General features: G+C 56.8%; 7 protein-coding genes across 23 annotated transcripts; 4 read left to right on the forward strand and 3 right to left on the reverse strand.

The window, feature by feature from the left end:
• The first annotated feature begins 338 nt into the window (after positions 1-338).
• Map1s (microtubule associated protein 1S) lies at positions 339-10,300 on the forward strand. Its single transcript, XM_021638146.2, is given in 8 exon segments — positions 339-498; positions 2,885-2,989; positions 3,805-3,887; positions 4,485-4,625; positions 4,874-6,733; positions 6,735-6,987; positions 8,472-8,695; positions 9,048-10,300. Coding segments are annotated over 8 exon segments (2,943 nt in total). The 5' UTR covers positions 339-377; the 3' UTR covers positions 9,204-10,300.
• A 4,903-nt stretch (positions 10,301-15,203) lies between these two features.
• Positions 15,204-31,637, forward strand: Fcho1 (FCH and mu domain containing endocytic adaptor 1). Of its 9 annotated transcripts, XM_021638105.2 has the most exons (28): positions 15,205-15,343; positions 18,957-18,997; positions 19,589-19,663; positions 22,452-22,543; positions 23,339-23,413; positions 23,551-23,692; positions 23,857-24,009; positions 24,150-24,254; positions 24,984-25,082; positions 25,170-25,266; positions 25,752-25,796; positions 25,908-25,980; positions 26,412-26,436; positions 26,640-26,697; positions 27,070-27,248; positions 27,329-27,353; positions 27,669-27,720; positions 27,937-28,031; positions 28,170-28,412; positions 28,916-29,022; positions 29,116-29,203; positions 29,295-29,403; positions 29,894-30,049; positions 30,242-30,374; positions 30,574-30,773; positions 30,919-30,974; positions 31,222-31,386; positions 31,469-31,637. In XM_021638105.2, the coding sequence occupies exons 3-28, from the start codon at positions 19,637-19,639 to the stop codon at positions 31,492-31,494; spliced, it is 2,625 nt and encodes an 874-aa protein (XP_021493780.1). In that variant the 5' UTR covers positions 15,205-15,343; positions 18,957-18,997; positions 19,589-19,636; the 3' UTR covers positions 31,495-31,637. The 9 variants fall into 9 exon arrangements, with proteins under 9 accessions (XP_021493776.1, XP_021493780.1, XP_060237981.1 ...); XM_021638101.2 differs by having other exon boundaries at positions 15,204-15,343; positions 27,937-28,040; positions 28,916-29,203; XM_060381998.1 differs by having other exon boundaries at positions 15,264-15,343; positions 18,939-18,997; positions 27,937-28,040; positions 28,916-29,203.
• A 4,726-nt stretch (positions 31,638-36,363) lies between these two features.
• On the forward strand, positions 36,364-43,586 carry B3gnt3 (UDP-GlcNAc:betaGal beta-1,3-N-acetylglucosaminyltransferase 3). Its single transcript, XM_021638148.2, has 4 exons — positions 36,364-36,463; positions 39,178-39,233; positions 40,003-40,578; positions 40,672-43,586. The coding sequence occupies exons 3-4, from the start codon at positions 40,015-40,017 to the stop codon at positions 41,275-41,277; spliced, it is 1,170 nt and encodes a 389-aa protein (XP_021493823.1). The 5' UTR covers positions 36,364-36,463; positions 39,178-39,233; positions 40,003-40,014; the 3' UTR covers positions 41,278-43,586.
• On the reverse strand, positions 42,954-43,983 carry Insl3 (insulin like 3). Its single transcript, XM_021638142.2, has 2 exons — positions 43,780-43,983; positions 42,954-43,141 (listed from the first exon to the last, which is right to left on the reverse strand). Exons 1-2 carry the CDS (start codon positions 43,964-43,966, stop codon positions 42,954-42,956), a joined length of 375 nt encoding a protein of 124 aa, XP_021493817.1. The 5' UTR covers positions 43,967-43,983.
• A 659-nt stretch (positions 43,984-44,642) lies between these two features.
• On the reverse strand, positions 44,643-56,461 carry Jak3 (Janus kinase 3). Of its 2 annotated transcripts, none has more exons than XM_021638144.2 (25): positions 56,133-56,461; positions 54,232-54,424; positions 53,963-54,086; positions 53,692-53,803; positions 53,431-53,576; positions 52,955-53,243; positions 52,462-52,584; positions 52,212-52,369; positions 52,015-52,126; positions 51,327-51,513; positions 50,856-50,980; positions 50,629-50,760; positions 50,085-50,169; positions 49,667-49,794; positions 49,050-49,182; positions 48,773-48,924; positions 48,541-48,691; positions 47,939-48,078; positions 47,670-47,859; positions 47,393-47,517; positions 47,141-47,313; positions 46,375-46,492; positions 45,836-45,946; positions 45,021-45,136; positions 44,643-44,904 (listed from the first exon to the last, which is right to left on the reverse strand). In XM_021638144.2, the coding sequence occupies exons 2-24, from the start codon at positions 54,413-54,415 to the stop codon at positions 45,029-45,031; spliced, it is 3,306 nt and encodes a 1,101-aa protein (XP_021493819.1). In that variant the 5' UTR covers positions 54,416-54,424; positions 56,133-56,461; the 3' UTR covers positions 44,643-44,904; positions 45,021-45,028. The 2 variants fall into 2 exon arrangements, with proteins under 2 accessions (XP_021493819.1, XP_021493818.1); XM_021638143.2 differs by having other exon boundaries at positions 44,643-44,909.
• A 4,062-nt stretch (positions 56,462-60,523) lies between these two features.
• Unc13a (unc-13 homolog A) lies at positions 60,524-103,568 on the forward strand. 8 transcript variants are annotated; one of them, XM_060382001.1, is made up of 43 exons: positions 60,525-60,659; positions 65,971-66,000; positions 66,481-66,580; positions 68,012-68,129; positions 68,818-68,941; positions 69,129-69,202; positions 69,532-69,586; positions 70,077-70,109; positions 71,703-71,910; positions 73,669-74,187; positions 74,312-74,420; positions 75,766-75,812; positions 76,044-76,122; positions 76,568-76,639; positions 76,739-76,958; positions 78,086-78,313; positions 78,975-79,116; positions 79,222-79,391; positions 79,490-79,605; positions 80,298-80,461; positions 80,877-81,027; positions 81,615-81,683; positions 81,892-81,981; positions 82,441-82,575; positions 83,402-83,535; positions 84,912-84,997; positions 85,076-85,202; positions 85,609-85,705; positions 85,853-85,996; positions 88,882-88,965; positions 89,847-89,924; positions 90,114-90,202; positions 90,565-90,717; positions 91,736-91,859; positions 93,655-93,693; positions 94,743-94,772; positions 95,956-96,012; positions 96,216-96,296; positions 96,543-96,690; positions 97,599-97,655; positions 99,391-99,483; positions 99,716-99,875; positions 100,803-103,568. In XM_060382001.1, the coding sequence occupies exons 1-43, from the start codon at positions 60,638-60,640 to the stop codon at positions 101,101-101,103; spliced, it is 5,157 nt and encodes a 1,718-aa protein (XP_060237984.1). In that variant the 5' UTR covers positions 60,525-60,637; the 3' UTR covers positions 101,104-103,568. The 8 variants fall into 8 exon arrangements, with proteins under 8 accessions (XP_060237990.1, XP_060237984.1, XP_060237985.1 ...); XM_060382002.1 differs by having other exon boundaries at positions 88,882-88,962; XM_060382003.1 differs by lacking the exon at positions 97,599-97,655.
• A 1,113-nt stretch (positions 103,569-104,681) lies between these two features.
• On the reverse strand, positions 104,682-117,091 carry Colgalt1 (collagen beta(1-O)galactosyltransferase 1). The gene is made up of 12 exons (XM_021638091.2): positions 116,799-117,091; positions 115,960-116,070; positions 115,224-115,341; positions 110,926-111,060; positions 110,326-110,530; positions 109,145-109,264; positions 108,400-108,476; positions 108,225-108,331; positions 107,567-107,699; positions 106,677-106,804; positions 106,218-106,424; positions 104,682-106,022 (listed from the first exon to the last, which is right to left on the reverse strand). The coding sequence occupies exons 1-12, from the start codon at positions 117,041-117,043 to the stop codon at positions 105,755-105,757; spliced, it is 1,854 nt and encodes a 617-aa protein (XP_021493766.1). The 5' UTR covers positions 117,044-117,091; the 3' UTR covers positions 104,682-105,754.
• Positions 117,092-121,825: the final 4,734 nt, after the last annotated feature.

Below are 121,825 nucleotides of genomic sequence, written 5' to 3' on the forward strand. Positions count from 1 at the left end.
CTGTCTCCCTTGATCTGGACCACCATGCACAACAAGAAAACTGCCACAAATCCCTCAAAGTCCTCCCTCTGTCGGAATTTAGGAAGCTTGTAGGTTCTGTGTTGAACCACTGTGATGGCATGAGTTTTATGGGGCCAGAAATTATCGCCTGAGTGGATGAATGAGTGAATGAATAAATGAACGAAAATTTGGGAGTGATAACATAGCCTCACTATGGGGCCAGTCTTAGCCCTCCATACTCTCCCAAAGCCCATAGGGCGTGGACAGGGTTCAGAGGAGGGGGCGCTTCCGGCCGGGGTCTCCGGTGCTTCCGGTACGCTTCTTGAAGGGGCGGGGCCAGAGGGGGCGGGACGCTCAAGCGTCTGGGCGGCGCGAAGATGGCGGCGGTGATGGCGGCGCCCGAGGCTGTGGAAGCACCGAGTTCGCTGCTGCTGCTGGTAGTGGGCGAGTGCGGCTGCCCAGGGCTGCTGGCCTACGTCCTGAAGGAGTTGGAACGAGGTTGGTCCCGCGAAGGTCGAAGGGCGAGAGAGGCGGGGCGGGGCATCCGGAGCTGAGGATTCCGGCGCGCGGTGGGCCGGGGTCCGGGTGGGGTACGGGGTCCCCGGACACAAAGTTCCGGGCGCGGCCTGTGGCCCCGGCAAGCCTAGGGGTCCGCACGTGCCTCCTGTACGCCTGGACAAAACGCAGAGGCGTGGGTCACTGGGTCCGGGTGGAGTGCGGTGGGCTGGGCTCCGCGTGGGGCATGGCAGATGGGTTGTCGGATTCTGGGGGTACTGGGTTTGGGGAGCGGCCTGAGGCTCGGGGCGCGCTGAAGCCCCAGCTTCGGAATTCCGGCGGGGTGCGGCCTTCCTCCGGCCCCGCCCCTCACCGGGCTCCAGGGTTCCTGCGGCGCCCCGGGGCCTGCTTTCCCCTGCTGCTAATTGGCGCGTGGGTGGAGCGAACGCCCCGGGGATGTTTGGCACGAGGGGAGCTGACTCAGCCGCACCTGCCACTTTGGGGTATCGGGCGGGGCTCCATCGCCTGCAACTGCAGTGCATTCGTGGGCATCCCTGCAGTCGGGAGCTGAGGCCGCAGGAGCACTGTAAGTTCCAGGCCAGACTGGGCTACAAGATAGACTTCTCAAAAATAACTTCAGGGGTTCAGTCGGTAGAGTGTTGCCTGGCATGTCAACTTTGGGCCTCATCCCTAGCCTTCATTTGTTCTCTCAGCAGCTCAAAGATGGAGGCACGGTAAGTGGCACATGAGCCCAGCCTGAACTACAAATTGAGTAAATAAATACACAAAACCTTCAGAAGAACATAGGATGCCCATGTACTGAAGAGGGTCACTGAGCCTAAGTGTGACAGGCTCAGCACACCGGCTGAGCTGAATGACAAGCAAGGCCCTCTTGCCTTCTGAGTAATGGTGGTGTGCTGGGGAGGAGAATCCAAAGTAAACTAGACTTCCCTGGTGTCAGGGGGCTCCAGGATACCAAAGGTCCAGAGAAGTGCTTCTCAACCTGTTAGTCACAATGCTTCCACAGGGTTCCCATATCAGATATTTACAGTTTGCAACAGCAAAATCACAGTTACAATTTCGTAATATTATTTTATAAAATAATTTTATGGTTTGGGGGTCACCAACATGTGGAACTGTGTTAAAGGCTTGCAGCATTAGGAAGATTGAAAACCAGTGCTTCAAAGAAAAGCTTGTCTTAGAGGCTGAAGGGGCTGGGGACCCTGCTCATTGGGGAAAGGTACAAAGGGGTGCTTCTCAGGTGGGAATAGCCCAAGAGAGTCAGGTGTGTGCACACCTGTCATCTCCCCTTTGGAGATGGAGGCAGGAGGATTCCTGTCTCCTCTGGTGGCTGAGGAGGGAAGGTGCTGAGAGCCTTTGACTCCCATCAAAGCTGGGGTTGGCAGTATGTGCCTGCAGCTCTAGCTCTGGAGGCCAAGCAGGGGTCTCCTGGGTGCTCACTGGCAGCCAGCCTCACCCAGCTGATGACCTGAAGACAGTCCTGAGGGACTCTGTCCTTGAACATAAGGTGCAGAGCAGTTAAGGAAGACATGGAGTGTGACCTTTGGTCTCCACTTGTACACACATAGGGACACACGTGTGCATGCATGTGTGCAATGAGAATTCTAAATTTGGTTTCTTTAAAAAACAGAAATATTAGCTGAGTGGTGGTGGTGCAGGCCTTTGATCCCAGCACTCAGGGAGGCAGAGGCAGACAGATCTCTGTGAGTTCAAGAACAGTGTGGTCTACAAAGTGAGTCCAGGACAGCCAAGACTACACAGAGAAACCGTCTCGGAAAAACAAAAACAAAACACAACAAAAGAACACTTTTAGACATGGTTTCCTTTTAATTCCAGGTGTAGGATGTGGGGCTGCTTCGAAGCAGCTGACTATGATTTGCCTACTGCTCAAGCAGAAGTGTGGTTTTGCCAGCTGCAGATAGTTTCTCATGTGTGTGATGTTTGGAACTCTGGGAGTTTTCCAAAGGGTATATAAATACTAGGACCTTGCTGGGGGTGACAGGGTTGGTTGTAGTTTGTTAGTAGTTTGTGCTAAAAAAAAAACAAAACAAAACAAGAAATTAGGTTCATAGATCCCTTATCTCTCTTCCCTCAATCCTTTCTCTTCTATCTAGTGATGGGGGGTTAATCTGGGGGATAAAGGGTGGGAAAAGAACCACAGCAAAGCTAAGGTTAGCTACGCATGTGCACATAGAAATTCCCCCAGACTTTCAGGATCCTAACGGGAGAGTGGGGATGTGGACCAGGGCCTGGTCATCTTGTTGGTCAGGCCTCAGGCCAGTGAAGTGTCGAGGCCTGCCCGAGTCCCTGTGCCCCTCAAGGCGGAAGGGGGTTGCTGAAGCTGAGCTCTGTCTCCTGCTTCCTGCAGGTGTTCGCTCGTGGGATGATGTGGACCCTGCCGTGTGCAGCCTGGATGAGCAGCTCAAGGCCTTTGTGTCCCGGCACTCGGCCACCTTCTCCAGCATTGTGAAAGGTGACCTGTCCCACTCTGCCTCCCTTGGTACTCCTGCCACTCACTGGAGACTGAGCTGCTGGGTGACAGCTATGTACTGGGCGTGGGGTGGGGCGCTGTGGAAGCCTGCACAATGCCACCCCTGACCAGATGCTTCCTTGGCTTTAGGACAGTAGAGGCAGGGCTCACCGTCCCTGTTTGCAGAAGCGTGCAGGGAAGGGCCCCCCCTGGGGGCCAGAACCTACAGGTTGCTCTCAGACAATAGGGTAGCAGAGATGGGTGCAGGGCAAGCTCCCCAGGGGATCCCAGGGTAGCCAGAATAGCCACTGGCCACTTTATGGGTATTGCTTGTAGCTCGGTTTCTGATTAGGGGATTGAGTCATCACTAAAGCTGCAGGAGGGGAAGGAAGTGTGTAGTTGTCCCTTTGGTTCACAGTAGCTTCCTGATCCTGGTGGGGTGGAGAGAAGCTGGAAATGCCACATACTGTGACCTTCTGTGCACACAGCCCCTCCCGAGAGCCCCTTGGGCAGTCATGTTCTCTGGCTGGGTTTGCTCAGCCCTGGGGAGCAGCTTTGAGAGGAGGGACTGAAGCTGCTGCCTGCTGTGCGGAGCCTCCCAGGCCCAGCTTTTGCCAGCCTAGCACCTCTAGCTGTTTGTTTCTCTTGTCCCTGCTTGAGGTCCTGGGGTACCAGTGCATTTCCCTTTGCGCTCATCTTTGCTCACAGCTAGACCAGGTGCTTGTACCCCTGTGTGGGTCCCTCAGGGTCCTCTGGTGGCAGGATTTGGCATTAGGCAGCCTGATCCTGAATCAGGGCCTGGACATGTCATCCCACAGGCCAGCGGAGCCTGCACCACCGAGGAGAGACCCTGGAGACGCTGGTCCTGCTCAACCCCTCTGACAGGTCCCTGTGCGATGAGGTAGGAACAGGTGCCTGGGGGCCTGTCCCAGCTGTGTGCTTAACACTTCCACCTCTGCTTCCTGCCTCTTATAGGGGTGGGGCCGGAAGGCTGCAGCTTAGAGAAAGGGAGTGTGTTCTGTGTCTAGCTGGAGGCAGTGGGAACCTGACTGAGGCTGTGTCCTAGCTCCGCCCTTCAGCCTGACAGGGAGCTGTCCTAGGTGGCCAGTAGTCTTGGCTTTGGCCAGTCTGCACCTTTCTCCCAGTCATAAGCCAGTGGAGGGCCAGGCAGCTCTGGACCTGCCCCCTGCATGCCCTAAGTTGATCTGGGAATGTTGTCATAGGCTTGTTGTCTCAGCAGGAGGAGGCAGAAGCAGGGTTAGAAGGTGAAGGCGTCTCTGTGCTTTCATAGAGGAACCCTGCCTATAAAAAGAAAGAAAAAGAACAGGCTAAGTGGGTCCCTGCTGAAAGGAGTCTCATGCTAAAGAGGAGAGCTACGCAGGCAGGTGTCCCCTGGTGTGGGGAAGCAAGGGCTGTGGTGTGCTTCTCAGTTGCCTCTACAGCACCAGAGCTGGGGCCTGGCCCTGCGCTGCTTACAAGATGCTCACCTCATCCTCAGCTCCGGAACCTCCTGATGGACCCCGCCCCTCACAAACTGCTGGTGCTGGCAGGGCCCTGCCTGGAGGAGACCGGGGAGCTGCTGCTGCAGACTGGGGGGTTCTCGGCCCATCACTTCCTACAGGTGCTGGGGGACAAAGAGGTGAGCACGGTCCTTTTCTGTGCACTGGGGTGAGAGGAGGGCCCCCATGCTGCTCATCACTGCCCAGTGCAGTGAGCGTGCGTTCGTGCGTGCGTGTGTGTTTGCTTGCATGTGCACACAGAATGGGCCGCGGTCAGGATGACTCCCCAGGAGACCTGGGTGGGCCTGGGGTATCCAGCTGTGGGTTGGGTGTTTGGGGGAATGGCGCCCAGTCCTCTGGTCCACGTGGTCCTGTGCTGGCCCTACAGGTTCAGGACGCGCTGGCCTTGGCGTCCGCCGCCCCAGGGGTCCTCACCATGTCCTGCCCGACCTTCGGGGACTGGGCACTGCTGGGCCCCGCGCCCGGGCTGCGGCTGCGGCTGAACCCGCCCGCACGGCTGCCAACCTCCGAGGGCCTGCACGCCTTCCTGGAGTACGTGGCGGAGTCCCTGGAGCCACCATCACCCTTTGAGCTGCTGGAGCCGCCGGCCTCAGGCGGCTTCCTGCGCCTGGCGCGGCCCTGCTGCTACGTGTTCCCGGGCGGCCTGGGTGACGCCGCCTTCTTCGCCGTCAACGGCTTTACGGTGCTGGTGAACGGCGGCTCCAACCCCAAGTCGAGCTTCTGGAAGTTGGTGCGCCACCTGGACCGCGTGGACGCCGTGCTGGTGACCCACGCGGGCGCCGACAGCCTGCCTGGCCTCAACAGCCTGCTGCGCCGCAAGCTGGCGGAGCGCGAGGCGGCATCGGGGCCGCAGGGGCCGCAGGGGCAGCATGAGGAGCGGCTGCGTCGCCTGCTGTCGCCAGCGTTGGGCGTGGTGTTCCTGAACGCGCGTGAGGCGGGGTCTCGCCTACGCGGGGGCGAGGACGAGGCTGTGTGTGCGCGGGGCCTGCTGCGGAGCCTGGGCATCACGCCGCTGCCCCTGCAGCGCGGCCCACAGCCCGCACGCCCCACCGTCCTCTTTGAGAAGCTGGGCGTGGGCCGCCTGGAGCTCTTTGTGCTGCACCCGCCGCCCGGAGATCCCGCGGCGCCCGCCTGTGCCCTGCTCGTGTGGCAGCCGGCGTCCCCTGGAGACAAAGTGGTGCGCGTGCTGTTCCCCGGCCGCACGCCGCCAGCGCGCCTGCTGGACGGGCTGCAGCGGCTGCAGCACCTGCCGTGCCTGCGCCGCCCGGTGGTCACTGCGCGGGATCTGGATGCCCCCGCGCGGGCCGACAGCCAGGACAGCTTGGCCTCGCGGGAAAGCACTCGCAAGGAGCCAGCCCGCAGCGCTGTAGGCTGCGCCACTAGCCGGAGTGCAGTGCGAAGGGAGCCCGCCTTGGCCACGCGAGACGCCAAGAAGGAGACCAGACCCGGGCCCGCGCGGCCTGCCGTCCGCGACACGCGCCGCTCAGGGCCTGCTGTCACCAACACGAAGCCCCGCACCTCACAGAACGGGCCTCGCGCCCCGGTTTCCGCAGGGCTACCCACAGCCCTTGTGCCCGAGTGCCCTGGAGAAGTGAGAAACAGCATGGAGCCTGAACGGCCACCTGCCCCGTCCCCGACCCTGGCTGAAGCCCCGTCCCCGCTGCCTACCGCCCCTGGCAGTAGCCCTGAGCGCCTGTCTCTCAGCCCGCTGCACCCGGAGCCGGCGCCTGATGCCTCGCCCTCAGCTACCACGCCCACTGCCACAACGCCTACGCTGACCACGCCCTCTCTGCCCGCCGAGCTGGGCTCACCTCACTCTACCGAGGTGGATGAGTCGCTCTCTGTGTCCTTTGAGCAGGTGCTGCCTGCAGGCGACGCGGGGCTCAGCCTTCCCTTGCGCCTAGCACGCCGCTCCGCCTCCCCACACGATGTGGACCTGTGCCTCGTGTCTCCCTGCGAGTTCGAGCACCGCAAGCCGCCCCCTCCTGCGTCCCCGGGCAGCTCGGACAGCAGTGCGCGCTCGCAGGAGCGGCCACCCGAGACGCCGCCCACGTCGGTGAGCGAGTCCCTGCCTACACTCTCTGACTCTGATCCTGTGCCAGTCGCAGACTCCGACGACGACGCAGGCAGTGAGAGCGCAGCCAGGGACCCGCTGCCCACACCTCGTGTGCCACCACCGCTGCCTGACGCGCCTGGCATCTGCATGGTGGACCCCGAGGCGCTGCCACCCCCGTGCCCGGCAGCCTCCCAACACCTCCAATTCCAGCCGTGGCCGCAAGGCCCCAGCAAGGCCGAGCTCTGCCTCTGCCGCCCCCAGAGCTGCAGTCGTGGCTGCCAAGACCAAGGGCCCTGCAGGGGACCGGGCCCGCCCGCAGAGCGCCCGCAGTGAGCCCGCGGACAAGCCAGGACGTGTGCCCCTCACCAGGAAGCCCTCAGTCCCCAAGACCATTCCCAAGACGACCTCTACCACGAGGATCTCCGGTGAGTCTCCACTTTCCTGCTGTGTGGCTGTAGCCACTCTGCTTCCTCTGGGCCTCGTTCTAGTTTAGGGATTGGCTGGTGGCTCTTGTGCGACCTGAGCCGGGACAGACTGTAACCCTGCCCCAGCCTTAATGCCTTCAGAGAGGCCTTTTGGTCTGGGTCTGGATGTGCTGCTTTCTAGAGATTTGCCAGGCCCTGGGTGGGCGTGGATTTCCCTGCTTGTCCTCATCCAGTGGAGATGCTGGCATTAGAGACACCTCCCATCTTGACAGCCCCCCCCCAGTAGCTGACCCGGTGTGCAGTTTGCCCTCAGCAGCCGGCTCACAGCCGTCTCCTGCCTGAGCCGCAGCTTGTCTTGTGTTTTGAGGTGGCCACATGCCAGATCCTTCCAGTGGGGCTGTCTGTTAAGCTTAGCACTTTTCGGGGTTTTTAAAGGGTTTTGCTGGTTGTGGGGGTGCAACCCTTTATTCTCAGCGTTCTGGAGGCGGAGGCAGGTAGATCTTAAGAGTTTGAGCCTAGCCTTGGCTGTGTAGCGAGAGACCCTGTTTCTGAGACAGTCTAGAGGGTTTCACTGGCTTAGAACTGGAAGTGATCCTTGCCTCCAGTCTCAAATGCTGAACTGATCGGGGAGCACCTGGGCTTTACATGTGGGTTCCGAGGGTGCCTCTGGATCACCAGGCTAGGTGGCACTGAGGCCCGTCTCTGGGCCTGTTCCCAGCAGGGCCCTGGCCTTAGGCACTACTGTAGGTTATAGATTGGGGTGGGGGCTGGTAAATGACTGGGAGAGACTTGATTGCTCTATTCTACCCAGAGTGGCACCTAGTGACCCTGCTGGAGTCAGGCCCACACCTGAGGATGGGATATAGCTAACCATGGCACCTGTGGTGATTATGTCAGATCTGGACAGGCATGGCCTTTGTAGGTTCTCAGGCCGTACACCTATCCGGTGAGGCCCAGGTTCAGAAGGGCCTTTCAGTGGTGGTGACATTTTTCTGCCCTCTCCCTTTCCCTCTACCTCTGTAGACTTTAGTTCCATGATGGATTGATTCCCAGTGCCCTCAGCAGGGCCAATGTGTCCTAAGCCAGAGTTTTCATTGGCTGTACTGAGGCCGAGCAGGGCTGGATTGGCCATTTTCCTGCAGTCATTTTGTACCCATGGCACCGAGGCTGCTGTGGGTGGCAGTTATCCTGCTTCCCTTGGGCCTGTTTCCTCTGCCACCCTGGCTGCTGGTGACCCAAGAGTGGGGACAGGGCTTTGGGTCTTCGGCACCTACCCCACAGGCAGTTTCGTGAGCACCCTCAGTTGTGTGTGCTCGGGCGCGCACAGCTTGCTCTCCAAGTGCCGACCTTATGGCCCAGGGCTTCGGCCACATAGGCAGAGCCCCAGGGCGTGTAAGGCACAGGGATCTGGGCTGTCTGTCCCTAGTGGGAGGTGAGAGCCACCTGTCACAGGGTGCCACCACCAACCCGTGTCTTCCCCACAGGGCCCGGTTCCCGCCCTGCACCACTTGTTGCTGGCTCTCCTGTCTACCTGGACCTGGCCTACCTGCCTGGTGGTGGTGCAGGCCACCTGGACCAGGACTTCTTCCTGCGGGTGCGTGCACTCTGCTACGTCATCAGTGGGCAAGGCCAGCGCCAGGAGGAGGGCCTGCGCACCTTGCTGGATGCACTGTTGGCTGGCAAACAGCAGTGGGACCTCGACCTGCAGGTGGGTGGCGTGCAGGACTCTGAGGCCTTGCTTCATTCTAGGACTGCAGGGCATGGGGCCTAGGTGCCCTGTCCCCTGCAGGGCAGCCCTGGGGAACAGCTGGGGTTCATGCAGCTAAGAAGTGTCACCGAAGGGGTGGGTGCTCCTCAAAGCTGTGTGGGGTCAGGGTGTGGAGGCCGAGGGACTGTGGTTGAGGTACATCATGTGCCAGGATGCTCTGGCAGCCCGGTGACATACAGCCCTGCCACAGTGACATGAGGGAGACTCAAAGGTGGGAGGGAGTGGCAGACCAGCCCGGGCCATGGGCCAGTTAATCAGGGAGGGGCCACCTGTTTGCCTGCTGTCCCCCCAGGTCACACTGATCCCCACCTTCGACTCTGCGGTGATGCACAGATGGTATGAAGAGACGCATGAGCAGCACCAGGCGCTGGGCATCAGGGTGCTGGGCAGTGGCAGCATGGTGTCCATGCAGGACGAGGCCTTTCCCGCCTGCAAGGTGGAGTTCTAGCCCCGTGCCGCAGCAGGTCCTCACTGTCCTGGTTAGGGCTCTGCTCCTTGTGGAAGCCAGACGCTATGCTTGAACAAACCACTGTGTGACACCCCAGCTCCCATCCCCAGCACTGTGGACAAGAAGAGTGCACTTGCTAATGCCCAATCACATGGCAGACACAGCTATCACGTTCTTCATCCAAGCACTCAGACTGCAAAAGCAGAAGGATGCTTGCGGGTTCCAGGCTAGCCCAGGCTTACACAGTGAATCCTTGTTTCAAAAATGACAAAAATCAAAGCAGGTGGGTGGGGTTCTATCTTAGGGTTTCTATTGTGTGAAGGCCATGGCCATGAACAGCTTGAGAAAGGGTTAGTTTAGGGCAGGAGTGCAGGTGGGAGCTGGCGCAGAGGCCCTGTGCAGGGCTGTTTCCTGCCCTGCTCAATCATTTTTTTACACTCCCAGGCCACTCTGCTGGAGCCATTTTCTTAATTCGTGTTTCCTCTTCCCAAATGACTTTAGCCACCACACTTGGGGAGAATTTAGTAAGGAATGAAGGCTGGGGTGCACTGGACAGTTTCATGTCCAGTTGAGACAAGTTAATGTCATCTGAGAGGAGGGAACCTTAGTGGGAAAATGCCTCCATACGATCAGGGATCAGGCTGTAGACAGGCCTGTGAGGCAATTTTTCTTTTTTTTTCTTTCCTTTTTTTGTTTTTGTTTTTTATTTGGGACAGGGTTTCTCTGTGTAGCCCTAGCTGTCCTGGACTTACTTTGTAGACCAGGCTATGCTCGAACTCACAGAAATCTGCCTGCCTCAGCCCTCAGCCTCCCAGAGTGCTGGGATTACAGGTGTGCACCACCACGCCCAGCTTCTGCAATTTCTTAATTAGTGATTGACTGGGTAGAGCCCAGCCCCTGGTGGGTCCTGGGCTGATGGTCCTGGTTCTGCAAGAAAGCAGGCTGAGCAAGCCAGTAAGTGGTACCCTCCATGGCCTCTGCAGCAGCTCCTGCCTCCAGGTTCCTGCCCTGCTTGAGTTCCTGTCTGACTTCCTTCACTGATGAACAGTGATGTGGAAGTGTAAGAGCGTAAGCCCAATAAACCCTTTCCTCCCCAACTTGCTTTTGGTCATGGGGTTTCATCACAGCAATGGTGCCCTAACCAAGACACTGGGCTGTGGCCATCCTTGAGCTTGCTGGAGCACCCGATGGCATGGCTTTGTGGCCAGTGCTACCCGGGTCACAGGCAGTGAGACAGGCACGGACTCTGTAGAGTCTTCATTCTGGCCTCACATCTCCAGACCAAGCCTTTTTGAAGCAGCCATAAGCATGACTGGGTGCCACCAGCAGGTGGATGTAGTGAGGGCTCTGCAAATGAGTGCTAGGTAGGGGACAAGGTGGTGGCATCATGAGGCCCCCACGGGTGCGTTCATAGGGGAGGTCACACATAGGCCACAGCAGTGAGCTAAGCCACCGTTTCCTGATGCACTGTCTGATGCAGCCTTACCCCCTTCCAGGGCAACACAGCCTGGCTACCTCCCGCAGTCTTCAGCCACAGGATGGTGCTATGGTCTGGGTCACTTTTTCTTTTTCCCATGTGTTGTACTCGGAGAACAATTTGGAAGGATGGCTTCCCTCCCTCTACCATGTGGGTCCAAGGATCACACTCAGATTTGCTGCTTGCGAGCACCTCTACCAGCTGAGCCATGTCACTGGCCCTTTTGAGGCGGTGGGTATTTGCCTAGGCTGGCTGTGAACTTGCAGCAGTCCTGCATTAATGCCTTGAGCGCTGGAGTGACCGCATGGTCTCCGGTGCAAATCTTTTAGACTTTGTGTGTTGATGTTTGCCTGAACGCATGTCTGTGTACCACGTACCTGCAGTGCCCACGGAGCCAGCAGAGGGCATCATCCTCTGGAGTTGCACTCTCACATGGGATGGCGGTGAGCCGCCATGTGGTACGCTCCAGGAATAGCCAGTGCTGATCACCCCCGTAAACTGTCTCTTCAGCCCTTAGCTTCTCTGCATCTCATTCCATGTGGCTGTCAGGTATTATCTGATTGAGTCTCTGGGGCTGCCTGTTGCAGCCAAGATGGCCCGAGAACTTTTGCAGGTCCCCTAGCCCAGGGACCACTGACTTCCACGGCAGCAGGAGCCCCAGATCAAGAGTACTGGCCATTGCTGAGCCCACATAAGAGCCGTCAATTGCAACCACAGTGTCCAGCACCGTGAGCTCGCCAATCCAGCCTTCGGCTTGAGCAGGCCATTGGACAAGGTCAGCGCACAGACCTTGACCTCATGATCCTTTGCTTCTGCCTCCCAGTGGCCAGCTCCACATGGGTTCTGCATGTGAGGCAGTCTTGAGATTGAGCCATGAGCACCCCCTACCTAGTCTCACCTGTAGCCCAGTGCCAAATGCAGTAGAGTAGATTGATAGGAGGGGCAGGGTTTTTCAGGCTCTGGGCATGGCAGAGCAACTGAGTTCATGGCTGGCCAGAAATGTGACTGACAGGGAGGGCAGAGATGCCTGTCCCCAAGGCTCCGTCCCCACCACCTCCAGCAGGGCTTCTATAGAACCTTACAAAGTAATGTCACCAGCTCAGGACAAGCAAGTAAAGCAGCCGCTGCCACTGAGGTATGAGCGGGTTGTGACCACAGTAGAGACAAGGAGCGTGTGAGCCCATTATCCAGACACCGCCCCCTGGGCGGCACCTGGCCGCACCTCAGAAGACAAGACCTGGAGAAGGTTGTGAGCACAGCTTGCTTTTTTTTTTTTTACTTTTAGCCGGTAGCCCTGGTTGTCCCAGGACTCACTCTGTAGACCCTGCACTTACGAGGCAGAGGCAGGTGGATCTCTGTGCACTGGAGGGCCACAGGCCTTCACAGAACACCTGTCTCAAAATTAAAAGAAAAAAAAAAGCTCCCAAACCCAGAGCTTCGTCACTTTAGTGTGCTGGTGATGTGCTCGTGGCTGAGCACTGACCCACTCTCCCGGACTTCTCTGCTGACATGGACTCACTAGATGGATTATCTACTGTTGACCTCAAACCAGCCATCCTCCTGCCTCAGCCTCCCAGGAACCTGGCTATTTTCTCATTGTCTGGTCACTCCCAGCACCAGGCAATGGATACAGCTCCAGCAACTGGCCAGGCCTTCTGGAGAGATGCCATTTGGGCTGGCCAGGGCCCAAGCCCATCCTGGGAGCCAAGGAGGCAGAGAGGCGGGATCAGCCTGTCAATCCTAGGCCAGGGCGAGCCTTCTTCCCTCACTGCAGTCCGCCCTCCCCATACCCTTCACCCTCCCTCGGCCCATTCCTTTCTCTTCCTCTCGCACCTCCCTTCCTTCCGCAGCTGTCTGCGGTCCGCCCCATTCTGGCTGATTCCTCACTAGAAACGCTACGCGAGCCCTTAGCCACACCCCGGCGCCCCAGCTGCCACTCAGGACCCGGGGTGGACGCCAAGGGGAGCAAGGCCAAGCTGACAGCCCAGGGAGTCGGGGCGAGGAGGGGGCGGGCACTGGGGGTTGCTGGGAGGGGAGAAGGGGGCCATGGAGGGGTGCTGGGAGGGGCAGGCATAGAGGGGGAGTGCTGGAAGAGGAGGGACGGGGAGGGGCTAGTGGCCGGGTTGGAGCCAAGTCTTAGCTAGGAGTAGGACCAAGTGCCTTCACAGTGCCCAGGAGGCTGAGGCGGGAGCATGTGGACAGGTGAGGTCAGCCTGGGCCACCTGATGAGACTGTCTTAAAAAACAACAAAAAAAGCGGCATTTGTGGGCCGGCGAATGGCTCAGTGAGTGAAGCGATTGCCTTGCAAGCCTGAGAACCCGAGTTCGAGTCCCAGACCCCTGTTAAAAAGCTGCTCTTGCATTCCGAATACCGAGGGAAGTGGGCGGAGACAGGAGGACGCCTGGCTTGCCGGTCCCCAGATTCAGCTGCAGAGGTTGTGTGCGTGCACGCGCCTAGCGGCATCCGAGCCTGGTGGGGACTGCGTCTCCCTCCCCCTCCCCCCGCGGTTCCCGAGGCCGCCGCGTTGCCTCTCCGTGTCTTAGCCGCGGCCTGTGTCCTCGGATTCCTCTCTCTAGCTCGCCTCGGCCCAGGGTTGCAAGGAGGGTGGACTGTGGGAATGCTCGTCACACCTCGCCTGTGTGAGGTGCCGCAGTCCCGCTGGGTTCCCTGCCTGGCGGGAAGACAACCCACCCCGGCTGTCCATCCGGGTACCTCGCCGGAGTCCCCAGGAGGCTTTGGAGGCGACGGAAGAGCTAAAGGTGAAATGAGCTAAAGCTAAAATGACTAGTCAGAAGGGAAGCTGGCGGGTGGGCGCGGCTCGGTGAGCACAGCGGCTGAGTGCGCGCAGAAACACCGAAAAGCATTCCCAAAAAACAAAACAAAAGAAAGCCGTGCAGTGCTGGAAGAGTCCTGCAGGACCAGCCACTCCGAGGCGCTGTTCCACGGGATTGGGCAGGGCCCGGCTTTCGTCCTGCCTCGGGCCAGGGTCACTGGGGTCATAGTTTGCCAGCCCCTGCAAAGCTGCTCACTTCCCAGAAGGGTTGCTGGGGTGACGCTTATCTCCAGTTGAAGCCCTGCCTCCTAGTGTGCCCATCATGTCGCAGCCGCCTAGCTGGGAGTTACTGGTGGACTCATCCGGTGATGACCAAATCCTAGAGCAGACGCCTCCAGAAGCCGCCTCTGAACACCCAGTTCTCCACACGGAGCCCAGGCTAGCCTCTGAAGGCAGGAAGTACTAGGTAGTCAGTGGTTCCCGCTCTACTGCTGAATACAGTGCAGCATCACACATCTAAACCCGCTCTCGTTCGGGCTCCGTGGCAGAATAGTTTATTGTGATGACCATCATGAAAGGAAGTCAGACCGGCGGCTCAGGCAGGAGCCAGGAGGCAGGTGCAGAGGCCACGGAGGGTGCTGCCTACTGGCGTGGTCTCACATGGCTCGCTCAGCCTGTTTGCTTATAGAACCCAGGACCACCAGCCAGGGATGGCCCCACCCACAGTGGGCTGGGCCTCCCACATCAATCATAATTAAGAAAATGCCTTACAGCTGGGTGTGGCGTCAGGCCTGAGCCTGTAATCCCAGGACTCGGGAAGCACAGGCAGGCAGATCCCCGGGAGTTCAAGACCAGCCTGGTCTACAAATAGAGTCCAGGACAGCCAGGACTACACAGAGAAAGCCTGTTTCGAAAAACCATAAATAAATAAATAAATAAGAAGGAAAAAAAAAAAAAAAAAGAAAATGCTTTACAGCTTTATTCCATAAAGGCGTCTCCTCAGCTGAGGCTCCTTCCTCTCTGATGACCTGAGCTTGTGTCTAGTTGACACACAACCAGCCAGTAAAGTCACCCACTGAGATGTGTGTATAAATCACACACACGCTCACATGATCACACGATCACAATGTTCCTTCTTATAGTTCACCCTGGTGAACTATCTCCATGACTTCATAGCCAGAGATATGACTGAGTCATGTAGAGAACGCGGCAGGTTGTGGGGACAAATGGCCCGGAAGGACCTGGGAGGCCGGAGCACCGGGTCCTGCACTCCAGGCCAGCAGTACGCATGGCCACGTGTCCCTGAATGGAAGGTTGAAACGGAGCCCAGGCCAGGGAGTTGTAAATTTCTCAGAGTTGTCATCTGGGGTGACTGAACACAGCGTGGCTCCATCACCAGCACACACAGCCTGAGTAAATAAACGAATGATGTGCAGTATGAATGGATGGACCAGAGTTGCTGTGTGACTTCCAAAGCAACTTTCAGCCCTCTCTGTTCTTCAGGGCTCTTGTGAAATGAGGCTCCAAGTATTATTATTACTATGTATTACATAATATATTATTAGATAACCTCACTCACAGCTTCGGAGGGCTTGGTTCTTCCGTGAACCATGCACGCAGTAGATAATAAATGCTGCTCCCTCTACCCTCCCTTGTTTCCGCTGGACTGACAGGTGCAGAAAGTAGAAGCTTCTCCTGTCGCTTTAAAATATGCAAAATAGCCTGCGGGTGAGTGGCGCGGTTCAGCCAACCAGCGCAGGGTTCGTGAAGCGCCGCGGGGCGGAGCTCCTCCTGGCCACACCCCGTAAGCCGGGCCAGCCGCGGGCTCTGCAGGGCGCTGGGAAGGCGGGACGCGAGTCCGGAGCGCGCAGGTGGCCGCGGCGCGAGGCGGTGAGTGTCCCCGGGCTCGGGGCCGGGGCGGGGGGCACAGCGGCCACCCTGACCAGACCCGAGCGCAGGTGCAGCCTGCAGAAAGCGGAGCGCTGCTCCCCTGCATCCCTCAACCCTGGGCTGGGAGGCGGGGACCCCTTCGGGACCCCCAGATCTCCTCTGGGGTCTCTAGACCGCAGCTCGCTGGCCCTAAGGTGCAGGTACCTTCTTCGCTGCTCGTGAGCGCTCCCATCCTCGCCTGCGAGCCGAGGTTTTCTCCTTCATTGCACCTCCCTGGGGTTGACGGGCAGGTGGGGGCTCTGCAGGGCGGGGGCGGGGGGTGTGGAGCGTGGGGTCCCCTCCCTTGCAAGCCGGGCCTGGAGAGGCCTGGAGCCTGCACCGGGCACTCCCGCGCTCTGTGAGGGGGGTGGCTGGCATATGCTCCCAGGGACAGAATTAGGATGGGGTGCGGAGGAGGTGGCAGCGTGGCCGCCCCTCCGCTTGCCGGCTGCGTCGCGAGACCTGCTTCATGGTGACCTTGGGCAGGTGACAGCACCTCTCTGACCCTCTGTCTCCTCTTCGGAATGTAGAGGGTGAAGAGGCCAGACTGTCTCAGATTCCCAACCCTAGTGCCCCATTTTTGCTAGATGGGGACCCCAGTCTTGGGCCAAAGGTTGAGAGAGGCTCAGTTTCCCGCACTTTAAAATGGGTTGAGTCTGGTCATTTCAGTCCTCTGGAGGCTGCGGCCATGAGGTCTACAGCTTGAGGCCAGCCTGGGCTACATAGCCAGACTCTGCCTCATAGAAAAGCATAAACAAAAACAAACCATGATATTGATTGATGGGTACAGTCTGGCCTTGGGAGAGGAGACATAAGGCCAGGCCAGGCTAGTTCCCACCTGACCATAAGACTGACTGCCCACAGTCAAGACCCGCCCTCAATCAAGACTGGACTCTAGTCACCCTGGTCCCACTGGTGTGGCTGCCTGGGTCACACCCTGACCCACATACCATCACCTACCTACGCCAGGACCAGCCGGTTCCTGGGTGGGGTTCCAGGTGGGAGATGAGGTACTTAATTCCTGCCCCTGCAGGACAGTGGGGTGATCCTAGACAGGAAGCCTGACACCCCCAAATTTGTATACTCAGATTGGACTGGCTGAGACTTCTGTGAAATGGGCCGAAACCCTGTGGGAAGATCAGAGGTGACTGTGGGAGTGAGGGCGTGCTGTAAATATTACTTATGATATTAATTATGATATTGTCCTCATTAAATGGGGTCACAGCCAATGAGAAAGTGAGATGTCTTTGAAGGGTTTGGCCAGAGTCATCAACATCTCATGGACTGGGGGTACACAGTGGTGCTCAATGTGTGTATGTGTGTTGAAGGCTGTCACAAGGGTCTCAGTCTCTCCATGGAGTACTGGCTGATGTGGGGGGGTGTCACACAGCAAGTGGCCAAGTGCTGTGGGCACAGCCAGCCTACACCTGTCACCCAGAGCACCAGCTTGACACCCAGGCGCTGTTCACACACCTAGGCCCAAGGTTTTGGAGAATTAGTATCAGGGAGTGGTGGGGTGCTGTGTGTGTGTGTGACCCTGAGCAAGTGTCTGTCGGTCTCTGGGTCTCATTCTAGTGGTGCAGAGGTCAAGAAGCCCTGGGTTCTCTTAGGCCAAAATATTTTTAGGGGCCTCTGGTGGTATTTTAATTTTTTTCCAAATTACAGGGATAAAAAAGCAAAATGAACACACCCCAAGAACATGGGGCTGAGGGATACCTTGTAGCATTTAATATTTACAAATCAAAACTGTGCATGGTGGCTCATGCCTGTCACCCCAGCGCCCAGCAGTGGAGGCAGGAGGGTCAGAAATTGGAGGTCATCCCCTGCTACATAATAAATTTGAGGCTACATGAGAGCTTGTCTAAAAACAAACTTTAACCTGCTGGTCCTAAAGTAGTTGTAAAGAATATTTGAGTTCCCCTTTCTAAGGAGCGAGGCTTCGCCCATCTGAAAGCCTTGGTTTCCCCTCATGGGCATGTTGGCCTATTGGCCAAGGCAGAGGCTCTGTGGGTGGCCATGCTTATCCTAGTTAGTGTCTCATGCGGCCCCGGCCTGCTTGCTCAGCTCCGAGACCTGTGTGGCTAAGCCCTGTGGCTGTGGGGACGTCCCAGGGGTGCTGGGCGGGAAGGTGACGGTTGGGTTGGGTGGCAGGCAGGGCGGGCCAGGCTTCCTGCCCTCCCCCAGTCAGTGCTGGCGGAAGTGTCAGGGGCTGCTGTGGCCTCCAAGTGCTGACTCCATCCCAAAGGGCCCCGGCCCTCCATGACCATAGGTGAGTTGTTTGACCCCAGAACCCAGTTTTGTCAGTCCAGAACAGGAAGGCGTCCCCCAGTTGTGGCCTTCTGTGTGGAGCCAGTGCTAGCTGTCACTTCCTGGGCCAGGTGGCAGCATCGGGGCCTATCCTTGGTGCCACCTCCAAGTCGGCCCTGGCCCGGTGTGGGTTGTGGCCCGTCAAGGGCTGCTGGCTGGAGTTCTGGGCAGCCAGGTGGGCATGGCCCTGAGAGCTGGTATCTGGCCTGGGTGGGGCAGGGGACAGCATGGAGTATGACCCTTTAGCACAGCCTGTATGTGGTGGCTGTGGCTGTATAACATGAGCTCTGGTGACATTGATGGCTTCCGGGACACCAACACCCATTGCCCAAAAGCCTCTTGATCCTGGTAGAAGTTTATCTGGCCTGATGCAGATGGCTTTTGTGGTCATGGCCCCCAAGGATGCGTGCGTGAGGGCCTGACCCACAGGGGAGATGGATGAAGTTGCCACAGGGGTGTGGTCAGGTCTCTGTCCTTCAGCACACTTTAGGGCTCAGATAAGCTACCTGGCCCCAGCCATGCACCAGCATACAGGGTTGGGGGAGGGAGGTGGGTAGTGCTCCTGCCTGTCACCCCAGTCCTTGGGAGACTGAGGCAGGGGGATGGCCCTGAGTTAGAAGTCAACCTGGGATAGAGTAATACCCTGCCTTAAAAATCAAACAAACAAAAAACCTCACAACATGGGCATTTGGGGCTTTCCTCCCTGGAGGTCAGCCGTCTCACCACGAGGGAAGCACTGCCCAGCTCCAGGCTGGAGGGTGCACATTTGAGACCCCTCAGCTGCCAGACCCTTCCGCGGGACCTGGCATGCCCAGCGTCCTCCTTTTATCTGCGACATGCTGCCTTTCCATGTCTGGCCGGGGGAACCTGTGCCCAGCCCCTCCCCCCATCGGCTCCCACTAGGCGCTGTGACTTGCAGCTCAAGTCCCTGAGGGCCTGAGGCAGGAGGATGCAGAGTCCAGGCCAGGTTTGGCTGCAGAGCAAAAACAAGGAGCAGCTAGTTTGGTGGGTAAACTGAGGGCTGAGGGCTAAGTGGGTCTCCCAGTGAGGCCCGGATGGTCCGGCCCTGTGGTCAGCTGTCCCATCCCGTCTCACTGGGCCTCCTGGGCTCCAACTGTCACTGTGCAGCCCAGCAGCTCATGAAGTATGGATGAGGACACAGGCTCCTGTGACAGCCCTGGTGCCACCCCTCTGTGCCACCAGCCCCGCCCCTATGCAAAGGTTTAGTCTCTGGCTAAACCTCTTCTAGGTTTTCTGTCTCTTACAGATGGAGAAACTGAGGCACAGAGCTGAATGACTTAGAGCAAGGTGAACAGTAGCTTCCGAGGGGTGGTTGGTATTCATGGGGCCCCTGGTGGTGGTGGGGGACTGGCCATGGCATCTCAGGGGACCTGCCTGGGATTCTGACCTCTCAGGCTCATCATTCCCAGACTTTCCCCACAGAAACTACTCTGCAGTTCAAGACACAAAATTCACTGTCCCTTCCTGCCATTTGACCTTGGCAGGTAGCTTCCCCTCTTGCAAAGTGACTCCGTTCCCCTATATCTGAAATGGCCTAGAAGCATTCTGTCTAGAACTCAGTTCATCCAATTACCACTCTGACCTTTCCTCACAAACTCATATCCATGCTTAAACACCCCAGTTGCCATGGCCCTCTGCATCTCAGCTCCTGACCCCTAGCCCATGCCAAGGCCTATAAGACTGGGGCATATGTGCCCTGTTGCCTAGGGCTACGGGATTAAGGCTGAGGCATCTCAGGGGACCTGACTTGTTCCTGGCCTTGGGCCTTCATTTCCTTAGTCCTTCCTGCATCTCGACCCAAGGGAAGGTGGTTGGAATTTCCCTGTTCAAGCCCTTGTTGGTTCTGACTCAGGTCCTCAAACCTATCTCTCTCTTTAGACTGACAGAGGACAGAGGCCACCAGGGGTCTCCACAGAAGCCAACAGGATGTCATATTTTGGGGAACATTTTTGGGTAAGACCTGTATTTTCTGTTTCCTTTTCATTTTGTTCTTCATGGCTCTTATTTTGGTGAAGGCTCATAAAGAGCTATAGAGATTTTTATGGTCAAGGGGGGACTGGGCAGAAAGGAGGTATAATTTCAATCGTGGAGACATGGGTTGTTTTGATGGGGCAAGCACTGAGGATCTACCCTGGAGCTGCATGTGTGTTCTGAGGGCCACACAGTAGAGAGCTGGGTGTGGGGTACAGACCTGGAATCCCAGACCCAGGGAGGCTGAGGCAGGAGAATGGCAGTCCCAAGCAAGCTTGGCCTATAACATGTCTCCACAAATAACATGTCAGAATAACATGGCCTCGCACTGGGCCAGCCTGAACAGATCTGGGTCAGGCCAGCCAGGGAAATTCTCTGGTGGTGGTGGTGGTTCTTGTTTTCTTTTGTTTTGTTTTTCCATCTTAGGGAGTTTGTTTTAGTTTGGTTTGGGGGTGACCTACTCCTGACCTCTGCACCATTGGACATTTAGGTCTGCTGCAAACCAGGTCTGGGGATAAGAGACTCTCATAAGCCACAGCTGAGCCCTGAGAGAGAAGCTTCCATTCTTGGGGACACAGAGCCAAGCAGACCCTGAGGCTCAGCCCCCCTCAGGGCTCCTCAAGCCCAGTTTGCTGAGGCCCTGAAGGCTGCTTTTCCAGGCTGTGCAAAAGCGATCACAGTGGCAGCAAGCATCCTGAGTCCATCTCAGAGCTGGGACGCTGGGTGGCAGTCAAGGACCAAGGTCTCCTCCTCCCTCGGTTGGTTGGGCTAGGGAACTGGAACCACTGAGGACGCAGGAGCAGCCTAGTGCTCCTCCTGGGGGATGGACGCCTAGAATCAGGAAGACACCAGGCTGAAAGGCCCCTTCCTCTCTAGTTGGCCCACAGCTTGCAAAGTGGTAGCTGGTTGCTAAGCAACTGGTTGCTCCTAGCAACAAGCCCCACTCCTTTCCCAGCTGGGCTCCTCTTATTTGCCTCTGCTTTCTTAAAGGGCCCCACCATCCCTTGCCACCTGCAGGCCTCAGTCTTCTCCCTAAGGTCACTGAATGTCTATGGAACCCCCGGAGGTGTCCTCTGGGCTTTTGAACCCCTGTCCTGCAACAGCAGCCCAAATGACTCCACATTTCAGAGCGGTGGTGGCAGCTCCTATGTAGATTGTCAGTGTTTTATATTCCATAGAGGTGTGAAAATGGGGGAAGGAGAAGTCAATGAGTGAAGAGAAAATAGAAGCCACCCAACTTTCCTCCCATGCACACCCCAAGATAGCATGGCTGAGAGGTGTTCAGACCCTTTTGTTCAGGATCCCACTGGCTCAGAGGTTCTCCCCAGAAAGGGGCTGGCCAACCAGCCTCAGTTTCCCAAGGTAGAATAGGAAATGAAAGAAAGTTGTATATTCTGGATCGTGGGTCTGTGGCTGATATATTGGGCTCCTTTTCTGTTTTTGCCCTTCTGAAAACAGAGCCCAGGGCCTCTCAGGTAATAGGCAAGGGCTCCACCCAAGTCACGCCCCAGCCCCTCACTGGGGAATTGTAGGCAGGGGCTCCAACCCCTCACCAGGAGCCCAATGCTGACCAGTATTAGGGTGCTCCTGTTCCTTTGAGATAAGTCAAGGTCAGAAGCCTGGGGAGCTGTGGCAGATGTGTGTGCAGTAGAGGGTGTCAAACTGTGTTAGCATGTCCTTTGGCTGTCACCCAGGGGCTCTGATCAGTGACATAGGCCCTGGACGTCCCTCCCCAGACCCTCGCTGCTGCCCACTTAGACTGAGGCAGACAGTGCTGAGGGCTTGCCAGGTCTGGGAAATGGGCCAGTGTTGGCCTGAGATCATGGCCTAGGCGGCAGTGCCTGGCACAGCCTCACCCGAGGGTTCCCCAGCAGCAGCAGGCGGCTCAGTGGGGGCTGTGTGGGGAGCACTCATTGTTACCCAGAAGGCCCTTGTTACCAGACATACCTCATCCAGAAAGCCATTGTGTGGCATACCATTGCTGCCATTTTTTCACATAAGAGAACCAGGGCTCAGAGAAGGGCAGCCAGTGCCCCAAGTGGCCCAGAGCACAGAGTTGGAAGAGAGGAAATACCGGGTGGAGGGACAGACCGTGACCTCCATGGGAGGTTGGTGCTCTGAGTCGCTGTGGAACTGTGGAATGGTCTGGAGGGTAGCTGGCCGGGCCAGGAGGAAGCTAAGCCATGAGGTGAGGAGCAGGGATACACTAAGGACTTTGAGGGTATCAGCAGCTGTCTGGCAGCAGAGAACCACTGATAACGATGGGTGAGGCATGGCACACTGAGCCTGGGACACTTGGGTATAAGGCTGACCTGGGTGTGTCCCACTCTTGGCTTTGGTAGTAAAGTTCTTGTCATTGCAAGCATCAGGATTTGAGTCCAAGACCCTAGCAGCCATGTAAAATGCTGGCGTGGAGGACATATCCATAACACCCCAGCACCAAGGAGGAGAAGGTCTCTGGGCGTTAGTCATGAGTCTCGGGTTCAGTAAAAGACTCTGACTCAGAAAACGAGGAGGATAGAGGAGAAAGACGGAAGTCAACCTCTGGCCACATAGAGAGACCCAGGAGGCGATGGCCTCAGGACTGCAGCGAGACTCCCAGGCTTCTCTCTGCGGAAGCCAGTCTCTCTGGCTAGTGGGAAAATGCAGCTGATCTGGTTAGGCCTCACCCATCTCTGCAGCCATTTGGCTTCTTGGTCACCAAGGCCTGTCTCTGTTGCTAGGTAACCTGGATGCCCTTCTCTGCCTTCTACTCTCTCATCCCTTACAGGGGGACAAAAACCATGGATTTGAGGTCCTCTACCATTGTGTGAAGCAGGGCCCTGTGGCCACCAAGGAGCTGGCTGACTTCATTAGGGAAAGGTGAGGGCCAGGGCACGCCCACCCAGAGACTCACCCGGGACCGCCCCTCACCCTGGGACACACACACTGGTGGACATGCCCCCACATGGACACTCCCAACCAGGGATGTGTCCACCAGAGCTCCCCCTCAAAGCATCTTCCCTGGGACTCCTGGAAGGATCGAGGGGTGGAGCTCCTGGGGTTGCAGGAATCAGATGCAAGTCCTCCAATCCCACGGGTCCGTTTTGTTTGTTTTTATTTTATTTTCTGCTTTGAACTTATCTGTGTGGAGGGGCAGTGCTCATGCCATGATGTACACATGAAGGGCAGCACAGGAGTTGGTCCCCTTCCACCATGTGGACTCTGGGTATTGAACTAGGGTCTCGGGCTGCAAGTGTCTTTTCCCACCGGGCTGTCTCACTGGCCTACACGCATCTCTTAAACCATGACCCAGGGTCTGATGCTTCTACTGAAAATAAGACGGCACACTCGCACACGGGAGCGACGATCCCGGGCGCTGGCGTCAGACTGAAAACGTGTGCTGTAGGCATGATGGTGCACTCCCATAACTCCAGCACTGGGGAGACTTGAGACCGGAGAATTACCATGGGTTTGAGATCCACTAAGGTCACATAGCCAGACCCTGTGTCAAACAACTAAATAAATAAAAATATTACTTAGATTAACCACAGGAAAACAATTATCCAATCAGTTTCCAAAACTTTTTTTGAGAGGTGTAGAGATGGGAAAACGGGGGGGGGGGGGCTTTTCCCAGGGTATCATAATCTGCCTATCTTTACCCCTTCTCGGACCCAGGGCCAGCATTGAAGAGACATACTCGAAGGCCATGGCCAAACTGTCCAAGCTGGCCAGCAACGGGACGCCCATGGGGTGAGTGCAGGTGCACGCGGTGTGTGTGTTGGGGGGTGACCAGGTGGACACGACTGCCGAGTTCCCTATCAGCAATGACAGCTGTGCTGCATGACGGCCTTGGTGTGCCAGCCGTGCTGGGCTCTGCCTGTCCTCAGGACCTTCGCCCCGCTCTGGGAGGTCTTCCGTGTGTCCTCGGACAAGCTGGCCCTGTGCCACCTGGAGCTGACTCGGAAGCTGCACGACCTCCTCAAGGATGTGCTCCGCTATGGCGAGGAGCAGCTCAAGGCCCACAAGAAGGTAGTGGGCTGCTTCAGCAGGCATGCAGGGGCACGGGGGCTCCCGGGACATGCCTGCAGCTCAGAGTGTGGACATGAGCCCGGAAGAGCATGAGAGGCCCACGGGGTGGGGGTGGGGGATCTCCTGAGCCACTCCCCTTCCCTGCTTCCCCCGCCCCCTCGCAGTGCAAGGAGGAGGTTCTGGGCACTGTGGATGCAGTGCAGGTGTTGGCAGGCGTGGGTCAGCTCCTGCCAAAGTCTCGCGAGAATTACTTGAGCCGCTGCATGGACCTGGAGCGGCTGCGCAGGGAGAACACCAGCCAAAAGGAGATGGACAAGGTTTGTTGGCATCGTGACCAGAAAGAACCAGCATGCCACACAGCGCTGGGCACGAAGCTGTGTGGGCACCCCCACCCCGGCTTTCAGATGGCTTGTTAGGCGGTAAAGCCTCCTGACTATCCCCTGTCCATGGTTCCCAGGCGGAAACGAAAAGCAAGAAGGCTGCTGACAGCCTTAGGCGCTCCGTGGATAAGTACAACTCAGCCCGCGCAGACTTCGAGATCAAGATGCTTGACTCTGCGCTGGTGAGAACCCGGCCCTGTGGATCTCACGGCCCAGTGGCTCTGGCATGCCGTGTGTGTGTGTGTGTGTGTGTGTGTGTGTGTGTGTGATTTAAGGTCAGCCTGGGCATTCTGAGAAAAAAGCAGAAATTGTCATTTGAACCGGTTTGTATGTGGGTTTGCTGAGTGGAGCCACCACTGGCCAGTGGGCGTGGCCGTGTCAGCCTGGACCCAGGCATTCCAGTGGTGTGCTTAGGAGTCGTCTCTGCTGCTGCTCGCGGGTTTCTAGGAACTCCTAGCTGACAGGAGATCTGTGATTGCAAAGGGTATATCTCTAATCCAGCAAGGCCACTTTTCTCTTCTTAAAGATTTAGTTATTTATTACATATAGTGCTCTGCCTACATGTACACCTGCAGGCCAGAAGAGGGCACCATTATAGATGGCTGCTGGGAATTGAACTCAGGACCTCTGGAAGAGCAGCCAGTGCTCTTAACCTCTGAGCCATCTCTCCAGTCCCAAGGCCCCTCTTCTTGAGATGGTCTCACAATGTAGACCAGGCTAGTCTCTCAGAGATGCCTCTGTCTGGGGTCAAAGGCCAGCACACAGCGGGTGGGGGAGTAGCGGTATCCTTTTAACTCGCACCAAAAATCCTAAATCAGAATCTCATTGGTGCCTCCCTAAGCCAGGCAGAGTGGACAGGAGCTGGGCTGAGCTGATTGGTCAGCCTGGGTCTCATGCCCTTCCCCCCTCAGCGCTTTCAGGCCATGGAGGAGGCACACCTGCAGCACATGAAGGCCTTGCTGGGCTCCTATGCACACTCTGTGGAGGACACCCACGTGCAGATTGGGCAGGTGAGAACGCGCCACTCCCCTTGCCCCGCCCACGAAGGCCCCGCCCACCAAGGCCCTGCCCTATTTCTCATGCCTCCACTCACCCAGGTGCACGAGGAATTTAAGCAGAACGTGGAAAATGTGACTGTGGACATGCTGCTCAGGAAGTTTGCAGAGAGCAAGGGCACCGGGCGGGAGAAACCGGGTGAGTGGCAGCCGGGTCTCCCAGACCCTCTCTTTCTTCTTTCAAAAAAATGGCGGCAGTTCCGCATCCCCCAGAAGGCATCTGATGACTGATCTCACCTATTCTCCCTCCAAAGAGGTTATGAAAGGTCAGCTCAGAGGCTGGCTGTTTCTCCAAAGCCGAAGGGAGCCATTGTGGTTGCTGAGCACAAGCTGTCTGTTGAGTGCCGGAGTTTCATAGTCAGGCTTGGCTTCCGTCCTTTTTTCATGCCTTGCTGTGTGACCTTAGTCATATTTCTTAACTTCTCTGAGCCTGCCTCTTCAATCCCCTAAATATCACTAGCCCCCACATTCTGACACACTGTATCCCCAGGTCCAGGTGACCAGGAGAGCCCTGCTTCCCTTGCCGTCTTCATGTTGTCTGCCACACCTAGGTCCCCCTCTCACACCCTCCATCCTGGCAGGCCTGGTTCTGCCCTCAGACTCCCCCATCGTCTTTTGCCCCAGGGCCTCTGGACTTCGAAGCATACAGCTCAGCGGCCCTGCAGGAAGGCAAGTACGTCTGGGCCTGGATGCCCAGGCTAGACCTGGTAGTGTGGGAGGGGGATCTAAATAGAGATGGAGAGAACCTTCCAGAGCTCAGCTGCCCACCTCTGTCAATAGCAATGAAACGTCTCCGAGGAGCCAAGGCCTTCCGCCTTCCAGGACTGAGCCGGAGGGAGCCCCGTGCATCTGTGTGAGGAAGTACTCTGTCCTGGCCCAGGCTAGCCCAGAATCATGCCCCTGCTAGCATAGAAGTCCCCTACATGACACTCTCCCAATCTCAGGCTATCCCAGGATTGCCTTCGGCTGGGCTAGCCCAGAAAAACCACCTAAGCTAGTCCAATAGTGCTACTCCCCAAGTTTGGAACTCCTCCTTTTACCCAGGCAGGGCCAGAAGCTGCTTGGCGCATCGTAGCCTAGGCTGGCCATGATCCCTTCCTTTACCAAGGCTAGTTCTTCAAGTGCTCTACTCTTTGAGGGTATCTCTGACTCAGCTCCCTCATGATACACCCCCAACAGTCTCAGTGAAGCCCCAGAGCCCCAACCTATGGCCCACCTTGGGGCAATATGGTGGGCTCCCCCTTTGGGGGCTCTGACTACTCATCCCTGTTCCTTTGTCCCCAGTGACTTCCTGGAGTCTGATTTGGGGGTGAGTACCATGGGGGATGGTCAGCAGCTGGGGTGGGGGTTGATCTTCAAGTCCTGAAAAGAGGGGCTCAGGGTGGGGCTCCGAATCATGTCTCACCTCTGTGGTCCCCATGTGAGGGACTAAGAGCTCTGCTGTGCCTCAGTTTCCCCCTTGGACTTGTCTACATCCTGTACTGTATTCTTGGTCCTGACCCCTCCCCCCAGGTTCCTCCCGAGGTGGATGACGAAGGCTTCAGTGTGCGCCCCGATGTGTCTCAGAACAATATCCTTTAGGTGACTGTGTCCCCGAGAGGGCAGGGGTGGCTCCTGTGCTACATGATGGGAAAGATGAGCAGGGCTGAGAGGTTGTGTGCCCGCGGGAGCAGAGGCAGGCGGGTCTGTGTGTGAGCCCAGCCTGGGAGTCCCAGGCCAGCCAGGGCTGTGAAGAGAGATCCTCTCTCAAAACACAGACAGACAGACGCAACAAGTGGACTTTTATGGTGGCTATCCTGGGGGCTGCCTGGAAGAAGGGTGCCAGTGTTGGGGTCTAGTGGCTGAATGGGAGTTCCTGGGATAGCGTCCTGAGCAGGAGACAGAACTACTGCACAGGAGGAGTGTGGTCACATTCACGGTTGGCTCCTTGACAGTGGCGCATGTGCGGCCGCGCCCCCGAGGTTCTCCTCTAGTGACTCAGATTTCGACGATGAGGAGCCCAGAAAGTTCTACGTGCATATCAAGCCCGCCCCCATGCGTGCTGTGGCCTGCAGCTCCGAGGCTGCAGCCGCCCAGCTCAGGGCCACAGCTGGCAGCCTCATCCTCCCTCCAGGCCCAGGGGTGAGCCGGGGACCACAGGGGTTCCGGGGCCAGCTGCTGCTGCTGAGCCTGACCTTGCTTGATGTTTTGCTTTTTCGCAGGGCACCATGAAACGTCACTCCTCACGTGAGTAGCTGGCTGCGGGTGTAGGAGGCCTGGGAGGGGACTTGCGAATGATGGCTTGGACAGCTGAGAATGAGAGCCGGCTGCAGACAGGCTGCTGAGCTGCTCTGACCCTCAGAGCTCGAAGGGCAGCAGAGCCAGGCCTAGAGCCAGAGCGGGACTTCTGCACTAGCAGGAGCAGGATTTTGGGCTAGCCTGGGCCAGGGTGGGTCACTTCCTCACACAGATGCTCGGGCTCCCGCCGGCTCAATCCCTTTGCCCACTGTGTTGGTCACCTTGGGCCTCTGGGACAGAAACTCAAGGCTCTGTCTGCTCTAGGGGATGCTTCTGGGAAGCCGCAGAGACCTCGGTCGGCCCCACGCACGGGCAGGTGGGTCTCGCGGGGACATGTCCCTACCTTCAGCTTCCACACACCCTGCCTAAGGTCCCACTCTTGGACCTGTGCTGTGTCTGGGAGGGAGGCCTGTAGACGAGGCTCAAAATTTCAGAAAGCATGGTCTTCCAAGGGAAAGGGACGCAGGGGCGGGGGCCAGAGAGGCCACAGAGTTGTGCCGGTGGCTCCGACCTCCCCTGTCGCTGTCCCCAGCTCTGTGGAGAAGCCATCGGCCTCCGAGGAGCCGCTGTCCAAGAGCCTCTTTGGGCCGCCACTGGAGTCTGCCTTCGACCACGAGGACTTCACGGGTAGAGGGGGTGTGCACTGCCGAAGGCCGGGGCGGTGTGTGGGGAGCAGCAGGGCTCCAACCCAGGCTGGAGCCCCAGAAGAGGGTCCGCTGGTGCGGACCGCAGCGACCATGCCCCTGACCGCCCCCTCCCTCCTAGGCTCCAGCAGCCTGGGCTTCACATCCAGCCCTTCTCCTTTCTCATCCTCTTCCCCTGAGAACGTGGAGGACTCAGGCCTGGACTCTCCGTCGCACGCTGCCCCTGGCCCGTCCCCTGAGTCCTGGGTCCCCCGGCCGGGCACCCCACAGAGTCCACCCACCTGCAGGGCACAGCATTCCGAAGCCAGGGGACCAATGCCCCGTGCACCTTCGCCAGGTCCGTGGGGGCCAGAGGCAGGCGCAGGTGAGCGGGACCCCAGCGGGTGTCCCCGGGCAGGGCGGGTGTCCCCAGGGAAGGCTAGGTGCAGGCGAGGCTTTCCTAGGTGGGACCACCCGATGGGCAGGAGGGCAGGTGTCGAGTTTGTGGCAGTGTGGTGCTGGAGTCGCCCTGGCCGTGAGGCTGGGGTTGAGCTGCAGGAGTGCTACAAGGATGATAGGCCAGAGACAGCTGTGCTGAAGGAGGCTAGCTGAACCCTGCGGCCACCACTGAATGGAGATATCCTTGGAGCAGAATCCAGCCTAGGCAGCTGGCTGGCATGCATGGGAAAGAGCCGAGGCGGCGGGGCACCAGAGTGACAGGGGCTCAGGTGTTCTCACTCTGCCGTCACCAAATCTGCGGCTTACCCTCCTCAGCCTGTCAGTCCTCAGCCAGCAGCCTGTGTGGGGCAGTCCCAGAACCCTGTCTCTCCCTGAGGGCGTTAGCCCTCAACCCTGTCGAGGCTCAGCCCAGTATTGTCCTGACTCTAGACTCCACGTCAACTGCTGACTCCACCAGGGAAGGCCTGGCTGCGCCACCAAGGAGGCCTCGGTCCAGGAAGGTGTCCTGTCCACTCACCAGGAGCAATGGCGACCTGGTGGGTGACATGCTGGTGAGGCAGTGTGAGGAAGCGGCGGCCTCTGCCAGCAGCTCTGGCAGCTCTCAGTCCCAATTCTCTTGTGCCCTGCAGTGCCGGTCACTCAGCCCCTCCCCGCTGGGATCTTCCGCCCCTGGCATCACCCCGGACCGGCCCAGCTTCTCCACCCAGATGGGACATGGTCTGTGGAGAGCCTTGGGGGTGGGTCCCCTTCTGTCTGGGCTGGCTAAGTGCGTGAGGCCTACCCTGCTTCTGACCCCGTGTCCCCACAGGCATCTCCCGAGGCCCCAGCCCTGTGGTTCTAGGCTCGCAGGACACCCTGCCAGTGGCCACGGCCTTCACTGAGTATGTCCATGCCTATTTCCGAGGCCACAGCCCCAGGTAGGCAGTCACAGGGGACAGCAATGCCAAATGCAGGGTCAACCAGAGGGCAGTTGAGTGAGAGACTGGGGAGTCCTGAGGCTGGTCTGTGGCCGTGGGCATTGAGTCAAAGGGACGTGGGGTGGAGACAGGCCAGGGGTGAACAATCCCTGGGGGTGACATCCACAAGATGAGATCTGAATGTTAAGCCCCAAAGAAGAGGAGACTGTTAGACCCTAACCCATGCCAGGGATGTTCAAAACAGCAGCTCATTCTGTTTTGAGATTCTGGTTGCCCAGGAGAAAAGGGATCCGGGGAAGACACTTTCCTTAGTTCTTAAGCCTAGGCTCCGGGGTGGGCGAGGGGGCTGGGAGATTCGTCCGGTAGGAGAGGAAGAAAAAGAAGCTGGGGAGAGGGAACAATGAGAAGGTCTTGAGAGCTTCGGGGCTGCAGGTGGGACATTGCTAGGTGGAGCACAGATACCACACTCAGTCTGTCCCTGGCTAAACAGTTGCCTGGCTCGAGTCACCGGGGAGTTGACCATGACCTTTCCTGCGGGAATCGTTCGTGTGTTCAGTGGGACCCCGCCCCCGCCCGTCCTCAGCTTCCGGCTGGTGCACACGGCCCCTGTGGAACACTTCCAGCCCAACGCTGACCTGATCTTCAGGTGCCTTGCATGGGTGGCCGAGAAGGTCCCAGATGGCCGTAGAGCCAGGGGCCCAGGGTCTTAAGCGCCCGCAGCGCCTCCTGCTAGTTGCTGTGCGGCACGGGGCAGGTGGCACTCCCTCTCTGGAACTACCTCTCCCACCGACTGGCTGAAGTGGGAGGGCGCTGAGGTGAGGATGTCCTGCCTCTGCAGTGACCCCTCCCAGAGTGACCCAGAGACCAAAGACTTCTGGCTGAACATGGCGGCGCTGACGGAGGCCCTGCAGCACCAGGCGGAGCAGAACCCCACCGCCTCCTACTACAACCTAATGCTGCTGCGGTACCAGGTGGGGCGAGGGCAGAGCCGGGCTATCCTGAAATGGGGGCAGACCAGCGCCCTGGCTGGTCTGCGCTCTCCTGCCCTCTGCTGGCCACGTGGGGTACTCCGTCTGGTCCGAGGCCCGGCTGGGAGCGCGCGTGGGAGGTGGAGTGCGGTTGCATAATGCAGGACGCGGCGGTGTTGCCACCGGTCCTTTCATTCCCAAGTTCTCCCGCCCTGGACCCGAGTCAGTGCCCCTGCAAATGAGCGCCCACTGGCAGTGCGGGCCCACGCTCACAAGGGTCTCGGTGGAGTACAGCTACCGTGCAGGCGCCACCGCCGTGTCCACACCGCTCACTAACGTCCAGATCCTGCTGCCCGTGGGGGAGCCAGTGACCAGTGTGCGCCTGCAGCCTGCTGCTACTTGGTAAGCCAGCCCGCCCTGCTGCTGCTCAGGGGCCACGCCCCACGCCTATGCGGGTGGTGAAACCAAGGTTCGGCTGGGCGGTGGGTTTGCATGGGCCATACTGGTAACTCTGTGGAAAGCCTGACCCAGCTTCCCCTGCTACCAGGAACACAGAGGAAAAGAGGTTCACATGGAAGCTTCCAGATGTGTGTGAGGCAGGGGGTGAGTCATGTCTGATGGGAGCTGCTGCATGGGAGAAATCCCTGGTGGGAAGCACTTGTTAAACTGGGGTGCTCTTGTGCTCATGGGACCTGAAGAATCCCAGGGCAAAAATGTCAGGGGACTGGCCTGTGCAAAGGACCTGTGGCGGGAGGGCTTCCCTGAGCCTTGGAGCCTGGATTGAGGGGTTCGCGTGGGCTTGCAAGGTCCGATTTAGCTGAGGCTGACAGCACCTCCCCGGCCCCCGTAGGCTCGGGCCACCTGTCTGCCAGCTGGCAGCCTCAGTCGGGACCCAGTACCCCAAGCCCGGTGGCCGCGCAGTTCACCAGCGAGGGCGCCACGCTGTCTGGCCTGGACCTGGAGCTGCTGGGTGGCGGCTACCGTATGTCCCTGGTGAAGCGGAGATTTGCCACAGGTAGTTGCCAGGTGAGGGGTGTGCTGGGGGTGGGGGGAGATCCCTGACGGGGAGCCCACACGAGGCCACTGCTCTGTCCCAGCAGGGATGTACCTCGCCAGCTGCTGAGGTGCTCACCCTCTTGCCGAGGCTCCCCTGGGCAGGACTCTGGACAGGTGTCTCCATCCTAGCCTGGCTGAGCCAACTGCTCCGTCCTCAAGCAGGCCCTGGCCTTTTAGTATTCTTTAAATAAAGTTTTCTAGCAAAATAAAGAGCAATCCTCTCTCGGTTCTGTTTTCCAAAGCCAGACCAGGAAGGAAGGGAGGGGAGAAAGGGAGTGCTGGTACCCACAATGCACTGTATCTTAGGTCTGTGTGCCCTGCCTGGTCCCTGTCTCTCACAGCTGGGCTACAGGGAGGAGTAGTGAACCTCGCCCTCCTAATGCTGGAACCCGTTAGCACAGGTCCCAGAGTGGTGGTGACCCCAAACTATAACATTATTTTGTTGCTATTTTATAACTAAGTTTGCTACTGTTACAAATCTTAAAATCATACAAATCATATAAACATCTGCAAGATACCTGATATGTGACCCCGAAAGGGGTCTGCACCCACAAGTTGATAACTGCCGCCTGAGAGGGTCGGAGACAGAACCCTAACCTAGTCAGCCATGGCTTGGTGAGGAAGCTGTCAAACAACACTGACACAGGCTGGGAAGCAGTGTAAACTTCCTGGTAGCTGGGGCTGGACAGCAGGCTCAGTGGCGAAAAGCCAGGACTGTTCCCAGCATGCTCAGTGCCAAGAGATCCTGCGTCCTCAGCTGGGCTCCAAGGCACTCATATGGATATAAACACGGATACACGAGTAAAAGAATTAGTCGTAACAAACAAAACAGTTCTTGGAAGCCACGGGAGCCAGAATGATTGTCTGACTCCAGCCTCAGGTTTATCTGTGCCTGCCTGGTCAGGGTCTGTGAGGAGGCAGTTCACATATGCACAAGAAAAGGGATCCTACTCAGGGGTGACCTGATCTTCCTGGGGTAGGGAAGAGGTGGATCATGAGTCTCAAAGGACCCGTGATTCAACCTTGTGGCTCTGAAGATCTCTGACCAAGCCTGGACTGCAGATCCAGAACCTAGAAGCTGGGGGCTCTAGGTGGCTCAGGTGGTGCCCTTCCTAGAAGCCCCCATTGAGGGGCTGGGGGTGTGGCTGTGGGTGGAGACCCTGCCTAGTGAAATAGACAAGAAAAAGAAAGGCTGTGGCTTGAACCCTCAGGCTCCCCGGCCTTCCCACTTTGCTCTGCTGAGAAGCTGTCTGCATTGCCCTGCTATATCGTACAGACAGTTACTCAGACCTCAAAGTCCCGTTTGTATCACCCCCCTCAGGCTATAGAAGTTGGGGCCCAGCAGACGCCCCCAGGCTTAGTCCGCCTTTCTTACCGGTGCTTGCAGATCAGCGGCTGGTCTGCGGCGCTACGTGGCAGGTCACCATCAGCACCTGTGCCTGGGGACACGGCCGCACCCCACAGCACAGGTTTATCTCCCCCGTGCTTCCCTCCCATCCGATAATCACTGAGAACACGGCGCCTCCTGGCAGCTTTAATTTGCTCTTCTTGGGGTGCAGGAAGGCAGGTCACTTTTAAAAAACACAGGAGACCTTTTTTCTCTGGCCTGGCTTTCCTCACCTACCTCCCAGAGCCGGAGGGAGACAGGTCCAAGCAGCCAGGGCAGGCCCTGGGCGGGGTGCCAGTGCCTGCTTATGGTGCTGTGGCTGGTTCCACCGCAGTGACCCCAAAACCGTGCCTTGAGGTGAACATTTGACAGTAGCTGTGGGCTGAGTCACTGCATTCTGATGAGGTTTTCAGCAGGAGGAACTGGTGACACCCTTTCCCAAGGAGTGGCAGTGAGTGGCATTTAGCGCTCTCCCACCCGTGGCAGCCCGGATCACACACACACACACAAACACACACAAACACGCGCGCGCGGGATGGCTGTGATGGCTGCTGCACCCAGCAGCATGGCCTCTGTGGATGCTTCATGCCCTTTTCATGGCTTACTAATATTCCAGCATCCATGAGTAGGGCTGCTGTGACCTCTGGGTGCAAGGGCCTGACCAGGGTTTTGAATTTTCTGAGCACTGCCATCAGGAATTACTATGTCATGTGACAATCAGTTCTGTATCCAACCCTGGAGCTCTGCCCTCTGTGTACTGCTCCAGGGAGCCAGTGTCAAGAGGACTCAGTTTTCACTCAGGACATACTTTCCCTCCAGCAGGCTACTAGGTCCCAGAACTCAGAATTAGGACCAACAGGTTTTGGGGGTAAATTCTGAGGCTGGGGATGGGTAGGGATCGGCACATAATGGTGGTGGTTAGGAGTCTGGGAGCCTACCAACAGGTCTGAAGGGTCTGGGGTCTTCTAAACTCTGGGCTCACTCTCTTCCTAGCTGAATGTTTCTTCATGCCGCTATGGCTGGGTGGTGAGGCTGCAGCGGGAGGTGATCTGGGAGGGGGGGCTGCAGCGGGAGGTGATGGGGAGGGGGCTGCAGTGGGGAGGTGACCTGGGAGGGGGAGGCTGCAGCAGGAGGTGATGGGGAGGGGGGTGCAGCGGGGAGGTGATCTGGGGGGCTGCAGCAGGGGACAGGTGGGCTTGCACAGCCCAGAGCTGGGAAGGCAGGAGAGGAGAAGGGAGACCCTAAGTGAGGGAGGAGCTGGACCTCAAAGGGGAAGGGTGGGACTAGAGGAGAAAGAAGTCAGGGTCAGGGTGGAGGCGTCCACTGGAAGGAGGGGCAGGTTAAGGAGAATGGGCGTGGCCAAGAAAGATGGGGGTCAGAGTGGAGCTGTGGGCCGAGGAGACAAGGTAACTGGAGGGAGGGCGGGTGAGAGAGGGGCCGGCCGCAGCCCAGATGTGAGCACAGGTGCGGGAGGAAGAGGCCACAATGGAGAACAGACTAGAGGTGAAGCATCCCGAAGCGGGTGAGGGGGCGACGGGAGAGAGCGCTTTCTCCTTGGCCGCTAGGAAGCTAACTGGCAGGAGGCCGGAGCCCAGGGAGGTGCGGGTGGGAGGGAAGAGGCGGAAGGAGGCGAGGAGCCAAGCGCCAGGGCGGGGCGGCCGTGCAGGTAAAAGCCTGCAGCCCGCGCGGCTGTCCGCCGGCGCCCAGGTGAGTACGGGGTCGCGGGCGCGGGCGCGGTCCGGGTGTGGGCACGGAGGCGCCGGCAGCCGGGCTCGGCGAGCAGCGGCTCCCCTCGGAGTCCCGTGTCTGGAGCCCGCGCTTGCAGCGGCGGGAAGCTTTCCTCCTCCCGCCGTCCCGCTGGCCCGGGCGGCTCGGGAGCAGGGGGCCGCGGCGGGCGAGAGGGCCGCTAACCGCGGTTCTGACGCCCTCGCGGGTCCGTCCCCCCTTCCGCTGGTGAGGCGAGGCTGGCTTCGAACGCCGTCCCGGGACCCCGCGACACTTGGTCAGCCTGGCCTGGCGCCTCCCGTGGAGTCAGGAGGGGAAGGTGTGGCCGAGGTGGAGGGGACACCAGCTGGTCCCCATCTGGCTCGCGCGTTGCGCAGCGCGGGCCGGATCCCCTCCCGGGCGGGGCGGGCGTTCGCGCCCTGGCTGAGGCTGTCAGGGCCTGCCCGACCCAGCCCCGCCGGAGCCCGCGGGCCTTGGCTGCCCACCCTCCCGCGAGGACGGGCGTTCGAGGCAGACGCAGTGGCCAGGTCCCCTGGCTCGGGCCCACTCGGGAGGCTCTAAGAGTCCAGCAGGGGTGGGGTGGCCTCTGAGCGGGTGCGTCCGCTGTGTTTACTTTAAATTTGATTACTCGGATCTTTTGTCTGTGACATTTCTCTTTGATTGCGAAAATTAAAGGTATCATTGTAATCCTGACGTAAAAGTCACCGGAAGAGGGAAGAGGGGATGGGACCCATTCTGAGGGTGGGGACCTAGGCTGACCCCAGGCTGGCGCCTGTGAGTCTGCTCTGCTGATTGGAAAGGGCAAGGAAAGGCCCGCACCTTTCTAGCCTCAGTTTCCCCATCTGGAAGGTGGGCTAGGCTGGGCTGATGGTCGCTGGCTTCTTCCTTCCCCCTTCCTGGGGCGGGAGGAGGTCCGGCCGGGTGTGGGCTGGAGCCGGAGGAGGATCAAAGGCCTCAGACCAGGAAGCCAGGGTGCAACCTGGTCCCCGTGAGGGCCGAGCCCTCCAAAGCTTTATCTTTATAGAAATTCTCTTTGTTCGTAAAAATCCCGGTTTCTCATAAAAAGATACTTGCCCAACGTTAATGGAAGACAAGCTGGTAGAAGCCGGAGTGACCTGCCCTGGAGTCAGGTGACCAGTTCACACCTGCTAGCCTGGCGCCGGCTGACCCCTGCCCATGCTCAGCTGGAGCACGCAGAAGAGACCCTCCCAGAAGTTTCCAGCATCCTTTGAGCCCCTCACTCAGTGGGAATGTCCCAGAACGTCCCAGTGGTCTAATGAAAGCTGTGGCCAAGTCAGGGCCAAGGACACAAGGCCATTGCCACTGAGGCCAGGAGGGCCGGGGGCGCGTGAATAGCACAGCACATCATTAAGAAGCAGTGTTTGAGCCTCAGTAGCAATGAGTAGTCGGCGGTTCATCAATATAAATACAATATATTAATATTAAGATGAAGCTCATTAATATTAAATTTGAACTATTTAATCTTAAGGTTAAACTCATTAATATTAGGGGTGGACTAATTAACATTAGGATTAAGCTCATCGTTAGGAAGCACCGGATCTCTACAGACATATATGGGTCACTGACACAAAGTTCCTGACAATCAGGTCATTGGCTGCCCACTCACGCATGTCAACTGGTGCCATCATTTCAAATTTGATACTTTTATTACCCAGTGCCTCTTCGTAGCCAATGGCTCATTATATGCAGCAAATAACTAATATCTGGCATTTCATTAATCATTTTCTTTACTCCTTAACATTCATTGGGTTTTGAATTAGTGACCTGTTAATACTCGGTTAATCCTACTGTCTGCATAGATGGTGTCTGGGAATTCTGAATTCATCAGGACAATAGCAGCATCCACCAGGCTGTGACCCTGTCTCCGCCGCGCAGTGCGAGCTCAGCCCCGAGGAAGAGTTCTGTGAGCTGTTCCCATGCTGTTTGCTTATTTATTTATCTATTTATCTATCTATCTATCTATCTATCTATCTATCTATCTATCTATCTATTTTTGCTCTTAGTTCTAAGACAAGGCGGCACAGTGGCTGCGAGTCGCTGGGACTTTGGGACCCAGTCAATATTCAAACATTCAGGGATTTGTTTTTGGGTCTCTGGTGCATATACCCTGCGGCTTCTTATGGTTTTGGTTTTTGTTTGTTTGGCTTTGTTTTTCGGGACAGGGTGTCTCTGTGTATTTCTGACCCTCCTAGAACTTGCTCAGATCAGGCTGGCCTCAAACTCAGAGATCTGCCTACCTCTGTCTCCCCGTGACTAGTGACTACCGGGGTGAGCTACCACCGCAGTGGGAGTTGGGCGGGTGGTGAGCTCAGGGCCTAGAGGTGCTAAGTGGGCGGGCCCTCTACCCCGAGCCACGCCCCCCTCACTGGGGGCTTCTAGCCTGTCACTCTCCCCCTGGCCACGCCCCAGCCCCACACTGGGGGCTTCTAGCCTGTCACTCTCCCCCTGGCCACGCCCCAGCCCCTCACTGGGTTATCCTAGGCTGGCACTGTGCCCCCTTAGGCCCCGCCTCTCCTGCTGACACTGGTGACAGGATGTCTGCTAGGTCCTGTTTCCATTTCCCCGGGCAGCGGGCAGCAGCCGCGCTGGACAGGCGATGCCAGTCTTGTCGCCGGTGTCTGCTGAGTGAGAACAGGACGTTGACACTGATCTAGGCTCCAGACTCCTGGGTGTCACTGAATGGGATGGGGGATCCTGCAGAGCTGGGGCCCCACAGTCACACCAAGCAACTTCCTGAGTGGAGAGGAAGCTGCTTGTGTTGCTTCCTGGTACAAACAGCCCCGGGCAGGACTGACTGGTTTGACAGTGAGGGGCAGGGCAGAACCCCACCCCTCCCAATCCTGTAGGACGGTGTGGCCTTGGGTTCCTTGACTCATTTTCCGACTGAAGCGCCTTGGTGGCAGTCAGGGTGCCCAGGCCAGCAGCCCCCGTTTGTAAATGTAGTTTTTACTCCCTCAGATGAGGGGATGAACAAGAATCATACCCAAGCTTTACGAATACATGGCTGGGGCTGAAGCCAGAGCATTTCTAACTATCCCTGTGCCTGGGCCTGGAAGCTCCGAGCCTCCCTTCAATCTTCTGCAAGCCCGGACCTAAGGGCTTCAGCTTCCAGTCTGTCTGCTAATTAAGGCCTAGAATATTTTCAGCCTCCAAGACTTCTGTTGTAGAAAACAATATATTAATAATGTTTGTTATTAATAGCCTAGTTATTGTGACGGTGTTATTCTTTAACCCGATAACAAATCCATAAAATACACAGACACGTGGCCAAAGTGCTGGCTTGGAGAGAAGGCGTAGAAAGTTCACAGACAGGTGGAGGAAAAAGGAGAAAGCAGAGTTGCCGTGGGGTAGGAAGTAGGAACCAGTGGGTGGATGGGGATATCAGATGGGAAGCAACCCAGACAGGAATGATTAAAGCAAATGGTGTGGATGTGGCGTTGACAGGTGGCAAGGTAACATAGGGGTAAAGTCTGCCCAGCCCCAGGTGAAATAAGGATTATTTAAATACAGCAGGTGTCTGTCTTTTATTGATATGGTATCGGGTTAATAATAACCGCTATAATAATTATAGGCATTTAATGATAAACATTATTAGCAATTTATATATTCTGCAACAGACTTACTGCTGGATGAGCTCACCCTTCCTAGTTTTTTTCTGAACTCTGGCTGGCTGGTTCAACTCGGCTCTTGTGGTTCAAAACTCCTTTCCAAGCTGACTGATTCAATCTGGCTTCTCTCGGCTTCTCACTGAATTCCTCTACTTGGAAGAACTGCCTCTGACTTCCACGGACTGAACTGCTGGAACAACACTGAACTGTATTGCGTCTATGAACTCACGTTGTGCTGCTCTTAAGTAGCTTCTCTTTCCTGTCTGTCCTCATGAGAGCTGGGCATATCGTGTCGCTGACTCGTTCTATCAAATCTCTGATTCATCATTTTGCCTGCCCCTCAATTAGAGGTCATTATTTGGATTAAATGTATATACTAAGGGTGTGTCTGTATTCCAGCTGGATCACACAGACCTGGGAGTGTGGGTGTGGCCCCTTCCCAGAGCAGCCATGTTGGGGGATTACAATCACAGGCAACGCTCCACTCCACACGCCCAAATTGTGTGTGTGTGGAAGTCACTCTTGTTCCCCAGGGAGAGGTCTAGCTTAGGCTAGCCTACATGTCAGTATAGGTCTAGCCCCAGGCAGCATGAGTCTCTTTCCCACATCTGACTGAAGCTGTTCAAACTTTAGGAAAACCTGAGAGCCGATGTGTAGTCATCAATGAATGAATGAATGAATGAATGCCTTTCCAACCCACGTCGAGGGGGCTGCTGGCTGTGCATCCAGTCTCTCCATAGCCAGGGCAGAGAGTGCAGCTGACACAGTGTTTCCTGTGGGAAGGTTTTTAGAAATCAGGAACAGTCTGGGCTAAGGTCCTGCCAGAGAGCTCCATGGCACTTTTGGGGGGGGATTTCTCTTGCTTAATTGGAGATCCAGAGAGGTCAAGCCATTGTGTCCTAGTCGACTACATAACAGAACCCATGATACAGAACCAAGAAGCCGTTTTGGCCCAGGCACTAGCCAAATGAGGCCTACAGTCTCAAGGACACTTGTCAACTGCCCACAGGTCCCAGGTGCTATTGGGGAGACCAAGGACAGCCTGCTCAGTGCGGACAGACTAAGGTAAGTGCTGCGGAGTGGGGTGGTAGGTTCCCATCTATACCCTGTGGCACCAAGGCACGTGGCCAGGGGGCCCGACACTGGGCTCCAGGGGTGCAAGTGTACTTCTGAGTCCTGCTACAAGTCTGATCTGGCACCGCAACAATAATCTCCAGGACTAGCCGACATTACAGACAGCAGAGCGCATGCGCAGAGGTGGAAAGGCCTAGGGAGCAGGTTGCAAGGACAGTGAGGGCTGAACTCTGAGGTCAGGAAGGAGTCCAGGCCTGGTGACAGCTAACTGCCATCCCAGCATCCCAGGTGCGGGGATAGGAGGATGGACAGCTCACACAAACTAGTTGGAGGCCGGCCTGAGCTTCCTGAAAGCGAGGTCATTAGACCTGGGGTTCTGGCAGATCTGTAAGGGTTTACCACAAATATCGAATTTTTTTCTGCCTCTGACTTGTGCCCTCCGTCATGCTGGGCGGGGCCGCAAAGGGACCAAAAGTGCCAGGGGACAGGGGATCAATGAGGAAAGCCTGGAAATTGGATCCTCAGAAATGGGTTTTGAGGGCGGAATAGAAGTTTCCTAGCGGGCCGAGATAACTCAGTCCCAGGACTCGGGAGGCCGAGGCAGTGGGATCTCTCTGAGGTCCAGTCATTTGCTGAGGAAGACTTGGGTTGAGTCGAGGCCAGTGGGACCCGCGTCTGGGTTCGGGTCCAGCGAGAGTCCCTGCGGCTCAGGGGGCCGGGAGGAGGCGACGGCGTCCACAGCTCCCGCGACCTTGCCTAGGCCCACCCCGCCATGCGGCCCCGCCTGCGGCCGCCGTCCGACCTGGGCCTGGCGCTGGCGTCGGGCGCGCTGGCGCTGCTGCTGCTGCTCGCGCTGCCGTCGCCGCCCGCCTGCCCCGCCCCCGAGGAGCCCGCGGAGCCCCCGGAGCCCCCGGGCGCCCCCGCGGCGCCCGCTCCGCGCGCCGCCCCGTGCCCCGCCAACCTGACAGCGACCGCGCACCCCGACTTCGCTGGGCTGCCTGCGCACGTGCGCGACTTCCTGCTCTACCGCCACTGCCGCGACTTCCCCGTGCTGCGCGAGCCGCCCGCCGCCAAGTGCGCGCCGCCCGTCTTCCTGCTGCTCGCCATCAAGTCCTCGCCGCAGAACTACGGGCGCCGCCAGGTGCTGCGCGCCACGTGGGCGCGCGAGCGGGGGCCGCGGGAGGCGCCGCTGCGCCGCCTCTTCCTCGTGGGCTCCGACCGCGACCCGCAGCAGGCGCGCAAGCTCGGCCGGCTGCTGGAGCTGGAGGCGCGCGAGCACGGCGACATCCTGCAGTGGGACTTCCACGACTCCTTCTTCAACCTGACGCTCAAGCAGGTGGGCGCGGGGGGCGGCGGGGGGCGGCGGAGCGGGGACGGGAACCTGGGGGACCAGCCCGGGAGCCAGCCCGCGCGTGCCCGTGCCCCGCAGGTCCTGTTCCTGGAGTGGCAGCGAGCCCACTGCGCCGCCGCCAGCTTCGTGCTCGACGGCGACGACGACGTGTTCGCGCACACCGACAACATGGTCAGCTACCTGCAGGGCCGCGACCCCGACCACCACCTCTTCGTGGGCCACCTGATCCGCGACGTGGGCCCCGTCCGGGCGCCCTGGAGCAAGTACTTCGTGCCCGCGCTGCTGGCGCCCGAGGAGCGCTACCCGCCCTACTGTGGCGGCGGCGGCGTCCTGCTGTCGCGCGCCACGCTGGCCGCCCTGCGCCGCGCCGCGCGCGCGCTCCCGCTCTTCCCCATCGACGACGTGTTCCTGGGCATGTGCCTGCGGCAGCAGGGGCTGACGCCGGCCGCGCACAACGGGGTGCGCACGGCGGGGGTGGCGGCCCCCGGCCGCCGAGGACACTCCTTCGACCCCTGCTTCTACCGCGGCCTGCTGCTCGTGCACCGCTTCCTGCCCTTCGAGGTGCTGCTCATGTGGGACGCGCTGAGCCGCCCTCAGCTGGCCTGCGGCAGGCGGGCACAGGCCTACTGGCCGCCGGGAGAGCCGGGCGCGGCCAGGCCGGGGGACGAGCCGGCCGCCCGCTGAGCCCCCGAGGACGCCCGCCGAGCCCCCGAGGACGCTTGGCCCCCTCGCTGCCGGCCGGGGCAGGCACTCCTCTGAGCGGCCGCTAAGAGGTGCTGCGGGCCGAGCCGATGGGTGTGTCAGCCTCCAGCCGCAGACCTGGCCTCGACCTCCCTTAGGAGCCCAGGGAAGTGGGGCAGGGGAGAGAGGTGGATCTCAAACTGGGGAACCTCAAGAGTCTTGACTCGGCCTCACCAGTGTCCACAAGAACTCAGAACTCCAGCGGGCAGCTCCCACGGGGAGGAGGGCTCCCGTGGCCACGGGGAGGGTGGCGGGAAAGAGGTCTGTGGAAGGCTGCAGTTTACCAGCTTACAGAGGGAGGCGAGGGCGCAATCCAACCCCGGGCTCCGCCCTTTTCCTTTTACCGATTCAGCTTATTGTGGGCTGTGGGTAGAAGGGAGGGGAGCCGGTCCTGCCCTCCTCCGCGTGGCGCTTGGGGCTTGAACTCAGATCCTCAGGTTTGGCGGCAAGCACGTCTACTCCCTGGGCTCTCTCGCCAGCTGCTTTATATTTTTTTTCAGCATCATTCATGTTTTAACCCCCCCCCCCGACCTTTAAGATTTTATTCACAAAATCAAGCGTCCTTGTGACGTCTTCACGCCTACAGCGCAGCTGTCTGTGGCTCCAGCCCCCTTGCCCTCTTCCCCCATTCACGGTTAAGGTTCTTTTCCAAAGGTCAAGGTGGGCGGAGTGCGGTGAAGCTGGCCTCACTCCGGCTTCTCCCACCCCTCATAGCTCCCGGCACCTCAGCCTGGGGACATCTGTTCTCCCGCCTCAGCACTGGGTGACCCCACACTTCCTGCCTTGTGTTTCCCTCCTTTAGATAAGGGTCTCATGTAGCCCAGGCTGGCCTTGAGTTCCCCCGATAGCCAGGATGACCTTGAACTCCTGTCCCTTGCCTTCACCCCCAGCCCAGAGATGACACTGAGCACCACACCTGCTGTTTGCTGCTGGACCCCTCCCAAGTCCCAGGCCCAGCCCAGCCCGGTTCTGTCTGCGGGGCTCCCGCTGTGCATCTTGCAGCCTTGGAAAGGGCTCCTGACACCCTGGGCAACAGTGGGGGTGAAAGCCTCAGGGGGAGCAGGGGAAAGGCTGTGTCGGGGCGCAGCCTGGGAAGGCAAGCAGCGGTGTGTGGGGGTACCAGGTGTGGGGACGGGGCAGGTCACGGGGCAGCGGGGGGAAAGGGGCCTCACTGGAGAGCTTGGCTGCTGGGTGGAGGGCACTGCTTCCAACCATGAGCTCTCTGGGGCTCCCTGTTGCCTGGATGGAGGCTCCCAGCCCACACCCTGTGGGGACCCTGTGACACACTCACGGCCGCCTGAGGCGGGGCACAGACCATTCCAGAGCTTAGGGTTAAAGATTCCCTTGGAAGGGGCTCAGACCTGCCTGACTTCCAAGCAGCCTCAGTTTCCCCAGTGGATCCTGGTGGTGCTTCAGGTCCATGTGTGACTGAGGCAGAGTCATCCCCTCCCCCCATGTTGCTTTTCCCAGACAACAATGCGTGAAGTTGATTTATTTAGATGTTTGGGGACACAGGGAGGAGAAGGCACAGGCTCTGTTTTTGGGGTCCACAAATAACTGGCATCCTTGGAGGTGACCTCAGGGGCGGGGGGAGGATACGCTGCCTGAGCCCCTGTCCCTCAGTGGGGACACAGGCCCAGCAGGTCCTGCTGGGTGCAGCCAGTGCGACAGCAGTGGTGCATAGCCTTGGTGGCAGCGCTGCGGCGCTGGCGCTGAGGAGCCGGGTCGGGAAGGTCCAGCTCGGGGTCCACGTCGGCCACAAGTGCATGCAGGAGCTGCCGCTGCTCCAGCCACTGCAGCATCTCCCCTGTGGGCGAGCAGAAGTCAGCCTGAGGCCTCCCCACACCCAACACACATTACATGCCCGAGAAGAAGGAACCTCCCCAGAAGAAGCCTGCTGAGCGCTTCAGAGCACTCACCGCCCAACTTTGCCTGGCTTTCGACTGTCTCCTGTGCACCCCAGTTTCTGGCGGTGGGAGGCTGGGGTCCCCAGAATTGCATGCCGTCCCCCTGGGCAGCACCCCAGCGTTAGGAGGGAGCCCCACAGGCGCCAGCTGCGGTTGTGCACAGGGACCTCTGTCCTCTGCAATTCCATGGGGCTGGAGGCAGAGGCCCTGCCCAGAATCCCCCAGAAGGCTGTATTCCAATGATCCCAGCCCTGGTGAGGCAGGAGGATTCCTGTGACTTAAAGCCATTTTAGGCTGCAGAGGAACAGTCTGTCTTTAATAACCAATAAACCAGGTGGTGGCTCAGTCATCTAGGCACTCATGCCTAAGGTATGGAAGTTCAAGGTTATCCGCGGCTGAACTGTGAGACCCCGTCCCAAAGATTCAAAAAGAGGAAAAAGTTCAAATGTGAAGGTCTGTGAGGACTCCGGTTATCAGCAGATGACCGCCTCCCCTCTCGGCTATCCGCGCGTCCACCGCCCCGCCTGTCCCCACTCACGGTCGCGGGCGTCCACGGGCTTCGTGGCCTCGGGGGCCCAGCGCGGGCCGCCGCACACGCGCACCAGCGCACGCACCAGGTGGGGGCCGCAGAGCTTGGCGCTCGCCTCGGGGGGCCGTGGGGGGCGCAGCGCGGAGCCCAGCGCCGGGCGCAGCAGCAGCAGCATCAGCAACAGCAGGGCGCGCATGGTGGCGGGCGGTGACGCGCGGGGGCGCCCCTTATAGCCGCCTCGCGCCGCCCCCGGGCCTTGGCGGGAACACGGCGAGCAGCCCCGGAAAGGTCGAGGCTCTGGTCACGGCCAGGGGCCGTGTGTCCAGCTTGGGACCCTGAAGGCCCTCTCTCAGCCCCTCTCCCAGGGGCAGCACTGTGCCAGGAGACGCCCCCAACATTGAAAAGCAAGCCAGGCACCCTCGCCTTGTAAGTGGAGCCCACTTGTCTTGTGGGCACTGGAAAAGCTGGGGCAGGAGAATTGCTGTGAGTTGGAAGTAGTTTGGGCTGTGAAAGGGACGCGGTCAAAGCGGGAAATTGAAGCTGGGAGAGGGAGAATAAAGCCCGTTCCTCGACCAAAGGGCTTTTTCCCCCCTTAAGGGCTCTTGTGGGTGATTCGGGCACCGTTCTGGGGTGCTTAGGGCTGGCTCGGCCAGCTCCAGCCTTGGCCTCCGATTGCCCCTCCCCCGATCCAGCTTGCCTAGCGAGCCAAGGACCGCAGCTGGGCCGGAGGAAAAGGGGTGTCCTTGGGGTCTGGCCAAGGCCTCTACTGTGCCAGGTGTACCGCCTCCCGGCTCCGCACCTGCCCCCCTAAGCCTGAACCACATCCAGTAACTCAGCTCTCCTTCACCCCTACGCTAGTCACAAACCATCTCTTATTTTTATTGAAGTCATTTATTCATTCAACAAACACCCCAGGGCCCAATCTGCAAAGAGGCCATGCCGAGGCCTCACGGCCCCCAGGAGCCCACGGGCAGCGGGGAGCGGACAGACGCTGGCCCAGACCTGGGGTCAGGAGTTCGGGGATGTGGCTGGATTCTGGCTGAGGCTGGATGGCGGTGTTGGCACCTGAGGTTGCCGGGGTCGAGCTCTGCAGGACGTGCCGGGGAAGCAGGGCCTGGTCACACACTTACACCCCTGTTCTGGGCGTGGAGGGAGGTGGTGAGAGGAGATGCGGGGTGCCGGAGCCCGGAGAGGGCCAGCTCCCTGCCCGAGGGCGTGCCCCCAGCGCAGGCAACCGGGCTCGCGCTCACCCAGGCTGTTATCCCGGGTTTTCACGCCACAGCGCGTCCAGCTGCGGGCTCAGGGTGCCGAAGGCCGGCCGGTCCTGCGGGCTGGGTGCCCAGCACAGCTGCATGAGCTCCTGAACCTGGGGGGTGGGGAGGCGGTGCCTGAGCTGAGGGGCGTGGCTTAAACTCAGCTTAACGGTACAAATTTTAAATCTCCTCGCTCTGCTCCACAGCTCTCCACGCCCCCGACGAAGCTCAGAACAGAAACTAAGTCTGACTGTTGCCCCCCTTCTTTTGTCTGGAGACAGGGTCTCAGTAACCCTGACTGACCCCAAACGCTCCTGCTTCAGCCTCCAGATTGCTGGGTGATAGACACACAGCCCACATCTCAGCCCACCTTCGCTTCAACCCCCCCCCCCCCCGCGGCCGTGTCTCCCACTGGGAATGACTTTTCCCAGCTACTCCAACAGCGTTATTCACCCTGGGAGAGGCCTGCCAACCCCCAGAATCACAATCGCTTAGGGCACTCTAGCTCAGGGCGCTTGCCTAGGGTGTGGGTGTGGGTGTGTGTGGCCCTGCATTCAGTTCTCAGCACTGTAAAAGATAAGTAGGTAAAAGAAAAATTGAAATATGCATTCGAGAGCGGTTGTGGTAGCTCTCCTGCATTTGTCTTCTCAGACCACAGGAGACTGAGGCAGGAGGATGTCCAATTCCAGGCCAGCCAAGGTCTCACAACAAAGGTGAAAGCCTCCCTCATCCTGTAAAGCAATGGCCTTCCCGGCCAGGCCCCCTGCTGTCAATCAAGATTGTAATCTGGGAAACTGAGTTGCCTCCCTCACCTGGGTCGGGCAGGTGGGGGGTGGCGGGAGGCGGCGGCCCTCGGCCAGCAGCTCCAGGAGACGGCAGAGCGTGGGCCCCTCACGCTCTGACCCTATCATTCTCAGGAACTCCTACGGGAGAGGGCCAAGTGGGACAGGGGTCAGGAGGAGGGCTGGGGTCAGGAGGAGGGCTGGGGGTCAGGAGGAGGGCTGGGATCAGGAGGAGGGCTGAGGTAGGAGGAGGGCTGGGGTCAGGAGGACGGCTGGGGGTCAGGAGGAGGGCTAGGGGTCAGGAGGAGGGCTGGGGTCAGGAGGAGGGCTGGGGTCAGGAGGAGGGCTGGGGTCAGGAGGAGGGCTGGGGTCAGGAGGAGGGCTGGGGGTCAGGAGGAGGGCTGAGGTAGGAGGAGGGCTGGGGTCAGGAGGACGGCTGGGGGTCAGGAGGAGGGCTAGGGGTCAGGAGGAGGGCTGAGGTAGGAGGAGGGCTGGGTTCAGGAGGGCTGAGGTCAGGAGGCAGAACTGGCGGCTAGGAGGAGGGCTAGGGCGCAGGGCTGGCGACGCACGGCGGAGGGACTGCAGCTCTTGTCGCTGTAGGTGAAGAGCTCGTACAGCACCACGCCGAAGCTCCACACGTCAGACTGGCGGGAGAAGACGTTTTCTGAGAGGGACTCGGGGGCGTACCTGAGGATGAGACAGAGGCGTGGCCTCACGAGGGGCGTGGCTAGATGTGAAGGACCCCCGGCGAGGGCGCGGTTAGCGTGGGTGTGGTCAGCCTGGGCCCAGGAAGGGGGCGTGGCTTACGGAACCTGGTCAGGCAGCTACTTAGTAGCGGAGGCCGTGGAAGGTGGCTTAGAGACTGCCTGGCGCTAAGGGCGAGGGAGAGCGTGTGGGCGGGGCCAGGATGGGGCGGGGCTTGGGTCTGGTCGGCTTTGTGGGATGGGCTGTAAGACAGGGCCTGAGCCGGTAGGCTTAAGTCACATAAGGGAAGGAGCCAGAGAGAGAGGAGTAGGTTGGACAGAGGAAGATGAACGACGGTGTGGGTGGGGCGGGCCTCGTGGAGCATGGAGGGAGATGCGGGGCTAGAAAGGGGCGGGGCCTGGAGGGCAGAGTTTGGACTCCCAGGACGGAGTCAGAACGGGAAGGGGCGTGGCTACGCTGGCTGGCCTGCCTGCCCGGTGGGCGGGGTGCATCTAGGAGACCGTGGGCGAGGTCTCGCGGGTCGTGGCTACAGGGCGGACTCTGCTGGGGGCGGGGACTCTGCGAGGGCAGGTCTGGCGAGGTACTGCCGGGCGGCGGCCAGAGGGACGGCCTGGGGCCTCGGCTTCGCACCAGAAGATGGGGCTCTGTCCAGGCTCGCGGACCACGTAGTAGTCCTTTCCCAGCGGCAGCAGCTTAGCGAGGCCGAAATCCGCGATCTTCACGTGCGACTCGCTCTCCACCAGGATGTTGCGGGCGGCCAGGTCGCGGTGCACGCAGCGGCGCGCGCCCAGGTACTCCATGCCCTGTAGGGAGCCGTGAGAGCGCGTGGGCCCGGGGCCGCGGACCGCAGCTGCCCAGCCCCTGCCTCAGCGCCGGTCGCACCTTGCAGATCTGCCAGGCAAACAGCAGCAGGCGGCCGGTGTGCAGGCGCGCGCGGTGGCGCTGCAGGAAGTCCCGCAGGCAGCCGCTGGGCAGGTACTCCATCACCAGCCGCAGGCTCTGGCGACCTGCGGACAGCCACGGAAGCGCTTGCGCACCTTCTACAGGGCGCATGGGTTCGCTCAGGCTCAGTGGGGTAGCGGCCTTCTCAAAATGGCCTGAGTGGGAAGGGGGTAGAAGCGGGATTCGAACCCGCTACAGAGACACTGCTGCCGCTCACCGGGCCCGTAGCTGACTCCCCGGTACTTGACGATGAAGTCGCTGTGCAGCGCCTTGAGGATCTGAATCTCCCGCTGGAAGTCCCTCTGCTGGTCTGGCCCGCTGTGCTGTAGCTGCTTCACTGCCACCAGGGGGCCCGTGTTGTCCCCCAGAGGGTCGTAGCGGCACAGTTCCACGCTGCCGAAGTTGCCCTGTGGGTGGGAGGGCAGCCGGCACACGGGGGCTCCGCTGCAGCGCCCGGCCGCCGGATCCACTGCCCCGCCCACTCACCTTGCCCAGCAGAGAGATGTACTTGAGGTGTCTCTCCTCGAAGATGGAGGGGTCCTGACAGGCGGAGAGCGGCGTGCCACCGCACAGCTCGTCTCGGGGACTCAGGCTGCCGGGCGTGGGGTCCGAAAGGAGCTCGTAATCTGGGGGGGTGTCACACGAGTAAGTGGGGTATCTCTCTGCTCCACCCCAATCTGCCTTTCTGTGTGAATGCCACCTGAGCATTGCCCTCTCAGTGCACATGACGCGCCCACGGGGACCTCGTGGGGAGTGGAAATGATCACTGTCCCTGCAAAGGCGCACTCTGTGGGACCCCATCGGCCTGTCACCCGGATACCCTCAGATGAGAACATCGAGCTGACAAAAATTTAAGATTAATAAAGCCAAATCCCGGCGCCCGGGAAGGTGAGGCGGTTAGAGCTGCAGTCTGGGGCTAGCCAGGGCGTAAAACAGATCGAGTCCCAGTCCAGACGCCCGTTTGTTGCAGCAGCTGTCTTAGCCCCTGCTGGCTGCTGGGGCCACAGGCCTCCCTGGACCCAGGTCGGGAGCCCTTCCTCCTCCCCACCCCCAGGGAACCCCACCCCCGACCGTCCCGGCTCGGGCACCAGATGTAATGAGGCCGTTGAGGTCCCGAAGGATGGCTCGGAAGGAGGGGCGCCGGCCCGGGTCGTAGTCCATGCACTGTGCGATGAGCCCCGCCAGCTCCGTCCACTTGGGGGCGGGCAGCTGGCCCCGGTCCTCGTAGAACTTCAGCTTCTGAGGGGCGAGGATGCCGCCAGTCACGGGGTCTAACCTTCCCTCGCGACCCCCACCCCGCTCCGCAGGCGCCGCGCTGACCTTGGCGGGTTCTAGGGCGGTGATGTGCACGGGCGCCCCGCTGAACACCTCCCACGCCGTGGCGCCGAAGCCCCACTTGTCAGCCTCCAAGCCGAGCGCCTGGGCTTCCTGGAGACACTCCGGGGCCACCCAGGGGATCCTGTCGGCGAGCACTGCAGGGCGCGGGAGTGAGAACGGCCGCCCGACAGAGCGCCCCCTGGCGCAGTGCAGGCCCCGTGCGAGCGCGCAGGGCTGCAGACAAGGACACAGCGAACAGCTGGTGCCAGACTGTACTTACTTTCCAGGCTCAGCACGGTGGGGCTGACACCAGGGTCACTCAGCTTGATAAAGGGTGGACTCCCATCAACCCCCTCGCGAGCCAGGAGCACCTTCCGGGCTGAGACATTGCCATGAGGGAGGCCTTTGTCCTCCTAAGCGTTCCAGGCATAGGGAAATGTGGGTGAGCATTTGATAACGAACACTGTTAGGCAAACTCCTCTGCGTCCTTCAGAGCCCATTGGTTGCCGCCCAGACAGAACAGGCCGTGGCCCCTGATGGCATGCCTTGGTACCCTCCTCTCCTCTTATACCCACCTGACCACACCCTGCCCCAACACTTGTCCACCCATTACCACCCATTACCTTCTTTAGGGACAGTAAAAGCCCCTCAGCCTGAGACTCAATCTCCCTTCTTCTCACTGTCTTCACCCCCACCCCAGTTCCCTCCCCAGTCTGGCTTCCTCACTCGTTGCTCTGTACCCCGTGGGTGCACAGTCCTCCCTCAGTGCTCTAAGCCTGCTCATGTCCTGTTCCCTTGTTCTGGATGTCCTTACCGAGCTCCTATACACACTACAGAGCCCACTTTTATTTCCCCATCTTCAGAGGAAGCCTCCCTGTGGACTCAGGGGACACTCACCAAGTAGTTGAGGGCATAGGCCAGTTGCTTGGTCACCTGTAGCTTCCAGCTGGCCGCCACCAGATGGCCACGCTTGCGCAGATACGTGTCAATTGCTCCTAGGTACACAAATTCCTGCACCATGATGCCTGGGGATAGGAGAAGAGAAGGGCTGGTGACACGGGGGTCACCATGCTTAGCTGGCTCTGCCCCCATGTGCCTTCTGCTCTTAGCACAGGCTGGACTTTTGTTGACTCTCTGCTCAACTGAACAGATACAGGCAAGATTCAGAGGATGTGTGAGGAGCAGCCGAGGCGAACAGCAGTGAGCCAGCAAGGTGGCCTCGGGGCTGGGGTGTGGATGGGTGAGTGTGTGGAGGCTCCATGCACATCCCCGAGAGGGAGGGGCCGGGGCTGGGGTGGGGGCAGGCCAGGCTCACTGTCTCCCGCCACGCAGACGCCATGCAGCAACACGAGGTGCGGGTAGGACACCTGGCTCATCAGGCTTGCGGCTTCCAGGAAGGACTGAGGAGGGGAGAGCAGAGGATGCGTGGATTCCTCCCCGACGGTCCTCAGTGGGATGCCCACCAGCTCCCACTGGGCCCATAGCCGGAAGTCCTGCTAGAAGCTATCTCCAACCTCTCACGTGATAGGGAAGAGCCAAAGCCTCGATCTCCCGTGGCCCTGCCCTTGCAGATGCTATGTCCCAGGTGGTTGTCATCCCTTTGTTCCTCTCCAGCCTTTGCCTGGCTGACACGGCTGGCCCTCAGGACTACAGCATGCTGTGTCTGCAGCTGCTGCTCACTGCCAGCTCAGTGTGGCTGCACTCCATTTTGGTTTGATGGAGTCTGGCTATATTCCTGCATCTGGTCTTGAACTTCTAGGTTCCAGCAATCCTCCTGCCTCAGCGTCCCCCAAAAGCCAGGACAACAGGTCCCAGTTCCTTGCAGGGCTTGTGGCCTTCTGCTCTGGTCCCCACCTAACCTCCATGCAGTTCTGGTGTCTGGCATCCATGACCTTCAGGAGGACTTCCGTGTCACGTGCCTCACCATCCACCTCCTCCCGCCGGCGGCCGCGGTAGATCTTGGTGAAAGAGCCATGGCCTAGGTTCTCGTGCTGTGGGAGAAATGTAAAGGGAGCAGCAGCTGACAGCGGTTCCCGAGTCCCTGGAGAGGGGCCCTGGCCCTGGCTCCCACCTCCGGGACCCTCACCCACTCCAGGCTGTCCTCTGGGATTGTGTGGAAGCTCAGCTGGGTCAGCACGCAGCAGGACCGGGAACGGCCGGGGACTGGCTGGGGAGTGCAGCCCCTTCGCACCACGATCAAATTGGACTTTTCTGGGGAACCAGAAAGCAGAGATCAGAGGTGATAGGCAAAGGTTTCCAATATTTAGATTACTGGGATTTAGCCTGGGGACCCCCCAGAAGTCGCTGCTGAGATGAAAGCCCTGGGCTCTGGGCAGAAGGGCCACCATCGTCTGCATCAGCAGGTACAGTGGAGTGAAGAGACCTGCCCCAGCAGGAGTTCGCCTGTGAGCTCACACAGGAAGAAGTGCGAGGTGGCAGCTAACTGAGAAAAATGGACTTTGAACCTGCAGACTGTGTTTTCTGTCCGGATCCCCTTGTTCCTCGGTTTCTGCCACCACCCCAAGAGCTGCTGGGAGGTGGGGAAGGAAGAGCTCACCCTTAGGTCTGGGGGCACAGCAGGATGTGAGGCGCAGGGCAGCGCCTTCCACGTGCAGCCCGGAGTGCCAGCAGGCTGCGATCAGCTCCCGCAGACTTCTGTGGGACTGGCTGAGGCCGACCAGCACAAAGGCCCCGCGGGCGTCCCGGCGGATGAGGCAGCACTTGCAGTCGGGGCCAAGGGGGGTCTGCAAAGGGGAGCTGCACCAGGCGGGGAGCGGAGGCCCCACCCTTTCCTGTTCTCCCGGTCCCGTCTGCAGCCTCGGCAGATGAATGCCCCTGAAGCTGGCAGTGTGCTCCCTGGGTGTTTCGCATTTTTAAAATGATGTTTATTTTTGTGCATTTCTGTGGAGATGCGTACCACTGTGCATTTGTTGAGGTCAGAGGGCAACTGGCGGGTGGCGGTTCTGTTCCTCCACCATGTGAGTGCCAGGAATTGAACTCGAATCCTCAGGCTTGGTGGAAAAAAACTTTCTCCCCACGAAACAATTTCTCTCACCCCACCCCCTCACACAGTTTTTGATGCGCAGTCTCTATGTAGGCTAGCCTGTAAACTTGACCCTCCTGCCTCAGCCTCTTAAAATCTAGAACTACAGGCCAGTCTCTTCAAGGAAAAATAAATTCTTCCCATTCTGTCCCACCTCAGGCATCATCTCCAGAAGCATTCCTGGCACCAGCCATGAACCAACCTGGATGCAGGCCGTGAGAAGAAAGCTGTCATAGTCCTGCGGGCTGCGGCGGAGAACGTAGGTGCCAGGGAGGGAGCCAGCAGCTTTCAGCTTGTGGATGGCAAAGTCTAACCTAGGCCAGGACAGAAACCAGGTCAGACCCAGGTCAGACCTGCTGCAGGCTACGGCCCCACTGTCACCCCCGGGCCGCTCCTCACGTGATGGGCCCATGGCACAGCTCTGCCTCTTCCTCCAGCAGCCGCGGAGGCGCCACCTCCTTGCAGAAGTAATGCCTGGAGTCGCAGATCAGACGGAAGTAGCCATCCACGAGGGCCACAAAGGACAGCGCCTCAGGTAGCCCCGGGAACTCCGCTTCCTGCCCGGGAGAACTCTTCAGCTATGAACAGAGCCCTACGGCGCCCACCCGTTCTAAGGGTCAGTACCAGAGCAGCGGGTCCCAAGACCCACCAGGATGTGGCTGTCCATTCTGGTGATGGTGACCAGCCGGTGCTCCCCTGCCGGACCCACGCGTGGGGCATGCTTGATGCTGACATCCACGATTTCAGGAAAGTCACAGAAGGTTTGAAAACGCTGAGGAAGAGAGGATGGGCAGAGGCTGGGGGATTACAGGCCCATCCCGTCTAGCCTCTTTCACACTCACTCTCATTTCCTAGAAGAGCCTGGCCTGGGCGGGCCGCGCCCACCGGATCAATCCGGACCATTCCCTCGGTCTGACTCCGCCCTATTTAGCCCCGCTCCAGGTCTAATTCCAGGGAAGATCTACCCCTGGTCCCGCCCCGAGTTGGCCACGCCCACTAACTAGCCTCGCCCCTGGATCGGTTCATGCAGCCCCGCCCAGACTGGCTCCTTTCCTGATTGGTTTTTCCTGCTTGGCTCCACCCTACACTGCTCCGGTTGGCTTTTCTTACTGCCCCGCCTAGCAAGGCCACGCCCCCAGCACCTCCTGGTCCCCGGAGCTCCATGCGATGCCGCTGCCTCCCGCCACGCGCAGGAGCCCTGGCTCCTCCTGCGCTCCCGGGAGCCCCACGCGGAAGGTCTCCGCGGCGGCAGCCTCTGGGTGCAGCCGCTCCAGGTCCAGGATGTACTTGACCATGAGCGCGTAGCGGTCCGTCTGGCAGGCGACCACGCGGCGCAGCGCCTGAAGGACGGTCCTGCGGATGCGCTTGCGCGTCATGAAGCTCAAGCCCCGGATCAGGTTGCGCAGGCTGGGCGGCAGGCAAGCCTTGTAGCTGTGGGTGGGGAGCACGCCGGGCATTCAGGGTGGGAGGGGACCTATCGGCAGAGCCAGGCTGAGGGAGAGGTAGCTTCGGGAGTGGGCATTGGGAAGGAGGTATGTGCAGGAGCTGAGTAAGAGGCAGCGGTAGGGCTCCGGCCCGCAGCCGAAGGACACAAGAGAGGGTGGCCCGAGGCCCTCACCTGATGCTCTTGAGAAGCTCTCCCGGCCGCTGGGCCTGCTCACGAGCCATCCGGGCCAAGTCCAGCACGGCTAGGCTCAGGAACTCTCCCTGCTCCTTCAGGCTGAGGCCCACGGGAAAGCGCCCGCTCACCAGGTCACTGCGGTGCTAGGTCGGCCATAGGAGGGGGGTCAGGTGAAGTCCTGCTCAGCCCGAAGCTGGAAGGTTCTTTCTTGGGGTTCCCCCAGCCCCGGTTGAGCGTTCCCCACCGAAGTCTACCAACCTGGGCAAAGAGGCTTTCTAAAACATGTAAGTCAAGGATGGCACTGGTCAAATCTTTGCGCAGCCCGAAGCGGTAACATGTCTCCAGCCCAAACCAGTCGGGGAAATAAAAGCTGTGGGTTCCAGAATGGGGTGGTATGCTCAGCTCTGGCTTTACAGAGCTGGAGTTGGGTCACTGGTGTGCCGCGTGGCCTACAGCAAACAGCCCACCCTCTCTGGTCAATAGCTTCTACTGTAGACTGACTAGGTGAATGGAGGGGCTCACTTCCTACCGGAGCCTGTAGACCAAGACTTGAGTGTCCATGTCCTCCACGGAGAAGATGTGGCTTGGAGGGAACCAGCAAGACAAGTCCTCGGTTGACAGAGCGAAGAGCGAATGATAAACAGGCAGGATGCCTGAAGGGATGGGCTCATTAGTTCACCAAGTCACCCATGCAGTCCTTGATCCTCCCTTACCAAACTTCTATACATCCCTCAAAGCCTCAGCACCAGTGCTGACCTCTCAGTAGTTGCCTTGCTCAGCCCTAAGTGGCCCACTCACCACAGGCCTTGGCAGCCTGCACACACAGATCCTCAGCCACGTAGTCCCCAAAAGAGAATGACAGTCGCTGGGGAGGCCCAGGTCCCCGGGAAGGAAGGAGCACGTGCAGCGCCCCTGCTTCTGAGGATGAGAGGCTGCAAGAGCGCTGCGGGATCAGAGGTGTCTCTTCACTTGGAGGTGCCATGAGTGTAACCTAGAGAGGCAGAGAAGGGCTTCTGACTGAAAGATTGGAGAGGAGCCGCAGGCCCTCAGGTGACAGACAAGCTAGGGACCGGGTGTCTTCTGGTTGTGTGTGAGCACCTCCTTGTGCTTCTCCGCAACCAGGGCAGACATCTCCAATTGATCCACAAGCCTCCACATCCCTAGCCAGCCAAGTCAATACCCCAGACAGGCATGAGCAATCAATGGCAGATACGGAAACAACCCTCAACAGGAAGCAGACGGGTTTAGAGGGACAATTGTCATATTCTCTGTGGGTCTTCAGGGTCACAAGACCATCTGAGCTGGGGCCAGAGGCCTCTGTGGTGGGCACTTTGTGCATGAGTGTTCCATCCCTCTCTGGGCTCTCTTCACCCTATTTAATTCCTCTTTGGTTCCCAGGGCAGTGCGGTTCGCTGAATGGGCCTAGGTGAAAACAGCTTCCTTAGAGCTGTTGAGGGCAAGATATCGGGCTAGCCCGTGAGAAAAGGCAGGAAACAGAGCTCAGACCACAGTCCTACACCTCAAAGCCATGAAGGTGGCTGCAGCCAAGCCTTCCACCTCCAAAGTTCGCACGGTGGAAAGAGCTGCCCCCTGACCCTGCACGAGTGCCCCTCCGGAACAAGTGCGCACCACCACAAAACTCCACAGGTGGAGACAACATGGACGGCCAAGGCCAGCCTAGGCTGCATGAGATTGTACTTAAAAACAAAATTGGGCAGGCACACAGGAGGCAGAGGCAGGTGGCTCTCCGTGAGTTCCAGGCCAGCCTGTCCTACAGAGTGGGTTCCGGCACAGCCAGGACTACACGGAGAACCCCTGAATCAACAAGCAAACGAACAGAAATAGGTAAGTAGATAGCTGAACAGAGTGCAGGGGACAGCCCAGGCTGAGAGCCCTGGTGGCTCAGAAAGGCCCACCGCAGTGGCTCACAGCCGCCCGTGGGTCCTTCTGGCCTCTAGGGGTAATGTGCCCCAAAGCTTATGTTCCCACAAAGCTGGAGAAGAGGTAGCACACGCCTTTAATCCCAGCCCTTAAGAGGCAGAGACAGGAGAATCTGATTTCGAGACCAGCCTGGTCTACAACAGATTGAGTTCCAGGACAGCCAGGGCTACACAGAGAGACCCTGTCTCAAATCAAGAAAATGAAGAAAGTTTTAACCTACTACTGGATGTGGTGGAACACACCTGTCATTACACGTTTACGATCAGATTCTGTCACAATTAGGTTGGGCAAGGTGGCTCAGCAGGTGAAGGTGCTGCCAGTGAGCCTGACAGTCCGCAGGGCCCACACGGTGGAACGAGAAAACGCACTTCGGCAAATTGTTCTCTGACCTCCGATCGTGCGTGTAGCACATACATCCCCACAGAGTAAAGTTAATAAAATGGTATAGAGGTATATAAAAATGAAACTATCATCATCTTCCCCAGCTCTGTGCTCCTGGAGGGTCTGCAGGAGGACTGCTGGGAGATCCGAGCTACAGAGGGAGAGCCGGCCTCAAGATACAAAATGAAAGACAAATCCACAAAGGGGATACGAACCTCGGCCGTGAGCTTTACCCCAAACGTAAAGTTCCGGCCCTTTCCCTCCCGCTGAACCCGAGGGTGGGGGCGGGAGCCTGCGGCGCATGCGCGCGGCTGCGGCCGGCCGTGCGGTGTCCAGGCTGCGCCCCCCACCCGAGCCCCCGCACCCCGCGTTCCTACCTTCAGCCGCGCCGAGGCAGGGGCCGTGGAGCTGCGACAGGAAAGTCCCCGCTCCTTCCTGTGCGGCCCCTGAGCTTCCTGGCCGCCGTCATTTACGGAAAGTCAGGGCGCCCTGGGGGCGGGGCGGGACACCAGAGACCTGTGCGGCTGAAGGCCGGGGTGCTGCTGGGGACCTCAGTGCACAACGCCCCCACCTCCGGCCCCAGGCTCCTGTCCACGCGTGTTCTTGGGGTCACGTGGGCCTGCCTAGGGCCTGGACCTGCTGCCGCCGGCACACCTTTCAGGCTTCCGTTTCCACTCCGCCCTCAACCTTTAACCTGGTAAAGGATGCTCTGAGCAATGTCAAATAACACAGCCGGGTGGGGGTGGGGAGGCGTGGTAGCGCACGCCTGTAATGTGCCTCAGGGAGGCAGAGGCAGGCGGATGTGAGTTCGAGGCCAGCCTAGTCTGCAAAGAAAGTCCAAGATAGCCAAAGCTACACAGAAAAATTCTGTCTCAAAAACCGAAAACAACAAAAACACAATGGGAGGAAAACCGCCAAACCTCTGGGCCTCCCAGTCCTAATGAGCTAAGAGGGGCCCTGTCCTTGGGACCCCACCCATCGCTGAGCAGGCTCTCACTTCCTCTGAAAACCTCCTCCTATCCCCGTCCTGTCCAGATCAAAAGCTATGAGATGCTGCCCTGCAGGGTGCCTGAGCCGTGCAGACGCTCGCCACGCAGTAGCTTGACTTGAGATCCATCCCTGGGCCCCACAGGGGCAGCCTGGAGGTTTCTGCAAAGAACTCATCCTCCATCCCTGGCTCTGCTCACATCCAAAGCCTCCTATCAGGCTGCCGACCCACTTGTGCCTCCATCTGTTGCTAGTGGGGCAGAACTGAGAGTGAACCTCGCGGGAGAGAACTTCGTAGCCGGTTCCCCTAAAGCACGCCAAGTTCTGTTCTCTTACTTCTCTTCTGGAGCCTCAGAGCCAGAGCACCAGCAGCTCCCAGAACACCAAGCACAGCAGGCTAGGCTTCTTGGCCTGCTGCTATGCTTGGGAGAGGATGAAGTGAGGAAACAGACACCAGAAATGGTGATAAGATAGCGGGTGTGACGCTGTGGATGAGGCAGAAGCCTGACAGAAAAAAACAAGATGTGCCACAAAGCTCACTGCCGAGCCCCTGCTCTGACTCCTCAGTGAGGGTCTGGGGGTGTGGCTCAGGGGTGGAGCCTGGGTAGAGTTCACCAGTGAGAGGCAGAGGTCGTGGCTCAGACATGAGACGTCATCCCAGGTCCCCTCTAAAAAGGATGATGGATGCAGTGTCGTGGTAGGGAAGACAGAAGGATGGCTGGGTGTTGCTGGGGGCCTTAGCTCCAGGCAGCGACAGAACCTGCCTCAAGGAAGTGGGACACAGCAGGACAGGGGATGTCCTCCTCTGGCCTCCACAGTCACATGTGAACATGAAGAAGGCACCTACACGGCTATTGTCAAGCATGGCCGCACTCAAGAGCCAAGGCAGTAACCGTGCTGCAAGGCTGCGCCAATCCTGGTCCACACATTAAGTTTCACACCTGCTTAGGCTACACAACTAAACCATCTTAAAAAAGAAATGAAAACATTTTTTGAAAGAAAAAAAGCAACTGTTGTGTTCCATTATAAGAAGTTCAGGGACTGGGAAGATGGCTCAGTGGTTAAGAGCACTGGCTGCTGTCCCAAAGGTTCAATTCCCAGCACCCACTTGGCAGCTCACAACTGTCTGTAATTCCAGGATCCAACACCCTCACACAGACATACATACAGGCAAAACACAAATGTGCATAGAATAAAAATAAATAATTTTTAAAAGTTCAAAGCACAGAAAAACATAACTATGTTTGTGAGAAGCAGGAAGAAAAATGAGGGAATTAAGATTTTTGGACAGGGAGGAAGCAATGGGGACCCTGCAGGTCTGGTCCCCAATTCTGGTCTGAAGTGGCCTTGCCTCTGCTTTACTGCTGATAGCTAACTAAAAATTACTTTTAAGAACTGGAGTCCTTAGGATTCTCAGGTTTTTAGGTTTGAACTCAAATGAGCTGTTGCAGAAACACAAGATCATTTGTTATGATCCCTCTTCTGAAGGTGGAGAAACCGAGGCACCAAGTGTTGGGAGATACTTTGGAATATGGGGGGAACCTAGCACTATGCAAACCAGGCCCCACCCCTCACTGGGAGATCCTAGTCAAGGGATCTATGGGTGTTCAAATAAGAATCCCTCCCCCCCAGGTTTGCCACCAGAATAGATACCGTTAGGAGGTATGGCCTTGGAGGAAGCATGTCACCGGAGGTGGGCTGATCAGCTTCAAATGTTCAAGCCAGGCCCAGTGTCCCTCTCTTCCTGCCACCTGAGGATCCAGATGTAGAACACTCAGTTTCTTCCCCATGTCTGCCTGCATGCTGCCATGCTTCCCATCAGGACTAAACCTGAAACTGTAAACCATCCCTAATTATTATTATTATTATTATTATTAATTTTGTAAGAGTATCCTTGGTCATGGTGTCTCTTCACAGCAATAGAACACTGACTAAGTTAGGGTCTACCCATGAGCCATGTCCCAAACCCTCACAGGGGTATTTTGGGCAGGGCCTGAGTGAGGCTCCTATTCCTCTGGAATTCTCACAGGCCCTGCTGTGAGAAACCTCCTGAGTTGTGCAAGAACTCCATGACCTCAACCTGGTGTTACCTAGATCTTTGAGACCCAATAGGAGGAGGAGCCCTGAGGCTGTGAGGAGAGTTGCAAGCATAGCAGTACTGGAACCTGGACACAGGCACACAAAGGCAAGGGTCTCAGGCTGGACCGACTCAGTTGAGACCGGTGAGGGGCTGCAGTGCAGCTACTCAGGGAGCTGAAGCAAGAGACAGGAGGCTTAGCTGTCGGGGCGGCTCACCAGTACCACCCACAAAAACACAGAGGTGGATCCTAGAATTTACCCTGACACATACAGCCACACATGTGTATGAGACATGCCGCTGACTGGGAGGGCAAAGGGAGCAGGGAGAATGGGTGACGATTCGAGGGGTATCTTCCGGGGTATCCAGGTTCGAGTCCCAGCACCCACATGGTGGCTCTCCTCCACCTGCAGCCCAGTCCCAGCCACCTGACGCTTCTCCTGGCCTCTGTGAGCACCAGGCACACAGCAGAACACCCACACATGCAAAACAAAAGTGATTACGCTTTACCAAAAGCAGTGGAGGACTCAGATGGCTGGCTGGCTAACAGCTCCCGAGGGGCCTGGGGGATGTGAGGGTGGCCGCCAAAGCCTGAGGATGCCATCCTGTCTCCAGAACGTGCAGGAGGAGCTGCTCCTGGTGTGTGCCCCATCCCTTCTCCAGGAGGATTCTGGGGGCTAGCTGGACAGTAGGCCAGCCTAGCCCTGAGTCCCAGGCTGTCGGCCACTGCCCACAGCCACAACCAACAGGGGACCTGTGCATGACGAACAGCACCCTAGGCTGCCCTCGGTACAGGTGTGTATGCACACTCACACACACACACACACACACAAATCAATGAGGCCCTGCACGATGCCTCAGAGAGCTCTTCCAGGCAGGCCCGAGGATTTGAGTTCCATTCTGGAACCTACGTGGTGGGGAGGGAGAACCAGCCCTGGAAAGTTGTCCTCTGACCTCTACAGGCACGCTGCAGTACAGGTGTGCCTCACCCCTACACATGTAACTGCTGTAGTTTGAAAAGTGCTTAGATTTATTTTACGTTTGTGCACATGTGCATTTCCATGCAGACGGTTGGGAGCCACCTCCTAGGTGCCGGGCACAGAAGACTGAGCTCTCTGGAAGACCAGGCCGTGCACTTAATCACAAAACCTAAGTTTTGTTTGTTTTGGTTTTTAGAGCCAGACTCGCTATGACCAGGTTAGCCTCAGATTCACAGAGATCTGCTGCTTCTACTTCCAGAGTCCTGGGATTAAAGGTGTGCCCTGCCATGACCAGGAAGAAATAAAGTTTCAAAACGGGCAGACACCGAGCCAGTGGCAGCACTTGCTTCACATGGGTTTTGAGTTCAAGTGTCAGCATTCGGAAAGAACAAAACACGAAATTAAAGGATTCCGTGCTGGGAAAGCAGGGCCGGCTTCCTGGGGCACTTAAGACTGGACATTGACACATAGGAGTTTTATTACCCAGGAAAATGTAAACCGAGAACACAAGCTAGGTGGCTCAGAGAGAGCAATAGAAACGTGGAGAACTAGACAGATGGCAGCATGGACAGAAACACCCTCTGAGGCTGAGCTGGGGCCTGCGAGCGGAGGAGCAGGAGAAGCTCCCCGGCCTGCGCCCCCGGCGGCTCCCGGCCCCTTTAAGGCGCCCGCCCGGCCCCGCCCCGTCACGCGTCCCCGGCTCCGCCCGCGCCGCAGCGTCAGCACGCGTCAGGCGCTGTCCGCGCCCCCGGTGCTGAAGCGACATGGCCGGCGGCCGGGCCCCGGCGTGAGCCCCGAGCCCCACGCCGCGCCCGCCGCGCCCTGGCCGCCCGGAGTCATGTCTCTGCTGTGCGTGGGAGGTAGGAGCCGCGCGGACGCGGGGAGGTGCGGGGCCCGCTTGGGTGCGCGCGGCTGGCCGCGCTGAGCGGGGACCCCCGGGGCGCGCCGCGGGGCCGCAGCGTCAGCTCCAGGGTCCTGCCCGCCGCACACGCGCGGACGCGGGGCTCGGGCTCCCGTGTGGACGCTGTGTGGGCGGTGGGGCCGTGCGCGCCGGGGTGGGGGCTGCGGGCACAGCGGCCCGGCCTAGCTCTGTCGCCAGTGTTCCTCGAACGATGGAGCGGCCCCGGGGAAGCGCGTGGCTCCCGCTCCGCCTCACCCTAGGGCGGAGGGAGGGAAGGAGACGCGGGGCGGGGGATAGCTATTTTGGGGCCAAAACGCCATCTGCACCGAGGCCCACGCCCAGGCCCACGCTCCGCGTTTTGGGGGGAGGGCAGTAACCGCGGGAGAGGTGTGACCCTGCGCCCCTGGAAGCCTCAAGTGGGGCCAGGCTCAGCCGAGGTGGGGGACCGGGTGCTCTGGGTCCGTGGGGGGCTGCACCCATTACCTCCCACCTCCCGGCGGCTGTGTGGGGAGGAGGGTGAGTCTCCCTCCGCCCCAGAACGCAGGCTGCGGGAGACCTTGGGCGGCGGGTGTGCGGAGCTGTCCTCCGCGGTGCGAGGCCCCCGCCGACCCCGCCCCCTCTGCCCTTCCCCCCCGGCCCCTCCCCCTCCGCTCTCCACTTGCGGCGGCTTCATTCACAAACCCGGCCCCGCCCGCCCGCGCCCCGCTGTGCACCGCTCCAGTCTGGTAGACGCGGGTGTTCTTAAAGGCGCGGGAACCCTTTTCTCTGAGCCGGCCCCGAGGGTTCCGACCGCCCAGGGTCTCTGGGCAGCTGAGGCCTCCAGGCCTGGGGAGTAAATGGAGCTGAGCGTGAAGGGGACCCTTTGGGCAGCTCCCACAGACCCCGCCATAAATGGAAGTTGGACTTCCTCCTTGGCAGCTCCGTGCGCCCGGCGTCCTCCCATCCTCCCTCGTGTCGGGGGCCGTCACCCCAACTCTGACGCAAACCGGAGGCTCGGTTGTGGGGGCGGAGGCCGGGCAGCGTCAGAAAGGAGGCTTCCAGAAAGCCACGTCTGGGCGACGTTTGTACCGAATTCCGCGGACACCACGGTGGGGAGATCTAGGGGGGAATGGCAGGGCTCTGGGGGAGGAGTCCGGCGGGAAGGTGCAGGTGGGGCCTGCCAGGGGCAGGGGTTGCGCCTAGCCCGAGCTGGGCGTGGATCTCAGCTCAGCCTCCTCACAGCAAGGGAACCTCTTAGGCCAACCATCCGCCTCCCTCCCTAAGGAACCTTTACGACTCCATGGGGCTATATGGCAAAGGCTGCTGCCCGGTATGTGAGAGCTCCTGTCTCCGTGTTGCAGTATAGATCTGGACTGTGCACACAGGATGATAACAAATGTTTAGGATATACACATAGATGGGCAGGAGCGGAGGGAGGCTCAGTGTGGGGAATGCCTGCAGCTCAGTTAGTACAGTGCTTATTGCTAGGTTGGTAGACTGCCTGCAGCTCAGTTAGGACAGTGCTTATTGCTCAGTTGGTAGAGTGCTTGCAGCTCAGTTGCTGCAATTTGTGGTTCAGTTGCTGCAGTGCTTTTCTCTCAGTTGGTTCAGTGCTTATAGCTCAGTTGGTGCAGTGCTTATAGCTCAGTTAGGAGAGCGTTTATAGTTCTGTTAGTGCAGTGCTTGCAGCTCAGTTGCTGCAATTTGAGGCTCAGTTGATGCAGTGCTTTTCTCTCAGTTGGTTCGGTGCTTATAGCTCAGTTGGTTCAGTGCTTATAGCTCAGTTGGTTCAGTGCCTATAGCTCAGTTGGTTCAGTGCTTATAGCTCAGTTAGGAGAGTGTTTATAGTTCTGTTAGTGCAGTGCTTGCAGCTCAGTTGAAACAGTGCTTATAGCTCAGTGATACAGTGCTTGCAGCTCAGTTGGTACAGTACAGTTTTGTGCCAGTATGCACAAAAGTCTAGGTTTTATCTCTAGCATCACATAAACCAGGTCTTGTGACACATGCCAATCATCTCAGCACTTGGGGGACAGAGACAGGGGGTCAGCAGTTTGAGGTAATACTCAGCTACACAATGAATTCCAGGCCAGCCTGGGCTACATGAGCCCTGTCATACACGGGCAGATGCACTGTGCCTTAGACCTGAGCCCTCACCCAACTTGCAAGAAGCCATGATGTATATATGTGGAGGTCAAAAGACAGTTTGGAGAAGTCTTCCTTCTTCTTCCACCACTCACATCCCAGTCTGCCGACACAGACTCTCTTTCTGAAACTCTAGCTCACTGATTGGCTAGCCATTGGACCCCAGGATCTGCTTGTCCCCGCTTCCCTAAAGCTGGGGTTAGAGCAGTCAACATTCAGTCTGGCTCTTGTCCTGGATCCTAGGGATCTGAACTCAGGTTTTAGTTCTTGTGGGGCAGACTCTTTACCCATGAGCTAGCTCTCCAGTGCCTTCCTCCATTTTTCATTAAAAAAAGAAAGAAAGAAAAGAAAAAGAAGAAGAAAGCCATATTTTAGCCAGGTGGTGGTGGCACATACCTTTAATCCCCACACTCAGGGAGCAGAGGCAGGTGGATCTCTGAGTTGGACACTGGACTTGTCTATAGAGTGAGTTCCAGGACAGCCAAGGCTACACAGAAAAACTCTGTCTTCAAAAAACCAAACCAAAAAAAAAAAAAAAAAAAACAAAAAACCAAACCAAAAAGATAACAGTAAAACAGAACACAGGGAGAGAGGCACTCCCAACAGCCGAGCTCTCCAGCAGCCAAGCACCACTTCTGGTCTCACTGTGAGCAGAGGCTGGCTTTGAACTCCCGATCTTCCTGCCTCAACATCTGGAGTGCTCAGATAAGAAGTGTTATGTCTTAAAAGTTCCATCAGTATTTCATAAACAAAATGGACAGAGGAGGGCGTGTGTGTTCATGTAACCACACGTGTGTGTGTGAGGTGTAGGTGAATAATATCAGAGTCAAACTTGCCTGTCAGTCATGGCAACCCCACATCACAGATGAGGAAGACTGAGCCCAGAGAGGTTCATCCATTTGCCAAGGCCCACACATCAGGAAGGAGCTGAGGACTCCCTAGCTGACTGTGGGCTGGGGAGGAAAGTGTCAGGGTCTGTTTCCTCCTCCTTTCCCAGAATCCTTTGCAAAACTGTGTTCCCAGTGACCTCACAGCCAGCAACAGGACCTACCCACTGTGAGAGAGTCTGTGATGCCTGCCAGTCTCCTTCAGGTTACTGTGCGAGAGGGGGTGACAGCCCAGCTTAATACCTCCCTTGTGCCCAGCCTGCAGCCAGCATCTCTACTGTTGTCATCGATGGCTCTCTGAAGGGCTGGTAGCCTTCCTTAGTATGCCCTGATGCCTTCCAGAATAGCCAAGTGCCCCACCCTACCCTGTGGACCTGAACAAGTCTTCCCAAGACAGTTGCCTTTAATCAGAAAACCGATCTAAGCATCTGAAGCTGCCACTGAGAATAAAAATAGTGTGGGTGACAAGGAATCCGAGGGAGGGGTAGCTTTGCCTCCAACTAGGTGGGGAAACTGAGGCCATGAAAGGTTCAGGGACCTGAATCGCCAGTGGCCTCGCCTGGTGCTAAAAATAGCTGAGCCAACAAGGCACTTCCGCCACTAACCTCAGCATGGCACTGGGAGGTGGCGGGATGTGACGCTTTGGTGACTGGGGCGTGATGGGACACACACACAGCCCCACCCTCCACTCCAAAGACACCCACTGCCTGAATCCCAGACTGGGTTCTCCCAGAGCCCTTCCCTCCTCTAGGCATCCTCTCCTCATTATGACATTCCACTCTCCCCAGAAACCCTCCTCCAACACTCTTTCCCTCCCCTGCTCTGACACCCTTTCCCTCCCCTGCTCTCACACCCTTTCCCTCCCCTGCTCTGACACCCCCTGCTCCCAGACGCCCTCCTCATCCCTCAGACACACCAACAGACACATGGACTCCTTGCACAGACACCTCAAGGCCTCTTCTAAACACCTCGACCCTTCCCCCTCTTAAACTCCAGTTCCCCAACAGAAACTCCCACACTGAGCTCTGCTCCAGACCTCACTGCTAACTACTCTTCTCCAGGCTCCTCCCCCACCATGGCTGCTCCCTCAAGCCCCTTCCCCCTAGCAGACTTTCCCTCAGATGTCCTGTGTCTCCTGGGTCCTAGCTCAGACTGAGAGTGACCTGGGCTGTCAGAGTGGCCGGGCTCCAGCCAGCACAGGGGCTGGAGGACCCCCCTAGCATTCACCCTCCAGCCACAGAGGCTGCAGTGTAGGGGCTGAGGATCGTGGAGGAAGAGGGACATGACAGATGGAGGAAGAGAGGAGACAGGGTAGGTGATAGGGAGGCAGCAGCCAAGAGGTCTTGGAAAGCACAGAGGAAGAGTAAGCTGAGGATGGAGGCTCGGAGGGCTCGTCTGAAGGCACAGGTCACACAGCCTTCCCTCAGTCCAGTGTCCAGTCCTTCTCCATTCATACTCTGCAATCCCAAGGGTGCTGGGCAAGAGGCCAAATTGATTGGAACTTAAAAAATGAGCTTTTCAGCGCCCCCGCTGGTGACAGCATAGGAGCTCACATACCCCAAGGTCTAGAACAGGGCGTGTGGTGCTATTTGCGAAGTAAAAATCACCGATGTGTACAAGATTGCCTTTCATGATCTGACGGCACCCAGCGTCACTGTAAGCCAACTGTGTTGGTGGCTTCTGGGAGGAAGGGAGGAGGGCCTGGGAAACAGGAGAGCCTGGCCTGAATGGACCAGCACCCTGCTTTGGCTTGCTCAACTTCTTGTGTATTATGTACACAGACTGAGGAAGGTACCAAGGGAAGGACAGGTCAGTCTGCCCACAGGCTCTGCCTCCAGCTGGCTTTGGAGTATTGAACCCTGGGCCCTGGGTGCCTTTGGACTGAGTGAGAGGACAGCTCAGTCAGGGTCTATGACCATGCAGGTGACTGGGAATGTCCCTCACCTCCGTCTGTCCACCCCACCCTGGAAGGCCTCTGGGGGAAAGCATCCTGCTGCCTCCTCAGCTCCAGGTTTAACCAAGTTGTGGTGAAGGGACGGGGAGCCTGGGAGAAGGGGAGGGTTGTGCCCATGGGCCAGACGCCTTCTGCTCTGGGTCTATCTGATGGCCTCTTCCCTCTTCCTCCTTCTCCTCTCTGCTTCTGATGCCTCTTCTTAATTCTCCTCTCCCTCTCTACCGTCTCTCTGTTTCTATCTCTGCATCTCTCTCTCTCTCTCCCCTCCCCACAACCTTCCTGGCTGTCTCTTATCTCTCTCTTCGCAGTCAAAAAAGCCAAGTTTGACGGCGCCCAAGGTAAGTGTCCTGTCCTGGCTGTCCTGCTGCACTGTCCCCGCCAACTGTCCCCCTGTCTGTTCTTACCTGCTCTCCTGGACTTCCATACCTGCTGTCATGCAGGGGGCAGGTTCACCTCAGGAGTGAGCTTTGTTTCCAGGTCAGAGGTCTTCTTGGGGAGGGACCCAGGGGCAGGCAGCACCTGAGACCCCAGGGGAACCGTAGGTCCTTCTGTCTGGCTAGGTTAGCTTGGAACTCACTAAGGCTGGCCTTGAACTTGCCATCCTTTGCATGGCCGGTCAATCCCTCCTGGGACCCTGGGACCTCAGTTTCCCCAGCTGAAAACCAAGGCCTTTAGACTTCGCTTCCATTTCCCATGTGTAATTATAAGAATGGATGATAATTGGAGGTTCTGGGACCCGGGCCTGCTGGTCCTGGGTTGAGATGAGCACACGGACCCGGGAGGGGACAGCCGGCCATTGCCCCGCTCTTCCGCTGCAGAGAAGTTCAACACGTATGTGACGCTGAAGGTGCAGAACGTGAAGAGCACTACCATTGCTGTGCGCGGCAGCCAGCCGAGCTGGGAGCAGGACTTCATGTTGTGAGTGTGCGGCCCCTCCCTCCTCGGCCACGCCCACCACCAGACCCTCCACGACCACTCCCTAAGAGGCCCGTCCACTGTAGAGCTCTCCAGCCGGAGGCTTCGCCCACAAGTCCACTTTCTGAAAAGTTCCGCCCACACTTGCCCCACAGTGACAGGCCCCGCCCACACAAATACCCCCCCAAAGCATTTTCCACCCCACCGGAAGATCCGCCCTTAACCCCATTCACCACAGGCTCCGCCTTCCCCCTCCAGACCAGCCCATTGAAGGCTCCACCCTTATCTGACCCACTACTACCCCCACACAAAAATCCTGCCCATGTAGACCCCGCCCATCATAGGCAAATTTAGATAGGACCCACGGCCCCGCCCACAACACCATCAGCCCCCCCTCCCCTGTCCACCCCGTCCACCCCTGTCCACCCAGGCCCTATCTTCAGACTCCCAGCAGGTCACACCCCAGGAGGTGCCCACAGGTCCCGCCCAAACAAGCCCCACCGCAACAGGTCCCGCCCCTGCCCTCCCCGAGACCCTACCCCAGTGAAGCTCCCCCTCTTAAGCTCCTCCCCAGACAGGCTCCTCCCACAGACTCCAACCTGCTGGCCCAGCCTCTTCTTCCCCCAACCTGAGAGCCTGTCCACAGGCAGCCAGACCCTGCCCCTAGCACACAGGCCACACCCACCACACTTTGACGCCACCTCTGACCCAGCCACGCCCCTCAGCCCCCTTACCCCACTTAGCCTGCTTCCCTCCTGGCCAGTCAGTGTCGCTTAGACCTGTCACTGCTCCCCAGGGCCCTTCAGCTCCCTTACTGCCAGGCCCTGTCCTCTCCAGCTGGCCAACCCCTCTGAGATGCCTTTCTTGACCCACTGCCCTTCCCCACCTCAGCACGGAGGGGAGTCGTGGCCCCTGCTGGCTCAGCTCCCAACCTCCACTGTAAGAAGAGTGGGAGCCCACGGTGACCTCCTCCGCCGTGTCCATACTACACAGGAACCGGGCTGGAGGGCACAGACAAATATTTGTCTCTCAATGCCTGTACCCTCACGGCAACCCCCAGGCAGGCAGGCACAGAGTGCACATTCACAGAGCAGTCTCTCCACAGGCTCCATTGTATTTATTTTGAAGGCAGGGTCTTATGTAGCCCAGGCTACCTCACTGTATCGCTAAAGAGGACCTAAACCAGATCCTCCCGCTTCAGTTAAATGATGGGTGCAATGGTTCCATTTGTTCCCTCCAGATGCCACTCTGGCTGCCCGTGATAGTCTGTGCTGCATGCGCCTTCCTGGCACCTCAGTTTCCCCTCTGTAGCTGAGGCCTCCTGAGGCCCAGTTTCCTGCCGCTTTGTGTTGTGTATCCTCAGCCAGCAGGCTGACCTCTCTGAGCCCGTCTTTTCTTTCCCCGCTCCCCTGATGTCCCCCCCTGTGCACACAGTGAGATTAACCGCCTGGATCTGGGCCTGACGGTGGAGGTGTGGAACAAAGGCCTCATCTGGGACACGATGGTGGGCACCGTGTGGATCCCGCTCCGGACTATCCGCCAGTCCAACGAGGTAGGTGGCAGCTGGAGGAGAGGGCCTGGCCGAGGCCATGGGCGTGCAGTTTAGGGAAGTGACACTTACCCCCACAGTGCTCGGCATGGGCCACCAAGTAGGTGATTCAAAGTGCCCACCACAGTCTCTCCATTGCGGCTGCATCCCACCAGGTTCATTCTCCATTAAGGGCCCAACCCAACAAGGCTCTTTCCTGGCCTTGTGGGTCTGCGGGTGTCTTACCCAGCCTTGTGTCCCTGGGCTGTGGGCTCCTCAGGAGACAGACTAGTGACCAGCACATCCTGGGGACCTAGCAGCACCCACGGTGAATTGATTGATTATTAATCAATCAATAAGTGGGTGAATGAGGGAGGGAGCATGCCTCGCCCATGAGAGCCAGAGCTGGAGGCCCACTGAGGGGGCCCCTGGTGTTCTCGGGGGCCATGCGACAGGAGCCTGCCCGGGAAGGCAGTCGCTGCTCTCTGTGGAGCAGAGCGGTGTGAGGGGCTGCTGCACCGCAGCTGCCAGGGCGGTGAGGCACCGTGGCTGCTGACAGAGGGCGGAGTCTCTCACCTGGGAATGGGGCACAGCCTTTGCTGTCTGGTTGAGGAGAGCAACTCAAGAAAGGCCTGTCTGTGTTTCTCTGGAACTGGGCCATCCCCTTCCCTGCCTGCCCTGACCCCTATCCCATGCCTTCGCCCTTGCCTAGGAGGGCCCAGGAGAGTGGCTGACACTGGACTCTCAGGCCATCATGGCGGACAGTGAGATCTGTGGGACCAAGGACCCCACCTTTCACCGCATCCTTCTGGATGCACATTTTGAGCTGCCCTTGGGTGAGTCCCACGGTGTCACCTGACCCAAGGCCACAGCACCCACTCAGGGTCCTCCCAGTTTCTCCAGGAGCCCCTGGCTTCCCGTCCTCTCCACTTCCACCCATTCCTGGGGTTCCCCAGGCTGCACCCCACACCACTGAGCGAGGGTCTAAGGGAGGGAAGCCAGCTATGGCAACTTTGCCTGCAGACATCCCTGAAGAGGAGGCACGCTACTGGGCTAAGAAGCTGGAGCAGCTGAACGCCATGCGAGACCAGGATGAGGTGGGCCAACTTGAAGCATCTGCTCCCTGCAGTGGGTGTCCTGACCCAGGGACTGTCCCATCTTCCCTGCCGGCCCGGGGTGAACCCCTTAGGGGGGTTCTCTCCCCTGCACTCAGAGTGCCCCAGTTAAAACCACGGGGTGTCCTGGTGGGCCGGGGCCGGGGGACACAGCAGAGAGCTCTCCAGCCCCTTCTCTTGCTCCTCCTTAGCTGCCTTCTCTGTGTCTCTGTTTCCCCATCCCTCTCCATGGCTGAACAAAGTATCGGTGTAGTGGACTTGTCAGGGTGAGCCATGTCCCCACTGTCCCTGACACAATGTCCCCTCCCCAGTACCCCTTCCAGGACCAGTCGGACAAGCCGCTGCCTGTGCCCAGCAGCCAGTGCTGTGAGTGCCTATTGCCCTGTAACACTATGGTCACCATGTCTAGTCTAGAGGGTCCTGCCCTGAGGCCTGGCCTGTTTAAGGGACAACGACCTGAACTCCTGGGTTCTGGCCATCCTCCTGCCTCAGCTTTCTGAGCAGCAGTGAGGCACGACTGAGCTGGGCTGTACCCCGTGTCTGTTCATGGCTCACTGCCCCATTTGGTCCAGCCAGGGTGGGGGGCCCAAGAGCTACCGAGGGACCCCATCTCAGATCCTTTGGAGGCACAGCCCCTTGTTTGTTTTTGTGTGTTTTTTTTTTTGTTGTTGTTGTTTTTGTTTTTTTGAAGTCCTATGCTGGAGTTGATATGGGGAATGGGGAGGTGAACAGTCCAAAGCCTGCCACCACCCCAGGGTGGCAGAGTGGACCCTCCAGAGCCCGCCTTAGCCAGGGGCCTGGGCAGAGGCTGGAGTGGAGGGCAGGGCTGGCACTTACTGTGTCTGTTCTCTCATAGGCAACTGGAATTACTTTGGCTGGGGAGAGCAGAGTAAGTACGGAATGCAGAGGCTGTCAGGGAGGTGGGCACCTTGGGAACTCCCAGGGCCCTCATTGCACTGCCCCCATATGTAATCCCACCCTTCCCTTCTGTCTTCATTCCCCTCGTTCTGGAAGATGTCCTCAGTCACACAGATTGGGAGGGTGGGGCCAGGCAGAGACCACAGGGCTGCATCCTTGAGAAAACCCCAGTTTGCTAAGTCTTTCCCACCCTTGTTTTCCCCTAACACCAGCCCACCATGTGTGAGGCAAGGCTGTGCAAACAACAGCCATGCAAAGCAGACACTTTTGGCTACAGTTTCAGTCTGGCTGCAGCTGTTCCTGGGTCAAGGGGAAGCTAATGGAGCCCGGAGCAGATGATGCTCTCGAATCCAAAGTGGCTGGAAATGGTGCAGGCACAAGCAGGCAGCCTGGTCAAAAACCATGTGTTGGAGCAAGGCTCAGTGGGTAAAGAAAGGTGAACTCAGCTGGGCAGTGGTGGGACTTTAATCCTGGTACTTGGAAGGCAGAGGCAGCCTGGTCTACAGAGCAAGTTTCAGGATAGCCAGAGGTAAGCATAGAATCCCTGTCCTGAAAAAAAAAGAAAGAAAGAAAGAAAGAAAGAAAGAAAGAAAGAAAGAAAAGAAAAGAGAGAGAGAAAGAAGGGGAGAAAGGAAGAAATAAGGAAGGAAGGAAGGAAGGAAGGAAGGAAGGAAGGAAGAAGGAAGGAAGGAAGGGAGGGAGGGAGGAAAGGAAGAAAGAAAAAGAGAAAGAAAGGTAAGTTCGACATTCCGCTCTGGCACCCACAGGTAGAAGGTGAGAACTGACCCCCGAAGCATCTGGCTTCCACACATGTGCTGTGTCACGTGTGTCCCTACAATCAACACATGCACTGTAATTTTGTCTGTTTGTTTTTTGAGACAGGGTCTCTCTGTGTAGCCTTGGCTGTGCTAGAACTTGCTCTGTAGACCAGGTTGGCCTCGAGCTCACAAAGATCTGCTTGCCTCTGCCTCCCAAGTGCTGGGATTAAAGGTGTGCATCATCGTGCCTGACATAATATAATAGTTTCATAAACAATTGGTAGAAAACAGAGACTCAAGTTGGAGTGGCTTTCCTGCCCAAAATAGTGTGTTGTTTAAAAAGTTCATAATTTGGTGAACACGCAGGGCTTGAGCTGAGAACATCTGAACAGGTCTAGGACAGTTGGGGTAAAAGAATGTCGCTTTAGTCAAAGACAAAAAAAAAAGACAAGACAGCACAGTGGAGGAAACCACTGTGAGTGCAGCAAACTGTCCTGAGTGTTGGGGACATTTGTCTAGCGGCCGCCAGAGGGCGCGCTCCGCTGGGAAATAAACGGGAGCTGCTCTGTGAGCCCTGAGTCCCCTTCAATGGAGCAGGCCTCAATTCAGAAGCTGGGTCCTCGTCCCCTAGGCGACACAGCTGGGTCTTCCTCTTCCCAGGCGACAGAGAAGATGCTTCCTTCAGTCCTCCTTCCCGCTAGAGCCTCCTGCGGTAGCAGAGGACGGTAGCAGAGGGAGGTAGCCGAGGGAGGTCGGTTCAGCCCCGCTGGGTACTCTGTCCACCCTCCCCCTCCACTCCCCTGCAGACGATGACCCCGACAGCGCGGTGGACGACCGCGACAGTGACTATCGAAGCGAGACTAGCAACAGCATCCCGCCGCCTTACTGCACGACGTCACAGCCCAACGCCTCGGTGCACCAGTACTCCGTGCGCCCTCCGCCGCTGGGGTCCCGGGACTCCTACAGCGACTCCATGCACAGCTATGAGGACTTCTCCGAGCCGCGGGCGCTCAGGTGGCTGTGGGGCTGGGCAGCGGCCGGGACCTCACGGATCTGCCAGCCCACGTTGGGCCCATCTCACAGATCGTTTTCATAATTGTGTTTGTTTATTTGGGGGGAGCACTGTGTTATGCCGAGTATTGTGGGGATTAGACCACAACTTGTTGGCTCCTGCTGCTTTGTGGGTCCCGGGCATTGAACTCAGGTCACCAAGCTTCGTGGCAGTATTTTGTGGTATAGGGCGCCTGTACACAGGGAGCCCTATAGTCGGTTCTTGGTGCTCTCGTAGCCCAGGAGCCTTCTGTGTAAGATGAAGGCAGGGGATCAGGAGTTCACAAGTATTCTAGTTATGTAGAGAGCTGAAGCTAGCCTGGGCTACTTGAGACCCTGTGTCAGAAAGCCAGAGAAACAAAACAAAAACCAGGCCTAGCTGCCATTCCTCGTCCTCTTCTAAACGCTCTGGCTCACGTGCTTCCGGCCCTCACCTCCCAAGTGAGGCAGCGATGGGAGCGTGCACGCCAGGCCAGGAATGGAGACCAAGGCCTGTCACAAGCTAAGCGAGCACAGACACTGGCACTTTCCACACGTCTCTGGTGTGGCTGGGAGATGATGGGGAGCAGGGTGTGCGGGTCGGCTGGGCTTGGCGGCGGGGAGGGTGTACAGGTCTAGGCAATGCAGTGGGCTCAGGGCAGAGCCTGCCTGCGTGCTGAGAACAGCGTGCTCCTGCTCTGGCCAGTGCTGGCTCGTGCAGCTGCAGAAGGCGGGAGTGGACCGGGACGTGCTGGGGCTGGCAGGGGTCAGGGACATCAGGGAAGGCTTTCTGGATCGTGGCCAGAATCTCCCCCTCAAAGGCCAAGCAAGGCTTCCATGCAGGGTCAGGCATCTTGACCAGGAGTCAAGGGCTGGGAAGCATTGGAATGAGTTCAGATTCAGCCTAGAGCCAGTGGGGAAGGATCTTGGTGCCGTCAAGTCTCACCCTTAGCAAGCAAGCAGAGGAAGCCAAGTCTGGTGGGGGGTGCCCACTCAGTCCCGGGGTGCAGTCTGGAACCGCACCACTAGGGGGTGTGTGTATGCGTGTGTGCGCATGCCCCTGGTTGGCATACAAATGAAACGTGCCTAACCCATGGAAGCTCTGAGGGTTCTCCTATTGCAACGCCACTCTCCAGCGTAGCTAGAGAAGAGGCCCCAGCAGTATTTAAAATGAGGAACGATAGGGTTTGTTGAATGACTGAATGAGTACTAGAAGGTTCAGTAGTTGGCCACAGGCAGGGACAGGTTATGTCAGAGGTGACCTAGGGTAGACATTAGAAGCTTTTACTAGATGAGACTGGACAGGGCAGAGTGTCAGGGACTGCAGGGAAGGGAGTGGGTGCTGAGGCCAGGATTGTCGAGCTGGCTGAGTCTGTCGGGCAGAGGAAGGGTCTGAGTGTTTCAGTCAAGACACTTAAGTTTGGTGCGTGGGCACAATAGGTGCTCAGTTCATGCCAAGCAGGTGCCTGGCGCACGTGCTCTGTGTTCCTGGTGTCTTGAGCAGGATAAGCCATGGCAAGCACATCTGTGGCTGGTAGGTGGGTCTGTGTTCCCAGTGTGGCTGGTAGGTGGGTCTGCGTTCCCAAGGGGAAGGGAACGAGCCAGGAGGTGCCCAAGCATGAGGGGCAGATGTGTGGCCCGCAGTAGCAAGCACAGCATAGGCACCCAGTCCATGCTGAGCCACCTGGCTGACTGTGTGTGCAGGGTTGGAAGTGTGGCCCAGGTCTGACCGCCTCTCCACAGCCCCACAGGCAGCAGCCGCTATGCATCTTCCGGGGAGCTGAGCCAGGGCAGTTCTCAGCTGAGCGAGGACTTTGACCCGGATGAGCACAGCCTGCAGGGCTCAGAGCTGGATGAGGAACGCGACCACGACTCCTACCACTCCTGTCACAGCTCCGTGAGCTACCACAAAGATTCTCCCCACTGGGACCAGGACGATGAGGACCTGGAGGACCTGGAGGACCTGGAAGATGAAGAGCTACCTGAGGAGGAGGACGAGGAAGAGGAGGAGGAGGAAGAGGAGGAGGAGGTGCCAGATGACCTGGCTAGCTATGCCCAGCAGGAGGACACCACTGTGGCCGAGCCGAAGGAGTTCAAGCGGGTCAGCCTTCCGCTGGCCACGCCTCAGAAGGATGACAAGGCTCCAGCTGCACCCACAGAGGCCCCTGATATGGCCAAGAGCGTCCCCAAAGCGGCCACACCTGAAGAGATGGCAGCTGCAGAGCGTGCGCAGGAAGCTGAGCCCCCCAAGTCTGAGGAGAGGTATCTGGAGGGACTGAGGTGCGGGGCCTCCAGCTCTGTGGGCTTCAGACAGCAGCAGCTCGGGAGCGGGAGGCTGGGATCCCACAGAACCGTTCTGAGCTTCTGCCTGCCTTCCCTGGCCTAGTTTCAGGTCTCGAGAGGATGAGGAGGGCCAGGAAGGGCAGGACGCCATGTCCAGGGCCAAAGCCAACTGGCTGCGAGCCTTCAACAAGGTGCGCATGCAGCTGCAGGAGGTGAGTGACACTCAGTCCATGACCACGCCTTTCTGTGACCACCATAAAGCCACGCCCACCATTCCACACACCGGCAAGAGCATGCTTAACCCCCACCCTCCTCAACATCATGTCTTTCATTTCACTCATACCCAACCCGGCGAGAACACACCCAGCAAACGCCTCACCCTCACACTCAACAAGACCACGCCCACACCCAGCTAGGACCACGCCCACTCACACCCAGGGCCCTCCCATCCAGTAAGAGCGTGCCCACCCCCACCCAGTAAAGCCACGCCCATCACCCAACCACCTGCACGGAGCAAAGACCACGCCCCCCAGCTCTGTGGCCTCTTTGTAGATAGGTGTGAGGGTCCTGCCTTGACCCTCTTGATCCTGTGGCTCACACGCAGGTCCCGATGGCCCAGCCCAGGCTCCCTCACAGGAATGTGGACTTTCTAGATCCAGAGTGTACAGAATTGGAGGCCTGAGACAGGAGAAACCATATAAGGGGTGAATGTCATAGGTAAAGACCCAGGTCAGGGCAGCAGCGGAAGGTCAGAGGTCAGTGTTGGAAGTGGTGTTTGCTGCTGCGTGCTGCTGCCCGTCTGTGGCAGAGCCAGCACCACCTGCAGGAAGAGTGACAGGATCAAGTTGGAGGTCACAGTGAGTCTTCAGAAGGCTCCTTGGTCCTGGCTGTACGCAGAGCCCTGCTGATATTGGGGTGACCATGCAGAGCGGGCTGGAGCATCAGGAAGCAGGACGCTGGGAGCGTTCAGCCAGATTTCTTATCCACTAAAGAACAGAAGCTAAGGAGAGGTGGTTCAGCATCTGGCTGCTCCTGCAGAGGACCCAGGTTCAGTTCCAAGCACCCACGCGGTGGCTCCCAGCTGCCTGTAACTCCAGCTCAAAAGGGCTTGACAGCCTCTTCTGGCCTCTGTGGGCACCAGACACACACATGGTGTATAAACACACATGCAAGCAAAACATTCATACAGGTAAAAAATGATCATAGTAAAAAGTGTTGAAAGAGTAAAGCTATTTAGCAGGACATGATGGCCCAAGGCTGTCACCCCAGCACTTCAGAGGCCGAGGTGAGGGCAATTGCAGTTCAAGGCCAGCTGGGGCTACAAAGCAAGATCTGGTAAAAATAAACAAATAAATAAATTTAAATAAATAAATAAATAAATAAAAGACAGAGCCGACTGAGGCTGTCTGGTGTTCAGGTTGCAGAGGCTGGGGGACAGAGACACCCTGCCTCTTGCAGCCTGTGTCATAGGCGAGGGCACACAGTAAGGAGGTTCCCCACCCCTGTGGGAGGCAGATGGGGTGACCAGTGTTTCTGTCTTCTGTCTCTGTTTTGCAGGCACGAGGAGAAGGCGAGATGTCCAAGTCTCTATGGTTCAAAGGCGGGTACGTAGAGCGTGCTGGTTAAAAGGGATGTTCTAAAGCCAGAGCTGTGGGCAGGTCACACCTGTCTCTCAGACCATGGTGGGCTGTCAAGAGGGTTCTGTCCTGGCAGGAGAAAGTTCTTTCTCCTGACAGTTTTACCCTCAGCCTGCGGGGAGGTTAGGGGCCCTGCCCTCCCTCGGGTGATGGGTGTAAGGTCGGAGCACAGGCTCAGCATGCCCCTGTGCCTTGCAGCCCTGGTGGTGGCCTCATCATCATTGACAGCATGCCAGACATCCGGAAGCGGAAGCCCATTCCCCTCGTGAGCGACCTGGTGAGCAGCAATGTGCTCCTACTCTGAGTGGGACTGCTGTGAGCAGGGTGCACCCGCACAGCTGCCCATGGTGGTCCTGAGGCTGGGGACTGCCCAGGCAGGCTGTGGGACTAATGTGCCCTGATTTCCACCCCCATGCATCCTGGACCTCAGGCTATGGTGAGTGATGGTGACAGTGTGTGTGTGTCCCCAGACACCCACCCCTCAGCTGCCCCCCTCCCCGTGTGGGTGTCAAGATTTGGGGGTAATAAGATTCGCTATCCGGCTGAGAGTTTTGCTCAACTGGAGCCTGCCAAGTCCCGCCTTTGGGGTGCGGGAAATTCCCCTCTCAGGATTCCTTCTGACCCAGTGCCCCCAACCTGGTCAGCACTCCCACACCCCTGCACCGCAACCTTCCCTGTGCGGCCTCCCTGTGTGGCACTCACGGGAGACCTTCCTGCCACAGTCACTGGTCCAGTCGCGGAAGGCGGGCATCACCTCAGCCTTGGCCTCTAGCACATTGAACAACGAGGAACTGGTGAGTGGGGGTTCCGGAAGTGGCCCCGCGGTGATACAGAGGCAGGGGGCGCTGGGTTTCCGGGACAGTCTCGACCCACGCGGCCCTCGCTCCCTGCAGAAAAACCACGTTTACAAGAAAACCTTGCAAGCCTTAATCTACCCCATCTCCTGCACCACCCCGCACAACTTCGAGGTGTGGACGGCCACCACGCCCACCTACTGCTATGAGTGTGAGGGGCTGCTGTGGGGCATCGCTCGGCAGGGCATGCGCTGCACGGAGTGTGGCGTGAAGTGCCACGAGAAGTGCCAGGACCTGCTCAACGCGGACTGCCTGCAGCGTGAGGGGCGGGGCCAGGCGGGGAGGGGCGGGGCTGAGGCGGCGGGCAGGGCCGGAGCGGGTAGGGGCCCAGACAGGAGGGGCAAGGCCAGGCTGCAGGGGCCAAGTCGAGAGAGCTGAGCTGTGTCGTCAGCTTGGGTGAGCGAGCTGAGGGGCAGTGGATGGACCGTGATGGGCGAATTCAGCGCACGTCAAGGCTGGCTGCAGCAGCGTAGAATGGGGTAGCCGCTAGTACAAGGAGCCCGAGGCAAAGCAATGGGGTGGTTATGTGGGCAGGGCTTAGGCGCGGGGCGGAGCTCCTCAGGGGCTATGCGAAGCAGTTCTCAATATGTGGGGCGCCACCTCTTGGGGGGGTCACATCTCAGGTATATATCAGATATATCAAATATACTGTTCCGATCGTAATAGTAGCAGACTTAGAGTTAGGAATACATCGAAATGATTTTATGGTTGGGGTCACGAGGAACTGTATTAAGGGGTTGCAGCATTGGAAATGTTGAGAACTTTATGTGCTGGGACAGGAGAAGGGGGCTTAGAACTGCGGTAGTGGGTAGAGGCAGCGGGTACTGATCTATGCAGGGGCTTTCAGTGAGAAAGACTTGTGACAACTCTGCCTTAGAGAAAGGAGGTCCTCCTGAGGAACAGAAAAGGGCTGGTGATCCAACAGGGCGGGGCTTAAAGAGGAAAGGCGCCCATCTGGCAGGAAGGCTGTGGGTGAAGCAGCTCAGACAGGATGAAGGGTCAGTGACGGGAGAGGAAGGGAAGGCTCGAGGGGGCAGGGCCTCGGGCTGGGTGTGGCCTCGAGGCTGTGGCTTGGAGGGGCGTCTCAGCGGGCTGTGCCTTCAGTTGGTCTTAGATACTAGGATTGTAGGTGGGCGGAGACTCCGTGTAGGTGTGACCCACCTTGATGCCTGGGGCAGGGAATTCAGATTGTGAGAAGAGGGAGAGGCCTAGGATGGGGCCCAGAGGTGGGCAGAGACTGGGGTGCCGGAGGCTCAAGGGACTTGGCTATGGGAGGGCAGGGGACTTTGGGGGCGTGGCAGGAGGCGGGCCCTGTGGGGATGGCCTGGGCTGGAGGGTTGAAGGCAGACCGCAGGACACCAAGGCCAGGTGCGTCTGCGGCGGCAGGGGCGGCAGAGAAGAGCTCCAAACACGGCGCCGAAGACCGCACGCAGAATATCATCATGGTGCTGAAGGACCGCATGAAGATCCGCGAGCGCAACAAGCCCGAGATCTTCGAGCTTATCCAGGAGATCTTCGCGGTCACCAAGAGCGCGCACACGCAGCAGATGAAGGCCGTCAAGCAGAGCGTGCTGGATGGAACGTCCAAGTGGTCTGCCAAAATAAGCATCACAGGTGCGCGTGCGCAGACAGCCCTGGGGAGAGAACCGAGGGGGCCGTGGAACCAAAGGAATGGTCCCGCTGGAGGACTCAGGGAAGCCGCTTCTAACATGCATTGGAGAGGGCCCCACCTGTGGTACATAAGTGGGTGGAGAGGTGACTGGGTGGATGGATGATGGCTGGGTGGCTGCATGGATGGATGGGGGTCTGAAGGCTTGGATGTGTGAGTGGATGGATGGGTGGCTGGGTGACAAGCGAGAGCTGAGTGGGTACGCGGGTGGTTGCCTGGGTAGGAGGTCAGATACGGCATATATCAGTGGATGGACAGGTGGCTGACAGGAGGGAGGAATGGCGGGAGGAAGCGTGGTGCAGGCTTGCATGGATGCGTGGGTAGGTGGCAGGATAGCAGGGTAGACGGAAAGGAGCGAGGAGAGGATGAGTGGCTGCTCGCAAGCGTAGGTGATGGATGAAGAGGTGGATGGGTGAGTGGGTGGCTGGGTGACAGGAGAGAGGGGTGCGTGGGAAGGTAGGTGCATCAGCTTCGGAGCCTTGTGGCAAGACTGCACGGGCTGCGGCTGTGGCTGGCCAGGCCCCGGGTTTCCTGGGGCATGTGGTAGTGGCTTCTCTTGAAAAGTCCCCATCTTGAACTCACATTTATGTGCTGTGTGTCTTTCAGTGGTTTGTGCCCAGGGCTTGCAAGCCAAGGATAAGACAGGGTCCAGTGACCCTTATGTCACTGTCCAGGTTGGAAAGACCAAGAAAAGAACAAAAACCATTTATGGGAACCTCAACCCGGTGTGGGAAGAGAATTTCCACTTGTGAGTGCCTGGCCCAGCTGCAAATGAGGCTCGCTTCTGGGGCAAGTCCAGGCCTGGGAAGCTGGGCAGCTGCCTGACCCTGCCCTTCTGTCTGACCCCACACAGCGAGTGTCACAACTCCTCGGACCGGATCAAAGTGCGTGTCTGGGATGAGGACGATGACATCAAATCCCGCGTGAAGCAGAGGTTTAAGAGGGAGTCTGATGACTTCCTGGGCCAGACCATCATCGAGGTTCGGACTCTTAGCGGCGAGATGGATGTATGGTACAATCTGGGTGAGTGAGGGAAGGGCTCAGGGGGGCTGCAGGGCTGCAGACGCTTCAGAACAGACAGGGCTGCCCGGGAACCTTCTGACACCCCCCCCAACCCACAGACAAGAGAACAGACAAGTCTGCCGTGTCGGGGGCCATTCGGCTTCACATCAGTGTGGAGATCAAAGGGGAGGAGAAGGTGGCGCCCTACCATGTCCAGTATACCTGTCTGCATGAGGTGAGCTCCTCTGTGCCAGGAGGCATACAGTTGGCTCCTTCAGCACCATGCGTTCCTCCCTTCACCTTGGACACACTGTGCACCTCAGGTGGTCCCTCACATGGTTCCCCCAACCCGAGAAACCACCACACATGCATCAAAGCCCAGCTCCAGGCTCCCCTCTCGTGGACCTCCGGGCCGGCTCTCAAGGCTCTACTGCTCCTGCCTGGTCTTATGGAGAGACTCTGTCCCTGACTGGAGCATCCCAATGTATGGACTACTAAATGGTTGAACTACTAAATGGAGGAACAAAAAAGAAGACCAATGGACTCAGGGAGCAGATTGGGGTGTGGCTGAGGGAGTGGGTGGGTGACAGAGAGTGGATGATGGAGAGTTAATGATCTCTAGAAATAGACCGAGTGCTTGGGAGGGGGTTGTGCGCCCTCCAGGTTCATGGAAAAGTGGATGATGTACTTTTTGGGAATACAGACAATGGATAATATTTGTGGGATAGCCAGATGGATGGGCGGGTGGACGGACAGGGGTTGTGGGAGGGTGTGTCTGTGGCTAAGGAGGGTGGGTGTGGGCACACGAGAAACCCAGGTGTGGTGGAGGATGATGGGTGGTAGTGATGGGTGAGTGACTGGAAGGAAGTGTGATGGGAGCTTGTCCTCCAGGCCCCTTCCTCATTCCTGCTGCTGTGTCCCGCGCAGAACCTGTTCCACTTTGTAACGGACGTGCAGAACAATGGCGCGGTGAAGATCCCCGATGCCAAGGGTGATGACGCCTGGAAGGTTTACTATGATGAGACGGCCCAGGAGATCGTGGATGAGTTCGCCATGCGCTATGGCGTGGAGTCCATCTACCAAGCCATGACGTGAGGGCACAGTGGGTGGGTGGGTGCCTGGAGCGGGAGGCGTATGCGCCACCCCCAGGAATTATCAGGGTGCTGTTATCGGAAGCCAGCGTGAGGCAGAGAGAAGTGGCGGCTTAGACAGATGGAGATAGGGTGGCGCACACTTGAGACATCGGCCCTTGGGGGTGGAACAGTGGCATTTGGAAGTGGAACACTCATTCTCGGCTACATACTACATTTGAAACCAGCCTGAGTGACATGAGACCCTGTCTCAAAAAATAAATTAAAAAACATGGAAGAAAGGACACAGAGGACTGAGCCAGGCTGAGGGAAAGGAGAGTGGGAGTCGGAGCCAATTCCCAGATGGTGTCTTGGAGTTCTGGGGACCCCACAGTCTTGGTCCCCAGACCCAGTGCCTCCTGCTCTCACTTGCCAGCCACTTTGCCTGCCTCTCCTCCAAGTATATGTGCCCTGGGGTACCTGCAGTCATGAGCACGCTGCTTGCCAACATCAACGCCTACTACGCACACACCACCGCCTCCACCAACGTGTCTGCTTCCGACCGCTTCGCTGCCTCCAACTTCGGGGTCAGTCTCAGGGGCCGGGGGTGGACAGACTTCCTTAGCCTGCAGAAGTGCCTCTGGGTGCCCCTGTCGGGTGTCTGCCTGTCTCAGAGCCTCACTCTGCTCCTTTGTAGAATGGAGTTGGACATTATGAGTGGCTAAAGTGGCCAGGCGGTGTGGGTGCACAGTTTTAATCCCAGCACTTGGGAGGCAGAGGCAGGTGGATCTTTGAGCTCAAGACCAGCCTGGTCTACAGAACAAGTGTCAGGACAGGCAGGATTACAGACAAAGAAACTCTGTCTTGATCCCCCAAATAGAGTCGGGAGAGTACTTGAAGCTCTTCTCTAGGATAAATGAGGCTCTTGGTTCTAAGCCTAGCACCATGAAAACCAGTCATGGTAACTTAGATGCTTGTCACCCCAGCTCTCAGCAGCCCACGGCAGGAAGATCTCTAGGCCCTGGCCAGCCTGAGCCATACAGACCCAGTGTCAAAAATGGGGTATGGTTGGGTGGTGATTCTCAGGGCTAGGGAGCACTCGACCAGCTCAGCAGCCAATGCTCAGTGGTATCACTGGCCCGGCCCCGCCTCCACCCTCCCATCTTCCACTTAGAAAGAGCGCTTTGTGAAACTTCTGGACCAGCTGCACAACTCCCTGCGGATCGACCTGTCCATGTACCGGGTGAGATGCCCTTGTGTCTGAGTCGCCGTCCCTGGGGCACATGTCCCTGTGGGGGACAGTCACCCTGAGAGAGGGCGGACGACTAGTGCAGTCTGCACATGCTCCTGTTACCCGCATGGACAGCCCCTGCCCACCGGGGGACTGCCATATCCTCTCCAGGGCAGCGTATGGCTCTGTCCCCATCTGACCAACCACCCGATCCCAACAGAACAACTTCCCGGCCAGCAGCCCCGAGCGGCTGCAGGACCTCAAGTCCACCGTGGATCTTCTCACCAGCATCACCTTCTTCCGCATGAAGGTGAGTGCTCCAACGGCACGCCCTCCTGTCCTCATGCAGCCATGTGAGGGGGCCGTGACCATGGCCACTGCTACAGCGCTCCCTTGAAGGCACGGTGGGAGCCAGCGACACGGTGCAGTGGTTAAAGGTGCTTGTCACCAAGCCTGACTGTGTGAGCTCAGTCCCCTGGACCAGCAGAGGACTGGCTCCACAGGTTGTCCTCCAACCTCCCGATGTGCAAGGAACACACACCAACCCCCCATGTGTGCTAAAAATGTATATGATTAAAACTATCTAGGTGTGGTGGCAAACACTTTGAGCACCAGCCCTCGGGAAGCAGGGCCAAGGCATCTCTGGGAGGTCAGGGCCAGCCTGGCTTACACAGCGAGAGAAACACTGGGAAACCCCACCAGTTATCAACATCTCACACCCTGAGTATCAGGGTCCTAGCCTCCTCACCTGACCGCTCTCTGCTCTCAGGTTCAGGAGCTGCAGAGCCCGCCGCGTGCCAGCCAGGTGGTGAAGGACTGCGTGAAGGCCTGCCTCAACTCCACCTATGAGTACATCTTCAACAACTGCCATGAGCTCTATGGCCGAGAGTACCAGACAGACCCGGTAAGGGCCCGGAGGGAAATCCCTGCACAGGCACCTGGGGCCACATCGTCCTCAGACCTTCAGCGCTTTCTTCCGGAATTCAGGGGTGGAGGCCACGTGTCAGGGCTGTGGAATGATCTGAAGAAGATCCAAAGCATTTGGAGCTGTCCAGTGGAGGACTTAGCTCGGAGTACTCAGTAGGCACTTAATGATGTGCTTGTTGAGTTTGGGTTAAAGCCTCAAGACCAGTGGACAGTCTCCATTTTCAAAGCTCAGTGAGAGATGGCTCAGTGGTTAAGAGTGCTTACTGCTTCAAGAGGACCTGAGTTTTGATTCCCAGCGCCCACGATGGTGGCCTCCTGGGGCCACATGCATGTGGTGTTCATGCAGATGAGCAGACATATTCATAAAGCAAATCTTTCAAAAAGAAGTGGCGTAGAGCTGGTGGGAGGGCGGTTGTAGGGCCAAGCCTGCTCCCCGTGCTGTCTCTGAGACGGGGAGACATGTATGCCAGCCTGGACTACACCTCACATCTATGTCTCAGCAAGAAGATATTGGCTTGGACTGAATTTCTTTTAATTTTGCTCTGTTTCTTAGTTTGTTTGAAATGAGGGTGTCCTCTCATGTAGCCTAGGTTGGCTCCTCGCCTGTAGTGTGTGTGTGTGTGTGTGTGTGTGTGTGTGTGTGTGTGGTGTGTGTGTGTGGTGTGTGTGGAGCCGGCTGCCTCTATGCCCTGCACCTGCCAGCTCACCCAGTGTTTGCTCTTTGTAGCACGAGGCAAGCGCAGTGGCAGGCTCCCCACTCCTCCCGCCCTAACTTCTAACATTGTCTCCTCTGCTCATTTCAGGCCAAGAAGGGGGAGGTTCCCCCAGAGGAGCAGGGTCCCAGCATCAAGAACCTAGACTTCTGGTCCAAGCTGATCACTCTCATCGTTTCCATCATTGAGGAGGATAAGAACTCCTACACACCCTGCCTCAACCAGTGGGTACCAGCGGGCCGGGCGGGTCCTCGGCAGTGTGTGAGAGCTCCTGGCACAGAATGGCTGTATCTGAAAGCTCATTGGTTGACTTTCTTTTTGCTTTTTTTTGAGGTAGGGTTTCCATAAGGCTGACCCTACCCTCACTCTGTAGCCCAGGTTGGCCCTTAACTTGAGATTTCCCTGCCTTGGTTTCCTGAGAAGCTGGGAAGACAGGCCTGAACCACAGGTCCACCTGTGGAAGTTAGAGTCTGATTCCAGGAGTTTAACTGTGTTTACTGGGGCATGGCCTTTACATTTTTTATGAACTAACATTTATTTTGCTTATTTTGTAAGTTTTATCGCATGCTTTTGGATGTTGTGCTGCATGTGCCTGTGAACATGTTTGTGCCTGGTACCTACCAAGTGAGCTTTATCAGATGGAGAGAGAGAGAGAGAGAGAGAGAGAGGAGAGAGCAAGACGTGATGGGGGAGGGGAGGGGACACCCCAACAGAGAAAGGGGAGAGAACAGGAGAGAGGAAGAGAGTGGAAGAGCAAGGCAAGAGCAAGAGAGAAAAAGCGGCAGGTGGGTCCATCTACAGCCTCTACCTGGCAGGTGACTCATGATGACATCATGAGTTCCTAGGTAACCCAAAAGCAGGCTGCTTAAATACTCAGGGAGGACACTGGCGGCGTTAGATCCCTGGAACTGCAGTTACAAATGGCTGTGAGCTGTCATGTCGGTGATGGGAATCAAAGCTGAGGTGTGTGTGTGTGTGTGAGCATTATCTGTGGAGGTCACAGGGCAGGTGGGAGTCGGTTCTCTCCCTCCAGCATGTGGATTCTAAGGCTTGAACTTTGGTCTTCAGGCTTGGTGGCCACTGAGCCGTCCCATGGCTGAGAAATAAACTTTAATACAGAGTGTTGTAGCTAGCTCAGGGTGCACACCTGCAGTCCTAGCTGCTCCTCAGGCTTGGAGGGGGTCGCTTGAGCCCAGGAGTTTGATGGTGGCCTTGACCCTTGTTTCAGAAACAAATCACACACAATTTTATACAATGTGCAGCCCCGTGCACCGCCCAGTGTTGTGCGCTTGTGCGACTGTGTGGGAATGTGACCACAGCTTGTTACAGACTATCCTCTGTGTGAAATAGTTATCAAGGAGTTCAAGGAGCCATTGAGTCAATTTCTTTCAAAGTGAGCACGGAGTGAGGATGGGGAGCAAATAAATGTTTGCTTAGGCATGGAGTTAAGAGCAGGTGTTTACACAGATGGGTGAATGCGAGGGTAGGAGGATGGGCGGCAGCCTGGCGGCGGCTGAGTCAATAGCTAGTTAGTTGGTTAGCATGAGCGACAGGTAGGCAGATTCACTGGAGGCTGATGGGCTAGCCTGGCCTTCCCCAGGTTTCCCCAGGAGCTGAATGTGGGGAAGATCAGCGCTGAGGTGATGTGGAGCCTGTTTGCCCAGGACATGAAGTATGCCATGGAGGGTGAGTCTCTGGGCCCAGGCAGGTGGCAGCAGCTGCTTGCAGCAGGCCTCCTGGATGAGCCTGTGTCCCTCCTGGCAGAGCATGACAGACACCGGCTGTGCAAGAGCGCCGACTACATGAACCTGCACTTCAAGGTCAAGTGGCTGTACAATGAGTACGTGGCGGAGCTGCCGGCCTTTGAAAAGCGCGTGCCCGAGTACCCTGCGTAAGTCTCTTCAGGCCTGGGGAGGCAGCTCAGCGTGTCTTCAGGGGCTCAGGCAGCAAGGCGGTCATCTTGCTGAACCAAGCTCTGAAGGCTGAAAGCGCCTCCTCCTCCTCCCTCCTCCTATTCCTAAAACTCAGGTACACAGTGAGTTTGGGGGTAGCCTGGGCTACATCAACTCCAAATTTAAGTAACCATATTAAAGAAACTCTACCCAAACTGAAGTGACCGAAACCCTTTGGGGAATGAAAGCCAGGGACAGAACGCAGGTCACCATATCCTGAGAGCTGGGAGTAAAGCCTGCACCCCAGCAGCAGGTCAGAAAGCAGGCCCAGCAGACAGGGTGGGGGAGGGGGCAAGCAGAGCGAGCAAGCAGGAGAGGTGTCCCAGCCAAGCTGTCCTTTTGCAGGTGGTTTGAACCCTTTGTCATCCAGTGGTTGGATGAGAATGAGGAGGTGTCCCGAGACTTCCTGCACGGGGCGCTGGAGCGGGACAAGAAGGACGGTGTAAGGAGACCATGGGTGGTGCCCGCCTGCGGGTGGACTCCTGGTGACGGCATCGGTGGTGGGGTGTGAGGCCATCACCCGCGTGTCCGCCTCTTGTGGCCTGGGCGCCCCTCCCTGGGCCAGGCTGACACAGCCCTCTCCCTACAGTTCCAGCAGACGTCGGAGCACGCCCTGTTCTCCTGCTCGGTGGTCGACGTCTTCTCCCAGCTCAACCAGAGCTTCGAGATCATAAAAAAGCTGGAGTGTCCTGACCCCCAGATCGTGGGCCACTACATGAGGCGCTTCGCCAAGGTGCGGCCTGGAGAGCCGGGAAACAGGGCGGGGCCTGAGGCGGGGGTGGGGGGCTAAGGCTGGCATGGAGACTAGCTGGAGTGATGGTGAGGCCGCTGAAGGTGGACTTAGGTTGCTCTCAGGGCTGGAGATGAGGGCACTTCGGGAAGGTTGGAGTTGATATGGAAGCTGAGGCGTGGGATCCAGCTGAGCAGGGAAGCATTGCTCTGGTGCGCCCAAGGCCTGCTACATCCCCAGCACCGCAAAATGAAAAGCAAAATGGGAAAAACGAGTTCCTGACAACTCTAGGAAAAGCAAAAAAAGCAAAAAGTTGAGGAGTGTCAGTGAGATGAGCCAGTGAGTGAAGGAGCTTGCCACCAAGCCTGGCGACCTGAGTTCAATCCCCGGGATCTACAGGGTGGAAGGAGAGCACGGACTCCTGCAAGTCTGTCCTACACAGGCATACACACCCGACACACACAACCTAAATTTTAAAAATCTCTGTTGGGGGGTGGGCTGGGAGGCTGAGCGCGTAGCTCAGGGGTGGAGAGAGTGCCCCGTGTGCGCAAGGCCCAGGTCTCATCCCTGCACTACAGAAAAAATAAACAAAATAAGAGCGGGCAATTATCAACTCCAAGGAAAGCAGAAAGCTGGGAAGCGAATGTTTTGGGTCAGTGCCGCGGGTTAGGTTCTGGCTGGCTGTGGGCCTCCAGTACGGGTCTCACACAGACGGAGCTGGTGCCTTGTTCACATTTTGTTGCAAATGACCATATCTTCCACAGTTAAAGCACTGGGTATTTTGAGATCTGAGACCTTTATTACCTTGGTCACAGTCTTTTTGCAAATAATCATATTTTCCTCAATTGAAGCACTGGACATTTTGATATCAGAGACCTGTCTGTAGCTTGACCTAATTAACATACCACACACTAGAATGAGTCATATCCCTTATCCACGAGTCCAGGGATAAAGCTGCTCACACCTTTAATGGTCTAATCAGTTTGTTACACTCTGTATTTGCATTTTCATATGCCAAGGTCTCTGTCAGCACATGTCTTGGGTCAGGATCTGATACGGCTTTGTTCACTGCCGAGACTAATCTCTGTAAAAACTCATTGAAGGCTTCTGCAGAGCGTTGTATAGTGTTTGTAAATGAGGTGGACCTTTACCTGGGGTCTTCACCTTTCTCCCAAGGTCTTAAAGCTACTAAGTGACGTTGTTCTATAGTAACATCATCAAATTTAATCTGTTCTTGTATACCAGAGTAACACTCTTCATCCAGCAACTGAACTTTTACTGTATTCATTCTCCTTGCTTTGTTTTGCTGTTCAGTATTTGTGGCTTCTTCCCTCCTCTATGTTCACCATTGCAGTTGTGGGCCAGCATCTAGTACAGCTGTCACCAATCCCTTCTGGTCTTGGGGACTAATTCTAATTCCAGTTATTTAGAATTTGTTTCACTTAAGGTGAGTGCATCCCATATGAAAGCATATGGAGCTATCATTTTTATAGGATGCCATCCTATGTCGACCTAACCTTGTTCCACACCATTAGCAGGCATATGCTGTATGACTAACTGGGAAAGATGCTGGTAACCTATAACCCTGGGCCACTCCTCCTGAGTCTGGTGGTGCAGTGGGTTCAATTTTAACTCTTTTTTTGAAATGGTCTGTTTCATCAGATTGTCCTCCAGCTTTTTCAGCTTTTCTCTTATTCAGCCACCCACTGGGACAGTTTCTTTCTCTCTTCAGGGTACTCTTTTTTTTTTTTTTTTCTTTTTCTTTTTTTTTCTTTTTTTTTTTCTTTTCTTTTTCTTTTTTTTTTTCAGGGTACTCTTGTTCTCTCAGTCACTGTAACTGAGCCTTTTTGTTATCTCTCTTCCCAAGTGCTTCTACCTCCTCCTGCAGCCTCTCCAGTTGCACTGCCAACTCTGAAAACCATTCAGAAACAAGAGAGAGGAGTGACTCCTTTTGTTTTCACATTTCAGCCATTTTTGTTTCTCAGGCCCCTCTATATCCACCTGTAATCCTTTGAACTGCTCAACCTTTTTTGGAAACAGTATATACAACAACAACAAAAAGATAAAGAAAAAAAAAAAACAAACAGACACCCCCCCACACACACAGCAGATGAGGGAAACTCTAGCAGTAACAGCTGTAATAATGTTTTTGTCTCTGGCCTCAAGAAAGAAAAAACAAACAAACAAACAAACAAAAAACCAAAAAAAAAAAAAAACTCCATTCCTTTTCCCCCTGTCATCTTCTTTATGGCATTTGAAATCAAATTTCCCATTTTTATCCATAACTTTTGAGCCCCATGTTAGACGCCAATTGCTACTTTGTGGCTTTTTCTTTCTCACACCCTTTAACCCTCCTTTCTGCTTTCACCGTCTAACACTAGATAGGAGAAAAACAAGGAAAGAGGGGAGAGAGGAAAATCCCTGATTCTAATTTCTTTTCTTTTGTTTCTGTTTTGACCATGGCTACTAATAAACCACAGCTCACCCCGCTGAGTGACCACCAACCACCAACCCTCCCTGTGGGGCTCTAGCATTTATAAACCCTCTGAAAAGGTCCCAGATTTTCAAATGGCACACAGTTGAAGAAATTATCTGCAGCTGGCAAAACCACAGCTCTACTAGAGCACGAGGCAAATCACAGTCAGCTGCTGCAGACAGTCCGAAGCGGCCTTATGTACCACATCTGGGATTACAACAAAATAGAGTCTTCTAATTCTCTCTCTCTCTCTGAAACTCTCTCTGTAGACCAGGCTGGCCTTGAACTCAGAAATCTACCTCTGCATGCCTGATGACCACCTCACAGGCTGTACAGCACAAAGTCACTGTCATGTCTGTGTGGTGTCCAGGGTCACGTGGCTGCAGCCTCCTTTCATTCTTCTCTGTTTCAGACCATCAGCAACGTGCTGCTCCAGTATGCCGACATTGTTTCCAAGGACTTCGCCTCCTACTGCTCCAAGGAGAAGGAGAAAGTGGTGACCTGGGGGCGCCTGCCCGCCCACCCCTCCTGGCCCCACTCAGCTTCCCTCAGGGTCCAGGGCTCCCCTTCTACCCCAGGCTCTGATATGAGGCTTCAGACAACAAGCTCGCCTGAGGGGACATGTGTCTGCGGGACCATGTGTGCTTGTGTGTGCCTTGTGTTGACCTGTCTGTCTGTCTGCCTGTCTGTCTGTGTCTGATTGTGTGGGGTTTGTTGGTGGTAGAGGTTACTTGTTTGTTCGTGTGTTTGGGACAAGCTCTCAAAATGGAGCTCAGACTGGCTTTGAGCTTCCCAGGCAGCCGAGGTTAGCCTCAATCTTGCTATGTAGGCTAAGGTGGCCTCCAGTTCCCTGCGTAACCCAACCTGGCCTTGAACTTGCCATGTATTTGCCAGCTAGCTGTGTAGCCCAGGTAGCTTCAAATTGGCTACATAGCCCAGGCTTGCCTTGACTCCTTGACTCTACCTTCTGATTCTGGGGTGACAGCTGTGTACCTCTGTGCCCAGCTCTCTGTTATGATATAGTCATGTTGATGACTGGGTCACAAGTGTGGTCATGTCTGTAAGTCTGGGGGAGTTCTGTGTGTGCACAAGGGTGAGGATATGCTTCCCCAGATGTCATGCATGGTTTCCAGTGGAGCTTAGGGTGTAACTCAGCAGTGTCTGCAGAGGCAGGAGGATCACAAGGACTCCTCTGCATCCCTCTTTGGCCTTCCCCTCCCAGGGGGATGTTCCTGCATGGCCCCCCATCTGGCCCAAGGGACCCTCTCTCCAGCTTATGCATGTTTAGGGCTACTGCCTCCCATGCCCTAGGGGACCCTAGCTTCCTGATGCCCAGGAGGTGATGAGGGTCACCAGCCTGACTTTTGCTCTTCCCAGCCCTGCATCCTCATGAACAACACACAGCAGCTACGAGTGCAACTGGAGAAGATGTTTGAGGCAATGGGTGGGAAGGAGGTGAGTGCCAGGGCGGGTTCCGGAGGGGCTCACTCTGTCACCCCATCCCTGAGATCACGGACAGCATGGGTGAGAATTGCAGACCTACCAGGGATGTTTGGCTGCCTGTGTCCAGTTGCTTCCCTATCCCCTTAGACACTTCCCTGGCGCCATGAGAAAGCAGGGGTGTTATGACCTTTCTCCCCTCAGCTGGATGCAGAGGCCAGTGGCACCCTAAAGGAGCTGCAGGTGAAACTCAACAACGTCCTGGATGAGCTCAGTCACGTGTTTGCCACCAGGTGGGGCCATCTCGGGGTGGGACATGTGAGCAGGGACAACTGGAGTCTTGGGCATCTCATGGTCCTGTCATCCAGGGGCGGAGTTAAGTTAGGGGATTGGTCACTCAGACACAGCTGCCCCAAAGCCTGGCTATACAGGCTTCTCCAATTTGTGCCTCGGTGGACTAGAAGTGATGATGTCAGCAGCGCCAGTGAAGGAATTCTGCCACTGAAATGTTCACAAGGGGAGTCGTAGGCAAGACTGTCTGCCCCATGGCTCATTTTTTGGTGCTGTGGCCGCCTGGTGCTGGGGACCCAGGCCACACATCCTCATCCTCTTGGACACAGAGCCTTTGCTGAGTGCCTTTCCACTGTGCCCGCAGCTTTCAGCCACACATCGAGGAGTGTGTCAAACAGATGGGTGACATCCTGAGCCAAGTGAAGGGCACGGGCAATGTGCCCGCCAGCGCCTGCAGCAGTGTGGCCCAGGATGCAGACAACGTGCTGCAGCCCATCATGGACCTGCTGGACAGCAAGTGAGGGCAGAGAGAAGAGAGAGGGTGTGGGGAAGGGAGAGAGGAAGCAGACCTGGCAGGTGTGTGCCTGTTGCTGATCCTGTGGGTGGATGTGTCACAATCGACCAACAGCATGAAGGCAAAGTGGGCTGTGTCACAAAATACTCACAAGGGTGCATGGAATGTGGGTGCTTAAAATATGGTGGACATGTTCTTGGAAGGTGGGTGGATGGAGGTGTGAGTAGAGGATAGATGAGTGGGGTGACAGATGGGTGGGTAGATGGATGGATGGATCGGTGGGTAAGTGGATGCTGGCTGGATGGGGGGCTAGGTGGGTGGATGGATGAGTGGATAGATGGGTAGGCTGGTGGATGGATGGATGGATGGATGGATGGGTAGGCTGGTGGATGGATGGATGGATGGATAGATGGGTAGGCTGGTGGATGGATGGATGGATAGATGGATGGGTAGGCTGGTGGATGGATGGATGGATGGATGGATGGTTGGATGGATGGATAGATGGGTAGGTTGGTGGATGGATGGATGGATAGATGGTTAGGTTGATGGATGGATGGATGGGTGGGTGGGTGACTAGATGGTGCATTGAAAACTGGGTTGGGGTTTGGGATTATGGTGGTGAATTTTGGGCTGCTATTGGTAGTGAGGGATTAGCTGGGAAATGCATACTGGTAGATTGTCCCCTTCCTCCAACTTACTTAAGTCGCATCAGGAATTGTCAGGCCTTTTACTCTCCTCATCTGTCCTCTCGCCATCCTGTCTGGGTCCTAGCCATGACCTCAGGCCCTTTGGACTCTCTGGTCATCAGGCCTCTCATCTTTCATATTGAACATCCTGTGCATCTCTGCCCTGCACAGTCCTTAGCTTCCCTGTACTGAGCATGAGGCCTGGCTGTTTCCCTCAAAGCCCTGCTGTCTGCCTTCCCTACACACTCCATGCACGGTCACCCCGTCAGGTCAAGCTTGGTGTGGAGGGAAGGGGCCTGGATGGCCCTTCTCCCTGACCTCAGCCTCACCTCCAGCCTCACGCTGTTCGCCAAAATCTGTGAGAAGACGGTTCTGAAGCGAGTGCTGAAGGAGCTGTGGAAGCTAGTGATGAACACCATGGAAAAGACCATCGTCCTGCCTCCACTCACTGACCAAACGGTGAGGCCTGGCTCCTAGGACACCCGGCCATCATGTGAGGGAAGCCAGGGGAACTCGGTGCCTCTGAGATAGGCGGTCAGGACAATGACACTGGGGTTCAGGGAGGTCACTGAGGTATAGCCAAGGGTGAACCCTGGGGAAAATTAGAAAGACAGAGAGGGCATCAGAGTCCAGAGCTAACACAAGCCAGGTTTCCAGTTAGGGAGCTGGGGAACATCTGAGGGTACAGGAGACACTGATAATACAGACTGAGGGCCCAGGGCTGGCTGCTGGGTGGAGGAGGGTGGAGAGGCCTCGTCTAGGTGCCTGAGGCTGGGAGCTAAGGACCCGTCCTCTGGGCAGGGCCAGGGCTGGGCATCACAGCCTCTGTCCTCCCAGGGCCGCTCACAGTGACTTATTCCCCTCTCCCCACCCTGCCCCCATTTCGGCTGGCAGATGATTGTAAGTAGAGACCCATTTGTCCGTCTGTCTGTCGGTCGTCGTTCGTCATTCGTTCGATGTGTGTCTGGACTAGGTCCACCCCCACCCTCCCAGTACCCCCTCCTTCCCTCCCCCTGACTTTGTATCTGTGTGCTGGTGGGTGGGGCATTAGAGGGGTGAGGCTGGGAGGACAAGCCCCTCCCACACTCAGAAGCAGAGCCTGTTCCTGTCCCCTGGATGGAAGCCATCCAGTCTCAGAGGTGGCAGGTGGGAGTGGGGACTTCTCTCTCCCCTGCAACTCATGCCATGCTGTGTACTCTGCGTCCCCATGACTCCTCTAGTGCCACAGTGTGCACGCCAACACAGCTGGAGGCCCAGCTGGGAGACGTGGTCATGCTGTCGGCAATCTGGCTGTCACCACTTTGCCCAGACCAAGACCTGGGAAAATCTCTTCACCCCCCAACCTTAGTTTCCTGAAATGGGAAGAAAGTAGGGTTTCTTACCGGGATTCTCTGAGCTTCCAGAATGAAGAGAGCAATCCCAGTGCCCTCAGAGCCATTAGTAAAACCGTCCCCACAGCTCTCTGAGGGTCAGGTGAGGCCACCCTGGCACTTTACTTTTTCCCAGGCTCACCTGCCCAGAGGGCGTATCGTGGGTCTCTGCAGCCACCCAGTTACATGCCCAGTGCCGGGGGCTAGCTGTAGGCGGAGCATAATGAACATGAGGTACTGATGGCTCTGACAGGCCAGTGTCTGTGGCAGCTCACTTTATAACAGCCCTCTGAGGGAGGTCTCAACGCAATCTGAGGAAAGCCAAGGGCTGCGAGAGGAGCCTCCTGGCTCCGGCCACAAGTGTAGAGCCGGCACAGGATCAGATCTGTCTCAGTGTGGAGTGGGGTGCCTCTGCTAACCTGGGATCCAGCGGGCTTCTTTGTTCATCAAATGTAAATGGCTTATATTTTGACAATGGCTTTTACGTTGGGCTTTCTCTGGCTCTGGCCCTGGCTCTCTTTTCTCCTCCTCTTTCTCCTCATTCCCCGACTTCATCTTTCTCCTCTCTCCCGCTCCCCCCCTTTCTTCTGTCTCTCTCTCTCCTCTTCCCTGCTTACTTCCCCTCCCCCCATGTCTGTCTCTCCCTTCTCTTTCCTCTTCCCCACCTGCTCTCCTTGTCTTCTGGCTTCCTCCCCTTGATCCTTCTTCCTCCCTCTGGATTTTATGCCTTCTTTTCTCTTTTCTCCCCCATCCCCTCATAAGAGTGAGCCTCCACAGTTCCCCAGCATTCCCCAACCCCCAGTCAGTTAAGCCCTCCCCCCAATCCCTACATGGGGGCTGTGATACTCCTGGGTCCTGACCTCGCTGTGACATTGTCTCTGCAGGGCACCCTCTTGAGAAAACATGGCAAGGGCCTAGAAAAGGTAATGAGGACCTTGGCTTGCCGGGGTCCCTGCTGTCCGGGCGCGAGTGCTCCTGTGCTTCCTGCTTGGGTAGGAAGGTCAGCTGAGGTCACAGTGGGAGGCGGCTCTTGATCTGTTCCCTAAGACCCTGAAGTCAGAGCTCAGATCCTTCTCCTGAGCCTTGTGCACAGCCCTTCCTTCTTCAGCCCTAAGCTCAGCTGACATCTGTGGCCTCCACGGGCCACACGCTGGCCGGCCCTGCACCAAAGCCTGGGTTTTCGCTGTTTTAGTGGATATTTATTGTAAGGAGCTGGGGCTGAGGCAAAATGTGGGTACCTGCTTGATTTCAGACACGCGCAGAGTGCATCAGGCCTCTCTGTGCCCTAAGTGGGTCTCAGGGTTGTGACTGGCATAGGGCATTCCCAGTCCTGGCCAGCTCTCCAGGGGCACTGCGCATCCAGGTGGGGTCAAGGATGCAGGAGTCTGCATGTGATCATGCAAAATGTGTGTGTTCTGGCCTGTGAGGCTCCTGCGTGTGTGATTAGATGATTTTGAGTGTCTGCAGAATCTGTCTACAGGTCCAGAGTGTCTTTGTGTGTGCATGCGTGTGCTCGACTGTGTGTGTGTGTGTGTGTGTGCGCGTATGCATGTGTGTGTATGTGTGTGAGCAAGTGTGTGTGCATGTGACTGTGTGCTTTGGTGTATGTATGTGTGTGCATGTGCATATGTGTGCATGCATGTGTGTTGCACTAAACGGGCTTGGAGCTTGCAGGGCGTTTTCTATGGTCACTAGCTGGGTCATGTTGGGGTGTGGAGACCTACGGCCTCTCCCTCCTCACCTTCTCACCAACCTCCACAAGCTCCTATAGTTGGCTTGCACCCTTCTAGGGCCCCAGCATGTGCTCACACGCAGAGACAGGTCAAGTGCCTTGGCTGTGGAAGAGATAGTACCTAATTTAGTAACTGGGGGTTGGGGAGCTCACCCTGTGATTCCAGGGGTCAGGGAAGTCCCACTGAGCATCCTTTCAGCACCCACCAGAACTCTGACCTCCGCCTGGTTCTCTCCACAGGGCAGGGTGAAACTGCCAAGCCACTCAGACGTAAGCCCAGCCTCTCACTGTCTGTCTGGCTCCCACCCCATCCTCTTCCTCCCTGCCCCTTCCACTCTGTGCTCCGTGCGTCGGGGGCGTCCTGTTGCTCTGTCTGTTATTTCTTCTTCCTCTGTCTGTCTGGCCTGTTTGTTGGTGGGTAGGGAAGGGCAGTGGGAGGCATGGAGGAAGCTCAGGAGGACCCCTGCTTCTCACAGGAGCACAGGTGGGCGCAACAGTGGAAACTGAGGCCCAGACAACTGGGTTTCGGTCACTCTGGTTCTCATAGCCTCAGGGAGCCTGAGACTGTGGGGCTGAGGGTGTGTGTGGCGCAGTGGGAGAGAGCCCGCTGAGTGCTTGCAGCCTTGTGAGGTCTGGGTTTCCATCCCTCCCCAGGACAAAATGACACACAATAATAGTGACAGCCTGAGGTCAAAAAGATGGTCAGTAGCAGTCTCCAAACATCTGCCAGTAGACAGCCCAGCCAGAATACCCCGGGCCTCAGCAGGTGAAGCCAACCCTTTCCGCCCACAAGTTGCTAATTAGGAAAGGGCAAGGCACTGGCCTGAGGCCATCCAGCTCATCGGGGCTCTTGGGTCGGGACCCAATCTGCCATGCATTGCCTGCGATGAGACCAAGACCGCAAACAAGACTTATTGCAGCCCATCAAGGCCACAGGGCAGCTGTGATCCCAGTTAACAGGGAACAGATTCAGCGTTAAATCACCTGTTGGGTTTGGTACCTGATGGGCACCTCGGAGTATGTGCAGACATCAGTTGTGAGCAGTCTTCCTGATGCCCAGAGTGGGCTTCTTCCCCACCCAGAAGGGGAAGGAGATTCCTAAGGGTGGGTCCCCAAAAGCACAGGCTGGCCCATGGTCCATTGCCACTGCCAGGCCATGTGGCTACTCCCTCACCACACCACACCACACACAGCCGGGCTGCCGGGACCTGTTTCTCGTATGTCTTCCCAATCTGGGGAACCATGATGGGTGTGAGAGGACAGTTTCCCATAGAACCGGGCTTCTCTGGGGACAAGGTGCCTTGTGCTCCTTGATCTCAGTAGGGCTCCCAACCCTTCTGTGCCTGGGATTCAAGCCTTGTGGACAGGAACCAAGGTGGGCCTGGATTGCTCGGGGTCGGGGAACCATTTAGAAAATGGACACCCTCACCCCGCTGTCTGCTGTTTTCCACAGGGCACACAAATGATCTTCAACGCTGCCAAGGAGCTGGGCCAGCTGTCCAAACTTAAGGTGAGGGGGCAGAAGATGTCAAGGGGAAGGGCCGGAGCAGAGGAAAATCCCTGCTCTCAGACCTGCACAGCACGTTAAACGAACGCTCTTGAGCGTGTTGAGAAGAGACAATCGTTTTGATCAAGGCTCGCTTGATTCCCAGCGTGGAAGGGCAGGCTCACAGGTCAAAGCTTTGCCCACCGCTCTCCCTGCCATCCCCACAGGATCACATGGTGCGAGAAGAAGCGAAGAGCTTGACCCCGAAGCAGTGCGCCGTGGTCGAGCTGGCTTTGGACACCATCAAGGTAAGGGAGGGGCCACAGAGGGCTTTAAGAGAGGGCACGAGGAAGCGGGTTTTAAGGAGTGCATAAGAGTTTACAAGGTAAAGTATATGGGTAGTGGGCAGGGAGCGCCTTTCCACTGTGCGCTCGCTCGCACAGCAAAGGCAAAGGTTCTGGGGCGGCTGGAGCTTCTGGAGATGGGAAGGTGAGAGGCGTGCATGTTCGCGGAGGTGCTGGGAGCCCTCAGCAGCCTCACCCTGTCCACCTCAGCAATACTTCCACGCGGGGGGCGTGGGCCTCAAGAAGACCTTTCTGGAGAAGAGTCCTGACCTTCAATCCCTACGCTACGCCCTCTCGCTCTACACGCAGGCCACCGACCTGCTCATCAAAACCTTCGTGCAGACTCAGTCCGCGCAAGGTAAGGGCTCTCAGCTGCGGGCTCCGCCCCCGAGTGATTGACAGACGGCGGTGGGGGCAGGGCTTCCGGCATCAAAGCGCCAAAGGCGAGTCTTTCAAGGCAAAGAAACAACAGGGGGTATAGTTGACAGCCTTAGGAGGGGACTGCGCAGACTCCAGGGGCCAGGAATTGATAGCTTCTAAGGCCACATCGAGGGGAGGGAACTGGTTGTCGGCTCTGGGGCGGGGTTTCTGTGGTGCCCTAAGACTATGAGATGATTGGCAGCTTCAGGTAAAATCTGCCGTCAGGGATCCCAGGCGTTGGTGGCCTCCTTAGGGGCGGGGCCGCTGCTCTGTATCCAAGGTGTAGAATGAGTCTAAGAGGGTGAAGGACGGGGACCCGGGAGGCGGGAGGCCTCAGATAGCCCCCGACCCTCTCTTCCTCTCTCTGTGTTGCGTCTGCCTCCGCCCCCTGAGCTCTGGAATAGCAGCTGAGGGCAGGGCTCCAAGGTCCCAGCTCCTCTCCCTGGGGACCCCCGATTCAGAATAACTCCAAAGGTGCCGCCTGGGCAGAAGTTGGTGGCCTCAGGCTTTGTCCTCTTGCCGAAGTGTGGAAGGTTGTCATTCACCCGCCCCCAGGCACAGCGGGTAGAGTCCAACCCTCAGTTTCCCCTCCTGTTCTCGTTGCTTTTGGTGTCCCTGGTGTTCCCGGAGTGGGAGGCTGTCTGTCTGTACGTCCGTCTGCACTGACGTTTCTTTCTCTCTCCCCTTCTCTCTCTGCCTCTCTCTGTGTCTCTGTCTCTCTCCCTCTCTCTGTCTCTTTCTCTCTTGTTCTCCCTGTCACTCGCTGTCCCCTTTCTGCGCCTCCCCCACCCCTGTCACGCACACTCCTTCCTCCCCTCCTCCTCCCTCCCCATCCACCCTGGTCAGTCCACGGTGGAAAGGGGACTAGGTTTACCCTTAGTGAAGACGTTTGTCCTGAGATGGGTACGTGCCTGCGCCGCCCGCCACCCGCACGCGGTGCCCGGTGCCTGCGCCCTCCCCCTCTGCCCGGCTAGTAAGATACGGCCTCCCTGCGCCAGGCCATGGGGAAGGGCGGCTTGCTGGCTCCACCTGAGGAAGGAGTCCCATCCCTTTCTCCCAAGCTACACTCCAGGCTGTGCTGGCAGCCTCCATCCCCAGCAAAGCATAAAACACCAAACAAGAAAGTGTGCTCAGGTCCTGAGTCAGCCTCCTTTCCCAGACGGTTCTGTTGCCTGGAAAGCAGGGACAGTCAAGACAGACATTTTCAGGCACAGGCCTGAGGTCCCTGTACATGGGAGGCTGATGCAATAGATCACATGTTCTTGCCTTGACCAAATACCCAATCCCATCTAGCTTTCCCATGGGCACCTGTGGCTTAGGGTCAAGGCAGCCTCCTTTCCCTGCAGGGGTACCCAGGTCATAGGGGGGAGGGTGGGGCTTGTGACAGGCCCTTCCTGATGGAGCCAGCAAACCTCTGGTGGGGGCTGGCACTGCCCCCTTCTCCCTTCTTACTAGCCTGGGCCTTGGTCTGACCTCTTACATAACCCATCATGTCTAACTCCCAGCACCCCACCTCTGGCCTGGACTGAGCTTGCTGAAGCATTGGCCTGGGGGGAGGGGGCTGAGCATGTGACTGGGGAAATATCTGAGATGAAATGGGTGGCCGCCTGGGGTGGACAGTGCTGGGGCCATGTGCCCCTCTTCAGGGGCCGCAGGAGCCTCCTGGCCCTTCTGTTCCCTGACTCATCACTTCCCGTCCAGCACAGGTACCCTGGATGGACTTTTGACTAGCCCGATGCCCTTGCCTCCCACTTTCTCCTCCTTGCCATGTCCGTGCATGGGGTGCCCCAGGAGTGGGGGGCTGCCTGGGGATGGGGCGGTTTGGTGGGGTGCTGGCGGCCACAGGTCTACAGGCCCTGCGGACTTGCTTCTGAGTCACAGATGGGGTGGTTGGGCAGCAGTTTTTAAGCTGACCCCTCATGGGTGCCCATCACAGCCATCCTGACACCAATGGTGACCAGAAGAGACGTGCCCATGGCTGCCACACAAGCAGACAATTTTGTTGACTAGGAGACTAAGATTAGGGGTTTGTTGGTGTCAGGAAGAGCTGGATCCAGGCTCCAAAGCCGTTGGTCAGTTGTTCTCCTTGGAGACCTTTGTGGCCAGCTTACAATCAAAGTCTGGAATTGAGTTAAAGCCCGCCAGAGTTTGAAGTGCTTCCCAGTAGGAATTAAAATTTGCCTGTGGAGTCAGAAGAAGGGCTAAAGAAGCTGGCACCCCAGAGGGTGGGGCATTCCAGGAGCGTTCAGAAAGCCCAGGAGGAGCCTGTGGGCGGGCACTGTGTCCCAGCACCCAGGGCCAAAGTGAGGACAAGAGAGTTTGACAGACACCCAGAGAAGGAGGTGGAAGAAAAGGTGGGAAAGAGTCAGCTAGAGAAGATCATTGAAGCAGGCTGGGTGGCTGGGAGAACCCAGGAAAACAAGGCAGACCACTCGTTCAGTAAGAGGCCTGCGGCAACTCACACAGCCAATCAATGGAATGAACCCACACCTGGGACTCTTAGCTTCCTAGTGAAACCCGCCGCCCCACGCCCTCAGTGCCTCAGTGACCTGGTGCCGCCAGCACGCGTTGGGGAGGTCTTTCCTGCTGTGTGGGCAAGAACCTAGCTCATGTCAGGCATCTCCCCTGTCCCGCCCAGGCTCGGGGGTGGAAGATCCTGTGGGCGAAGTGTCTGTCCACGTGGAGCTGTTCACGCATCCAGGAACTGGGGAACAGAAGGTCACAGTGAAAGGTGAGTGGCCAAAGAGGGAAGAAACCAAATCCAGACTCATTGAAGCCAACGGAGCAGGGAGTTGTTTTTTCTTTGATGGTTTAGAAAGTGGAAAAATCCTGAGACAAACCTCCTTCAGGCATGGCTACAGCCCAGGAGTTCCAGGACCCCAGGCTTAGTCCCTGCTCCCCAGGGTATCCTTCTGTTTCTCGGGGAACCTCACTAGACCTCTCTGCTCCCCCCCCCCCGACAGTGGTGGCAGCCAACGACCTCAAGTGGCAGACTTCTGGCATCTTCCGTCCATTCATCGAGGTCAACATCGTAGGACCTCACCTCAGCGACAAAAAACGCAAGTTCGCCACCAAATCCAAAAACAACAGCTGGGCGCCCAAGTATAACGAGAGCTTCCAGTTGTGAGTGGGGCCTCCTGGAGTGGGGCTGGGGCGCCCTCGATGGACCTGGGCCAGCGGTGACTGGCGCCGGCGGGTGGTGGGTGCAGAGTGGGACTTGGGGTTATGGGCCCTTTCTGAGACAGGCGGGTCTGTGGAGAGGCAATAGGCTTGGGGTTGGGGTAGGAGGGACAGGGGTGGACAGCCAGGTGTGATGGCGTGCGCCTGCAAGCCCACTCAGGAGGCAGAGGCAGGCCAGGAGGCACTCAGGAGGCAGAGGTAGGCCGAACTCTGTGAGTTCGGGGCCAGCCTGGTCTCCAGGAATCGAAACCCTGTCTCGAAAAAAGGAAGAAAAAAAAAAAAAAAAAAAAAGAAAGAAGGAAGGAAGGAAGAAAGAAAGGAGGAAGGGATGGAAGGATGAATCCTGGGCACGGAAGAGAGGTCAAGGGTCAGGGACTGAGAACAGCCAGCCTGCTCCTGCCCCTGGTTATGTCGGTTCTGAGCGCGGTGCGGGGTGGGGACGGCTGCCGCGCCCCCGTGGTGATGCTGCAGAGGTGGGAGGGTGGTCGGGGCTCGGGAGGCGGACGGCGGAGAACTGAGCCGGAAGCAGGCTTTGGCAGGGCCAGGAGAGGAGCGAGGCCGGGGGAGAGGAGAGAAGAGGTCGGGAAGCCGGCCTGGGAGAGCCCCGTGCGCTGGGAGGAGCTTGGCTGGGCTGGGGGGTTCCACGGCCGCTGTCCCTGGGTTCCCTGGGGGGCGTGCGCGGCCTAGGGCGGGCTTCTGTGGGATGGCCCGGGCGGGTAACGGGCCTCACACGGGCTGACCTGTGGGCCGAGAGTGTGAGCGGCGCTGCTGACCTGTGGGCCGAGTGGTGCGAGCAACGCTGCTGGCTCGCGTGGGCGTGGCGGCGGGGGCGCGCAGGGCGGGCTCTGCTGACCCGGCCCTTCCCCACAGCTCCCTGAGCGCCGACGCGGGCCCCGAGTGCTACGAGCTGCAGGTGTGCGTGAAGGACTACTGCTTCGCCCGCGAGGACCGTACGGTGGGGCTGGCGGTGCTGCAGCTGCGGGAGCTGGCGCAGCGCGGGAGCGCCGCGTGCTGGTTGCCGCTCGGCCGCCGCATCCACATGGACGACACGGGGCTCACGGTGCTGCGAATCCTGTCGCAGCGCAGCAACGACGAGGTGGCCAAGGAGTTCGTCAAGCTCAAGTCCGACACACGCTCGGCCGAGGAGGGGGGCGCCGCACCGGCGCCCTAGCGCTGGTTGGGATGGGGCGGGACCTGAGAGCGGGTAAGGCTCCGCCCTCCGCAGGCCACGCCCTCTCCAGAGGCCACGCCCCCACATCAGTGGCCTTGGCTGGGGAGGCCCTGCCTCCTGGCCCTGGAAAAGCCATAGATGGTCCGGTGCCCAGGGCCTGGGCTGGGCAGGGCTGCCTGGGGGCGGGGACAGCTCCTGATGTCTGTGCAAAACCCAGCGCGGGATGGGGTTTCAAAAGCACACGTGCCCTCAGCGCAGCCGAGGGCCTGAGGGCGTCCCTCCCCGAGGACCCCGCCCTCAGCCGCGCTGCTGGCAGCTGGTGACCTGCACACGGGGGGCTGAGCTCTGAGGGATGGCCCAGCCCCCATCGCTGCTAAATACCCTTCTCCCCAGTTCTTTACTGAGGGACCCCAGGACCAGGGTCCCCCTGAACCCTCAGGCTGCCAAACAAGAGCCCTGTCCCTGCCCTTCCTCCTGGGACTTTAGGTGGAACCCGGCTAGTCCTGCCAAGAACGGGGGGGGGGGGGAGGGCTTGGGGGTTTCCCCTGAGTTAGGAACGCACTGTCCTTTCTCCAAATCCAGGCAGGAAAGAACCGCAAGAGACCAGGAACTAGGAAGGACAGAGCGAGCGAGAATAGCCAGGGTCCTGTGGTTACAGACAGGCGGCCTTTTTCTATTAGCTTGGAATCAAAGCATGTCCCTTGAATTCAGGCACGTGCAGTGACAGGGTAGGATGCCGGCTCCATCCAGGTACAGGGGAGCTCAGAGACTGTGTTCTATACCTTGCGGGAGAACTCCCAACCACACTGAGCTCAGGAAGGAGTGACTTAGACTTTAGGGCATCAAGCATAGCTAAAGAGGCTGTGGCCTGCCCAGAGACCAGCCATACAAAGCTTCTAAATCGCTGACAAGAACGTGAGGTGGGGGGTTGTGTGAGCCATGCTAATTATGGCCATATCTGTGTTTTCTAGCCTCAGACTGTTGAGCGAGCTACATGGGAGTGTTTGTTGAGTGACGTGTTCTGATTCCCAGGCTAGGACTGTTTGAAATTTTTCCTTTTATTTACCCACCTATTCATCCCTCAACACCCATCACAAAAATCTTTTGTACATTTCTCAAGGACTTCCCGAGGCTTTTCTTTCATTTCTCTGACTTGGCTCTGGTATCAGAAGACTGGGCGTCTGTGCCTGGCTGTTTCTCCTGAGGCCCAGGCCTCACGGAGCCCCACGCTTCCCCGGCAGGAGCAGGCCACAGGAGCTGAAGGAAGGCTGAGCTGACTCGAATTATGTGTTGAGGGCTCTGCAGATGACCCGCCTTCACAAGCATGCCTGTCCTTACAATTTCCCCCGCCCTGACAGATCCCCTCCCCTGCCATGGGAGGTGTCCAAGCTGAGCCCCAGGACACAGGTAATGGACATAGTGCAAAGGGGACAGCTCTGCTCTCAGGACAGCCCCCGGCATAGCGGTGTCCTCAAAGGAAGTTAATCCAGGTCCAGTCCTGAAAGGCCCTCTGAGTTCTCACCACCTTGCCTGGTAGACCTGGGCTGCTGGGCGCTGCTGGGGTCCTGCGTTAAGTTATGTTGGGATGCAGCTCCCAACTCCTGGTCTACAGCAGGCTGGAAAGAGCCACGGCCCCTCCCACAGGAGGGACAGGACTAGCGGCGACAGATGCCAGGGGGTGAGGGAGGCTGCCGTGTGGGCAGAAAAGGGGAGCAAGGACGAGCAGGTGGAAGGATCTGGGTGCAGGCTCATCCATACCCTACCTAAAATTCCCCAGGGAGGAGGCTGGGGAGTGGCTCAGCACCTGCCAATCATGTACTGTTCCGGGTTCCTTCGCCAACATCGACGAATTAAAAAGGCCTTGCGGTCAGCTCACCCTGGGCGGAGCCAGCACTTGAAGAGGCTTCCTCTGCACCCCAGTCCCTCTGGGCTCCTGGGCCTGTTGCCTCACCTGCCCCATCAGACATGCAAAAAATCAAATGCACAGAACTCCTGGGGGATGGAGCAAGGGGCGGGGTCGGCCGGCCCCGCCCATCCCCAAGCATCTTTTAGGACCAAAGCTGGCTCTGCATACCCGCTGGGTCCAACCCTCTCAGCCACAGCCGCTCGGTGTTGCAGATTGAAGGTTCCCTGCACCCCAGAAGGTTCCTGACCCAACCCCTGCCAAGCAGCCCAGGGAGCCCCTGCACCTGCCTTTCTTAGCATGTGACTGCAAATGTAGAATCCAAGAGGTTTTTTTTTTTTTTTTTGAGTGTTTTTTAGGTTCACCCTGTTAGCCCAGCATCTTCCAAGATGCCTTCATTTCTCAGTCAACTGAGAAATTTCTCATTTCTCAGTGGCTTGGAACACATCTTCAAAATACCCCGGGAGTGTTTACGAGTGCATGGCGTTGAGATGTTTTGCACTATTCTGAATTTTTGGTCTCTGTAAAAAATATTTTATTAACATTAAAAAAAGAAAAAGCACAGAGGCTGAGTGCTTGTGCTCCTTTTGACAAAAATCTCAGCCAGGGCCCTGCGAGAGGACCCAGCAGTCCTTGCTGCAAAGCCTGGGGCTGAATTCAACCCTGGGAACCCATGTGGTGGATAGGCTCCCAGAAATTGTCCTTTCACCCCCACATGGAAGCCACTCCCACCCTCCCATTAAATTAAGAAAAAAACCAGCAGGGGGTAGGGGGTCAACATGCAGACCACGTGTCTGAAGTCTTCCTGTCCCAGAGCAACAGTGCGACCGCTCGGCCAGCGCGCCCCGCTCGGCCTTGGGCAATAGATACCAAGGGGCAGAGGCTTGCTGGAGGAGCTGGACCATTGTTGCTGGACATGCTTGTCATCACAACCTCTGGGAGGCAGAGGCAGGAGGGTCTGAAATCAAGGTCATTCTTGGTATGTAGTTGGGGGGCAGCCCAAGCTACATGAGACCCTGTCTGAAACAAAACAAGCCCTGGAAAATAGTTCCCAGTCTATGTAGGCCCCACACCATGTGAGAAAGGGCCCTGTGAACCTCGGCGTTTAAGGGAGTGTTGGAGCGCGAAGGAGACCCAAAGACACGCTGATGACTGTGGGTGCACATTTCTGTCAGTGTGGAGGAGCTGGGCTGAGTGTGGATAGTGTCTAATCTGGGTTAGATTAGAAAAGCAGGGAGCGTGGCCCCAGGCTGAGCCCCGTGGACAGCATGGCTGAGCGGAAGCCAGAGCCTGGCAGGCAGCAGCTCCTTGTGTTTCTGGCCTTGAGTTCCTCCTGCTTTTGGCCTGTGTCATCAGCCAGGAACTGAAACCAGCAACCCTGTCTCCCAGGGGCCACAGCATATGCTCACTGTTGCCTCATGGTGGGCTCCTTCCCCAAACCCTGACAATCTAAACATGTACTGTGGAGTCTGTTTCCTTAGGAACAGGCATCTTGGGCAATCCACAGCAGGTGCTCCCTGGTGATTTATGGGATGGAGGGGACATGGGGTTCTGGAGACATCCTCACCCACATTCTCTTAAGTGCCCAGTGGTTTGCACATGTGCCTGCAAGGCCTACTTTATCCCCAAATCTTGACTTACAAGGACAGGGACACGGGGAACCAAGACTACAGACTTGGGTGAAAACCAACCAGGAGCATTTAATACAAACAGGAGCAAGTTATCAAGACCTGAGCGGGCAAGCAGTCATCTCCCGGGAGATGGCACCTGCTGGCCGTTGACATTCGATTTGGCTTTAAAGGCACAGTGGCCCCCTGGCCCTGCTGGGAAACAGCTGCCCAGGCCAAGAGGAGCAGCTCAGTGCAGCTGGGCCGCTAAAGGTCCCTAACACATGAGCAGGCAGGGGGACGCCTGAGACACAGGGGCAGGGAGAAGCCTCATTTGCACCCCTCCAGGGGCTTGCAAGGCCATGAGTACCCTGAAACCTAGCGGTCCAGTGGAAGGCCAGTGACTCTCGCTTCTGGGTGCAGGAGGGTGTTGTCCTTCCGCAGGCAATTCAGGGTGGCCACTCCTCAAGCCAGCTGGGAGTGTGAGGCCTGACACACTCCAGGTACCCAATAAATGCTCGTTACACAAAGAAACCAATTTTGCTCACCCGCTGTCCTCACACTCAGCACGCAGCCCAGCACACAGGGTGCACAATGCCGATTCCCCTGTAAGCACATCTACCCACTAGAGGGATGAGCACCACTGGGACCCACCCAGCCAGCGAGTGACACCCAGGAGGCACTCAAGTCATCAGTGTTTCCTGAGATCTTGCACATAGCAGGTGCTGGGTATGTTGAAATTTTTCTTATTTCAGCATTCCCAGAGCTAAGAATGGTGCCCAAGACACAGTGTGTCCTCCATAAAGACTCAAATGGATTTAAAAATGAGCATATGTCCCCAGTACCTGACTCAGTCTGATCAACAAACACCTGATGATAGGGAAATCATTATGCCTCTTTCACCTTGCTTCATGGTGGACACAAGAGACTGGGCTTGTTCCTGCCCAATCGCCCAGTGCCCAGCCCTGTTCCTGGCATACAGTAAGCACTCCATAAACCTGTGTGCAAGTAGCTGCTGAACAAGACATGGGACCACCCAGCTCATAGAGGCCTCTGTGATTTGCCTCGGTGGCCCTACAGTCCCAGGCAAGCACATGAAGTTTAGACCCCTGGCAGCGACTTTGGCCTTTGGCCAGCTGCCTCAGAGCTCATCACGAGCAGCACTGTCCAGAGGGGACTGGAGCACATCGGAGTTCTTGGCCTCATGGCTCAGTGCCTGCTGTTCCCGCATCTTCTGGGACTTGGCTCGGTCCCAGTCAGTCTTAACCTGCTCATTATTCCACACAACTGAGGTCTCTGTGTCACTCACGTAGCCGTCATCGCCTGTGTAGTGTGTAGGGTAGATAAGGAGGGGCTCCACGGAGAAGGCGCGCAGGTTCCGGGGCGAGAAGTGGCTCTTGTACTCTGACCTAGGGGAGACGGGAGAGACACGGTGCAGTTGGAGACCAAGGGTTCATTCAGAAAGAGAGCCTCCTTTAGACTCTACTAGGACTCACTCCATGGCCCCTACCTCCAGAGCCCCAGTCTCCTGCCCTGATCTTCCAGGATTCGAAGACCCAGCCTGCCACCCAACCCCCTCAAAGGGCCCTCCTCAGCCTCCTCACACTGGGTGCTTGTCAAACATGACAGGCAGGAACTCGTCAACAGGCAGCATCTTGGCCAGTGGCTTGGCGCCGAGCAACTTGCGAGCGCCTTGAAGGGAGATCACATAGGCTAGCGTCCAGTAGGAATAATCAGCCTCCACCAGGTTCCTCACACGAGGCACAGCCTTTTCGGGGTGCTCCACCTGCATGCGCTTTCGGCCCACGTAACTGGAGTGCAGAATGAGAGACTTGTTACATGGCCTTCACCTGCCAAAGAATGCTACACAGAGACAAGAGACAGGGCCGTGCACCGGGAAATTGGGTGGGAACTGAATCAACCCAAGAGCCAGCAAAGCTCTGATAGCCTCTAGGCTCCAGACAGCCCCTAAGACCCAGGCTGTGCCTCTGAGACTTAGTCATGCCCAGGCCGGTACCTGAGGCTGGAGTCCTATCCCACCCCCACCATCAACCCCCACTCACATGAGGTCCCAGTCCAGTCCCTCACGTTCCACATCCCGCATGAGGTTCATCAGACGTCGCTTGAAGAAGATCTCAAAACGCAGATCATCCTCAAACACGAGTGCTTTCTGTAGTCCCCGGTCTACCACCTGAGGCGAAGCACCCCGTGAGCCACAGAGACCAGGCCCAGAGCTGCTGGCTAGGAAGGAAATATGCATCCCAACCCTCCACACCATGTCTCTCTTCTCCCAGTTGTCTGGGCTCTTCTTGCCCAGGTCCTCTGCCTGTGTTCTACCTGTGATACCAAGAAGCCTTCCTCTTGGCAACAACAAGCATGCTTTTCTTGGCTCAATGCCCCCAGCATAAGAGACTTTGTTGTCATTCAATGGAGCTAACAGACTGACCACGAGGAACTTCAGGAAAAGAGGGAGGCCCATGTGAGCAGCCATCCCCTTGGGCACCCAGATGCTCTGCTTCCTGTACTTCATCATCTGAAGCCAACACCCCACCCAGCCCGCCTCCAGTTTGCAGGTCCCAAATCTGGTTCTTGAGTGACATCATGGTGCATCATCAGCTGTTATCTGGTGATATTAATGCCAGAGAGCATCACTTCCATAAAAACAGTGAGCAGAGTCAAGTGGTGGGGCAAGAAGGTCTCCCTTGCAGATCACAGTCCCAGACCTCCCCTGTGGTCCCCCTCAATCCCCAGGCTCATTTTCTGCATCTACATGATGCAAGGGCAGCAGCTGCCCCACTCAGAAGTACCGGCGACAACATAAAGACAGTTCATGTGACAGTCACCAAAATATAGCCACAGATCCTATGGCAAGTGGCAGCAAGGGATCCATAGTCTTTCCCTGGGCCCGATTTAGTCTGTGAGGAAACCAAGGACTGTGTCTCCAGATACTGACCTCCTTCCAGATGTTGTAGTGGCTGAGGAAGCAGCCCAGCTCTCCTTTGGTGAGTGGTCGTCCATGGTAGGGGTCCCGGTAGCCAGGCAGCATCTGGATGCCCAGGGCCTCCACCTGGCTGGTGTTCATGGCTCTGTGGGGGTCCGGGAGGGAGGAAGATGGTAGCAAAAGAGTAGGACAAAGGTGGGGAGGAAGGACAGGAGGATGGGTACAAGGGAGAGGATGAAGAGAAGAATGAGGAAGGGGAGGATGGCAAGCATGGGAGGAAAGTAAAAAAGATGGGGAGGGGGTGTGGGGAAGAAGGTGAGGATGAAAAGGAGGGGCATGGGGAAGAGAAGGATTGAGAGGATGGAAAGAGGAGGAGAGGATGGGATGGGAAGGAGATGGGGAGAGGTGAGGTAGGAGGTTCAGCAGAAGCAGCTCTGTCTACCGATCAACCTCTGCTGTTCTGGGAACGACCCCAGCCTGCTGGCTCTAGTCTATTCCAGATCCCCAGCTTTCACAGAGCTTATCCCAGGATGAGAGGCCCTCTTGACTTCCCAGCTGTGGACACATTCTTCTATCACATCTGCACCAAGACTGCCAGTTTCCCTCCATGCCTCCCAGACATCCCTGAGCGGAGGCCACCCCCCCACCGCACCCTCCCCACACCACGCACTTGCCGTCCACGGCCTCCACCAGCTGGCAGTCGATCTCCTGCTCATGCAGCGCCCGCAGCATGCGCTCTCTCCGGTCCCGCCTCCGCTTCAGGTTGATCATGAAGACCTGTGGCCACCAGCCTCAGTGAGGCGGGGTCCAGCCAGCTGTACCCCACCTGGGAAGCCCCAGCTCACCTCGTCAAAACCCATCTTGTCTGCGGTCTTGCTGGGTGCTGAGATGAACTGGGATAGCTGCACTGGTGGATGCTTTACTGGGGACAAGAAAGCAAGGGTTGCAGGGGTGCCAGGGACTATGGGGACCTCCAAGCCCCCAGTATGACTGGGCTATGCTACCAGCTCAGCTGCAGCACCCCAGGGGCAGCCTGGAGCTTCCAGGCCCCTCTGACTGGTCAGGCTCCTCTTCTGGCCTAGCAGTGTCAGGTCTTGCCCGTCAAGGCACTGTCCCTGCTCTCACCCCATCTAACACGCTGGGAGAGATGGGAGCACACTCACACTGTGCTCCCAGGGCCCAGCACACAGCCTGGCACACAGCAGGTGCTCAATAGCTACAGAGGATTATCCCAGCAGTGTATGTGTGATGACTTGAGCGAGCCACATTCTCAGAGCTTCCCAGAAGTGCAGGAAGGCTCATACTGTCTGCTGTCCATCCAGACATGTCCCCCTAAAAGTTACATGGGTGTTCCAACCCCAGGAACATTAAGTGACTTCAGTGAAAAAGAAGATCAGGCTTTTTTGTATGGGGTCTCAAGCTGTAGCCCAGGATAGCCAGCAACTCTTCATCCCTTGGCCTCAGCCTCCAGAAAGCCGAAGAACTCTGCAGTGACAGGGACTATGTTTCTCCCAGTCACACCCCAGGCATAGGGACTGTCACTGTGGGATGCATGCAAGATGGCCAAGGCAATGGTCCCAGGAGACTTACCCATGACCTCCAGCTGCACGTGCATGAAGCTCTCTGCCTCATCCTGCAGGGTGCTGTGAGCACGCAATGGCACGGGCAGGAAGCCATACACCTCCTTATTGCACACATACATCTGCACCTCTGGGGGACAAGAGGCAAGGCTGCGACCATGCACTTGAGGAGAGCTGCAGCCAGCCGGGGCTGCCTGATACCTCACTGCAAGCAAAGACTACTGTTCTTCATTTCAGATTCTGGTCTTCTTAAAAAATGGAAAAACTGACTTTGGTTTGTGGGTGTCAAGCTCGGTTTGGGGTAACTTTTCTCTTTCTTTCTTCTTTTTCTGTCTTTTCTTTCTTTTTCTAGCTCTCTCTTCTACTCTCCCCCTCCCTCCCTCTCTTGTGTTTTTTTCAAGACAGGGATTCTCTGTGGAGTCCTGGCTGACCTGGAACTTACTCTGTTGACCAGGCTGGCCTGGAGCTCAGAGATCCCTCTGCCTCCCGAGTGCTGGGATTAAAGGTGTGCACACCCATGCTCTCTGTGCTGTTTTCTTGAAAATAGCCACACTGCAGTTTCCTGCCTCCCTCTTGCCTGAGTTTCCCATTCTCTAGTTTTTGTTCCTTGTAGTAAATGGAAAACATTAAATGCAAAATTCCAGGGCCATTGAGATGAGTAATCTGGTAAAGGCTCTTGCCACCAAGCCCAAAGACCTGAGTTCACTCCCCAGGACGCACAGTGGAAGGAGAAGACCGCCTCCTGCAAGCTGTCCTCACCCTCACATGTGTGGCACAGTGTGGCACACAGAGAAGTAACCAGTGCATACTAAGGAGGGAGACACCTGCTTTGACCTGGTCTCCGCCCACCACAGGCCGAACACGCTCATGCACACACACCCACAGAAAAACTAAAAGATGAAGATACTGCCCACAAGTCTTTTTTGTTTGGTATGGGATCTCACTGTGTGTGTCCTCCATCCTCCTGCCTCAGCCTCCCAAGTCCCAGGATCACAGGTTTGAACTACCACACCTGATGGTCAACAGGTTTTATGGAGCTGAGGAGTGAGGCCGATAAGGCACCAGACATTGGGTCCCTGGAACGCAGGACACTCCCCGGTACAGCTGCGCCCGAGACCCATTCGCATGCTGCACTCCTGTTCTCTGGATGCTGTGTGTGGCGCCAACGCAACCACCAGCGGCCTCGCTCACCTGCCTGCTTGCAGGAGAAGGCAAAGACAATGATGTCGTCAAAAGACCAGGTGTAGTCCGGGTGTGGCGGGTAGAAGGCCAGGTTCCTGGAGGCAGCCTTACGCAGATCGATGAGGAAGGTGGAGTGCACCATGGGAACCGCAAAGCAGCCCCTGCGTTCTCGTTTTCGGATGGGGATGTAGGCAGGAGTGCGCTTGTAGTAGCCCTGCAGGAGGACGGGGAGTTGTGGTCAGGGTCCTGGAGCACACAGCGGGAAGTGTAAGAGCCTCCAAGGCAAGAATGGGGTGCATGTGATAGCTGCGGCCAGCTACCGCAGGCCTCCCCGAGAGCTCTGTGCTCTGCAGTAGCTCCATGTTGCATTCACCAGTCAGCAGAGACGGCTATGTCAACGGGACCATTGTCTGATGGTGGAATTCCCGGATCAAGCCATGCCTGAAGGCCCTGGCTCTGCCACCTCCTACCTGTAGCTCCGTGCATTTGGGCCAGCATCTCTCTGTTGATGCTCCAACCTCAGTAATGAAGGGGTTGGGGACCTGCGGACCCGCCCCACTGCTTGTCTGGGGATTACCCCAATGGGGCCTGTCCCAGTGCCCGCCCTACCTGGGAAGTCATCCCACACCAGAAGTTGGAGTATGCTGCGCGCGAGTCCAGCATGGGGGCCACCACCGTCTTGTTCTCAGCGATGAGCAGGCTCAGGGTATCAGGGTTGGTGATTAGGTTGTCGCTGTCCACAAACTGCAAAAGGTTCACCTGCTGTCAGCCTGACCAGGTCCGGGCAGGCCTGGGCATCCCAGGAGCTAAGTTCTCTGTGTCTGTGCTAGGCTGGAGGACTGGCTCACTGGTTTAGTGCACTGGCTGCTCTTGCAGAGACCCTGGTTCAGTTCCCATACCCACAAGGCAGCTCACAACCACCTGTAACTCCAGTTTCAGGGCTCCTAACACCTTCTTCTGGCTTCCACGGACACCAGGCAGGTATGTGGCACACAGACATGCGTGCAGTAAAAACACATTCATTTATACATATAAAGTAATAATGATGATGATGATGATGATAGTTGAGCTGTGAGGCCAGGGCGTGGCTCAGTGGGGTAAAGCTCTTACTGCAGATACATAAGAACCTGAGGGGCACAGCTAGCATCAGCTGAGAAAGTGGACTCTTGCACTTCGGAAACAGTAGCAGGTGGGAACCAGCTTCAGTGAGACCGTGACTCAGGGAGTAACACACAAATCCTGGCCATGAGGGCTGTGGGAAAGGCTGGTAGGCAGGCCTGGGCTTTACCTCATGTGCTGCAAGTGACAATGCCAGCACATGAAATTACACACATGCGAATTATCAAACCTGCACCAGGAACAGACCTGGCGGTCTCTCTGGTTCTGACCACTGATCCACAAGGATCCATTGCTCCTGTGCAATTTCTAGGACACTGGGATCAACTGCCATCTGCCCTCCCTGCCACCCAGGGCCAGGCTCTGTGGCTCTGTGGTGTCCCAGCTGGGGAGGCCGCCTCCTCCAGGGAGCACTGCAGTCAGGTGCTAACCCCACGCAGCCCCTGCCAACAGTGTAAGCCTGTATGGGCAGGGCAGCCTGGAAGAACCACAAAAACCTTAGAGAAAGATACAATCTAACTTTCCTCCTGGGCCACATCACAAACACCACCTTGGATGGAGGCCAGCGTTCATATTACTCAGGCACTAGAAAACATAGACCACACTGAGGGACACACAGGACAGTATGTGGTCCGAGGGCAGAGAAGGTCCTGAACGGGAAGATGCAGTCATGGAGGGAGGCTGAGCAGGGGCTGCGGGGCCTGCGAGCATGGCAGACTGCACTCCAGAGGGGGAAGGCTCTCCTCAGAGCTGCACACTGATGGTAGATCTGTGCGCATTAAAAGCTTGATTCCGTGCAGCTCAAGAAAATCAAACAGCTACAAAGTGACCTGATGAGGTTCTTGTTCTCTGGGCACACAACATCCATAGCTTCTGTAGCAAGAGGGTAGAAGCAGGAGGATCGTTGAGTTTGAGGTCAGCCTGGTCTACAAAGCAAGTTCTAGGACTGCAAGGGCTACACAGAGAAACCCAGTCTCAAAACGACCCCCCCCCCCCAATTAAAACACCAAGGAAGTGACTTCATAGTCTAGTGCTGTGCTCCTAAGCCCCAGAGCACCACAAAGCTGCTTTGAGCTGCCCTCACGGTGACCTCCAGCCATGCTGAGGGGGAGCTGTGGAGACCACATAAGCAAACAGGAGGCACAGGAAGATGGTATCTGTTCTGGAAAGCTCCAAAAGGCTCCACAAAGCTATGGGTGCTTCTAGAAGCCCAAAGCGTCACAGATCCATACATGTCTCTCCTACCCTGAGCAACTCTCTCGTCTCCAGCATGGGCCAAGGAGCTGGGTCTGCCTTCTGCCCTCTCAAGTGTTTTCGTCCTCCCAAGCTGATGTCACCTGACTTCTCCAGTGGCCTCCCCCATAGCAGGCTCCATCCACCTAGCACTCAGCAGGAGTCTCCTTCAGGCCTGACAACCTGAGTTCACCCTGGACTCACAGGGTAAAAGGAGCGAACAGACAGCCCTAAGTTGTCCCCAGTCTCTGCAAGGTTATGGCTACCCAGGACCACCCATAAATAAATACATACATACATGCATACATACATATATAAAACTAAGAAAACAAAACAAAATGCTACTGCCCACGGCAAGGTGAGGGAAGGGATGTCAGAAAAGTACCAAACAACAGAGCTCTGCCAAGCTCACAGTCCCTCCCAGTGGCCTCCGTGTGAAAGCACGTGCGCACTACCCCACAGCTCAGACCCCACCAACCGTGCTCTGACTTTCCCTCACAGTGCTGACCCCGTGAAAGTGGGGTCCCTGAAGATGCATGAGGACAGGGCTAGATGCTCTGCCCAGCGCATATGAGACCCCCACAAGACCTGGGCTTCATCAGCACCTGCACAAAGAGAAAGAGCCAGGTTCAGTGAGAGGGCTCACACCGGTCATCTCAGGACCCAGGAGGGAGGCCGAGGGAGGGTGAAACAGAAGGCAACACAGCATGGAATTACAGCAAAGAGAACTAGGAGAGCCTGAAATCCGCAGCCGCCCCAACGCAAGCCAGACCCAGGGGCCACCACACACCTGACTCCACCTCAGCAGAGCGGCCCCAGGCTGGTCAGGACAGGGCAGACAACCATAAACACTCAGCCTGATGTATGTGTGTGCGTGCATGCGCGCGCACGCACACACACACACACACACACACTTATTTTATTGGGGAGAGGTGGCCTGGCAGTCAACAGCACTGGCTGCTCTTCCCAACACCCCAGGTTCTGTTCTACACACCTACAAGGCAGCTCTTAACCACCTGAAGCTGGAATCCAATGCCCAACTCTGGAGGCACCTGTGTCCATGGGTACACAACGTACATGCAGGTAAAACACCCATAAACACAAGATAGATAGATAGATAGATAGATAGATAGATAGATAGATAGATAGACAGACAGACACATACATACATACATACATACATACATACACAGATACATAGATACACAGATAGATAGATAGATAGATAGATAGATAGATAGATAGATAGATAGATCTAGCAGGTTGTGGTGGCTCAAACCTTTAACCCCAGAATTCAGAAGGCAGAAAAATCTCTGAGTTCAAGGACAGCCTGGTCTACATGGGTAGTTCCAGGACAGCCAGACCTAGGCAGAGAAACTCTTGTCTCAAAATAAAAAAATAAATACATAAACCTTTTCTTTTCTTGTTTGTTTTTATTTTTGAGACCAGGTTTCTTTGTGTAGCCCTGGCTGTCCTGGAACTTTCCACATAGATCAGGATGGCCTTGAACTCACAGATTCACCTGTCTCTGCCTCCCAAGTGCTGGGTTAAAGGTTGCACCACCACCGCCCAGATTACAAATAATTTTTTTTTTCTATTTTTGCTTTTTGAAACAGGGTTTCTCTGTGTACCTGTGGCTGTCCTGGACTTGCTTTGTAGACCAGAGCGGTCTCGAACTCACAGAGATCCACCTGCCTCTGCCTTCCAGAATGCTGGGATTATAACTAGGCAGGCATGTGGCAACTGGGGGCATATGAGTGTGGCGCCTGCACAGAGCAGAAGAGACATCAGGTGTAGGACCTGGGTTACAGGCAGCTGTGGGCTGATCCGGGGTCTTCTGCAGGACAAGACAGCATGCCTACCTACCGAGCCAGCTCTCCAGCCCCATCACAGTTGCAGGACAGTCCTGCTCTCCCACCCAGGCTGGCCTGTAACCCTTCATCCTCCTGCCTCAGGGTTCACAGAGCTAGGTCACTTCAGCACTCCTGGCACTGTAGCCCTAGCGGCTCCCTCCTTCCAGGCCCAGGAAGTGAGGCCAGGCCTCAGGCGTTCATCACTTACACACCCTCGCTCCTGACTCTGCTGCTTTTGTGAGTCACAAAAGCTCAGTCCCCAGAACCCACACAGTAGGAAAGAACTGACTCCTGCAAGTTGTCCTCTGACCCTGAATGCCCCTCACACACAAATAATGCTATTTTAAAACAGGTTTAAAATACATACAACCTAGTGCCCAGCCCCAAGGGATACAAAAGCCCACTTGTTTTTTATTTAGGGGCCTAGGATGGAACCCAGGGGCTCAAATATTCTCAGCAAGCACTCTACACAAAGAGCCATAGCCACAGCCCACTCCCTCTCCTTTTTGGGGGGTAGTTTTGACACAGGGTTTCTCTGTGTAGTCCTGGAAATCACTCTGTAGACCAGACTGACCTTGAACTCAGACATCGACCTGCCTCTGCCTCCCAAGTGCTGGGATTAATGATGTGTGCCACTACCTGAAAAATGGGTTACTAGTGACTCCTCTACTCTCCCCCTCCAGACTCTCCCACTCAGAGACTCACCAGGATGTAGTCAGCCCACATGTCCCGAGCCGACTTCAGAGCCGCTTGGCGCAACTTCATGACATGCTCATATCGGGAGTCAGACCAGTGCTTGGGCCCCTCTTCGTCTGGGTAGGAGCTGTGAAGGACTAGCTGTCACATAGGGACCATGGGGCATTGCGGGGTCCCAGAGAGCCCCAGCACATATGGAAGGGGTCACAGAGGCTTCGCAGGGGAAGCAGGCAAATGGATCTGAAGGCCTCCAAGTAGCATACAGGAAGGGTGCAGGGCACAGGGTCCTGGACACCAGCACAGCACATGCAAGTGTCCAGAGACACAAAAGGTGCTGGCAAGGTGAGGGCCAAGGAAAGCTATGCATGGCTGGAAGACCTCCGGGCCACGGGGTGCCTCCGAGTGCTCACACAATACAGATGCAGTCCCATAGGCTCTGAGCGTTGGTCCCTTAGTGCAAGGGTGGCAGACATCTGTGAGTCCAGCACTCAGGAGGCCAGCCTGGACCACACAGTGAAACAGCTCATCATGAAATGAAACAGGGGCATGTGTGCTGGCAAGACCCAGGGACAATGGCAGCAGCAAACACATAAAGGAACTCCAGGGGTGGCAGGTGTGTCCAAGGCTGGACGACAGAGTGAAGGCCAGTGGGGTGGGCTGGCGAGGGGGGAGCTGCCTGGGACCCTGGGAGTAGGCTTGGGTGTGCTAAGTCTTGCCAAGCTTCAGTCTTACAGTCGGGGCTCACCTGGGTTCCTCTGCTGGCCGCCACTCCACAGAGTGGTACAAACCCTTCACGGCCACCAGCCATTCTCGAAGAATGGCTGAAGTGTTGTCACTGTTGTGATCTGTGGCGACCCTGTGAGCACAGACAGAACAAGAGGATGGCACCAGAGGCTTCCCTTGCTGGCCCAGTCCCCACCACCTAGATAAAACTCTGCGCCCTGAGCCTGCTGCTCATCAGTGACAGCTCACTGGTTGACAGCTGAGGGAAACCTGCTACTGTGGAAAGCACACTGGTGTGAGTCCTGTCACAGAGGAAAACTGTAAAAGAAAGAAAACTGAGTTGAGAAGTCAGGAGTTCTCAGGCCTGGGCGTCTTCATAGCTGCCTTGTCCCCTTGTTAGGGTCCATTTCTCCCCACAGCCTTCAGGTCACTCAGGAGTCTGAGTAAGTCTGGGAACCTGTTAAGTCCATTGACTTTGTTAGCGTGGAATGCTGACCCGAGCCCAGGAAAGCTGATCTGGACGTCGCGCAGTGCGCTGCAAGAGTCTGAAAACACCAGCCTGGCCCATTCTGAGGGAAGCAGGGGTCACAGGTCGCTATGGCGACATGCAGCAACCCAGAACAGGTTTTTATGTCCTTGGGGGGCGGGGGCAGCAGCTCGGGGTCCCAAACAACAATAAGGACTATGCAAGGTACTGCGGGTACACAGCTGAGTCCCCTCAAGTACATAACCGGGTACCCGAGGGCCTATTCTAAGTCCCCAGGTGAAAGCCGAGCCCCTCGGGAGCACAGCCGAGCCCCTCGGGAGCACAGCCCGACCGCACCGCCTGTAGTCCCCAAGCTGGCGCCGGCCGCGGCTCACCACAGGGCCGTGCGCTCCCGTGGGTGGCGCAGCCGCTCCAGGGCGCCCAGGGTTGCTGGCAGCGCGGGCGCCGCGTTTCGCGCCAGCAGCGCAATGAGCACGCGCGGCGCCTGCAGCGGCGACTCCGGGCTCCAGCGCTCCTCCGGGAAGTAGCCGTCCGCGCCGTGCGGGCCGCCCAGCGGCGGCAGGAACAGGAGCAGCGGCAGCAACCGCAGCCCGCACGATGCGCCGGGAAAGGCCGCCATGGCGCCACGCGTCGCCTTTAAGCCGCTTTTCGGCCGGCGGACAAGGGCCAAGCCTTGGGGGGCGGAGGGAGAGGGGCCTCCCAAGCCCCGCCCCTTACGCGTTCCTTAAAGGGAAGTGGCCCAGAGGCCCAAGTGGAAGTCCTGGAAGAGTGGGCCAGACAAGCGCTTGCCTTTAAGAGCTTAAACCACTGCTCTAGCGCGGACCCCAGCAGTTCCCACCCGCAGGACGTCCCTTGCAGGGCGGTTCCGGAAGACCCGCCCTAGCTCGAGAAGTCGCAGTGAAGCTCTGTGACCCAACCCAGAGCATGCTGCCGGTCCCTGGAGCTCTCACTACTGTGGCGCCGGCTTAGAACCGTGTCAGCCTCCGTCTCCTGGGTTGCGACATGGTGGTTTTCGCTTGTTTGTTGCTTATTATGAGCAAGCAGTGAGGCTCAGTGGGGGAAAGCGCTTGCTGACAGCGTGTCGCCCCGAGTTGGATCCTCAGATCCCCACACGGTGTGTTGTGGGATGGTCTTGTGCACTGTGCATTCAGTTGCTGATCTCCGTGCCCGGAGATCTGGTGGCAGCCCCGACTTGGGCACTCATTTCTATGAAGAAGCTCCTGTGTCAGTGGTGTGTAAAAATTACACAGGACCCGATATCATCTGAAGTCATTGAAGTCATTTGAGGTCAGCAGCAGAAAAATTCTTCCACAGAGCAATTAAACAGCCCAGTCAGAGCAGCTTCAATAGATAAGACTCAGAAGAGACCAGAAAACAAGAATTTTGGCAAACTGCTATAAACGGTCGGAGGTCAAAGCTAAAAGTATTTAAAGAATGTTGAGGGGCTGGAAAGATGGCTCAGCAGTTAAGAGCAAGGGCTGCTCTCCCGAGGACCTGGGTTCAATTCCCAGCACCCACATGTTAGCTCACAACTGTCTGTAACTCCTGTTTTAGGGGATCTGACAACCTCACACAGATATCCATGCCGTTAAAACACCAATGCAGGTGAGAGAGTAGGACAAGGAGGAAGGGGGCTGTGATTGGGATGTAAAATGAATAAATGAAAAATATAACGGTTAAAATTGAAGGAATGGTAGACATTGGAGTAGATGTAACAATACTCTCACCAAAAAATTCACCTTCAGATTGGCCTCTTCAGCAGGTAGATACTCAGTTGCAAAGGGCTGGAACCTTATCTCAGGTAAAACAAAGTATAAAATAGCTTAAATGTATAGGCCCAGAAGGTCAAATAGGAAAATTAAGGCCACACATAGCTGATATGGCCATGTATGTATGGCGAAAAGATCTGTTGCTGCAATAGAAGGAAGACATGCATTAGCCTCCCTCCAACTTCAGGGACAAGCCATAAAATAGTAGATGCTCCTGATAAAGACATTTTAAAATGTTATCAAAGACTGTTACAGACTGTCCAGGCTGTCCATAAACAGGGCACAGCAGAGGCTGACTCTTCAACTTTATGTGGGACACCACAGCTGGCAAACACAGACTGCCTTACCACTAAGGTGGTTAACTGGCAAATCTGTGGAATAGAGCAACGGCCTCTGACAAAGCCAAACTGCATGCACTACAACAGCTAGTTCAAGAGCAGCTGGGCAGATGGAAGACTCCAACAGCCCTGGGAATTTTCCTGTATTTTTCATTAAAAAGAAATCTAGCAAATGTAGGAAGTTGACAGATCTGAGAGCAATTAATAAAATCATTCAGCCAATGGGCTTTTTACAGCCTGGAATCCCATTGCCTTACTTGTTACCTAAGGAATGACCTATTACAGTAAATGACTTAAAACATTGCTTTTTGCCATCCCTTTACAAGAATAAGAGAAAGGTTTGCTTTCTCAATACCTACTTATAATAATAGTTTTCCAAAAAGAGATATCACTGAAAAGTTTTGCCATAAGGAATAGTTCTACGTTATGTCAACATTTTGTGCAACAACCATTAGAAATAATTTGTAAGCAATTTCCTTAATCTATAATTTACCATTGTGTGGATGATATTTTGCTGGGTGAATCAAATGGAGATACCTTAGGAAAAAAAAACAAAAAAATGTTTGAGGATTACAGATTGCTCCTGAAAAAAAAAAAAAAAAACAAAAACAAAAAGCAAAGAGGTACCTTTGTATTAAAGGTGACACACACCTTTAATCCTAGCACTTGGGAGGCAGAGGCAGGTGGATTTCTGTGAGTTCAAGGCCAGCCTGGTCTACAAAGCGAGTCTAGGACAGCTAGGGCTGTTACACAGAGAAATCATGTCTTTAGGAAAAACAAAACAAAACAAAACACCAAAAAAAAAAAAAAAAAAAACAACCAAAAAATAAAAAAACCAAGAGAAGATTCTATTAATTATCTAGGATGTAGGTCTGCAGAAAATTCAGCCACAGAAAGTACAAATCAGGAGAGGCCAATTAAGAACACTTAATGAGTTTAAAAAATTGCTGGGAGACATTACTTGACTAAGGCTGCAATTGGAGTAATTATTCAAGAGCTAAGTAATTTATTTCAAAACTTACAAGGGAATAAGGACTTCAATAGTCTAAGAAAATTATCAGCTAAGGCTGAGAGAGGATGGCTCTGGTAGAAAAGGAGGCACGTGCGGACTGCCGGATCCAGAGCTGCATTGTAGTCTAGTTATTTTCTCCTTCTGCTCATTCCCACAGGAATTCTTATGCAGAGAGAAGATAATATCTTAGAATAGATATTTTTAGCACATAAACAGAGCAAAAAAATTAAAGACCTTCATAAAAAGGGTTCTGAATTGATTCCCTTTTTTCTAAAGGGAAAAATGAGACTTCATCAATTAGCAGGAATAGGGCCAGCAGAAACTGTAATACCTTTTACTAATGCTGATATTGCCTCATTATGGGCCGAAAATGAACATTTGAAAAGAGCTTGCAGGAGGCTGGAGAGATGGCTCAGTGGTTAAGGACACTGTCTGCTTTCTCCAGGGGTCCCCAGTAACTGCATGGTGACTCACAACCAACTATAATGCAATCTGATGCTCTCTTCTGGCCTGCAGGTGTACATGTAGATAGAGCACTCAGATGCATTAAAGAAATATATAAGTCTTAAAAAAAAGAGAGAGAGAGAGATCTTGCAGTTTTGTTTTGTTTTGTTTTGTTTTGTTTTGTTTTTTGAGAAATCAATGACAAATGCTTCCAAACCAGGTAACTTCAGCTTATAAAAAGAACTAATTTGATTCTCCATCATATGGTAAAAGGGACACCACTTTCTGGAATACCTACATTCTACACTGATGTGAATAAACCAGAAAAAGCAGGTTATATGTCAGAAAAAACAAGTAGCACGGCTCAGAGTCCATATGATAGAGTTAAATATTCAGAGGTGTATGTCATTCTTATGGTAGTATACGATTTTCCGGCATCTCTAAATATAGTTTCTATCTCAATATGCAGAGAGTAGTTTTGCATATAGGAACTTCTGAACTTATTCAGGATGACTAAGAATTAACTTCACTACAACAAGTAACCAGAAATAGAAATCATCCTTTGTATATAACACATAGCAGATCCCATATGGGTCTACCAGGTGCTGGAGCACAAGGTAATGATGAGATCGATCAGGCATTAACAGGAAATGTGCTAGAAGCCTCCGAATTTTATTAAAAAAAAATACCATGTTAACAGCAAAGGTTTGAAGGAAAATTCTTTATCATTTGGCAACAAGCCAGATGATCTTTATTTTAACCAAACTCCATTATCTTCTGAAGTAACTCTAAAGGTACTAAAGAAATGAATTTGCCACTCCTCAACTTGCAGAGTTTGGTAGGCTGAAACCTGCGCCGCACGCCATCACACACACTCAGGAGTGCAAAGGGCGCTGCTCGCCGCTCTGAAAGGCTGACTGTGGGAGCACACACCTGGAATGAGCTCTGGAAACTGTGGGAATACCCTCACAGATGGAGACTGTCATGCTCCAGCACATGTCTCGAGGAAAATGAAATCATTTTTGCATATTATGACATGAAGCATGTTACAGGTGGACCTGTACCACATAATCCCACAGGACAAGCAGTTGTGGAAAGACCTAACTGTACTTTACAGGAGATGCTTAACAAACAAGAAAGGGGCAGCGAGGACCCCCAGGGATGGATTACATATGCTTTATTAACTTTAAACTTTTTAAATGCTAATGAACAAAACAACAGCAACTGAGAAACATTGGATTATGAAAAAACAAACTGCTGAACTAGATCAGCCTGTCTATTTTAACAATGCCTTAACTTCAGGATGTGTTACTTTGGGGAAGAGGTTTTGTACTTGTTTCAACAGAAGAAAAGCTATGGATTCCATACAAATCAATAAAAATCAGATATGACCAAGGGAGATCCCTTAAAGAGCTCTGTAAATAGGAAAAATGGAATCAAGAAGACTAACAAAACAGATAATGTAATTTGCTGATCCCTCTGCATGGGGGCAGCTCTGAGACTAGCTGAGATAATATTCATCCATGCCATATGAAAGAATGGCATGATAAGTCCTGAGGATTCTGTAGCCAATAGGATTTATTGGCTATGTATAATATGGCATGTATGAAAATTTATATCACAGTTTGATTATGTAGTCCAAACTAACTTATAAAGAAAGACGGATTCCTTTTACTCACTCAAACAAAGAGCAGAGAATCAACTTTAGCTCATCTGGGCACACTGCATATTCCATACATATGTTAATGCAAAAATGTCTATTAAAAGTTTATGTTTACAAAACAAAAGGACCAAACACCAATAAAGTTAAAAGCGACCCTGAGAAGATGTATCGCAAG

This window comes from Meriones unguiculatus, chromosome 4 (genome assembly GCF_030254825.1).
Source record: "Meriones unguiculatus strain TT.TT164.6M chromosome 4, Bangor_MerUng_6.1, whole genome shotgun sequence".
Taxonomy (NCBI): domain Eukaryota; kingdom Metazoa; phylum Chordata; class Mammalia; order Rodentia; family Muridae; genus Meriones; species Meriones unguiculatus.

Bases quoted from the DNA above. Each gene is read 5' to 3' on its own strand.
- Fcho1 (XM_060381994.1), top strand. From the start codon at position 21,783: ATGGGAGGTTGGTGCTCTGAGTCGCTGTGGAACTGTGGAATGGTCTGG. The intron at 21,870-22,451 runs GTGAGGAGCAGG...CATCCCTTACAG, and splicing joins GGAGGAAGCTAAGCCATGAG to GGGGACAAAAACCATGGATT. The intron at 25,797-25,907 runs GCAAGTACGTCT...CTCTGTCAATAG, and splicing joins CTCAGCGGCCCTGCAGGAAG to CAATGAAACGTCTCCGAGGA.
- B3gnt3 (XM_021638148.2), top strand. From the start codon at position 40,015: ATGCGGCCCCGCCTGCGGCCGCCGTCCGACCTGGGCCTGGCGCTGGCG. The intron at 40,579-40,671 runs GTGGGCGCGGGG...CGTGCCCCGCAG, and splicing joins TCAACCTGACGCTCAAGCAG to GTCCTGTTCCTGGAGTGGCA.
- Insl3 (XM_021638142.2), bottom strand. From the start codon at position 43,966: ATGCGCGCCCTGCTGTTGCTGATGCTGCTGCTGCTGCGCCCGGCGCTG. The intron at 43,142-43,779 runs GTGAGTGGGGAC...GCTCGCCCACAG, and splicing joins GCCCGTGGACGCCCGCGACC to GGGAGATGCTGCAGTGGCTG.
- Jak3 (XM_021638144.2), bottom strand. From the start codon at position 54,415: ATGGCACCTCCAAGTGAAGAGACACCTCTGATCCCGCAGCGCTCTTGC. The intron at 51,514-52,014 runs GTTGGTTCATGG...TCCCCTTTGCAG, and splicing joins TTCTCACGGCCTGCATCCAG to ACCCCCCTTGGCCCCGACTG. The intron at 48,692-48,772 runs GTCAGCGCGGCG...CTCGCCCCTCAG, and splicing joins CCGCCCTAGAACCCGCCAAG to AAGCTGAAGTTCTACGAGGA.
- Unc13a (XM_060382001.1), top strand. From the start codon at position 60,638: ATGTCTCTGCTGTGCGTGGGAG. The intron at 76,123-76,567 runs GTGAGCAGCAAT...TTCCTGCCACAG, and splicing joins TTCCCCTCGTGAGCGACCTG to TCACTGGTCCAGTCGCGGAA. The intron at 80,462-80,876 runs GTGAGGGCACAG...CTCACTTGCCAG, and splicing joins TCCATCTACCAAGCCATGAC to CCACTTTGCCTGCCTCTCCT.
- Colgalt1 (XM_021638091.2), bottom strand. From the start codon at position 117,043: ATGGCGGCCTTTCCCGGCGCATCGTGCGGGCTGCGGTTGCTGCCGCTG. The intron at 110,531-110,925 runs GTAGGGCGGGCA...GTCCTCCTGCAG, and splicing joins GGTGTGGGATGACTTCCCAG to GGCTACTACAAGCGCACTCC. The intron at 107,700-108,224 runs GTGCGTGGTGTG...GGACCCCCACAG, and splicing joins GTGGAGGCCGTGGACGGCAA to AGCCATGAACACCAGCCAGG.